A 131,601-nucleotide genomic window follows, 5' to 3' on the forward strand; every position below is an offset into this window, starting at 1 on the left:
TAACAGGAGGGCAATAGCAGGCAGGCCTGGGGTGGGGCGCTCAGCTCCCTCTGACAGCCAAACTGCAGCCCCAGCACTGGGGCCAGAGCAGACTCCACCGGCTGGTGGGTGCAGCCCTGGGGACAGGGCTCCTGCCACCCTCAGCATGGAGCCCAGGGCCCTGAGCCAGCCCTAAGGCGACTCCCAGGGCTGCAGATGAGCAGGCCAGTGAGCACACCTTGGCTTCACCAAGGAACTGGCACCCCTGGGCACGCCATGGCCAGGACCTGGGACCACCTGTGTGCGAGGAGTGGACAGGACCAGTGGACACAGCTCAGGAGGATCTTGGCTGACCCAGGGTGGGGGTAGGGCTGGGGTACAGTCCCACTCACAGGATTGCATATGGGACGGCTTGGTCCTACTAAGACAGCCTGAGGGCTGTCCTGCTTTGCTGAAGGGGAACACAACAGGTAGGGGGAGCATTAGGGGAGCCTAGGGTCACACCAGGAGGCCATCCCTGCCTCCTCTTCACCACAAAGTGGACAGGAGCCACCACAGGCCCATGGTAATCATACCAATCAGTATGCATCACATGGAGTGAGTCCACTTGATTTGGGCGGGGTCCAGTGGGCCACATGACTTCACTAAAGGAATACATCTCACGGGGTAGGGGGCACACCTGGGCCTGTGCCATAAGGTCCCGATTCCACCAGACTGGCCCTTGTTCCCAGGACATGTCCAGGGGCCCAGAAGCCAGATTCAGACCCAGTGAAGACCAGTAGGCTGAGACCTCCAGCAGACGTGGGCAGATGCAGGGACACACCTGGGACATAGGGACACACATACCCAGGCACATGACAGTTCTCTCTTCCTGGATCCAGGGCCATTCCCAGGGGAAGGGGTGAGACCCCATGTCCCCACCTGAAACACAGGGCTGTGCCCACTGTGCCATGGGAGGAGGCTGCCAGGGCCCTTTCCCAGCAGTGACTCCAGTGTCCGGTTGACCTGCTGCTGGCAGGCTGCCTGGCAGCTGCAGTCTGGCTAACGGGAACTGCCAGAGTGCGTCATACCACCCTGCTGGCTCACCTGGGCCCTACTGGCTGAGCATGGTCCCCTTGTGAGTCTGAGATTGTTTGTGCTGTTGTACATATAAGTGCATGTGTGCCTTAGTGTGTGCATGTGAGTGTGTCTGGGTGTGTGCATGTCTGACTTGACTGGGATGTATCCAAGGTGGCCTGTGGTCTGCGTACTGTGTGTATGATCTGCTATGAATGCGTGTCTGTGTGGCCTTTCTGTTGCAGCCTGGTCCCTTTGAGCTTTTCAGCCTCTACTGCCCCCCAGGCTGCCCCCTGCCCCAGTTTCCAGCCCCAGGAATAGGGGTGTATGTGTGTGTTTGTGTGTACCCAGCATGACCAGCACATTGCCAAGAAGGTTCTTCTTGACAGTAGCTGTACTGTCTGGATTGTACCTGCCTACAATGCCTCCAAGATTTTGCTTCTGCCCCATGGTGTCCTCAAGCCTATGCCATGCCAGGCAAGGTCTCAGCCACCTCTCAGTTTCTGCAAAACAAGAACTGTTGGGCCGAGCCCTCCATGCCCATCCCCCATGCATGGCGCCAAGTGGAGCCCAGCAAGGTTCCCCACCTGCCCCTCCAGGCCTCACCAGGCCCCTTCTGCCAGCCTCTGCAAATCCCAGGATCCCTCCACTCTGTCCCCACCTCCCTGCCCTGGTCCAGCTACTCTTGACTCCCCCACCCCACCAGCCACCTCAGTGGTCTTCCCTCAGCCCCCACCGACCTTTGCAGACCCTGCTTGGAGCCCACTCTGCAGAGGCTCCCTCAGCCCTGTCCCCAGGGCTCCAGCTCTCCAGCCTAACCCTCTGCACCTAAACAACACTGTCCTCTCTACTGGGAACACTTTCTGCCCTGTGGCTGACTCAGGTCCCAGCTCCGGCTGTCTGCCAGGAGCCCTTCCCAGCCAAGCCCACCACCCAGCACTGCCCTACAGAGCACCTCAACTTTGTAGGCTTGGCCATGCCTTCACCAGGCTAGGGCCTGAGCCCCAGGTTAGGGCCACCACTGTGCCCAGGCCCCAGCTCTTAAAAGAACCTCGGGAAGGATGAATTCTGGCTGGGGGTCCTGGGCTCCACGTCGGCTTACAGCACCCGGCACTCCCAACTGCACAGCCCACTGCGAGTCTTGCCCAGTCCACCCTGTCCTTTCTGGACGTTCTAGTGCGGTCTTTGTTACTGCAGCCCGCCGCCCTCCTCTCCTGCCCTGAATTCCATTTTGTCCTGATTAGCCCAGATCACAGGCCGTGCTCCCCCGTCCCTCCTCTTCCCAGGTTGGAGGTAACAACTGCGACAAGTGCTAGAACCCTGGGGCAGGCGTGTGGAGGGTCTCCACCTAGCTCTGTGGACCCAGAAAGGCTGACTGGGGGCGCGGGGCGGCGCCAGCCGCAGGGGCCGGGGGCGGCGCCAGCGCGGCGTGGCCAATGGGCTGAATGAGGACTGCGGCACCGCCCCGCGCTCGCCGCGCAGTGGCCGGCGCCGGCTGGGCGGGCCCGGGCGGGTCCAGCGCGGTGGTTGTGAGGTGCGGGCTGTGTCCGCAGTCCGAGGCTGGCTGCCCGCGGCAGCGCAAGGCGGCGAGGACGAGCTCTGCGCCCGCCCGCCCGCGCGCCGGAGCCGGGATCGCGACTGGACGCGCCGGGCCGCTGGCGGCCCGCACCGCCCGGCCGCCGCGATGTGCGACTGCTTCCACGTGGTGCTGCCCACCTGGCCCGGAGCCCCAGGCAGCGGTGCGCCTCCTCCCCGCCTGCAGCCCGCTCCCCTCGGCGGGTGGGCTCCGCGGGCGCGTTGGGGGCGAGCAGTGCCGGCCGGGCTGCCGCGCGGGCGGGCGGGGGGCGCCCCAGGGCGGGCCCGCGGTCTCGCGCGCGCTGGGTCCCAGCCTCTCTTCTGCGTCTCGCCTTTGACCTGTCCCTGTCTCCCGGCGTCCCGCTTCTCCCTCGGGGTCTCCATCTCTGACCCTGCCGGTCACTGCCTCTCTCGGGTCTCCGTCACTGTCTCTCTGCTCCTGTCTGCTTCCCTCTCTGTCACCGTTCCTTTTTCCTAACCCTCGGGAACTCTTGTCTTACTGGGACAGGCGGCTGTGGGGCAATGCTGCCCAGACCGGAGCGTGGCTGAATGTTGGAGTGGACTGAGGATCCTGGGAACCTGCCCCAGGCCTGCCCTCTGACCTGCTTTGGGAAAGAGCAGCCTGGTGGGACCAGGAGTCAGGGCTCTTGGCCTTGGTCCAGAGCTGCCCAGGCTGGCCTGGGCTGGGTCCACCGTGTGGCTACTGTGATTGAGTCATCAGTTAGGTGGTGGCTGAGGCAGGGCTAGGCCTGAGGCTTGGTAAGGGGTCTGAGTGGGGCCAGAGATCAAGCCACAGGGTCCCCCTGTGCTGGGCAAGGGAGTGTGGGTGCTGCCCACAGGGGTGACCCCTTCCTCAAGCCTCTGCTGCAAAGCATCTCTCTGTCCCTGCCCTGGGCCTGGGCCTGGGTGTCTCTGCATCTTGGAGGGCAGGGTGGAGCAGCAGGGGGCTGTCCTCCAGGCTCTGGGTCATAATGCAGCAGCCTGCCACACCCAGGGCACCTGGCCAGCCCTGGCACAGGGGCTGGGGCCGTGCTGCATTGGCACAAGCTGGACCCTGTTCCTTGGGGGGAAACCAGTCAGTGATGCTCATGAGACTGCCAGTGATGCAGAGGGTTGCCCAGCGTGGCTGTCCCTCCACCTGCAGGGGGGCTCCCAAGGGCCCTCCTGTGGCCCATTTGACAAGGACTGAGGCCAGGATGGGAGGGTGGATCTGCAGGGCCACTGGAGGAGGGAGCCTGGGCTCCTACCAGCAGTCCCCCTCACTGTTCCAGGGGACCCCCTATTTGGGCTTACCCTGCCCAACTGGGAGCCTAAGGTGCCCTGACTCCCCCTGGGCAGCGCTGGGAGAAGGCTGGCTCTGCGGTGGCACAGACCCCCAGCCTCTTCCTCCCTCACTGTGGTTCTGGGTGGGCTTCGCTAGAGGAAGACAGGTGGAGCCCCAGGGACGTGGGGTTTCTCTGCCTCCAGCTTCCCTGTGCACCCTGGACACTGCTTCCTCACCCATGAGTGCCTGAGGCTTCCAGGCTATGGGGTCTCATGACCATCTCGCCCACCCTCTGGCTGCACAGGTTCCTATTCTGACTGCCCCTCCCCAGCTGAAGGCCTTAATTTCTGCTTTTGGCTTTGTGATTCCCTGGCCCCTCTGGGTCAGTCCCTCCTGTCCAACCTACAAACCATCTGCTCTTGGAGAGTGAGGTCAGTGGTCCTTGCTGCACCTCTGGTAGGAGACCCCCAGATCAGAGCCCCTGGGGGTTCTATCCAACACAAAGATCCCCAGGCCCTCCGCAACCCTTCACAGTGGCCCCGGGACATGCATAATTGAGCCTGGGCCTTTTCCAGCTTCAAACCCCCTCCCCGCGAGCAGCCCAGAGCTCAGCAGGCCCTGCCCTGCCCTTGTCTTTTTGCCCAGCCCGAACCTGCCTTCCTATATCAGCCATGCCTGGTTCCCGAGCCCCCTGGTGCCAGCCCCTCCCAAAGCCCACCTGACTTCTTGACTGCAGCCCTGGGAAAGGAGCACTTTGTGGTTCAGCTTGTGTGTCCTCTAGTGGCCATGCTGGGAACAGGGAGCCTGTGGTCCCTGCATAGGGATCCGCCCGGTCTAGGGGCACTCCTACTCCTTCTCCCAGCACATTCACCTACCCCACGCAGGGGGTAGAATCTCGCCCTCCTGGGGTGGGTGTCACACCCACGCCTATCTCAGGGGCAGGCCTGTTCCATCCCAGAGGCAGAGTTGAGTCCTGGGTAGTTAAAGTGGCAAGAAGACCCCACCCCCAGCCCTGGCCCCTGCAAATGCCTGGTGTGGCCTGAGCACTTCCGCATCCCTGGCTCCAGGGGGCATTGGGTTCAGTGGCACTATGATTGGTATCAGGGTGGTCTCTCCTCCAGGGTGTGGCTGGGTCCTCCCCAGGATTGGTCTGCAGCTGGCTGTGCCTTCTGCCTGTCATGGGGCTGGGGAGCTGTAGGCTGGAGCTAGCCTCTGCACAGTGGCTCCGAACTATGGCTGTGCGGTCAGGAAGATCCTGGTTCAGCACCGCACTGTCCTCTCCCCAACCAGGGACACTGGGGGGCAGTGTCCCATTTGGCAACTGGGACCCTGCGGCCAGGAGAGGAAGACTGGGTCCTGCACCATAGTGGCACTCCCTGGGTGCACTGAATGCTTTGGGCAGTGATGTGGGTCTGACAGGTGCTGGCTCTGCCCTACCCCACCAGTAACAGGGTTCTCAGGGCCCCTCCTCAGCCCAGAAGTGTCCATGGCCCGGCCAGGCCACTCAGTGAGGAGGAGGTAGCTGAGGTCACCCTGGGATGCCAACCCCCACCCTTTGAATGAGGTAGGTTCTCAGAAACCACACTGGTGGTGGCTGTTGCTCCTGGCAACACTCCAAGTCATTTCCCTGGCCAGGGATCAAGCTGGGCAGCCCAGGGCTGAGGCTGTGCTGTCTCCTGGCTTCTGGTGCCTGCCCCAACTCTCAGACTGTGCCCACCTGGTGCAGCCAGGGGCAAAGGGTGCGCAGAACCCAGGAGTGGCAGGAAGGTGGAGCTGGTGGGGCCCCCAGACTCCCCATGCCCACCCCACCCAGGGATGCAGCAGGAAAGCCCTCCTTACCTTCTCTCTGCCTGGACACACTTGTTTGCCCTGGGCTAGTTGTTACCTCTTCCAGGAAGCCCCTGGATTGCTGGGCTGACCTAGCTATTCCTGACTCTGACCCTCTCTGACTTTCCTCCTATGACTTCCTTTGCAGAAGGCCTGTGTTTGGGGTTCAGCTTGGGCTGGCTTGCCCAGGATGTGGGGAGGTGTAGTTATTAGCAGGAGAGGGCCTGAGCCCTGGCAGACAGGTCCCTGGGGGTCCCTGCCACCTAGTCCAAGAGTAAAAGCTGGGCTCCCCAGTCTCTCCCAAACCCTGCACTGGGGATGATGTAAAGAGCAGAGGTGCCCACCCATCTCCGCCTGTCTACCTGTCCATCTGGCTCTGAGAACCACCCAGAGCCAGTGTGTTCTGGCCCTGGGACCCAGGAGGTTCTACCTGAGCAGAGCAGGGATTCGCCCAATGTCTGTGCAGCAGACACAAGGCAGGCTCTGCTGTGGCCACATGGCCTCGGTGCAAGGGGAGTCAAGGAGGGCTTCCTGGAGGAAGGCCCACCCAAAGGAGACCAGGAGCAGTTCCTAAAGAGAAGGGTGGGGCAGGGAAGGAGGGCTCCTGCAGAGGCCAGGAGAACTGTGCAGTGGAGCAGGACGGGTCTGGGGATAAGATGGACAGGTGGCAGGGGCCACTGCTATGAGGGAAGGAGCCCTAAGTGTTTTTGGTGCTGGAGTTTGAACCCAGGGTGCTTTCCCACTGGCTACATCCTGGCCCTTTGTGTTTTTGAGACAGGGTCTCACCGGGTTGCCCAGCCTGGCCGCCAGCTTGCAGTCTGCCTCAGCCTCCCAAGGAGCTGGGACTCCAGTGTGCACCGCGCGGCCCCGTGTGCGGCAGCTCCGGTGGGGAGGCTGAGGCGGGGGCTGGGGCCGGCACTGGGCCCAGGTGCTGGGTGAGCCTGGAGGGGGCTTGGCGTGGATGGGAGTCTTAGCTCAGCCACCGTCGGGGCCACCCGCTCCCTGACTTCTGTGCCTGGGGGGCTTTGGTCTTGAGGGCTGTCACCTGCCCTGCCTGCCCTGCCTCTACCTCTCCCTTCCCTTTGCTTTTCTTTTTTGGAAGCCATGGGCCAGTGGGAGCAGGACCTGCCTTGCTGGGATGAATATTTAATAGTCAGAGCGTTTCTCAGACGGAAAGCTGGAATTGGGCCCAGGCGCCTGGAGCGGGAAGCCGTCCGCCCACTCCTGGCACCCAGACGCGTCCACCGCCCAGAGCCCGCCCCCGCTGCCAGGCTCCTGTCCTGCATGCTGCCCCCATGCTGCCCTCCCCCCGGTGTGTGCTTGTGAGGGGGTGGCTCTCGGGCCCCTCTCCAGAGAGCTTCTTGCACGAGGCCTTGCTCCCACCGTGGAGGTGGGTGGTGAAGTGGGGTCAGCTGCTCCTGGACACGGAGGGTTCAGGAAGGGATGCGTTGCTGGACACGGGGTTCTGGAAGGATGGTGGGAAAGAAAGGCAGTCAGGACACCCGGGACACAGGGGGTGGACTGATGAGGGGCCTCCGCAGGCTTGGGCTTCCGTCCCCTTAGGCACCAGGAGTTAGCGGTCAGTGCCGGACCCCATCTGCAGGGCAGAGGAGGCCACGTGTGAGCTGAGTCAGGGCCTCTCTATCTGCAGCTCAAGCCCTGGCCCCCGTCACCCTGCATGGAGTCAGACCACGACTTGCCCCCTCCCGTGTCTGCTGGACCTCCTGACCTCTCCTTGCTTTTGAGAGCTGGACCCTCTGTGGCCGGGAAAGAGGGCAGCCTCCGATGGGGCAGCTGGGGACAGGACCCCTGTGGTAGCTCCCTCCCTGACCAGTCTCGCTCCCAAGACGGCGCCCACAGCTCCTCTGACACATTGCCTGGGAATGCCTGCTCCCACCTGGGCGTCCATACCAGCCGGTTCACGCGCTCACTGCTCACCCCCGCCCTGCCTGCCCTGCCAATGCCAGGTTCCCATGGCGACTCTGCACTGGGCTGTGGGTCCTGGTGGCTTTGAGCCAGGTCCGCCTGTGCAAGTGGGCGCCAATGGCACATCTGGGTTCCTGGGTCCCAGGGTCTGTGACGCGGCTCAGCAGTTGCCTGCAACTCCTCCTGTGACCCAGCACCTGCCCGGCCACTGAGCCCAGCTACATGGAACAGGGGTCTGGCAGTGGGGTTCCTGGGTACTGAGGCAGGTGGGCCAGGCCTTCTGGGCTGTCAGGTGAGCTCCTGTTGGAGTGGGCACTGGCCAGGGGCAGGTGGTGGGGGTGGCAGTTGTGACTCCACCCCCAGGGGATGGTGGTCTAAGCCCAGAGTCTGTCTGACCTTCCAGCCTGACTTCAGCCTTTCTGCACACCTGCTCCGTCCTGCCTGCACCCACCACTCATCAGCTTGGGCCAAGACTGGGAGCCGTCTTGTTTCTGAGCAGGGAAGTTGCCCCAGGCAGAACAAATGGCTTGTGCCCGGGCCTGGGGACTGCAGAAGACCTGGGTGGAGTGCAGTGCCTTGCGGCAGACCTGAGTTGGTGAGGGCTGTGCCTGGAAGGGAGGTCATGGCCTCCTGGTCACCCAGCAGCAGGCTGGCTTTGCAGGCCCTCCCCTCAGCTGCCGTGAAGTGGGCATGTCTCAGCTGGGGCCCCAGCAACTATGCTATGGCCCAGGACCCCCCAAGCAAGTTGGGCTAGGAGTCAGGAGGCACAGAGCAGCTGCTGGGGTGGGGTTGCTGGGTGGTTAGCACATGTGGGCTCAAGAGAGAGGGGTGGTGGCCAGCGTCCCTTACCCGCTAGGCCTGGCTGCTGGGCTCCACTCTGACTCAGCCTGCCCCACCTGGCCCTGGGGAGTTGGCTACCTGGCGGGGTATCATGCCTGGTGGGGTGTTGGGCAGCAAGCAAGCCCCAGGTGAGAGGTGGGTGGGGTGCGTGGGGGTGGCCGGCCTCCTGTGGCAGTGTGAGCAGCGTCTTCTTTGGTGACCGTTGGTCTTACCACAGCCTTTCCCGGCGGAGTCGGGGTCTGGCGCTGCCCTTGCCTTCCAGGACTGGGGGCCCCTGGGTCTCTTGTCCCATTTCCCTACCTGTCTTCCTCTGCCTCCTCCCTACCTTGGAGCCTTCTGACCCACCTGAGGCCCTTCTCTTGCTTTCCCCACCTCAGGCTGCTCCTGGCTCCCATGTCCCAGTGGAAGGTTCGGCTCCCTCAGCTGCCCCAGAAAGCCCCCGCTCTGGGCCACCATGTTGGGCAGGGCTGAGGGTGCAGGCTGTTCTGTGCTGACCTCCCAGGGCTGGCTGGACCCCTCCCAGCTCTGGAACCCTGGGTTCGGCTCCTCTGCTGTGTGGACTTGCCCCAGCCTGCCCCTGGGAGCAGGAACCCTTCTCCAGCTGGGCCTTGCCCACTGGGCTGTGGGCACAAGGCACAGGGCGTGGCATCCCTGGGATCCCTGCATATCTGCAGCCAACACAGCTGCTGCGTCCTGCCCAGGCCTGCTGGACACCCAGAGCCAGGAGCTGGGTGCTGAGCCCTGGGGACAACAGGAGAAGAAGGCAGGGAGGGGCAGGCCTGGCAGCTGAGCTCTGGGTGGTGGGTGATTGGGGTCACTGGACCCAGGAGGAATGTTTCTCCACCAACACTCGAATCCAGATGCCGGGAAGGGCGTGCCTGTTAAACATACTGGGGCCCAGCCGTACCCAGCTCATGGGTGCCCTGGAGCTTTGAGGGCTGGGAGCCGTCAAGGAATGAAAGGGCCAGGCTGCCCTCGAGGGGCGGCCACGGCCACAGCCACTTCCCCAGGGGCCCAGCCTGGCCACCTGTGGGCTCCAGCCTGGCCACCTGTGGGCTCCAGCCTGTCCTCGGAAGGCACCTCCCTGTCCCTCCCTGCACACACAGCCAGGCCGGCTCCGAGCGGTCTCCACAGGGAACTGAGGCAGTGTTCATCTACACAGCAGGATGCAGTGTGCACTGGCTGGGCTGGCAGCTGTGACTCAGGCAGGCGTTTCCTCCCCAAGTCAGCTGCCTGGGCTGGGGGGCACTCAGGGTGGGGGCCCCCGGCTCCCCAGGCTGAGCTGGGGAGGCTGGCCCAGTTCCTGGCCTGTGAGGGGACCCACCCACCCCCACTGGTGGGGCTCAGCCTGCTGAGGAGGAGGCCGGGAGGGAGGGACAATGGGGGAGGCTGTGGAGGGGAGGGGCCGGGCGGGGCGTCAGGGAGGCAGCCAGCTCAGGAACCTTTTCTGGGCCAGTTGGGAGAGCGTCTTGGGCCTGGCCTCCTCTGTGAGGCTGCTGCCTGCCCTGGCTGGCCTGTCCCCTTTCAGTTTCAGCCCTGCGGCACCTGCCCCTCACCACTCAGCAGGTCAGTGGGGGCCGGATGGGCAGCCAGCAAGGGGGCTGCAGGGGCAGAGCTGGCCTGGGCGTATCCTGATCCCTGACCCAGAGCCCGCCTCAGGCTAATGTTGGAGGACCGGGCTGCCGGTTCACAGTGGCTCCTGCTGACTTGTAGGGCTAGCCAGGCTGGGAGGGCCATCTGTGAGGGGCTATCTCGACTCCAAGTGGCCTGGAAACCAAGAAGGCCTGGCGGGGACTGCTCCCAGCTCCTGGACCAAACCCCGGGGTGTGCAAAGCGTGTGCAGGGCTCTGGGTCCCACCCTGGCCATGGCCAGCTGGGGTTGGTGGCTCTCACTTGAAGGAAGCCTAGGCTGGGGGGACATTGATGCCAGGGCACTGTCATGGCCATTTGGCAGCAGGACAGATTCCCAGGGCCAGCTGTGTGTCCTGGGGCAGTTTTAGGGTAGTGGTTGCTGACCTCGTCTGGCACGGGGACTTGGGTTGTGGAGGTGGCTCAGCAAGGCCTGGTTTGCTTTCCTGCAGCTGCCAAGGTGCACTCTGGAGCCTAGGGCGGAACCGCCCCTTGGTCGCAGCACCCTGGCATCTGGCCTTTCCACCCAGACTCAGTTGACTTTGGGGATGGATGGGCATGGGAACTGCACGGCTGGCCACTGAGTCCCTTGGAGCTGGTGGGCTTGCCTGAGCCTCTGCTTCTCCAGGTACAGGAGATGGACTGGGCCCACCTGCTGCCCCTCTGGCCCTGGTACTAGTCCTGCTAAAGCTGGGCGAGACTTGCTCCTTGCCTGCAGCTTTGACCGACTCCTTCCCTTTCCCTCTCCAATGCATGCCTTGCACTATCATTTATTATGCAGTGCCAAACTCTGAGTGCTTGGTGAGCACAGTGTTCTGTAGACCAGAACTAAGGAGTGTCCAGAATCAATGGCAGGTCACCCTGTAAGTTTAGGGTGGAGGAAACAGCCTGTGAAGTCTAGAGACAGGAGAGGACCTGGGCCCCAGGCAGGAGCAGAGAGGAGCTTTAGATGGTTGGCAACAGGGAGCTACAGAAGATTGTTTCAGGAGAGGGTGATGTGAACACTGGAGTGGGTGAGGAGCTCTGGCCCTGGGGCTGCCGAGCCTGGTTCCCCCAGCTCGGCTTCTGAGGCTGGCTCTGTCTCCACATTCACAGAATAATCTCCAGAAACATCAGGGGTGGGAGCAGGCCCCTGACTGCCTGGGCGTTGCTCACAAGGTCAGAGGTCTTGTGACAGTCAGCCGAGCTTGGCACTTTCTTCTTGAAGTCCAGGATGTGGTGAGGTGGAGCTGTGTGCTTGAGTCTGTGTGAGTGCCCAACTGAGGGCAGGGGGGCAGCCTCCACTGGCTAAGCCTGCTCACTCCCATTGGCAGAGCCAAACTGGAGGCTGTCCAGGGTGTTGGGCGGGAGCAGACCTCGCCACACGGGCCTCTGCACGCTCTCTCAAGTGGACGGAGAAAAGAGCACCTCTGCTGTCTCCTGGTCCCTGCTGCCCTGGTGACATGCAGAGAGGCCCACCACACTGTCCAACCTGGAGGCCAGAGCTCACCTTGGGTGGTGGCTTGGGTGCAAACTTGGGTTTTGCTTACCTGAAAGCTGCACCTCTGTGGCCCTGCACAGCAGGGCCCTGCGAGCAAGGTGTGGTAGAGTCATTTGGGGTAGGGTGCCCTTCTCTGCAGTCCCTGCTGTGTCCCTCCCTGTTCCCCAGGCCAGTACCTGCCCCCCACAGCCCACATGTTCAGGCCCCGCCCTGGGGTATTCTAGTCACTGGAAGTGGCTTTTCTGGGCTGGGGTTTCCACCAGGGCTTACTGGTGTGAGGGGCTGACCTGGATCCTTTCCCTAGCTGGGGTTGGCACCTGCAGGAAGGTGGGGTCAGCGGTGGTGTACGAGGCCCTTCGGAAGAACTGGGCACTCCCAGGAGGGGAGTGGGGGGAGGTCCTGGATGCCAGCAGCCAGAGCAGCTGGGCCCCCCTCAGGTGTGTCCCCTCCATGGCCTCCTCTGGGAAGTGGGGCTTTGTGACTGTCAGCAACAGTGTCATTGTTCCAGCGAGCGTGCTAACAGCTGGGCTGTTTGTAGCGCTGTCTGTGAGGACGAGGACAGTCTCTGGTGGGCAGGTGGGTGGGATGCCTACTCTGTGCTCTGGGGCCAGGTGGGGCTCCCTCAGGACCTGGCCGAGGCCGTGCAACTGGTGGAGGTGGCCAGACTCCTCCTCTCCCAGGTGGGCAGGCCGACTGAGCAGTCTTCTCCTTCCTGTTTGTGCGTCCCTGGGCCACGCTCACGGCAGCTCCTGGTCACATCGGCCCCTGGCAGCGTCCTGGTGGCGAGGTGGTAGGCTGGTTGCGCCGCCTCCTGGCCTCTGCTCTGCATGCTTATGAGGGCGGCCCTGAGGGAGGCCCGCAGTGGGCCAGGCCCTGGGCCAGCTGGGCGGGGCTGCTTGTGCCTCTTCCTTCCCTCCTCTCCTCCCCGGTTCCCAGTCCAGGGTGTGTCCTGCCTCCCAGTTGTCAACACCTTTCCTCAGGGCCCTGGACGCCCCTGAGCAGATTTAGGGTGTAGCTTCTCAGGGCTGGGTGGCATCCATTGTGGGGCCGGCCCCAGCTCCCCCCGCCCCGCAGCCCACCACCTGCTAGACCCGTGGGTCTGGACTTCCTGCCTGGAGGCTCCCCTGTCCCAAGGAGCCACCTCACAGATCCCTGTCCTGTTAGCTGCCCACCACCCCATACGAGAGGGAGCTTTTCCCTGACTCTGGTTTTGTCTGACCAGAGGGTGGCCAGGAGGCTCAGGAGGGAGAGGGAGCCGCTGGGTACCTGGGTGCCCTGAGAAACTTCTCAGGTCAGCGCCCACCCAGCCCAAGGACCCCAGGCCCACCCCCAGACTAGGGGAGTTGCTATGGGCCAGTGGCCCAGGGAGGCCCTGGGGAGGGGCTTCGGCCCAGAGCAGCCTTGTCTGAAGGTGACCCTGGGCGGGGGGGACATGACACCAGCTTCTGCTCCTACACTGAGCCCTCCCCCCCAGCCCCAGTTTCCTCATGTGTTGAACGCCAGGCCCCAGCTTGGGGTTGGAGGGTTTGGCTCTGGGCACAGCAGAACGGGAACCGGGGTCCAGAGAGAGGCTGCCCTGCTGCTACCCAGCTTCCTGGAAGGGCAGTGCCCAGAGGCCCGGAGCCTTCTTGGGGTCGCCCTCCCTCCTCCTGCCGCACCCTCCCCCTGTAGTCCTGGCGTGACTGGGCGGGTCCTCTGAGGAGGCCTGCAGGAGTGGGGTGAAGGCTGTTGGGAGGCAGTGATGGGGCATCAAGCACTCCCGTGTGGGCCTAAGGAGGCTCGGTGGGAGCCGCAGGGGACCCCGTGGTGGTGGACTGGTGTCTGAGTATGAAGGCATATGAGCTGGCCATGGGGAGGTGGGCCCATCTGGCCCAGGTCAGAGCTGTGCAGGAGACAGCTCCACCTGGTTAGGGAGCAGGGGTCTGTGGGGAGACCCAGGGGAGGGTGCCAGGAGCCGACCCCTTGCCCAAGGTCAGGTTTACCAGTTCCCCCATGGGGCCCTGGAGTCCAGGGTATGGGCATGTTGCTGGGGCAGTAGAAGGAGGTGGGGCCGGAAGTGGGGTGGGCGCCAGCAGCTCCTGCCATGGCCCAGCATCTCTCCTGCCTTGGCCTCTTCCCCATCTCGCCTGGAGAGCCTGACCCGAGGCTGTGCCTGGCCCTCAGTCGCCTTGTGGAAGCACAGAGGAAGGCCCACACAGGACCAGAGCTCTTAGGGCGCACAGGTGCAGCCTGCTGTACTCTGCAGATGGGGGTGTCCATGGCCTGACACCCAGGCAGGACAGGTAGGCTGGACCGTGGGTATCCATGGGGAAGTCTAAGCTCAAAGAGGGGACAGGCTGGCTCAGGGTCACACAGCACATTGGTCAGAGACCAGCAGCCAAACCCAGACTCCTGCCAGAACTGGGCTTCCCCATCTCCTGATGGGGTGGTCTCCAAGGCTAGGGCACCTCTCTGTGGCACAGGAAGCGCGTGGTCCCGGACGCCCGTACCCCAGCATGGGGTACTCTACCAGGTCTGGCCCAGGGTCCTTACGATATTCGAGGACCCCCGAGGCAGGTGGGGTTGAAGCAGCATTTATACCCCTCCTCACCAGCAAGGAACCTCAAGCAGGAGGCAGCCCGGAACACAGGCCTGTGTGCCAGCCAGTATCTGATCAGCATGGTCCCTTCTTCAGTACCCACTACGATTCAGGGGGTTGGGCTAGAAATTCTGTCTGTGGAAAGATTTTATTTATTTGTTTTTTTCTGTCTCAATAAAACTTTATTCACAAAACAAGGCAGTGGGCCAAGTAGGCCTGTGTAGTTCACTGACTTCCTGTCTCCTGACAAAAAAAGCACAGTACCTGATTTTATGAGTCCAGAATGAGTCTCTGGGACTGGTGGGCACACTCACTAGCTGTAAGATGGCAGCTTGGGTTTGGCAGGGAGGTGGCTGGAGATGGGCATTGCTAGTCTCTCTCTCTTTTGAGACAGGGTCTCACTCTTTTGCTGAGGCTGGCCTTGAACTTAAACCCTTCTGCCTCAGCTCCTGGGGGGCAGGGACCCCCGGCATGGCCACTGTGCCCAGTCTCTTGGATTCCCAGGGTCCCATGTGGGAAGCGGTTCCACAGGGGTTGGTACTGTTTGGAATGTCTACTTCTTGTGCAGCACTGACTGTTTTTACAGTTGATCTAAAGCTTCCCATTCGTTGGCATAAAGTTTGTACTTTCCTCATTTTGATTCTATGTGAAATTTTAAAATTTTTTATGAGAAAGAATGCAGATTATGCAGCTATTCCAATAACCAGAACCCTACTGAGGAGCAGATACCTCACCTGCTCCTGTACTGCTTCCCACTGGACGGACATGCCTCAGGTGCTTCTCCTCCCACTCTCTGTGGACATCTGAGTCTTCCTGGTCCTCAGTGCTGCCAGCAGGACTGGCTGTGGCCGTGCTTCCATCTGGTTCCCCAGTTGCTGGGTCACAGGGTAGGTAGGATATGGTGGCTGTTTTCCAAAGGTTGTACCAGTCTACCCCATGCCTGGGACGGGACAGAACCTGCCACATATCCTCTTCACCGCCGTCAGGTGGCCGGGCTTGGCTGGCGGGCCTTGACTTTCAGGGGCACTACCCTAGAGAGGAGGGTGCCAGGCACAGCTTCATGTGGCCACTGGCCAGCGCCGGTCCACCCTGGTGGGCAGCCTTTCCCGCACTGTCTGGCCTGCCTTTCTGCTCGGTTCTTTTGTCTTTTGCTTAGCTTGTGAGGACTCAGTACTTTTCGGAAGGAGGCCCGTGCCTGGGCAGCGTCTTGTGACATCTGTGCCTGTTCGGGGGCAGCTTCTCAGGCCACACTGGTGTCTTTGGATTTGAATGAGCAGCAGCTTTGAAGATAGACATGCTCCTCAGTCATTTCCTCTGGGAACTGTTTTTGAGTCCAGTTTAAGAATTTTTTTCCTCTCACCCAAAGTAATTTCTGTTTATCTTATGGAAGCTTTACGGCCGATCTTTCCACTGTGGACCCGTGACCCACATGACACTCTCTTCCTGTGCTGAAGGTGGCCTTGAGGTTAGGCTTTTTCCGTGCGACTGTCCAGCGAACCCTGCACTGGAAGAAGAGGGTCCCGACATTCGATGTGTGTAGCAGTTTCTGGAATCCCCATTTCACAGGCTTTCATCTGTATTTCCCTGATGAAGATGTCAACCATCTTTTCTTGAGCTAATTGACCATTTGCACATCTTTTGTGAAAGGCTAGTTCAAATCTTTAACTCATTTTCAATCGCGATTTTTTGGAGTACTATATGAACATGTATGTAAAAAGTGATATATGTGCTATCTGAGTGGTAAATACATATTCATAATCTATATTTTAGTATTTCCTTTTAATCACACTATTGACCTACTGGCTAACCCAGGGGCGCTTAACCACTGAGCCACATCCCCAGCCCTTTTCACTTTCTATTTTGAGACAGGGTCTCACTAAGTTGCTAAGGGTCCTGTTAAGCTGCCAAGGCTGGCCTCAAACTTGTGACCCTCCTGCCTCGGCCTCCCACTTGCTGGGATCACTTGCGTGAGCCACCATGCCTGCCTACATCTTCTTGTCTTTCAAATGACTGCCTCGTGGGTGACGTCTGTACTTGAACTCATCACAGTCACTGTGCCGCTTCAAAAGTCAAAAGTCCGGTGAGAACTGACCAAGGACTGCTGCAGCCCTGTCCTTGGTGCTGAGCCGTCACCTGCTTCTCCTCCATGCCTGTGACAGCACGCGTCACCATTTTTGTGCGTAGCGTCGCCTTCTTCCTTCACGGTCATTGACGTTTGTTCTGCTAGGCTGTGAGGCCCCTCCGTCCTGAGTGTGCGGTCCTTTCTAGCAGCCGCAGAATCGCCTTTACCATCCGCACAATCCCTTTCTAGATGGTTGCCTCACCCTGGGACCCCTCAACCCTGCATTGGCGGATCTCCCCAGACCCCAGCCAGGTGATGCTGGCGTGATTCTGGTAGAGTGTGAGCCTCTTCCTACTTACCTGCTGTGCACTCCGTCCCAGCTGTTCTGCCACTGCAAGGCCTGGTCACAGTCCCAGCGAGACGTGGGGCCAGGCCCGCTGCTTTATCCACGGCGTTCACAGCTGTGACCTGTACCCCAATCCAGCCGGCCACTTCCCAGTGAGGTCTAGTTGGAGCGCAGTTACGCTGTGCCCTGTCAGCTTCCGAGTGGCCATGACAGACTGGCCGCAGAGCCAGAGGTGCTGGCCATTGGGGCTTCCACAAGAAAAGTCTGCCCACGTGTGCTTCACACAGTCTTCTGTTAAAGAAATCAGTAAAAAGAAGTGCAGACAGGTGTGTGCAGAGGACACCTCTGTCAACGAGGGGCACAGGACAGCTGTCCTGTGAGATCGGGTCACCCAGGGACAGGTGGCCCTCTGCGTGAGGACGCACATGATGAGGTTTCCTAGCGTGCCCCTTGGCTCAGCAGCTTGGGACCAACTCTGATCTCCTCTGCTGGGCTCCGTGCTGCTTCTCATCTCAACCGCTCCTCTAACGCTGTCCGAAGCTCTCTGAGGTCTGCAGGTTTTCTCTGTCCCTCCCGCTCTTCTATCAACCCACAAGGGGACAGCGGCCTCTCCGGGCACCTCAGACCTGCTGTTGAGCTGCTCTGGGGAAGGTTCAGCTGGGAATGTCCACTGGGTTTGAAACATGCTGTCCCTCCCGAGTCCTCTCCCACCAAGCACAGCCAACCTGGTCCACTTCAGTCCCAAACCTGCTTTCCTCCAGGTGTGACCAGCTCTCAGCAGCTGCCTGTGTTAACAGCAATTCTTGGGGCAGTCCAGAGGAGGGGTCCGCAGGCCGCTTGCTGCGGGTGTGGACAAGCCTTGTGGATCCTCTGTACGTTTGGTGTTTATTGCCGCGTCTGGGCTCCAAGGACAAGGGGCCCAGGCTCACCCAGGTGTGGGGCACTTACTTCCGTAGCCACTCTTTTGGACTGAGTCTGCTGAACCTGAGCCCAGTGTGGGAGCTCCCAAACTCCAGTCCACTGCTGTCCGGCCTGATCCCATGGCCTCCCCGCCCAGAGGCTGGGGCTCTCCCTGCACACCCATAGCATCGGGCCCACCCACCCATGTCCCTACCGACAGCCTCTCTCTCCGCAGTGTCTGGCCGGCAGCTGCAGCCGGAGGAGCCAGGGGCGGTCACTGAAGAGGACCACTCTGTAAGTGGGATCGGGGAGGGAGTGTGTCCCCACAGCCAGCCCCAGGCCTTCCTGGCCTTGCAAGAGCCTGAGTGGCTGATGGGAACTTGATTCTCTCCTCTTGCCAGGTGACCGAAGGACCTGTGGACGAGATCGTCCGGCCACGGCCACAGGGGTCCTCCCCTGTCTACGAATGCACAACAGAGGCTGCTGACTTTGCAATGCAGGTGAGCAGCTGGGCAGCGCCCTCGGCTGAGTCAGGCCCGGGCACAGGGCCCTGGTCCCCAGCCCCCCAAGTCACCCTGTGTGGGCAGTTCGCACGTCGTCTGTGCTGCACCCTGCCCTATCTGCTGCCATCAGGCCATGGCTGCCCTTCAGCTGTCCCCTCTATGTGCCCTGGGCACAGAGACGCCCGCAGCTTGTGTGAGCTGGTGTGTGGTGGGGGGCCTGGTGGGACACAGGTGTGCACGTGTGCAGCCTCTGGGAAGGACATGCTGGCCCTGGGAGGACTGGAGGCCACTGGAGCAGGCGAGTTATTGACAGACTCATCTTCTACCTCTGGAGTTCTCTCCTCCACGCTCACCTCCGGTCGCCACAGGGTTTGCCGGAGGGAGCTGAGGGCTGGCCTGGCAGGAGGCAGGAGGCTGAACGCTGCCTTTTCCCTGGTGGCCCCCGAGGGATGCAGCTCCCTCTGCAGCTTCTGGGTCCCTCTGCACTGGGGTCTGCTGGCTGGAGACGTCTATCCTCCCTGTTCCTGGGGCTGGGGTGGGTGGTGACTCCCAACCCCTGTGGCGACAGGAAGACGCCCCCGGCAGGCGAGGCTCCTCGGGGAGACGGAGATCCTGGTGGAAGCGGGACTCGGCAGACTCACAGGTCTTCTCCAGGATGAGTCACCCGGAGGTGGGTGTGCGGGATCCAAGGTGCCTGAGGCAGCCCCTCCCAGGACTCCAGCCAGAGGGAGGGTGGGGGCAGTGAGGAGCCTGGCAGCACGTCACTGGGTCCTGGGCGGATGGGGAGGCTCCCTGTGATGAGGGCACAGAGCTCAGCTACTTGCCCAGCAGGAGGGGCGGTGCCAGGTCAGCGCACAGCCACAGACGCGTCAGGGCTCTGCGGGGGCCTGAGGGGCATACAGCCTCCAAGGCCGTCTGCTCCTTCCTGGGTGGCCTCATCTCTGCTGGACACAGAGGGAGCCCTCAGGTCCAGTGCTGTCCAATGCTGCGTGGGCTGCCCTGGTTTCCCGTGTTGCCTGGGCTCTCTGGCCCTGCGTGATTTGAGCACTGGGTGTCCTGCATGTGCCCAGTGCTTCACTTGTTTGTGACAAAAGAACGAGGTTGCCGGTGACGGCAGGCGTGGGCCACAGTGCCGCGGAGCCTCTCCTCTGCTGGCGGGCAGTTCTGGTAGGCTGGGTTGAGGGCGCAGGAGGCAGTGCTGCTGGGGCTCTCAGCCGACTTCCCCCCGGTGCTGGGACACCGCAGCCTGGGCCCACCAATCAGTGCTCCCACCTCTGCCGCGTGTTGCCCAGGGCGACAGGCAGATGGTGAGGACCCCACCCTCGGAGACACTGGCCCCTCGCAATGACAGTGCTGCTCACTGTGGCCCTGATGTGCTTTTGCTCCAGGCTGTGCAGGAAGCGGCAGAGGTGACGATGGAGACGGAGGTGGAGGCAGGAGCCAGTGGCTACAGTGTCACAGGTGGTGGGCACCAGGGGATCTTTGTCAAGCAGGTGCTGAAGGACTCCTCAGCTGCCAAGCTCTTCAGTTTGAGAGAAGGTGCCATGCCCATTGCAGCCCTGGGTCCCCAGGATGGGTGGGAGATGGAGGGTGGGTCAGGGCCACACCAGGAGCTCAGGATGGCCCCTTCATGTCTCTGCTCAGCTGCTCCAGACTGGGCCACTCGCCGTTCCTCCTGTTGCCCCAGGGCTGGGGAGCCCCGGCGCCCCCAACATGGCAAGAGTGGGAACTAAGCCAGAGCTATTCCCTCTTCCTCTAGGGGATCAGCTGCTCAGTGCCACCATATTCTTCGATGACATTAAATATGAAGATGCTCTCAAGATACTTCAGTACTCAGAGCCTTACAAGATCCAGTTCAAAATCAGACGGAAACTCCCTGCCACAAAGAGTGAGGAGTCGGCTGTCTGTGCCCCTCCGCGAGGCTCCAAGGGAAGGAAAGAGGTGAGGCCCTGCCCAGTGAGGCTGCCCCGCTGCACTGACGCCCCTGCAATCTGGTCCCTAGGGCCCGGGCTCTGCTGCCAGCTCCCCTGAGTCCCTCCCCCTGTGTTTCAGCACAAAGACGTTGCCGAGGAGTGTACAGAGACCCCTACAAAGATGCCGGAGGCAGATGGAGACCAGGAGAGGCTCATCTCCAAGCCCAGGATGAGCCGTGGCAGGCGGCCCCAGGAGAGGCTCTCCTGGCCCAAATTCCAAGCCATAAAGGGCAAGCGGGGGCCTGGCCCCCGGCGTTCACACAGTTCCTCAGAGGCCTGCGAGCCTGGAGACGTGTCCCCAACCAGAACAGACACGGAGGCCCAGCTGCCAGAGGAGCTCCTGGAACAGAAGGCAGGGCCAGGCCGCCAGAGGAGGAGAAAGTTCCTGAACTTCCGACTCAAGATGGGCTCAGGGCAGGACCCGTCTGCTGCAGGGCATCAGGGCAAAGGGGCCCAGGGCAGGCCACATTCTCCTGGGGTGCTGGGGGAGACAGGCCCCTGGGATAAGGGGCCAGAGGACATGGGGGCTGCTGCAGGGGGCAAGAGCGAGGGGAGAGCAAAGTCACAAGACGCCATGTCTGAACCTCCTGCGCAGCAGCAAATGGAGCCGGAGCTGGGTCTCCCAACACAAATCCTCGGCAACAGAGCCCCTGGAGAAGGGGCAGGGGTGGCAGCCAGGGGCCAAGGGAACACACAGCAGGTGAAAGCCCAGCAGAGGGCAACAGCGCACAGTGACCCCAGGCCTGGGACTGATGCAGGCCCCCAGATGGGCTGGGCAGAGGAACGGGAGGAGGGACAGGGCCTGGAAATGGGGACAGCAAGACTGTCCCTGCTGGACACTGGCCGGCCAGGCAGCACACAGGCATACTCACCAGGAACACAGGTCCAAGTACGAGAAGTAAAGACCTCCAAATCTGGAATTTCCAAAGAAAAAGTACCAGAGACAGAAAGAGACAGCAAAGGCCTAGAGCTGAGAAAAGACGGGGGCAGGACACAGGCCACAGCAGGGAAGTACAGGCCAGCGGGCACAGGGCCCACTGCACACAGGACGGGAAAGGAAGAAGGAACTGAGCAGACCCCAGAAACACTGCAGGAGAGGGCGTGCACACAGGATGGCAAGGACAGGGAAAGGAGGGAGGCAAGGGTGAAGGTGCCCAGGTTCAAAATGAGCTCGCTGGGATGGTCACCCAGCAGGGAGGCTGCAGCCAGCCAGAGCAGAGCAGGGCGAGAAGAGCAAGAGGACAAGAGACACAAAGGCCCCAGAGAGAAGGCAGGACCACACGTGCTGACCAAGGACACAGAGGAAATGCTAACACAGGAAGGAGACTCAGAGAGCCTGCTAATAGGGACACCAGAGAAGGACAAAGCCACCACAGAAAAATATGTGAAAAGGGGAGACAGAGAACCAGAGGGCAGGGACAGCAAGTTCAAAATGCCCAAGTTCAAGATGCCCTCTTTCAGGGTTTCGACCGCCAGCAAGGGCTTGGACGGTTCTGCCGAGGTGACGGCGCCCAAGGTAGAGAACAAGGAGGCCCTAGCCTCCATCCAGGGTGACCTCAAGCACCCTGAGGGCAGTATCCAAATGCCCACTGCTGAAATGGACGCCGGGGCTGTCCAGGTGGGTGTTACGCTCTCAGAGGCCACCCTGCCCGAGGGAGAGCTGCCAGAGGTCCAGGCAACAGGACTCAGCACGAAGGGGCACTTTCCCAAGGTGCAGATGCCCAGCATCCAGATGCCCAAGGTGGAACTCAAGGGCCCCCAGGTGGACATCAAGGGCCCCCAGATGGACGGGAAAGGCCCCAAGGTCGAGGTGAGCATCCCTGACATGGACAAGGAGCTGCCTACCTTCCAGGTGGACATACAGGCTCTAGATACGAAGCTGGAGGGGGACATGGCCCTGGAAGACAAGGACGTGTCCACCAGAGACAGCAAGTTCAAAATGCCCAAGTTCGAGATGCCTTCCTTTGGGGTGTCTGCCCCCGGTAAGGCCTTGGACCCGTCCGTCGAGTTGACGGTGCCCAAGGTGGAGGCTGAGGTGGCCCTCCCTTCCATCCAGGGTGACCTCAAGAGCTCTGACCTCACCATCCAACTGCCCTCTGCTGACCTGGACGCCAGCGATGTCCAGGTGGGTGTAACGCTCCCAGATGCCACCATGCCCAAAGGAGACCTTCCAGATGTCCCTGTGGCAGGAGCCAGACTGGAGGGTCACCTGCCCAAGGTGCAGATGCCCAGCACCAAAATGCCCAGAGTGGACCTCAAGGGCCCCAAGGTGGACGGGAAAGGCCCCAAGGTGGATGGGAAAGGCCCCAAGGTCGAAGTGAGCATCCCTGACATGGACAAGGAGCTGCCCTCCTTGCAGGTGGACATACAGGCTCCAGATACGAAGCTAGAGGGGGATGTGGCCCTGGCAGATAATGACGTGTCCTCCAGAGACAACAAGTTCAAAATGCCCAAGTTCAAGATGCCCTCTTTCGGCCTGTCAGCACCCGGTAAGGCCCTGGACGCATCCCTTGAGGTGAAGGCGCCCAAGATGGAGGCCGACGTGGCCCTGCTCTCTATTCAGGGTGACCTGAAGGTCTCTGACCTCAGCATCCAGCTGCCCTCCACAGACCTGGATGCCAAGACTGGACAGGTGGGTGTGACGCTCCCAGAGGCCACCCTTCCTGAGGGCCACCTGCCAGAGGGCCCTGCAGCACAAACTGGACTGAAGGGCCACCTACCCAAGGTGCAGGTGCCCAGCATCACGATGCCCAAAGTGGACCTCAAGGGCCCCCAGGTGCACATCAAGGGTCCCAAGCTGGGCACGAAAGGCCCCAAGGGCGAGATGAGCACCCGTGATGTCGAGGTGGAGATGCCCTCCATGCAAGTGGACATTCAGGCCCCAGACGCCAAGCTGGAGGGGAACCTGGCCCTGGCAGACAAGGACGTGTCCACCAGAGACAGCAAGTTCAAAATGCCCAAGTTCAAGATGCCATCCTTTGGCCTGACAGCCCCAGGCAAGGGCTTGGACGGGTCAACTGAGGTGACGGTGCCCAAGATGGAGGCCGGGGAGGTTGTGCCCTCCATCCAGGGTGACCTCAAACACCCTGATGTCAGTATCCAAGTGCCCACTGCTGAAATGGACGCCGGGGCTGTTCAGGTGGGTGTTACGCTCTCAGAGGCCACCCTGCCCGAGGGAGAGCTGCCAGAGGTCCAGGCAACAGGACTCAGCACGAAGGGGCACTTTCCCAAGGTACAGATGCCCAGCATCCAGATGCCCAAAGTGGAACTCAAGGGCCCCCAGGTGGACATCAAGGGCCCCCAGATGAACGGGAAAGGCCCCAAGGTCGAGGTGAGCATCCCTGACATGGACAAGGAGCTGCCTACCTTGCAGGTGGACATACAGGCTCCAGATACGAAGCTGGAAGGGGACATGGCCCTGGAAGACAAGGACGGGTCCACCAGAGACAGCAAGTTCAAAATGCCCAAGTTCAAGATACCCTCTTTCAGTCTGTCAGCCCCCGGTAAGGCCCTGGACGCATCCCTTGAGGTGAAGGCACCCACAATGGAGGCTGACGTGGCCCTACCCTCTATTCAGGGTGACCTGAAGGGCTCTGACCTCAGCATCCAGCTGTCCTCCACAGACCTGGATGCTAAGACTGGACAGGTGGGTGTGACGCTCCCAGAGGCCACCCTTCCCGAAGGCCTTGTGCCAGAGGGCCCTGCAGCACAAACTGGACTGAAGGGCCACCTACCCAAGGTGCAGGTGCCCAGCATCACGATGCCCAAGGTGGACCTCAAGGGCCCCCAGGTGCACATCAAGGGTCTCAAGTTGGGCACGAAAGGCCCCAAGGACGAGATGAGTACCCCTGCTGTGGAGGTGGAGATGCCCTCCATGCAAGTGGACATTCAGGCCCCAGACGCGAAGCTGGAGGGGAACCTGGCCCTGGCAGACAAGGACGTGTCCACCAGAGACAGCAAGTTCAAAATGCCCAAGTTCAAGATGCCTTCCCTTGGGGTGTCAGCCCCCGGTAAGGCCCTGGACCCGTCCGTCGAGTTGACCGTGCCCAAGGTGGAGGCTGAGGTGGCCCTCCCTTCCATCCAGGGTGACCTCAAGAGCTCTGACCTCACCATCCAACTGCCCTCTGCTGACCTGGATGCCAGCGCTGTCCAGGTGGGTGTGACGCTCCCAGACGCCACCATGCCCAAAGGAGAGCTTCCAGATGTTCCTGTGGCAGGAGCCAGACTGGAGGGTCACCTGCCCAAGGTGCAGATGCCCAGCATCAAAGTGCCCAGAGTGGACCTCAAGGGCCCCAAGATGGATGGGAAAGGCCCCAAGGTGGACGGGAAAGGCCCCAAGGTCGAGGTGAGCATCCCTGACATGGACAAGGAGCTGCCCTCCTTGCAGGTGGACATACAGGGTCCAGATACGAAGCTGGAGGGGGACGTGGCCCTGGAAGACAAGGACGTGTCCACCAGAGACAGCAAGTTCAAAATGCCTAAGTTCAAGATGCCCTCTTTCGGCCTGTCAGCACCCGGTAAGGCCCTGGACGCATCCCTTGAGGTGAAGGCGCCCAAGATGGAGGCCGACGTGGCCCTGCTCTCTATTCAGGGTGACCTGAAGGGCACTGACCTCAGCATCCAGATGCCCTCCACAAACCTGGATGCCAAGACTGGACAGTTGGGTGTGACACTCCCAGAGGCCACCCTTCCCGAGGGCCACCTGCCAGAGGGCCCTGCAGCACAAACTGGACTGAAGGGCCACCTACCCAAGGTGCAGGTGCCCAGCGTGACAAAGCCCAAGGAGGACCTAAAGGGCCCCCAGGTGCACATCAAGGGTCCCAAGCTGGGCACGAAAGGCCCCAAGGGCGAGATGAGCACCCGTGATGTCGAGGTGGAGATGCCCTCCATGCAAGTGGACATTCAGGCCCCAGACGCCAAGCTGGAGGGGAACCTGGCCCTGGCAGACAAGGACGTGTCCACCAGAGACAGCAAGTTCAAAATGCCCAAGTTCAAGATGCCATCCTTTGGCCTGACAGCCCCAGGCAAGGGCTTGGACGGGTCAACTGAGGTGACGGTGCCCAAGATGGAGGCCGGGGAGGTTGTGCCCTCCATCCAGGGTGACCTCAAGCACCCTGATGTCAGTATCCAAGGGCCCTCTGCTCAAATGGATGCCGGGGCTGTCCAGGTGGGTGTTACGCTCTCAGAGGCCACCCTGCCCGAGGGAGAGCTGTCAGAGGTCCAGGCAACCGGACTCAGCACGAAGGGGCACTTTCCCAAGGTGCACATGCCCAGCATCCAGATGCCCAAAGTGGAACTCAAGGGCCCCCAGGTGGACATCAAGGGCCCCCAGATGAACGAGAAAGGCCCCAAGGTCAAGGTGAGCATCCCTGACATGAACAAGGAGCTGCCTACCTTGCAGGTGGACATACAGGCTCTAGATACGAAGCTGGAAGGGGACATGGCCCTGGAAGACAAGGACGTGTCCACCAGAGACAGCAAGTTCAAAATGCCCAAGTTCAAGATGCCATCCTTTGGCCTGAAAGCCCCAGGCAAGGGCTTGGACAGGTCAATTGAGGTGACAGCACCCAAGATGGAGGCCGGAGAGGCTGTGCCCTCCATTGAGGGTGACCTCAAGCACCCTGATGTCAGTATCCAAGTGCCCACTGCTGAAATGGACGCTGGGGCTGTCCAAGTGGGTGTTACGCTCTCAGAGGCCACCCTACCCGAGGGAGAGCTGCCAGAGGACCTGACAACGGGACCCAGCATGAAAGGCCACAGAAAGTTGCACGTACCCAGCATCAAGATGCCCAAAGTAGAACTCAAGGGCCCCCAGGTGGACATCAAGGAAGGCAAGGTAGACATGAAAGGCCTCAAGTGTGAGGTGAGCACCCCCTCCCTGGACATGGAAATGCCCTCGGTGCAGGTGGATATGCTGGCCCGAGACGCCAAGCTGGAGGGAGAACGTGACCTGGCAGAAAAGGACGTGGTCACTAAAGACAGCAAGTTCAAAATGCCCAAGTTCAAGATGCCCTCCTTTGGTGTGTCAGCCCCAGCCAGGGCCCTGGATGTGTCCGTTGAGGATAAGATGCCCGGGGCTGAAGCTGACCACGTGCTACCCTCCATCCAGGGTGACCTCAAGAGCTCTGACCTCACCATCCAACTGCCCTCCACTGACCTGGACACCAGCGCTGTCCAGGTGGCTGTGAAACTCCCAGACGCCACCATGCCTGAAGGAGACCTTAAAGATGTTCCTGTGGCTGGAGCCAGACTAGGGGGTCACCTGCCAAAGGTGCAGATGCCCAGCATCAAAACACCCATAGTGGACCTCAAGGTCCCCAAGGTGGACGGGAAAGGCCCCAAGGTGGAGGTGAGCATCCCTGACGTGGACAAGGAGCTGCTCTCCTTGCAGGTGGACATACAGGCTCCAGATACGAAGCTGGAAGGGGACATGGCCCTGGAAGAGAAGGACGGGTCCACCAGAGACAGCAAGTTCAAAATGCCCAAGTTCAAGATGCCCTCTTTCGGCCTCTCAGCCCCTGGTAAGGCCCTGGACGCATCCCTTGAGGTGAAGGCGCCCAAGATGGAGGCCGACGTGGCACTGCCCTCTATTCAGGGTGACCTGAAGAGCTCTGACCTCAGCATCCAGCTGCCCTCCACAGACCTGGATGCCAAGACTGGACAGGTGGGTGTGACGCTCCCAGAGGCCACCCTTCTCGAGGGCCATGTGCCAGAGGGCCCTGCAGCACAAACTGGACTGAAGGGCCACCTACCCAAGGTGCAGGTGCCCAGCGTGACAAAGCCCAAGGTGGACCTAAAGGGCCCCCAGGTGCACATCAAGGGGCCCAAGTTGGGCACGAAAGGCCCCAAGGGCGAGATGAGTACCCCTGCTGTGGAGGTGGAGATGCCCTCCGTGCAAGTGGACATTCAGGCCCCAGACGCGAAGCTGGAGGGGAACCTGGCCCTGGCAGACAAGGACGTGTCCACCAGAGACAGCAAGTTCAAAATGCCCAAGTTTAAGATGCCTTCCCTTGGGGTGTCAGCCCCCGGTAAGGCCCTGGACCCGTCCGTCAAGTTGATGGTGCCCAAGGTGGAGGCTGAGGTGGCCCTCCCTTCCATCCAGGGTGACCTCAAGAGCTCTGACCTCACCATCCAACTGCCCTCCACTGATCTGGACGCCAGCACTGTCCAGGCGGGTGTGACACTCCCAGAAGCCTCCATGCCCGAAGGAGAGCTTCCAGATGTCCCTGTGGCAGGAGCCAGATTGGAGGGTCACCTGCCCAAGGTGCAGATGCCCAGCATCAAAATGCCCAGAGTGGACCTCAAGGGCACCAAGGTGGACGGGAAAGGCCCCAAGGTGGACGGGAAAGGCCCCAAGGTCGAGATGAGCATCCCTGACGTGGATGTGGAGATACCTTCTGTGCAGGTGGACGTCCAGGCCCCAGACGCCAAGTTGGAAGGGGACGTGGCCCTGGCAGACAAGGACATGTCCACCAGAGACAGCAAGTTCAAAATGCCCAAGTTCAAGATGCCTTCCTTTGGGGTGTCTGCCCCCGGTAAGGCCCTGGACCCGTCCGTCGAGTTTACGGTGCCCATGGTGGAGGCTGAGGTGGCCCTCCCTTCCATCCAGGGTGACCTCAAGAGCTCTGACCTCACCATCCAACTGTCCTCTGATCTGGACGCCAGCACTGTCCAAGTGGGTGTGACGCTCCCAGATGGCACCATGCCCGAGGGAGAGCGTCCAGATATTCCTGTGGCAGGAGCCAGACTGGAGGGTCACCTGCCCAAGGTGCAGATGCCCAGCATCAAAGTGCCCAGAGTGGACCTCAAGGGCCCCAAGATGGACGGGAAAGGCCCCAAGGTGGACGGGAAAGGGCCCAAGGTCGAGGTGAGCATCCCTGACATGGACAAGGAGCTGCCCTCCTTGCAGGTGGACATACAGGCTCCAGATACAAAACTGGAGGGGGACGTGGCCCTGGCAGACAAGGACGTGTCCACCAGAGACAGCAAGTTCAAAATGCCCAAGTTCAAGATGCCTTCCTTTGGGGTGTCTGCCCCCGGTAAGGCCCTGGACCCGTCCGTCGAGTTTACGGTGCCCATGGTGGAGGCTGAGGTGGCCCTCCCTTCCATCCAGGGTGACCTCAAGAGCTCTGACCTCACCATCCAACTGTCCTCTGATCTGGACGCCAGCACTGTCCAAGTGGGTGTGACGCTCCCAGATGGCACCATGCCTGAGGGAGAGCGTCCAGATATTCCTGTGGCAGGAGCCAGACTGGAGGGTCACCTGCCCAAGGTGCAGATGCCCAGCATCAAAGTGCCCAGAGTGGACCTCAAGGGCCCCAAGATGGACGGGAAAGGCCCCAAGGTGGACGGGAAAGGGCCCAAGGTCGAGGTGAGCATCCCTGACATGGACAAGGAGCTGCCCTCCTTGCAGGTGGACATACAGGCTCCAGATACAAAACTGGAGGGGGACGTGGCCCTGACAGACAAGGACGTGTCCACCAGAGACAGCAAGTTCAAAATGCCCACGTTCAAGATGCCCTCTTTTGGCCTGTCAGCACCCGGTAAGGCCCTGGATGCATCCCTTGAAGTGAAGGCGCCCAAGATGGAGGCCGACGTGGCCCTGCTCTCTATTCAGGGTGACCTGAAGGGCTCTGACCTCAGCATCCAGCTGCCCTCCACAGACCTGGATGCTAAGACTGGACAGGTGGGTGTGACGCTCCCAGAGGCCACCCTTCCTGAGGGCCACCTGCCAGAGGGCCCTGCAGCACAAACTGGACTGAAGGGCCACCTACCCAAGGTGCAGGTGCCCAGCATCACGATGCCCAAGGTGGACCTCAAGGGCCCCCAGGTGCACATCAAGGGTCCCAAGCTGGGCACGAAAGGCCCCAAGGGCGAGATGAGCACCCCTGCTGTGGAGTTGGAGATGCCCTCCGTGCAAGTGGACTTTCAGGCCCCAGACGCCAAGCTGGAGGGGAACCTGGCCCTGGCAGACAAGGACGTGTCCACCAGAGACAGCAAGTTCAAAATGCCCAAGTTCAAGATGCCATCCTTTGGCCTGACAGCCCCAGGCAAGGGCTTGGACGGGTCAATTGAGGTGACAGAGCCCAAGGTGGAGGCCGGGGAGGTTGTGCCCTCCATCCAGGGTGACCTCAAGCACCCTGATGTCAGTATCCAAGGGCCCTCTGCTGAAATGGACGCCGGGGCTGTCCAGGTGGGTGTTACGCTCTCAGAGGCCACCCTGCCCAAGGGAGAGCTGCCAGAGGTCCAGGCAACAGGACTCAGCACGAAGGGGCACTTTCCCAAGGTGCACATGCCCAGCATCCAGATGCCCAAGGTGGAACTCAAGGGCCCCCAGGTGGACATCAAGGGCCCCAAGGTGGACGGGAAAGGCCCCAAGGTCGAGGTGAGCATCCCTGATGTGGACGTGGAGATACCTTCAGTGCAGGTGGATGTCCAGGCACCAGACGCCAAGCTGGAGGGGGACGTATCCCTGGCAGAAAAGGACATGTCCACCAGAAACAGCAAGTTCAAAATGCCCAAGTTCAAGATGCCATCCTTTGGCCTGAAAGCCCCAGGCAAGGGCTTGGACGGGTCAACTGAGGTGACAGCACCCAAGATGGAGGCCGGAGAGGCTGTGCCCTCCATCCAGGGTGACCTCAAGCACCCTGATGTCAGTATCCAAGGGCCCTCTGCTGAAATTGTTGGTGGGGCTGTCCAAGTGGGTGTTACACTCTCAGAGGCCACCCTGCCCGAGGGAGAGCTGCCAGAGGTCCAGGCAACAGGACTCAGCACAAAGGGGCACTTTCCCAAGGTGCAGATGCCCAGCATCCAGATGCCCAAAGTGGAACTCAAGGGCCCTTCGGTGGACATCAAGGGCCCCAAGGTGGACGGGAAAGGCCCCAAAGTCGAGGTGAGCATCCCTGACGTGGACGTGGAGATACCTTCAGTGCAGGTGGACGTCCAGGCCCCAGACGCGAAGCTGGAGGGGAACCTGGCCCTGGCAGACAAGGACGTGTCCACCAGAGACAGCAAGTTCAAAATGCCCAAGTTCAAGATGCCTTCCTTTGGGGTGTCTGCCCCCGGTAAGGCCCTGGACCCGTCCGTCAAGTTGATGGTGCCCAAGGTGGAGGCTGAGGTGGCCCTCCCTTCCATCCAGGGTGACCTCAAGAGCTCTGACCTCACCATCCAACTGCCCTCCGCTGACCTGGACGCCAGCGCTGTCCAGGTGGGTGTCACGCTCCCAGATGCCACCATGCCTAAAGGAGACCTTCCAGATGTTCCTGTGGCAGGAGCCAGACTGGAGGGTCACCTGCCCAAGGTGCAGATGCCCAGCATCAAAATGCCCAGAGTGGACCTCAAGGGCCCCTGGGTTGACGGGAAAGGCCCCATGGTGGATGGGAAAGGCCCCAAGGTCGAGGTGAGCATCCCTGACGTGGACAAGGAGCTGCCCTCCTTGCAGGTGGACATACAGGCTCCAGATACGAAGCTGGAGGGGGACGTGGACCCGGAAGACAAGTACGTGGCCACCAGAGACAGCAAGTTCAAAATGCCCAAGTTCAAGATGCCATCCTTTGGCCTGACAGCCCCAGGCAAGGGCTTGGACGGGTCAATTGAGGTGACGGCGCCCAAGATGGAGGCCGGGGAGTTTGTGCCCTCCATCCAGGGTGACCTCAAGCACCCTGATGTCAGTATCCAAGTGCCCACTGCTGAAATGGATGCCGGGGCTGTCCAGGTGGGTGTTACGCTCTCAGAGGCCACCCTGCCCAAGGGAGAGCTGCCAGAGGTCCAGGCAACAGGACTCGGCAGGAAGGGACACTTTCCCAAGGTACAGATGCCCAGCATCCAGATGCCCAAGGTGGAACTCAAGGGCCCCCAGGTGGACATCAAGGGCCCCGAGGTGGACGGTAAAGGCCCCAAGGTCGAGGTGAGCATCCCTGACATGGACAAGGAGCTGCCTACCTTCCAGGTGGACATACAGGCTCTCGATACGAAGCTGGAGGGGGACGTGGCCCTGGAAGACAAGGACGGGTCCACCAGAGACAGCAAGTTCAAAATGCCCAAGTTCAAGATGCCCTCTTTCGGCCTCTCAGCCCCCGGTAAGGCCCTGGACGCATCCCTTGAGGTGAAGGCGCCCAAGATGGAGGCCGACGTGGCACTGCCCTCTATTCAGGGTGACCTGAAGGGCTCTGACCTCAGCATCCAGCTGCCCTCCACAGTCCTGGATGCCAAGACTGGACAGGTGGGTGTGACGCTCCCAGAGGCCACCCTTCCCGAGGGTCATGTGCCAGAGGGCCCTGCAGCACAAACTGGACTGAAGGGCCACCTACCCAAGGTGCAGGTGCCCAGCATCACGATGCCCAAGGTGGACCTCAAGGGCCCCCAGGTGCACATCAAGGGTCCCAAGCTGGGCACGAAAGGCCCCACGGTCGAGATGAGCACCCCTGACGTGGAGGTGGAGATGCCCTCCGTGCAAGTGGACTTTCAGGCCCCAGACGCCAAGCTGGAGGGGAACCTGGCCCTGGCAGACAAGGACGTGTCCACCAGAGACAGCAAGTTCAAAATGCCCAAGTTCAAGATGCCATCCTTTGGCCTGACAGCCCCAGGCAAGGGCTTGGACGGGTCAACTGAGGTGACGGTGCCCAAGGTGGAGGCCGGGGAGGTTGTGCCCTCCATCCAGGGTGACCTCAAACACCCTGATGTCAGTATCCAAGTGCCCACTGCTGAAATGGATGCCGGGGCTGTCCAGGTGGGTGTTACGCTCTCAGAGGCCACCCTGCCCGAGGGAGAGCTGCCAGAGGTCCAGGCAACAGGACTCGGCAGGAAGGGGCACTTTCCCAAGGTACAGATGCCCAGCATCCAGATGCCCAAAGTGGAACTCAAGGGCCCCCAGGTGGACATCAAGGGCCCCGAGGTGGACGGTAAAGGCCCCAAGGTCGAGGTGAGCATCCCTGACATGGACAAGGAGCTGCCTACCTTCCAGGTGGACATACAGGCTCTAGATACGAAGCTGGAAGGGGACGTGGCCCTGGAAGACAAGGACGTGTTCACCAGAGACAGCAAGTTCAAAATGCCCAAGTTCAAGATGCCCTCTTTCGGCCTCTCAGCCCCTGGTAAGGCCCTGGACGCATCCCTTGAGGTGAAGGCGCCCAAGATGGAGGCCGACGTGGCACTGCCCTCTATTCAGGGTGACCTGAAGGGCTCTGACCTCAGCATCCAGCTGCCCTCCACAGACCTGGATGCCAAGACTGGACAGGTGGGTTTGACACTCCCGGAGGCCACCCTTCCTGAGGGCCATGTGCCAGAGTGCCCTGCAGCACAAACTGGACTGAAGGGCCACCTACCCAAGGTGCAGGTGCCCAGCATCACGATGCCCAAGGTGGACCTCAAGGGCCCCCAGGTGCACATCAAGGGTCCCAAGCTGGGCACGAAAGGCCCCACGGTTGAGATAAGCACCCCTGACGTGGAGGTGGAGATGCCCTCCATGCAAGTGGACATTCAGGCCCCAGACGCCAAGCTGGAGGGGAACCTGGCCCTGGCAGACAAGGACGTGTCCACCAGAGACAGCAAGTTCAAAATGCCCAAGTTCAAGATGCCTTCCTTTGGGGTGTCTGTCCCCGGTAAGGCCCTGGACCCGTCCGTCGAGTTGACCGTGCCCAAGGTGGAGGCTGAGGTGGCCCTCCCTTCCATCCAGGGTGACCTCAAGAGCTCTGACCTCACCATCCAACTGCCTTCCACTGACCTGGACGCCAGCGATATCCAGGTAGGTGTTACACTCCCAGACGCCACCATGCCCGAAGGAGAGCTTCCAGATGTCTCTGTGGCAGGAGCCAGACTGGAGGGTCACCTGCCCAAGGTGCAGATGCCCAGCATCAAAATGCCCAGAGTGGACCTCAAGGGCCCCGAGGTGGACGGGAAAGGCCCCAAGGTGGACGGGAAAGGCCCCAAGGTCGAGGTGAGCATCCCTGACGTGGACAAGGAGCTGCCCTCCTTGCAGGTGGACATACAGGCTCCAGATACAAAACTGGAGGGGGATGTGGACTTGGCAGACAAAGACGTGTCCACCAGAGACAGCAAGTTCAAAATGCCCAAGTTCAAGATGCCCTCTTTCGGCCTCTCAGCCCCCGGTAAGGCTCTGGACGCATCCCTTGAGGTGAAGGCGCCCAAGATGGAGGCCGACGTGGCACTGCCCTCTATTCAGGGTGACCTGAAGGGCTCTGACCTCAGCATCCAGCTGCCCTCCACAGACCTGGATGCCAAGACTGGACAGGTGGGTGTGACGCTCCCAGAGGCCACCCTTCCCGATGGCCACCTGGCAGAGGGCCCTGCAGCACAAACTGGACTGAAGGGCCACCTACCCAAGGTGCAGGTGCCCAGCATCACGATGCCCAAGGTGGACCTCAAGGGCCCCCAGGTGCACATCAAGGGTCCCAAGCTGGGCACGAAAGGCCCCACGGTCGAGATGAGCACCCCTGACGTGGAGGTGGAGATGCCCTCCGTGCAAGTGGACTTTCAGGCCCCAGACGCCAAGCTGGAGGGGAACCTGGCCCTGGCAGACAAGGACGTGTCCACCAGAGACAGCAAGTTCAAAATGCCCAAGTTCAAGATGCCATCCTTTGGCCTGACAGCCCCAGGCAAGGGCTTGGACGGGTCAACTGAGGTGACGGTGCCCAAGATGGAGGCCGGGGAGGTTGTGCCCTCCATCCAGGGTGACCTCAAACACCCTGATGTCAGTATCCAAGTGCCCACTGCTGAAATGGATGCCGGGGCTGTCCAGGTGGGTGTTACGCTCTCAGAGGCCACCCTGCCCGAGGGAGAGCTGCCAGAGGTCCAGGCAACAGGACTTGGCAGGAAGGGACACTTTCCCAAGGTACAGATGCCCAGCATCCAGATGCCCAAAGTGGAACTCACGGGCCCCCAGGTGGACATCAAGGGCTCCCAGATGGAAGGGAAAGGCCCCAAGGTTGAGGTGAGCATCCCTGACGTGGACGTAGGGATACCCTCTGTGCAGGTGGACGTCCAGGCCCCAGACGCCAAGTTGGAGGGAGATGTGGCCCTGGCAGACAAGTATGTGTCCTCCAGAGACAGCAAGTTCAAAATGCCCAAGTTCAAGATGCCCTCTTTCGGCCTGTCTGCCCCTGGTAAGGCCCTGGACGTATCCCTTGAGGTGAAGGTGCCCAAGATGGAGGCCCACGTGGCCCTGCCCTCCATCCAGGGTGACCTCAGGCGCCCTGACGTCAGCATCCAGTTGCCTGTCACTGAAATGGACTCCGGGGCTGTCCAGCTGGACGTGGTGCTCCCAGAGGCCACGATTCCCGAGGGTGAGCTTCTGCAGGCCCCTGCACCGAGCCTTGGACTGAAGGGCCACGTGCCCAAGGTGCAGGTGTCCAGTGCCAAGATGCCCACAGTCGACATCAAGGGCCCCAAGGTGGACGTGAAAGGCCCCAAGCAGGATGTGAGCACCCCTGTCATGGACATTGAGCTGTCCCCTGTTCCAGTGGACATTCAGACAGCAAGTGCCACACTGGATGGTGATCTGTCCCTGGCAGACAAGGACGTGGTCACCGAAGACCGCAAGTTCACAACTCTTGATGTAGATACGCCTTTTCCAAAAAAAGAATTGGAATTGAAATTCCGGAGACCCCATTTTAAATTTTCTAAATTTTCCCTCCCCCATAACAAGGTTGGCGAGGATAGTGCTGGCCTGGATGAGGGCTCCGGGGTGTCTCTCCTCAGTGTGTCCCCCAGGCCTTCTTCAGCGTCTCCTTGTGGAGAGTCACGGGAGCCTAGCATGTCTTGGGCAACGTCGTCTGTGGATGTTCCCAGTCTTGCCACGTCTGATCTTCCTCCTGCTACATTTGACACTGTTTTCCCAGGCAGTACAGATTCCACACTTAACCACACCCTTGGGCCTTTGTTTTCTCCTGGTGCTCATGCTGAGTGCCCTCAGCCCTCCTCCTGTTCTTTACAGCATAATATTCCCTGTTCTGGCTCTGAGACCTCTGCCGTCCTCCAGGTGGGAACGGTCATTCCTGTGTTCCCCACCGAACACCGGCTAGGCCCTGAGGATACCCTGCCGCCTGTACTTCATGCCCGTGTAACTTTTCCTAAGTTCCACAAACCCAAATTTGGATTTTCCAGTGCCACTGCAGTTGATGCGGAGGCAGATGCACCTGCTGCAGACGGTGGCACAGGCCTGTCTCTTCTCTGTCCTGTTGAGGGGGTGGATTCCTCAGGTGAGCGAGCCATGGTGGCCAGTCTCCCTGCCTCTCAGCCCCTGTCCCTAGGTGTCCCTGCGTCCCCAGTGACGGAGGAGCAGCTGGGTCCACCTCTCCTCGGAGCCCCAGCCGAAGATGCTGACCCCAGTGGGAAGGGCAGTCCCTTTAAGGTGCCTCGACTCAAGCTCCCGACTTTTAGCTGGTCTCCAAAAAAGGAGGCCATGGCGACTGGGGACTCTGGGGACCGCCCAGAGGACTCCTCACTCAGCCCTGTTCTGGACCCGGACCAAACGCATACCCAGTGTGGGGTCCCGATTTCCCAGACGGAAGCACAAACAGCTCTGCCTCCAGAGAAGGAAGGAGAGAAAGCGAGGCGCAGGAGGCCCACCATCACCATGCCCAGGCTTTCACTTCCCAAACTGCGGGCTTCCAAGGGCTGGGAGAGCGTGCCGCCGGGAGGTGTGGACGCCGCCTCTTCCAGTACCACAGGCGGATGCGACTCCGAAGCCACAGAGAAGGCCCGCCATGCTGATGGTGGCAGGGACACCGGTGTGAAGTTCGGCGCCCTGGACGGAGACGGGGGGCCCACCCAGGTGCCACAGTCCCCTGGTCCCAGTGTGGGTCTTGCCAAACCCAATCTCAGCGCCTCCACAGTCAAGGTGGAGGCGAGTCTGTCTGAGGCTGACCTGGACCTTCCCAGACAGGACCGGGCTGTCAGAGGCGGCAGTGGAGAATGCGGGCTGGGGGACACCTTGGTGAGCCAGTCCCATGGGGAGAGAACCGCTCCCACACCACCCCAGGACGTGCCCCCCGCGGAAAGCGCAGAGGAGGGCACCGCAGCCGGAGCAAGCCTGGCAGGTGGGCAGGAGCGCTTGCTCCGAGCGGCCAGCTTCCACACGCCTGGCGGCAGGCGCCCTTCCTCCAGGGAGCAAGGGGCGTCCTGGGAGCAGGATGCAGCCAAGTCGTGCATGCAGGCTGCCCCAGCGCCAGCAGAGGCGTTTTCCGAACCTGGGTCAGAGGAGGAGACACGCGTGGCCCCGCGGTCCTCAGAAGCAGAGGCAGAAGCGACCGCTCCCGAGAGCGAATCCCACGCAGACGTCCCGAGCCGTCATCTGGGGCGCCCGGGCTTGAGGCTGCACCTCCCTGCTGCCCCAATGTGTGCGGCGGGCCCCGGGGGCAGGACCCACCCAACTGAAGACTTCCTCCCCCTTCAGATGCCTAGAGAGAGGCCTGAACGCCAGCCTCCACCAGGAAAAGGGTGCGGGGAGCCTCCTCCCAGGCTGGGAGGAGGCGACCTTGTCAGGGCAGCGGCCAGCACAGAGACGCGGTCCCTCCAGCCTGAGGGTCCTGTGAAGCTGAAGGCTTCCCGCACTGACCTGCCGTCCCAGGTTTCTGTGGTGAGCGTGGACCAGCTCTGGGAAGATTCCGTGCTAACCGTCACGTTCCCCAAACTAAAGGTGCCCAGGTTCTCCTTCCCTGAGTCCAGCTCTGAGGCGGACGTGTTCTTTCCCATTGTGAGGGACGTCCCCTGCGTGGAGGCGGGTGCAGAGGCAGCCCGTCTCCGGGAGAGTCCCGGGCTCTGGGGAGCCAGCCTCCTGAGGGCCGCTGGCACTTCGGGGCCTGGGGAGCAGCCTGAGGGCCCCGACTTCTCCCTAGAGGCACCCCCAGTTTCTAAGGTCAGGGTGCACATCCAGGAGTCTCGGGGTGAGAGTCAAGGGATCACCATTTGCAGCGGGGTGACAGGAGAGTGCGCTGGTCTCGGGGCACCCGAGACCTTTTCCTCCCAGATTGTGCGGGAATCTGAGATCCCTGCATCCACAGTTGAGATGCCTTCGTATGGATTTTCCTTGCTGAAGGCGAAAATCCCAGAGCCCCCTGCACAGGCTAGCACGTACGCCCTGTCTCAAGACTTGGGGGCATGGGAGCACCCTGGAGGGGCCCCAGGAGGAGACGCTGTCCCTGGAGATCCCCGGCCTGACCCTGGAGAGCCATTTGAGGTCATCTCTACCAGTGCCAACCTGCCGGGGCCACAAGCATTCACGAGTGAGGTCTGCTCTGGCCTGCAGCTTGCCGACGGCGGCTCTGATGAGGAGCCCGCAGAAATCCTCGAGTTTCCCTTTGACAGCAGCCTGGAGGCAACCACCCAGCTGGCAGGTGAGGACAGGGCTCCAAAGGAGAAGCCGGAAGGTAAAAAACCTTCTGGGCTGTTGTGGTCGTGGCTTCCAAACATCGGGTTCTCTTCCATGGACGAGTCCAGCGCGGAGGCCGGAGATGATGCCGGGAGGTCTGCTCCCATCCAGACCCAGCCTGGGGCACAGTCAGACCCAGAGCCACCGAAAAAGCAGGAGAGGGTGGGCTGGTTCCGGTTTCCCAGACTGGGCTTCTCCTCCTCCCCTGCCAAGAAGAGCAAGGGCGCAGAGGCCGAGGCAGGCCTGGCAGAGCAGAAGCTGCAGGAAGAAGCCGCCACCTTTTTTGATGCCAGAGAAAGTTTCTCCCCTGAAGAGGAGGAAGATGAAGTGGCAGCTGGGGCTGCAGGTGCCAGGCTGGGGTCCAGAGGGCTGGTGGCGGCCTCGGCGAGAACAGCACTGACCCTGCTGGAGCACGGAAGTGCTGGGGAAGGGCCTGTGCCCGGGGCCGAGTGAGGGCAGCGAGGTGCGGCACCAGCAGAGGGACGGAGCGGGCGGCAGGGGCTGTGCCTGGCGGCACCGGGCACCCACCCTAACCACGGACATGGGAACCAAGCAGAAACGAGCAAGAACGTCCACCCTCCTGAAATGGAGCCAAGAACGTGCCCAGCTCCCTCCAAGCCCGGAGCACCCAGGTGCCCAGACTCCCCGCACACGGGAATTCGCCAGCACGTGTGGCCGCGGGATGGCTGCTGGGGAGGTCTGCTGTGCGCCACTGCTTCCGAGGCCGGCCCCTTGCAGAGGGCGTCAAGGTGGCCGGCGAGACCTGGCCTGCTGCTGTTTCTTGCTCAAGGCGCTCCCTCCTCCAGGCCGAGCGCGGTTCTGGGAGACGGTTTCTGCTCACACACAAGCTGGCTCCTTGGCGGCAGCCTCCCCGTGGCAGGCGTCAGGGTGCTTTGGTGATGATGTACACACGCTGGGCAGAGAGGACGTGGCCAGCCAAAGTGGTCCCTGTGGGCGGGGTGGGCAGCAGAGGTCGGGACACCTGAGAGTCGTCCTGAGACATCCATGCTGTTGCCTCGCTGTCTCCAGCCGTGGTGTGGCCCTGCACCCCTCGATGCACCACTGCAGATGGAACTGGCCCAGCTGCCCCTGGATTGGCAATAAAGCAATGTACCTGTGGTCAAGGCTGCTGGGTCCTGTGTCCCACACTCGCCAGCACCGCAGCTGCCCTGTGCATGCTTGGTCCTGCTCTCGAAGTCCACTCTAGAAAGCAGGGTCAAGGGTGCACAGTGGGTGTGTCCCTGTTCCTTTGTCCAGACCCTCTGAGCAGAGGCCATGAGGCAGATGAGGAGGGAGATGGACCCTGAGGTCATGTGGGGCGGGGACACCAACACACACCCGTCCCACGGGCTGGAAGACAACGTGCAGAGCAGGACAGTAGAGAGTGGTCCTGGCTGGAGGCCCAGCTGACCCTGGCCAGGTGGGCCTGTCCTCACAAGCTGCAGGGGCCTCGGGGCAGCCCACATGGGGGTGGGGGTTGAGCAAAGTGGAAGTTTTCCTGCAACCTCCCTGCGGCCCGACACCCGCCTGACTCTGACCTATGGATTTGCAGTGTTGTGAGGGGGCGGCTAGAGCTGCACCCAGGTCCTCCTAGCCCAGGCGGGCTCCTGCAGACAAGTGCTCCATGCGCTGGAGGGAGGACAGGGCTCTCCTGGCCGGCCCAGGAGCCGTTCTGGAGGACGGTGGTCAGGGCGCCCCTGCTCCCAAGGATGCCCACCCCCTGAACTGCCCCCAAGGGCCCAAGGTGGAGGCCAAGGTGTTCGAGAGCACGGTTGGTTCTCCTCCGTGCCACCGTGGACTGCCACGCCTGTCCCTGTGGCTGGCAAGCAGGACTGCCCATGTCAGCTGACCGAGAAGCTTCTAGAAAGGGAAGCAGGCCTCTGTCCCGCAGTCTAGTGGGGCTGTTGCGTTCTCCACCCAGGACGCTCCGCTTCCCTCTGCCCCGACTTGAACCAGACGGCTTGGCACACTCCTGGGAGCTCGAGGGGGTCTGCCTCGCTCCACAGCTTTCCACTCCTCTGAACTGGAGCCAGGCTGACAGTGGGACACGGGGAGGCCAGGAAGGAAGCTGTCAGAGGCCCCACAGGATTCCCAGGACCGCGGGGCTCTGTGGTGCCGTCTGGGCTACAAAAGCACACCGTCACCACTTAGCACCTCCAGACCACACGCATCTGCAGTCCCCACCTCTGAGTGAGGAGTCCACGTGCGGCTCAGAGGGACCCTGCCACAGCTGCCACCAAGGTGTCACCAGGGGCTGGGTCTGTCTTCAGACTCGTGTTCATTCCTTGAGCACAGGGTGAGTGAGGGCCTGGGTTTCTGGCCACATGGACCTCCCCGTGGTACAACCCTCTACATCAAAGTTAGCAGGGGACAGACTCCCAGCAAGGCCACGGCGCACTGTCATGTGACCAAGGAGGTGACCTCCATCGCCTCTGTGTGTTCTATTCATGACAGGCAAGGCACAGGTCTTGACCATGAGCAAGGAGGTGAGATTAACAGGGGCAGAGTAGGAGACAGAGGAGGCCGGTTTAGTCTGTCCACATTCCAGGAAGGCCACGTCGTGGCGCCCCAGGCCCCAGGTCTCCCAAGCCTTGTCACTCTCCTCTGGAGGGTGGGAGTCGGCTTTGGAGCAGACCTTTAAGGCTATCACAGATGTGGCCCCGGACCCCATGGTGTGGAAGCAGGCTTTTCAAGCTGAGGGCCACCAGAGCAGCCCAGAACTGGAGTTCTCCCTGGGCATGGCCTCCAGGCCTGGGCAGCAGTAGCCAGAGACCACAGCCACACATGCAGCCCTGAAGGGCAGAGGCGGGCTAAGTGGATGCTGCTATACAGCCCTTCAGCCAGCAGGGGAGATCCGGGTGGTGGGCGGGGCGGGACCTTGCGGGGAGCAGCCATGGCAGCCTCAGCTGCGCTCTGCCAAGTGCAGCCCACACGAGGGCCAGGGTCCAGGAACTGCCAGGGCTGGTGGATTCCCAGGTCTCCCAGAGCCACACAGTCTCTGGGTCCTCACAAAGCAGGCAGGGCAGGCTGGATTCAGGGCCCACAGAGGCGGTGCTGAGGCCTAAGGCATCCTTCAGGCAAGTGCAAGCACAGGACGAGACAGAAGAACCTGCAACGGCCTGTGCAAACTGGGCTGGTCGCCCTGGGAGCACAGAGGACCAGAGAAGGGCAGGGAGAGCCGACCAAGGCTGTGGGACAGTAGGGGCGGCAACTACTCAGCGTCTGCTGATCCACGCTCCACCTTGGCGTGGGAGGCCTCTGGGCCCTGAGTCTTGGTCAAAAGCATTCAGGAGAGTAAGTGCTGAGACAGGCTTCTGACTCAGTACACAGAAAAGTCAGAACTCAGTCTCCAAAGTGGACTAACACCTGCTTCTACATCAAGGATAGAGTGAGCTCCAACGAGGTCCCTTCAATTCCCCACCCCAGCTTTGTGTCCTCTTCCTCCTGGAAGCTCAAATCTAGATTCTCTGCAACCCATACCCTAGCTCTGAGATCTGGGTCCTGTATCATGTACCAGCTAACCCAAATCCTGGGCCCACCCACAGACCCCAGGCCCGGGCCACAAAACCCTCGGTTTACTCCACAAACTAGACCCACCCACATAGCCACAAGACCTGCCCACACGGCCTGGGGGGTCTCTGGTCCTGCCAGCCCCCGCCCACAAGCCTCAGGCCCCGCCCTTGGACTCCAGCCCCGCCCACACGGCCCCGCCTCCACTCTCACGCCGCCCCCGCCCTTTACACCCCTGGCTCCTTCCGCAGCCTGCATCTTCCGGTCACGCGCTGCACGTGCCCCTTTTGTGGTTGCCACCGGCCAGCCCCAGCGTCTCACTTTATAGACGGCCGAGTCAGTATTTGGGCTTCGGATTAGGAGACCCGGAGGGTGGGTGCGTCCTGAGTTGGTCCTCAGCGCCGAGGACCCCTTCCCAATCCGCCCCTAGGCTTCTATGGCTCTGCCTGGGCGAGAACTGCCCACCCTCCCAACCCCGCGGACAAGTAGCAGGGCTTCGCTGGAGTGACCTCCTAGACGCGGGCCTTTTGCAGGGTCCCAGGGGCGGGAGAGGGGAGACTGGCTTGTAGGTGGCACTTGCGGGCTGGCATTACTCCCTCGGGTCAGCAGTTTGCACCCACCCGAAGGTTGCGCACTCCCGACCCTGGAGGATCTGGGCAGGAGGGAGCTGCAGAGCCTGGACAGAGGGGCTGCTGTGAAATGCAGCCATGATGAAGAGCGTTTCAGCGTGAAGCCGGAGGCCCTGGGACCCCAGCCGGTGCACACACGAATGGAGAAGACAGGAGTGCGACCTTTGAACCGGGCCAGGCCTGGGAGCCACAGCATCTCTTATTGGGGGTGGCACTTGGGCACCTCTCAGCAATGACCCACAAACTCTACACCTGGGCCTGGCACAGCAATCATGCGTGGGTGGCCAGTGAGGCACATCTGGGCTGAGCCTCTGCGTAGTTGCGATCTTCCCACATAAGAGTTCCCCCTCCCATCCCCTGAAAAGCCTGTGCAACCTGAGGGTCTGCAGAGCTGCAGCACAAATCCTCAGAACCTGAGTTCATCTGCGCGGCAGTTCTCTGGGCCCAGCTAACGTTCTTTTGCGTTTATAATTTCTGAACTTGAACAGCCTGGTGGACAGCAGTGTCCAGTGAGGGCCGTAGACCCGGAACCAAGGGTGCTGGGCCTCAGTCCTGCCAAGCACAGTCCTGGCCTGGGGCTTGTCCGTCCAGACCCACGGCATAGCGGGAACTCCAGTCCCGCTGGAAGAGTTGCCGCAGCTGTTCCTGTGCAGGTGGCACCCCTGGCTGGGCATGGAGGGCCCTCTGGCTGACCACCAAGCCCACACCTGAGGTGCTGCTGAAGTAATCCTCTGACCAGTTGGAGGTGCCTGTGGAGGGGCCGGAAGGAAGGCAGGGGCTCTGGGCTCGGCCCTGTGACGGGCCTGGGCCCTGGCTTCAGTCCAGCCGAAGCACTGGCTGCTCTGCCCTCACTCCACCATGTCACCCGGGGGTGTCCTGGCCCCGCAGCTCCGGCTCTCTCCACCTGCCCCTGTGACAGCTACCTGGTTCCAGAACTCCACCGAGACCCTGGCCGCCTCCAGCAGCCCCCTGCCCTGCGCCCCGATGCCCCGGCTGCTCACCTATGTAGGCTGCCTTCTCTGTGACCATGAATTTGTTGTGGTTCACCCGGCTGAATGGGATGTTGGAGTGGTTCCCCACAGGCACGATGAAGACTTTCTTTGGGAACCGAGAGGGAGCGTGGAGGGCTGGGAAGGGAGGGGAGGGGGGGGTCTGCCCTACCCCCACCCTGGGGGCACAGCCTCACCACTTCCACTGAGATGCCAGCAGAGGGGTTGCTGAGGGCCTGCAGGGACCGCAGGTAAGGGAACATGGTGGGGTCCGTGCTGAGCCCACAGCTGACCAGCAGACGCACACACACGCGTCTGCCAAAGGCAGCGTCCCGTAGCGCGTTGTCCAGCACTGGCCAGTACCTGGGGGAGGAAGGGTCAGGGTCCTGCCTACAGGCCCTGGGATGAGCAGGGGTCCTGGCAGAAGGGAAAATATGCCAAGCCCAGGAGCTGCTCATGGGGTAGGCCTCTGCTCTCCAGGGCCACGCCCCCAGCCGGTCACCTAGCAGGGTGGCTGAAGCGGGTGGTGGGGAAGTACTCCATCACTGAGGCGTAGATGAACTTCCGGGCGCCCTTCATCACTGCCAGCACCGCATCCAGGTCCCGGGTTCGGCCCCTGGGGCAGAGAGCTGGCGGGGAAGCCTGTGGTGCAGAGGTGCCTCTGAAGCACTGCCACAGGCTCCCTCGGGCCTGCGACCCCACGTACCCACCAGGAGCCCTGTGTGGGGGAGGGCAAGAGGCACTGCCCAGGAAAGAGCGTCCCGGTGGGGCCCCGGGCCTGGCCTGAGCCTGGCCAGCACCCAGCCTCTGGGGCCTGGGCTGGAGGAAGCTGCTCCGCTGCCTGGAGTGGGACCCCCATGTCAGGGTCTCCTCTCATTCTGACGCAGTCTCTGCGGTGGACCAGTCACTGGGGTAGCCAGGGCCTCAGGGAGCCAGGGGCATCCCCTTTGCCCGGCAGAGTAAGGGAGGGTCTGGTGCCCTGGCAACCCTAGCCCCATAGCCTCTGAGCCCGCCCACAACTCAGTCTGTTTGGAGACCCCAAGGGCCACACCACCTCCCTGGCTGACGGTCTCCCACAGATGACAGTGCCAGCCTGCCCCGTCCATGGCACGGGTCCCTGAGGACCTAGAAGCAGTGCTGAGGGCCAGCCCATGGGGCAGGGGCTCTTGCTGATCTGACCAGATGAGGGAGAGAGGGCTTGGTGGCTTGCACCCGCCTTACCGAGAAGTAGGCAGTGGTGGGCACACCGCCAAAGCGGCCCCGGAGGGGCTGGAAGCGGTTGATGCGGGATGAGAAGTTCTGAGGCCAGGTTTTGGGGAGGACAGCCTGGGGTGCCCCCAGCACCCAGTAGGTCTGGAAGGTTTTCTCCAGGTCGTGGGCCAGGCCACTGCAGTTGTAGATAATGGCTCCAAGCTCCTTTACCTGCAGGAGCCAGGGTCAGTGGCCACAGGAGCAAGGCCACCAGGGGCAGCCTGGGCCTGCCCAATGGCAGCAGCTCTGCCGCGTCACTTGCAGGACCCGAGTGGTGTGCCCAGGAGGGAGGGCACTGCTCCCAGACCCTGTTTTCCTGAACACTACGTTCCAGGGGTGAAAGTGGCATTTGCTGGACACACAAAATGCACAAAAACACAAGGAAATAAAATTGCTCTTAATCTCACTGTCTCGCTGTGGAGGATTAACAACTGTTACCATGTTACGTTCATTTTCACACACACACACACACACACACACGGATCTACTTAGTGAAATGAAAGCACCCTCCCTGGAGAACTTGGTCAGCCCAGGGAGGAAGTGTCCCCTTCATCCTTGACACCTGGTGTGTGGTGCTGCGGGTGGAACCAGCACCCGCGTGGCCACCGAGCTTTGGCTCCAGGTTTAATGCCCCGCTTCCTCTGAAGCCTCCTGCTTCATCATCTGCACCTTTCCAGATGCCGAGGGCTAAGCTGCTTCCTGCGTCCCTAGGTGTCACTCTGTGGCAGAGTGCCGGTGCACGGAATTCCCTAACCGTGCAGTGTCTGATGGCTTCCTCCGCGTAGGCGCGATGCCTTGGCCATGCGACCCAGGATTCCACCGGCCGACTTCTCGTGACACTGACTGTCCCCTGCTGGAGGGGCGTGGGAGTGGGAAGTAGGAGCTCTGGGTGGGCCTCCCGGCTTGGGCCCTGGGACTCACCTGTGTCAGGGACCTCCAGTCCATGTTGGCACTGCCCAGGTAGATGTGCTGCCCATCCACAACCCAGAATTTGGAGTGCAGGACACCCCCAGTGAAGTGCCTCATGGGCACCTGCCGCACCTGGGCACCTGCCATAGGACACGTGGCTCTCTCTCTGTGCTGGCTTCAGGCTGCGTTCACCCTCAGAGCAATCTTGCCCCCTCAGTGTGGATGCTCTCCCCATCTTGCAAGTGAGGAAATGGTGGCACAGCAGGCCCAGGGTCCCTCTGGGTAGCCCAGCTCCAGAGCATTAGCAATGACTGAGCCCATTGCTGCCCGCCTGGAGCAGCTGGCCTCAGTCGCCACCCATAGGGCAGAGTGGCAGGGCCCCCAGGCTGCTGTGGGGAACAGGACACTGGCTCCTGGGAGCCTGCTGAGTCCCGCTGACCCTGACCCAAGGGAGCTCAGAGCCCTGGGCTTCTCCCTCCAGGGCCCTGGGGAAGCACCGGGGCCTCCCCGCCTGCCTGGCAGCTCTTTGCCCCTGTCCCACGGTGCCAGCAAGACAGGGCCGCAGGACCAGGATGGAGAAAGCACCTACCCTGGACTGCCAGGACCTGCAGGTCAGTGGAGTTCTTGGCCAGCGCTGGGCTGTTGGTGGCCACCATCAGGGAGACGTTCCTGTCCAGCAGCTGCAGCAGCTTCTGCAGAATGGCCTCTCCCTGTGAAGTCAGGCTGGCCATGAGAGGTGGCCCCCAGGCCAGCCCTCTGTCCCTCCCCTCCCCCAGGACTCGGGACTGCCTGCGGCCAGGGCTGGCCAAGTGTCTGGCTGACCTTGGTTGGGAGCAGACCTGTGCTTAGGCACAGCCTGCATGCTCTGACCCCAGAGGCCTCTCGCGCTCTACCCTGCCAGCGAGCTCCCCAGAGGGGCTCCTTCCCAGTCCCCACCACAGAGGCTGGCCTGACTTTCTGTGTGCCCACCGCTGGGGCAGGTTGGGGGCAGCCTTCAGTCTCAGGGTCGGGGTGGGGGCCAGGGATGCACCGGCTGGGAAGAGGAGTCATTGACCCCGATGTCAGGTCCTGTGAGGGACCAGTAGTAAGAGGCCACATGGATGCTCTCCTGGGCAGTGTCCAGCAGCTGCAGCCAGGCCTGGGCCAGTGACTGAGCGGATGGGCTGCCAGCAGCATATGGCAGGTCCTGAGGGATGCTTTCCACAAGGAAGAACCTGGAAAGAGAGCCGAGAAGGGGACCCGGGTGTGACTGTAGGAGCCACCAGCCTGCTTGGACCATCTGCTCCCTCCCTGCTGCCCAGCTGGAGAGACTGCCACCAGTGTGGCCCTGGGCCCAAGCCCCTAGGTCGAAGGTGCAAGAAGGGGGCAGCTAAGCTGAATCGGGCAGAGGAGGCCTAAGCCCCATAGGCCGGGGCAGCAGTGACCCCCTGAAGTGCGTCATCGAGGAGCCTGAGGGGACAGGGCTGCCTGGCCCGGAGCCGGGAAGTCTGGGAGGCCCAGCGCCCCCGCAAGCCCACAGGGAGCAGTTGTCCCCGCAGCAAGGTGAGTGGGGACGTTCTCGGGCTTGGGCCCCAAGAGCAGGGTGGGGAGGCTGAGGGGCCTCGGTGCAGCGGGGCAGCACTGAGCCCTGCGGGTGAAGGACTGGAAGATGCCGAGTCTCACTCACAGGGGTTGGTGTTCGCCAGCCTGCCAGAGCCCCCAGGTGGCAGCCCTGTACTGCCAGGAGTACCCTGTGCACAGTCCCCAGCCCACTGGATCCCATGGTCCAGATCCTTCTCATGACCTGTGTCCCCACAGGTGCTGGTGGAGGGTGGTGCTCGGCCCAGAGGCAGACCCCGTGGTGGAAAGCAGACACTGCCCAGTGAGATCTGTCCCTCCCGGCCACCACAGGCCCCTTCAGGCTTGCTCACTGGCAGGAGTCCCTCTGCTGCCCAGTCTGTCCTTCCAGGGCCTCCCAGGACTCAGGGGTCACTTCTTTGGGGTGCATCTGGTACCAGGCGTGAGGAAGGGGCACTTGCCACAGGAGGTAGGTGAGAGTCAGGAAGCCCAGCCCCAGCATGGCCAGCACGCCCAGCACCTGCAGGAGACACAGCCCTGCAGGGTCCTGGTGGGCCGCGACAGCCCCTCCAGCACTGGAACGAGGGGCCAGGCTCCCCAGAGGACCAGCTGCAGCTGGGGGAGGTCTCAGTGGGGGCGGGGAGCACGGAGAGAAGCCCGGCCCCTCTAACTGGGGTCGGAGGTCTGCAGCCCAGCGTGTGGCAGAGATGCAGGCAAGGGCTGCAGTAGCCTCCCGGGCTTGCCTCCTCCCTGGCCTGCTCCCCACGCACCCCAGGGCTGCTTTCGTCTCCTGTACTTGGGCCCAGGGTCTCAGACTTTATTTAAACATTGACTTTTAAAGTAATTGTAATCAGGAATTGGGCTAAAACTCCCAGGCCGTGGAGTCCCTGGTGAACCCTCCCTGTGACCCTGGGTCCTACCGTGCTCCTTCTGCCACGTGGGCTGTGGGGTGGCGTGGAGCAGCACCACTCGGGATCCCCTGCCGCTGTCCGTGGTGGTGCCAGCAGCTGCAGGAGGCAGCCTTGAGTCACAGGCAGCTCTGGCACCACAATGTCAGCCCTTTGTGGGGTCCCCACAGACACCCACTCCGACTCCCAGGAGCCAGTCACATCCGGGTGGGGGCCAGCGCCTGGGCTCCCCCCACTCCCCCCACAGACAGCCAGGCTGCAGGGGGCAGCCTCCGCGTGAGCCCCAGAGCTGACTGCGCCCACGCCTTGAGGCCCTGTGTCAAGCCTGTGCTCCCCTCTCGGTCCCCTTGCCGGGCTCTGGGCGTCTGAGTCTCGGTTCCTCGTTTCTGCCAGCGGCAGCTGAGTCTGAAAGCACTCTTTCTGCTTTTGCGGCTCAGTTCCTCCTGACTGGCCACAAACAGTCGCTCCCCTTCCAGGGCTGCCGGGTCTTGGACCCTGGCTCTGCGGCCGGCAGCTGGCAGGAAGCAAGGCCTGGGATGTGAGGGTGCTGGCAGCCAGAGGCCTCCAACGGACAACCTGTGTCCAGGGCAGGGCCACCCCTTGCAGCAGGGCTGGGATGGTCTCACCTGTGCCCGCAGAGTAGTGCCTCCATGAGGAGCTGGGAACCCGGCCAGCACCACCGCCCTGAGGGCACCACGCAGCGAGTGCCTGGGAGTCGTGGGTGCAGGGAAGGGCCTGTGCACAGGGATGGGTCGCCCTGGCTCTCCAACCCCCGACCAAGACACCACAAAGGCAGGAGCAGGCCTGGCTCCCTGGCCATCATGTGGGGACTGAAGCTCAGGGCCCGGGGCAGCCTGGGCTGCTTGTGTGGAGCCTGCTGCTGGGACAAAGGGACCCCTGGGGTTTCTCTCTGCTGACCTTCCCAGGCTGGGGCTCAGAGAGCTTGACCTGGGAGGGTGCCCAGGGCCGGAGGCTCTGTGGGCCCCAGAGCCAGACCGTTGCAGGGCGGTGGACCTGAAACTACAGCTTGAAGCACAGTGGACGGCAGCAGCACAGGCAGATACCAAGGCCCAGTGTCCTTCTGGCTGGACGTCCCTAGGCAGCGGGTATGGGGTACGAGCTGGGCTCAAGCTCTTGAGGTGACCCCACACAGGGGCAGCTCAGGGGCTCTGTGAACCCAGCTTCAGGCTTCCCCTCCTTGGGGGACTTTCAAGAGAGGTGGCCAGGGTGAGGTTCTGGGCTGGGGCACTGGGGAACCTCAAAGGGGTTGCTCCCCACTCCCTCCTGCTCCTCCTGGGAAAAGCATCTTTGCCCTCCAAGGTGCCCAGGCAGAGAGGCAGGTCAGAGCATGCAGCCATCTGGACCTGGGTCCTGTCAGAGGCACCGCAGGACACCGCAGGCCCTCTGGCCTCTTCCTACCATGGGACTGTCCTGGGGCTGGGGAGACGGGCCTCACAGGTGGCTCTAGGCAGCTGAAGATCCATCCTCCTGCAGGGGCCCTGGGGGAGGGTCTGGCTATCTGGTCAGGCATCTTAGGGCTGGGGGCAGGGGATGGGCTCTGAGCCTCCCCAGCCCCATGGTGGGCAGCCAAGGGACCCTGGAGGCATCAGAGGCCACAGCCGGAGGTGTGGAGTTGTGCCCTGCAGGGTGTGGGGCCCAACTGCCAGCCCCAGGCTGGGGCAGAGGGTCTGGCTGCCAACTCAGTGGGGCCCGGATACCCCAGCTGTCTGGCAGCACAGACTGGGTAAGGAACTGGCAGCTGCAGGGCCAGCCAGAGACTGTGTGAGTCCCTGGACCTGGGGTTGCTGGGAGGATGGAGCCATGGGAGGTGGACAGCGGTTCCTCCCAGGGCCTTTGGTCTGGCTGCCCCACCCAGCTCTGACCTCCCAGGCACCTACCTCTGGGGAACCTGCCTTGGCGTCCATCCTGGCTCCAGCGGCAGACTGCAGGCCCCTAGGCTCAGGGTGGGCCCACCTGCCTCCTCTCAGCCTACTGCTTCCCCTCCTGGCTACTTCCTCTTTGTTCTGATTACCCCACCCCCACCTAAGAACAGACAGCTGGAGCTGAGTGGGCCACCAGGAGGTGGGGCTGAGAACTTTCACCTCCTCCACCCTTCTAGGGGACACCCACAGAGTCAGAGTTCAGCTTGACCACAGGCCTCAGAGACCTGAGCAACAGTGTCTTAAGTGATTCCAACTGTACTAACCACATCTAAGAGCAGGTGGTGTAGAGGCTGGGTTGGCTCCATAGCCACTGGGAGTTGGGTCCTGTGAGCTCTGTCCCTGGTGCCTAGAATCTCTAGCCTCATGGTCCCACAACAGCTGCTGGAGCTCAGCCCTTGCCTCCATATTCCTAGCAGAGGATAAGGGACATCGCAGAGGAGGCTTCCTGGAGCTCCCACAGGCACTTCCTTTGTCTATGATCTAGAGATTGAGTAGATTTGGTCACAGTCCTGCACTCAGCTACACAGGAAGCTGGGAAGTGGAGGCAGCCTGGGCCTCCGTGCCGGATAGAGGAGGTGGGCTGCCTGCAAAGGTAGGCCTGGCTAGAGGGTTGGGGCGGGGGCTCTGCCTTACCCGTCACTGCTCTGGCCAGGGTCTCCTGAGTGCAGTCCCCCTGGCCCTTCAGACTGGGCCTTGAGGTCCGGTTCTCCCACTCCTCAGCAGGCAGTGGCTTCTGTCCAGGGTGCTGACCGAGTGTCCACAGGGAGGGCATCAAGCTTACTCAGGTAGATCGGGCCTGGTAGGCCAGGGTGGATGGGGAAGAGGACCCTCGTCCCTTCACTTCCCGCTGGACAGGGCCCGACCTGGCCTGGGATCAGCCCTGTCCAAGCAGTGTCGAGGGCAGCCTCTGCTTTCCGGCGGGTTCCTGGGTGTCTGGGGGCTGCTGTGTGCCAGGCGCCCTCCTGCAGACTCTGGGCTCTGGGTGGCAGGGAGCCAGCTTCCCAGGACTTGGGCTTTGGGACTGTAGACAGGTCTTCTCTTCCTGCCTGGACAGCACAGGAAGGCCCTTCCTGGGAAGGCCGGTGCACAACGCAGAGCCTCGGGCTGTCGTGCGTCCATCTCAGAGGATGCGCTCACTTCCCGGCTGCACTCGACGTGGAGATTCCTCCGTAGTTACTTTTCTTGTGCAGATGTGTGGCTGCTGGTCCTGGGAAGGAACGTCACGGAGGTGAGAGGAGGTCACCTGGCGTGTGCTCCGGGCCTGTCCTTAGGTGGTTGAGTGGAGTCCGCCTGGGTCCTGAGTGTGCTCTTGGTCCAGCCGCGGGAACCGGGCTCTGGGCAGGCGTGGGTCACTGTGGTAGACACAGCGTCCACTGCTCCCAGGACACCTGAGCCCAGGCCCACAGTACCCTGCCCGAGGCTCTCGGCTCAGCGTTCTCATCGTGAGCTTGATCAGTCAGCACGTCCCTGCTGGACACTGGTATTGAGGCTCCCAGGCACGGGACCGCTTGGAGTCCCTCGGAAGGTGCCTGTTGGAGACACGTGCCTGTCTTTTACCCCTTGACTTCTTCCTCTGATGCCAGACAGTTGTTTTACGCTTTGGATACAAATGACTTAAGGACCTATGGATAGTTAGTCTTTCGCTTTCTCTTCCTTCAAGGTGCATCTGGATGAGTGGACTCTGAGTTTAAGGAAGTCTAACTCATGTTTGAGCAGCTTAGTTTATTTTGGAATTTCCTTTCGGCTAATGCTGTTGATGTCCTATTAAGAGACGGTTCTGGGGGCCTGGTTGTCGTGCCTGGCCCTGGGCCGCCTCCTCCGGCCTCCGTGGGGGAGCCCCGCTCTGCTGTGGCACGGTGCTTTCCTGCCAGAGTCTCCGCAACGTGCTCAGGAGATGGCGCAGTGCCTACCGTTGCCTTCCCCTCCCCAGTGGCTGAGCTGCTGGGATGGTGGGTCAGAGTTGTCCGGCAGCTGGGTGGGCCTGTGCCGTTGCCCGGGTGTTTTTCTGCCCTGCCCCTGACGCTCCACGTCCCACACATCAGGGCGGTTCTTTCCATCACCCTCATTTCTCTGCGAGTCTGTCTTTCTCTCACCGGGGCTTCGTTTGGGGCAGGTCTGTCATCGCGCCTTCGGTGGCGGAGGCTCAGAGGCTCCCTTCCTGTGCAGTGCCCGCTGGGAACAGCCGGCACACACTTTTCATCTGGGGTGTTTTCCTGCCTCCAGATGCTGCCTGCTCTTGCACGCCTGGTCATTTTTGGTTGGACGTTAGGTTGGGTCACCTGGTGTGGACCTGGATTTTGTTCTGTTCCTTTAATGAATGTTGGACTTTGTTCTGGCAAAGATCCTGTCACCTTGAGACTTGCCTCAAGCATTGCTGGGGCCCAGGACGGGACAGGGGCAGCCGGTCCCGCCTCTGTCCCGAGTCCTCTCCTCGGCCCGTCATCCCACCTTCTGTGGTTCCTTCCCTGTCCGAGCCCTGCCCTCTCCTCTCTGCCAGGACTCAGCCGCCCCCTCCAGCTGTCTTGTCTGTGAGCCTGGCCGCCTGGGCCTCCTGGCCAGCTCATCGACCTTGCCACCTGTTCGGAGGCCGCTCCCTGTGTGACTGCAGCCATGATAGGTCATAAGTGGCGTCTGCAGCTGAGCTGGCTCGTCCCCCTGTGAGGGGACAGTCCTGTGCTGCCGCCGTCCTGTGTCTGCACGCTGCTGTCCTGGATATTTCCCATGGTCCCAGGTGGGCAGGTTAGAAGTTAATCCCCGTAAGGTATGTGGGACCCCACCCCACATCACAACTGCTTTGGAAGTCGCGGCAAACTTTCACGTCTCCCAGGCCAGAGAGAAAGCTCAGGGCGGTGCAGAGTGCGCTTGGAACCAGGACCGGGGATGAAGCGGTACTCATGAACATTTATCACTGAAAGTACTTAGAAAGAAGCAGATTATTTTCAAATTATGTAGTAGGAAGGAAAAAAAAAGAGTAGGAGCAGAAATATATGAAATAGGAAAGAAAGGATACAGCTGAATGCTGAGAAAGACAGACAAGTCTGATCAAGAAAAAGAGCAGGAACACAGAACCTAACACCGATGGGAAGGGCGCTGTGAAAACGACCCTGCAGGAGCTGAAACATATTAGGCACTGCCACAATTGTATGCCGACACGTGATAGCTCGCATGACAGTCTGTGTCCAGAAGGACCCATGTGCTTCTGAGAAGAAAGCGCATTTCTCATTGATGGACGGAACTCTATATACGTTCAAGTCTAAATCGTCGGTCATATTATTTAGTCCCATAGATCCTCTGTTTAGGTTTTGTTTGGAGGATCTATCCAGTGGTGAGAGTGGTTCGTTAAAGTCACCCAGCATTATTGTGTTGTGATCTGTTTGATTCTTGAAGTTGAGCAGGGCTTATTTGATGTATGTAAATGCTCCCTTGTTTGGGGCATAAATGTTTACAATTGTTATGTCTTGCTGATGTATAAATTCCCTTAAGTAATATGAAATGGCCCTTTTTGTACCTTCTAACTAACTTTGAAGTCCACATTGATATGAGGATGGAAACCCCTGCTTGTTTATGCAATCCTTGTGAGTGATACATTTTTCGCATCCTTTCACCTTCAGTCTGTGGATTTCTTTGCCTGTGAGGTGATTCTCTTGGAGACAGCATATTGTTGGGTCTTGGTCTTAAATTCAGTCTGCCAGTCAGTGTCTTTTGATTGATGAGTTGATTATTATTGAGATAGGATTTATATTCCCAATCATTTGGGTTTATTCCTAGTTTTATTTTGAATTAATTTCTCCTTTGATTGATTATTCCTTAGTGTAGTTTTTCCCTTTGCTGGTATTCACTTTTTTTTTTTTCCCATTTCATCCTCATAAAATATTTTGTTGAATGTTCTGTAGTGCAGGCTTTTCAGTTGCAGATTTGTTTAATTTTTGTTTATCATGGAAGGTTTTAATTTCATCTTCAAATCTGAAGCTTAATTTTGCTGGATATAGGATTCTTGGTTGGCATCCATTTTCTTTCAGAGCTTGGTGTATGTTATTCCAGGACATCCTAGCTTTGAGGGTCTGGGTTGAGAAATCAGCTGAGATCTGAATTGGTTTTCCCCTATATGTAATCTGACATTTTTCATTTGCAGCCTTTAAAATTCTATCCTTATTCTCTGTCTTAGTCATTCTCATTATAATGTGCCTTGGTGTGGGTCTGCTGTAATTTTGTACATTTGGGGTCCTGTAAGCCTTTTGTAGTTGATTTTCCATTTCATTCTTAGGTTTGGGAAGTTTTCTACTATTATGTCATTGAAAAGATTGTGTGTTCCTCTGGTTTGTATCTTCACGCCTTCATCTATCCCAATAAACCTTAAGTTTGGTCTTCAGGTTATCCCATATTTCTTGGAAGTTCTGTTCATGTCTCTTAATGTCTTTTCTCCATAGTCAACTTTGTTTTCAAGATTATATATTATGTCTTCATTGCCTGAAAATCTGTCCTCCAAGTGATCTAGTCTGTTGGTGATGCTTTCCATTGATTTAAAAAAAATTTTTTTAGATGTTGATAGATCTTTCTTTCATTCATTTATTTACATGGTGCCGAGACTTGAACCCAGTGCCTCACACGTGCCAGGCAAGCACTCCATCACTGCGCCACAGCCCCAGCCCTCCACTGATTTTCAATTTGGTTTATTGATTCCTTCATTTTTTGAGGATTTCTCCTTGATTCTTTTTCTCCATCTCTTTTTTGACATGAACTTTTACTTCCCGTATTTTCTCTCTGGTTTCACTCCTTACATCATCCTTTACCCTGCAGATCAGTTTGACGTGTACATTCTAAACTCCTTCTCTGGCATTTCTTCCCCCATAGTGTTGTTAGATTCTGTTATTGAAGTATCTTGGGTTGTTTGGGGTGATTTTTTCCTTTGTTTTTTCATGTTATTCATGTGCCCACCCATCTAGCAGGATGGATCTGAGGCAGCAGAGTTTCTACCCTGTGGACTTGCAGTGCTTGGAAGGTTTCCTGTGCCTCACAGCTTAGGGGATACAAATAGCAACAACCACCAATGCCAACAACATATAGCACTAAACCAGACAGTTCCTACTATGACTTCTACAGTGCTGACTGTCACAGGAAACACATGATATGATCAGTTATTACCCACAGTCGAAGCAGTTAAGTTTGTGAAAGGGTCTACGATTTCGAATGGTTGGCCGGGAGAGAACAGAAGTGAGGTAGCATGTGATGATTATGAGGGAGGAGGTGAGAAGGTAGAGTGAAAACTTAAAGGAACAGTGAAAGATAATAATAGAGATTGGCTGTTATCAGAAGAAAAAAGAATCAAGGGAAACAGATAAGTGAGAGAAGTATATGTATATATATGTATATAAGTTAAAAATTATAAAAAGAAAAATAATTCAAAATTGAAATATACTAATCAAATATTCTTGTCCTCAAAATATTGACCCATGAAAAATAATTGACTTAAAAGTGCTAGAAATGGGAAAAAATATGAAAATGTATAAATGTCCATGAAATTAAGGTCACAATTAAACAGAAAAGAAAAAGCAGGAAAAAAAAGATCTCAATGGGAAGTCAGAGAATTGTGTCCCTTGGAGTTCGAAAGACATCAGCTCCCTTCTCAGCGGTGTCGGGTGGGCGTGGGCTCAGGGGTCCACCTGAGGTGGGGTTAAGTTCAGCTGGGCTCCAGGCTCTTTGCTGGTTGCCAGTTGGTCTGGAGGCTTTAAATCTGCTCACCTCCAGGGTTGGGCCATTATTTCTTCGAACACATTTTTCTGAAAAATTTCTCAAAGTTTTTGCATGAAAAAAATGTGGGCCTATTTCTTTCTGGACATTAGTTGCTTTCTTGGATGGTAGATTTTTAATGGCTTCTTCTATTTCCTTGCTTGATGTTGATCTGTTTAAATCGTGTATGTCCTCCTGGTTCAGTTTGGGAGGAGCGTATGTCTCTAGAAATTTGTCAATGTCTTCGGTACTTTCTATTTTGTTGGAATACAGATTTTCAAAGTAGCTTCTCATTATGTTCTGTATCTCAGTGGTGTCTCTTGTGATATTTCCTTTTTCATCACGAATTTTAGTAATTTGAGTCTTCTCTCTCCTTCTCTTTGTTAGTGTGGCTAAGGGTTTGTCTATTTTATTTACTTTCTCAAAGAACCAACTTTTTGTTATGTCAATTTTTCGAATAGTTTCTTTTGTTTCAATTTCATTGATTTCAGCTCTGATTTTAATTATTTCCTGTCTTCTACTACTTTTGCTGTTATTCTGTTCTTCTTTTTCTAGGGCTTTGAGCTGTAATGTTAGGTCATTTAGTTGTTGACTTTTCATTCTTTTCTGGAATGCACTCCATGCAATGAATTTTCCTCTTAGTACTGCTTTCATAGTGTCCCAGAGATTTTGATATGTAGTATCATCATTCTCATTGACCTCTAAGAATTTTTTAATCTCCTTCCTGATGTTTTTTTTGTTATCCATGTTTATTCAATAGCATATTATGTAGTCTCCAGGTGTTGGAGTAATTTCTGTTTTTTATTTTATCATTGATTTCTACTCTCAGTCCATTATGATCTGACAGAACACAAGGCAGTATCTCTAGTTTTTGGCATTTCCTAAGGGCTGCTTTGTTGCATAACATATGGTCTATTTTTGAGAAGGTTCCATGTGCTGCTGAGAAGAAAGTGAATCCGCTCGTTGATGGATGGAATATTCTACATATGTCTATTAAGTCTAGGTTATTGATTGTGTTATTGAGTTCTATGGTTTCTTTGTTTGGTTTTTGTTTTGAAGATCTATCTAGTGGTGACAGGCGTTATGTTAAAGTCACCCAGAATTATTGTGTTGTGGTCTATTTGATTCCTGGAATTGAGAAGGATTTGTTTGATGTACAGGGATGCACCATTGTTTGGGGCATAAATCTTTACCATTGTTATGTCTTCCTGATTTATGGATCCCTTAAGCAGTATGAAATGTCCTTCCTTATCCCTGCTGACGAACTTTGGCTTGAAGTCCACTTTATCTAAGGATGGAAACCCCCACTTTTCTACTGGGTCCATGTGCGTGGTAGGTTTTTTTCCCATCCTTTCACCTTTAGTCTGTGGATGTCTTTTTCTATGAGATGAGTATCTTGCAGGCAGCATATTGTTGGATCTTTCTTTTTAATCCAATCTGCCAGTCTATGTCTTTTGATTGATGAGTTTAGGCCATTAACGTTCAGGGTTATTATTAAGATATGATTCTGTTCATGATTTCTTAACATCTTCTCTGTTTGGGCAACTTTATTTTCAAGATTAAATATTTTGTCTTCATTGTCTGAGGTTCTATCTTCCAAGTGGTCTAGTCTTTTGGTGATGCTTTCCATTGAGTTTTTTATTTGGTTTATTGTTTCCTTCATTTCAAGGATTTCCGTTTTTTTTTTTTTTTTTTTTTTTTTTTTTTTTTTTTTTTAGAATGTCTATCTCTTTGTTGAAATGATCTTTTGCTTCCTGCACTTGCTCTTGCAGTTTATTGGTAATATCATTCATTGCCTGCATTTGCTCTCTTATCTCATCCTTTGCTTCACGAATCATCCTAATCATGTATAATCTGAAGCCCTTTTCTGACATTTCTTCTACCATACTGTCATTGGATTCTATTACTATAGAATCTAGATTTGTTTGGATCATTTTCTTCCCTTGTTTTTTCATATTGTTCATGTATCTTCCCCTCTAGCAGTGCAGATCTGGGGTATTGCAGATTTCCCCCTATAGGCTTATAGTGGCCCTATAGGATTCCAAAACCCTTTCTTTAAGGGGAAATCAATATTAGCAGTGCCCAATTCAGACACTATACAATCCTAGACCAAATAGCCCCTGACAATGATCTTCAAGCCTCCAGCAGGTGTCTCAGGATGGGATTTGCCCCACCTAAAGATCAGAGCTATGGCTTCCAGGGTTATCCAAGATGGCTGCTCTGGCTTCGAAATGTGTTGGCAAATGGGGAGCTGCAGCTCAGGGTGTGGCCGTGGTCAGCAGGAGGTCCTGGAGGTGGGATGCGGTTGGTCAGGCAGGGGTCCTAGAGGTCGGGTGTGTTTGGTGTGGTTGTGGGATCCTGGAGGCCGGATACAATCAGTTGGTCTGGGTTCCCGGTGATAGGGCGCAGTCAGTTGGTCTGGGGATCCTGGCGGCAGGGAGCAGTCAGTTGATGTGAGGGCCCCAGAGGCAGGGAGTGATTGGGCTGAGGGATCCTGGAGACGGGACTCAGTCAGTCCAGCCAGGGGTCCTACAGGGCCCGGCTGTTGTCTCAAAATGGCGGCAGCCACGTGTAATCAAACCTGCAGGTACTGTAACAGTGAACTTCCAGGCAGCAGCAGGCAGCTGGTTCTTCACTGGCGGTCTGCGGTCAATCTGCTGGCAGCTGTCGGACGATTGGGAGGTGAACCTCGAGCGTTGGGTGATGGATGGGGCAAGGCAGGTGATGGACAGGCAAGAGGCAGGCAAATGGAGGATGACAAATGCCTGACAGTGAGCAATCTGCTCTCAAAAAAGGCGTTGATATGTTGGCAGATTGCAGGTGATCACAGCAGACAAATAGGGTAAAGAGCATGGGATCAATAAGCAGCAAAAACTGACTCACCAAGAAACAGGTATCCTCTGCTTGAAACTGGAGTTACGGAGCGACAAGGAACGCAGCCTCCCTCTAGTCCGCCATCTTTGATCCCCCGATTAGTTGCTTTCAAACAAGAAAATCGGTGGCAGGTACAGTCATGCACATCCCCGTTGGGGGGCTTTTATTTGTTTCTGCAATGAACCCAGACCCACACAGGCTCGGGGCCATGATCTTCCATCTGTCCCTACTGGGGTCTTGCCCTAAACCCACACCCAGCTCCCCAAGAGCATCTCCAACCTGACAGGAGCGCACACCACTCTCAGGCCGCTGCCTGCCACCCACCTCTAGGCCAGGTGGTCCAGAAGGCTGAGCGTTGTGCCCCTGTGCCCGTAGCACTGGCCTAGTTCAGGTTCCAGTCTCCCCTCCCGATTCCTTTCCTGTACCCCCAAGCCCAAGGCCCAGCTGCACTCCAGGGAGGACCTACCTTGCTCCTGAGGGAGCTCCTTTCATGGAGCCACAGCACCTGGCCTCCACCTGCAGCCCCTGGTTACTGGGTGGCCTGCTCAGAGACTTCCAGGGGCCTGGTACTCGGCAGGCCTCCAGAAAGGCTTGCTGACTGAAGGGCCTGCGTGGTCCACTTTGACACAGACCTTGGATACCTCCCAACGTGGCCTAGCTTCCTCCTCCATGAGGGTGCCAGGCTGGGGGGCCTGTTCCTGAGTCACTATGGGCAGCTGCCATTGGAGACCTTCACGAGAGTTGGGAGACACACCTGGCCGCCAGGCAGGTGCCAGTGGAGGGGGCGGGCCACGTGGGGCCCACAGCACACGCTCTGTACCAACGAGCCTGACCACTGCCTTGGCCACCCACCAGGCTCCTTAGCTGCATCTGCACTGAAACTCAACTGGCAGCCTCAGGGGCCTCCCTGGGGTGGAGGTGGTGGGGACAGTGACACCCTCAGGCTTGAAGACCTAGAGCTGCAGGCACTCAGTGAGGTGGTGATAGGGAACAAACTGGGGTGGCAGGGCCCTGGCACCTGCTGCCCTCTTCTGCACAGTTCAGCCAGCGATTGAATGCCAGAATGAAGGGTCTTCCTGCTCAGGAGGAAACGTGCCTGGCTTCCTTGCCTTGGCCGCCACCTGGTGGCAACGCCTCTGAATTGCAGCCTCCCTGGTCTTGGGGGCAAAAGGAATGTTTGAGCCCACCAGGAAACTCGTTGGGCCCCAGGCAGCACCCACCCCAACACCACGGATGGAGGCGCAGACCAAGGCAGCAGACGCTGGTGTGCTGCCACGTGATACAAGAATGATTTATTAGAACAAACTCCATGACAAATCATATAAAATAACCATTTTCTGAAAGACATCCACAAGACCACCTGAGAACAATGTACAGAGATACCTCCGAGAAGCCAGGCGGGTAGGTACTAATCCCGGGTCGAAGGCTGGAGGGAAGGAACAAAGGAACGCGATGTGGGGGGCGGGGACACCAATTTGTGCATAAAAAGAATCGGTACAGTGGCGGGTGGATGAGTCTCGGACAAGGGTGAGCCTCACGGCTTGTTTCCGGGAACAGGTTGTGGGCAGCTGGGAGGGGCATGCAGGGTGGGCGGCACCTGGGCTAGCCGGACTAGCACCTCCTCCAAATGGACAGCAGGCTCTCAGGGTGGGGGCCAGGCGCGTCCCCTGGCCTCCCTACACACACACACATACACACGCGTAAACATCAGGTGGTGGGGCGCAGAGGTGCCAGGGCCCTGCACTGGACTCCACGCCAGCTATCTGTAAACAGCAGGCCTGTCACCCTTGGGGCCGGCAGCCACCTCTCCACGGCAAGGGCCTGCCTGGCCGACCCCGCAGATCCCAGGAGCAGTGTGGGGCACACCACCCTGGGCTGGTCGAGGGGAGGCCCCACGCTACCGCAGCCAGCAGCTCTTTGGCTCAGTGGCTCCAGGAACGGCCACCGCTGCAGCTGAGGAGCACACTCTGGTCACCCGGCCTGCTCCCAGCTGAAAGGGTCCTGAGAAAGCACAATGTTCCTGGTGGTCCCCATCCCCACTGCGGGTCAGGCCACGGGAGCCTGTGTGGATGACCTACTTAAAGCCACAGCACAGGGGAGGCGGGGGAGGCCAGAGGGGCAGGTCACAAGTCAGGAGCTCCTGGGAGCCTGCTTTCCAGCTGCTCTGGTCTCGCGCTCACTTCCACCCAGGAGTTGCATGCCCGTGCGCCCATGCCCGGGCCCTCTGGAACCCAGGTCCCTGGCTGGATGGCCCCTGCGGCTCCCTGGGGTGCAGTGGCAGGCAGGCCTGGGCTGGCTCTAACAGTCTCCACGGCCCTGCCCCGTGCCAGGGCCGGCTCCTGCCAGCCCACCCACGCACAGGAGGGTTCCCTGGGGCAGCCCAGGCTCGGTGGGTTTGGCAGTTGTGTTGGCACCAGGTTTCTGCCCCAACATCTCCAGGGCTGCTCACCTGCCCAGGCTGCTGGACGGGGACAGGTGGCACCACCAGGGCCTGTGCCCTCCTTCCGGGAGGAGCAGGAACATGCCTACGCCCCCAGCTCCACATTTGGCACCAACTGGTCCACAGCCCAGCCTCTCTTCCTCTGCCAGCCCTGGGCCGGCACACAGGTGGCAACAGGTCAGTACAGGGCCTCCTGGCGAGGCCAGGCAGGGCCTTTCCAGGCTGAGGGTGGCATCGTGGTCAGCCTGGGGGGACCCCCTGTAATGGCACACACTGCTTTTTTCTTTAAAGCTAATAACAAAACAACAGCGACGGGGTGCGTGTCCTGGACGGCTTGCTCCCGGCAGTGGCCTGGGGGGTGGGGGCTGGATGAGGCTGGGGGCTGGCTGGGCAGAGGAGGGGCGGCCCCCGGGGTTATGGCACATGTGGGGTTTTCGCAGAGCCGCCTGAGGTTGGGCGGGGGAGAGGTGGGCGGGCAGGGACAGGACACATGTGCCTGGGAGGCTGGCCTGGCCCCCCCAGGCCTGTGGCCTAGATCAGGAACCTCTCTGCATCGGGGAGGAAGGCGGGCTCCGGGAGGCCGGGGGGCCCGCAGTTGGCCCGCTGTGGGAAGCTCCTCAGGGGCAGGGCTGGCAGCAAGGTCTCTACTGAGGTGGGCGTAGACGGGCCCTGGGCCGCTGGCCGGCTCTTCCCGAGCCCGAGCTGACCCGAGCTGGTGCGAGCGCTGCTCCCCGTCAGCAGGTCCAGGTTTCCACTGGGGTCCACGATGGCATTGATCACTGCAGGGCGGGGCTCAAGCAGGTCAGCTAGAGGGCCCAGTGGCAGGTGGCCCAGCGGCTACCCTCCCTGCCTGCCCAGGTCCAGGCCACACGCACCTTCCAGCTGCTTCTGCACTCGCCGCAGTTCCTTCAGAATGGCGCTGATTTCCTGGGGGAGGAGAGGGGGGTGGAGCAGGACCCCGGGCCAGGCCCACCCCCGCCAGGCCCAGGGTGGGTGGGCCTTGCCCACCCCCGCCCCCGGCCTCACCTTGTTGGAGGTCTTCAAGATGGGCACCTCGTTCTCGGCGTTGATCCTGGCCTCCAGGTCCTCCCATGCCCGGCCCGTGTTCTGGAACAGGATCCTCGGGGGGCGGAACAGGAGCAGAATGAGGATGCAGGGGGCTGGGGCGTGACACCCTCCCAGCCCTCCTGCTCTGGCCATGCTCATGTCTCCCCTTCCTGGGCCCAAGAGGGAAACCGAGGCCCAGAGCATTAGCAGGACAGGGCTGCTGGCGCGGTGGGACCCACCCTTGTGATGACACAGAGGGACGGGGCAGGAGGAGCAGGCGGGTTCCCGAGCCCAGGGTCGGGGTCCACGGGAGCGGGCGCAGCTTGCGCAGGGTCAGGCCACGCACCTGGCAGCCCCAGCCCCACAGCGTTTGGCCCCTGCCTAAGGGCCACGACTCACTTCATCTTCTCAGCGAGATGCTCTGTGTTCTCACGGATGGCGTGTGACAGTTGGGACACAGGGTTCAGCATCAGGTTATCGAAGATCACCTGAAGAACCCAGGTGTCCACATGGTCCTGCAGTCCCAGTGGCCCTCCGCCCTCCTGCCACCAGGTAACCGGCTAAGACCGGAGCGCACGGCTGGGCACGGCCGAGGGCCCGTACCTCCTCCCGGTTCCGAGGCCTCGTCCTGTTGGCCAGGGCATCCTCTCTGTTGGTGTTCATGTTCTGGTCGAAGTCTCGGGAGCTGAGGGAGCCAGGTGGTACCTTCTGGAAGTTGAGGCTGGCCTCTGGGATGCGCTGCACCAGCTGCAGGGGGGCAGGGCAGGGTAGCACCGGCTCACCTGGTGGAGGGCGACCCCAGGGTGGACGGAGCGGCCCCTCTGCTGCTCCAGACACAAGTGTGGGCCTCTGCCTGCTCAGTGCCCCCAACGCCTCCCCTTGGATGGGGCAGCTGCGTTCACAGGTGTGCTGGCCTCCCCAGGCCACGGCCTCCTGGGGCAGAGCTGTAGGGAGTCAGCCCAGAGCGTCTTGCTGCAGCCCGCTGAGCCCAGGGCATGCGGGACTGGGGCGGGATCGCGGCTGCCCCTGTCCTGTCCTGGCAACAGGCACTGACCCTGCACGTGCGCCCAGGAAGCCAGGGCTCACCTCCTCGTGGGCGGAAATGGTTGAGGCAGGGGTGCTGGGCACATTCCCAAGGGAAGGGCTGCGGGTGGGCCCTGGTGAGCCCAGCGAGTCACCATCTCCAGCCACGTCGTGGATCTCTTGGGCCAGAATAGCCACATCCTTCACCAGGGTCTGGCTTAGCCTGCAGCCGGCAGGAAAGGCAGCAGGTCTATGGGGGTCCTCCCGAAGCCCCTGGCATGAGGGAAGAGGGGCAGCCGAAGCCAACAGGCCTGGAGGTGGCCCCCACCCACAGGTGCGCTTCCTGCAGGCCCAGCGGGACTCTGCCATGTGGAAGCAGCACTGAATGAGGGGCCCCCACTCTGGCCCCAAGCCATGTCCAGCACTGGAATGGGCCAGAGCCCCACGAGGAGGGTCCACTCACCACTGCCACTGGTGGGCAGTCCGACAAGAGGAGGGCAGTACCCCTGGCCCTGGGCAGGACGCCCCTCCCCCTCCTACCACCCACCAGGACTGGGTGTGGTGGCTGCTGGGTGTGGGTGTGACCCAGCCACAGACTGTGGGCACAGGCACCCACCCCTGTGGGCAGGAAAGCTGGGGTGGGGAAGGGGTGGATCATCATGGCCACTAGGACCTGGGGTTCCTAACTCCCTGGGTCAGAGCCAGGCGAGGGTGGGAAGTAGACCCAGAGAGGCCAGGGACCTTCCCACGGGCAGCGGCCACAGGAGCTGGGCACTCCCCTGCGCCCTGAAAGGGTAACAGGCATGTCCCAGCAAGGCACCCAGGCACTAGAGGAGGACAGAGGCCAGCTGGGGATAGAGCTGCTCCCTGCCCCTGCCGCCCACAGGCCTTGCCTGGGTCCACCCCTGCCCGGGCCCATGGAGACCAAGTCTCTGTTCCCATTGTCACAGGGTCTCTACCACCTGCCTCTCCCTGACCAGCAGCTCCTCTGCCCTCTGTCCCCCAGCTGGGCTGTCTGATCAGCCTCCCATGCTGGCCCCCAGGTCTAGGGCCCCTCAGTGGTCCAGCCCCCTACATTACAGGAAACTCGGAAGGACGTCCCTCTGACGTGAGGTGACGTGCCCTGCTTTGGGCCCGTGCTGCCACCCGTGGGTGCCTCTCTGCCCAGGGCACGCTGGCGCTCAGGGGCTCCTTGGCGTTCTTTCTCAGTCCTGTGGCCTCCCCCCGCCTGTGCCTCCTATGCATGCTGTGCTCCACCTAGGGCCCACACCTACCTTCTGGGTGGGTGGACAGCCCCCATGCTCGGCTCAGGTGGCATCGCCCGGCCACACCTCGGCACCCAAGGGACAGCTCTGCCCCAGCTCTCCTTTCTCCACCAGACCCCCACAGGACCACACACCACGGCCTCAGCTGCCACTCCCCCATCTTCATGTGGGCCACCTGCCTCTGACCTGAGGGCCATCTGCCTCTGACCGCCTTCTGGGTACCTCAGGGGCTCTCCAGCCGAGCATCCTCAACAAAATATGTGGCGTCCAGCTGTGTCCAGGACTCCGCCTGCCCCTGCCTGGACCTTTCGGGCCCTGCCTTTGTGGCACTGACCACTGCTCAGGGGAGATCACTCTCACGCCACTCATCTCCCTAACCGCTTCTACCCCATCTGGCCCAGATATGGACAGCGGCCGATGACCACGTGAGGAAGTCATTTCCAACAAAGCACTGGGGCGCCCTCCTTGCTCCTGGGGTCCCTGATCCTCACGGGCAGATCCCCACTCACCTGCCACCCACCCACCCAAGTCTTCTCCAAGCCTACCTGGGGCTGGAGTAGAGCCCCCGCCCAGCCCCTGCCCCAGGATGCTCTTGGCCGCTTACCTGGCAATCTCCGCGATCTCCGCCGTCTGCACAATGAAGCCATAAGGATCAGGCTCCTCCTCGTCATCAGTGTCCCGGAGGCCAGGGGCCCGGGAGCGGGAACGGCCAGAGCTGGCAGCCCGGGGGGTCTGCGTGGCTGTTGAGGCATGGGAGCGTGTGTGTTTGGGGGAGCCGTGGTGGGAGCCGTACTCCTCCTCGGAGGTGGACGTGTGATCCGAGCCCTGCTGCCGGCGTCGCGTGTCTGGGGCGAGTGGATTGGTTCAGAAGCAAGAACAGAACACAGCGAGCTCAGCACCCATGCATCCCCCTGGGCCCTGGAGTCCCCGGACTGCAAGGTGGGCTGTTTGCAGCTGGCGCCCATACCCAGAAGCTCATGAGCATGAGTACCAGCAGTCACTGAGCTGTGGGGACCACAGGCCGCCACCCGCCCAGAGAGCAAATGGGCCAAGTGGCCAGGTACTCCCAGGTCCACCACAGTGACCTGGGTGTGGCCTGTGCCTGAGGAGATGGGAATCAGCGAGGAATGGTGCTGAGCAACACGAAGATGGGGTGGCCCCCCCAGAGGGTCAGCCACAGTCAGCCAGAGGGTCAGTCCAGGCACAGACCCTGGCAAGGTCCTGGACTCCTTACCAGCCCTGCTCTGAGGCCCTAAAGCAGCTTCCAACAGCAACAGCTCCGTGGCTGAGGGCTGGGGGCCGGCATGCCTGAGTGGCATAGGGGAGTGACAGTGGGTTCCACCAAGCAAACGCCCTGCCCATCTCCTGCCCAGTGGGCCCAGCAGGCAGGGAGTGGGGAGGTGGAGGCAGGAGGGCCAGCCCAGGGCAGGGCAGGTGCAGCCAGGGCAAGGGGCAGAGCCGCAGCTCCTGAGCCTCCAAGCAATCCACTGGGGGTGAGCGCAGCAGCCCTGGCGGGTCAGGAGAGGGCAGGTTGCGTGCTTGAGGACATCGCCAGGGTGGGTGGGCACAGCTCTGTGGCCACAGTTGCCCACCCCTCCTCGCTGCACACACGGGCCTCAGGGTGCAGCGCTGGCCTCCCCGCTGAGGGGTCTGTGGGTCCGGAAGGGTGTCAGGGAGGCTCCCTCTGCACGGGCACAGGCGTACACAGTGGCCTCACCTGGTCACGCCACAGAGCGTGAGGGGCACGGAGCGGCAGGCGCGCCCTCCCGAGGTCCCCAGGCCCTAAAGCTGGTGGTTCAGGGGTCATCAGAGCTGGAGTATAAGCAGAGTGGCAGGGCCAGGCCCTGGGCCCAGTGGGGAGACAGGATGCGCCCCCCCCCCACCCTAGGGAGGGTCCTGACCATCTGCCCGCACAGGGACGGCCAGCACTCCTGACTCTGCAACACAGCCATCCAGCTCTGGGAGCAAGGGCTTCTCTGGGCTGCCACTCAGCTGATGTGGGGAGGCCCCTCCGGGCTGCTGGTGGCCATCCCTGGTCCCAGGCCACCTCCCACCTGCCAGACCATCACCCCACACTCACTGGAAGAGTATCTAGCGCTGCCTGGGCGGGCCCTGCTGAAGGGCTGGCGGGAGCCTGCGGCAGGGGCGGCAGTGGCGGCCTTCCTGGTGGCAGCTCGGGCTTCAGCCACGGTGGGCTTGCGGCTGGCCGAGTACAGCTCCACACTGCGGCCAGAGAAGCCAGTGCGGGTGGGGGCTGCCTCAGAGTCACTGGGCCCTGTGAAGGAGCCTGCCCGCTTTCGGGGCATGGCCAGGATGTCCAAGCGTGACAGCTTCTTGGCCTGCTCAGGAGCTGGCCGGCCTGCTGGCTCAGGGTTGGCCAGAGGCCCCCGTTCGCCATCCACAGTCTCAGTGTCTGAGGCGTCCCCCAGTCGGGCCCGTCTCAGGCGGGAGGCCCGAGTGGGCCTGGGGGTGGACAGGCTGTTGGAGCGGGTCAGCGCCTGCTGCACCTTCTGGGCACTGGTGGACCCTCGGCTCTGCTCATCCCGGGCAGCGGGAGATGGTGGGGGGGCCACTGGTTTCCGGCGAGGCCCTGGCCGCCCTGCCCCAGTGGCCTCAGGAGTCTCACGGTTGGAGATGACTGAGTCTGAGCTGGGCGGGTGGGTGAGGCCAGGGCCCCAATCATCTTCGGGCCAGTCCAGGGACCCTCGGGGCCCAGGGCCACGCCGTGCAGCCGGGCGCTGCGCGGGCTCCCCAGGGCCCAGCTCTGCTGCTGGCAGGTGCTGCTGCTTCTCCATCAGCTGCTCCCGGGTGCCGCCCTGGGCGGCACCCCCGGGGTCTGGCACGGTTGGTGGGGAAGGAAGTTTCTCTTGTCGCCCCCGGGGCTGCAGGGTGGTTGGGCTGGGTCCATTCTTGCCACTGAGCAGGCTGACGGTACTGGCCGTGTCCACATCTGAGTCCCCAGACAGGGAGTCCTCTGGTTGCCTGGGGGTGCTGCCCCCCTCGCCCTCTTCATCTGCAGACTTGGAGAGCAGTCGTGCCTCCAGGGCTGCCAGGGCTGTCTCGGTCTCCTTCAGAATCAGACGGGTGTCCTGAGAGTGGCTGTCCATGCGCGAGGCCCGGGCTGCAGCCAGGTCCTGCAGGAGGGGGTGACTGGAGATGTGTGGGAGCTTGCCGGGCGCAGGGGAGCTGCTGGCTGGCTCCCTGGTGAAGCTCTCTTGCCGCACGAAGGCCACAGCCTCCTTGGGTGGGGGTGGGCAGGGGCTGCTGGGCTCTGGGGACCGCCCAGATCGCAGCTGGATGACCATCCTCCCGCTGGTGCTGACGTACAGGCCGTCACTTGCTGCCTGCCCAGGGCCCTCTGCTTCCCCAGGAGCCACACTGGGTTTCTTGGCGAAAGCGGACTCCCTGTGCTGATCTCCGATGAAGAAAGACGTAGGGGCCAGCTCCCCAGGGGTCCTGGGTGAGCGCCTCCCCCTGGCCCAGGCTGGTGGCCCCTGGGGGCTCCTGTGCCTCTCCTCCAGCAGCTCCGGGCCCAGCTCCGGGCCCCGGCCCCCATCTGACCCACTGGCATCACTGAGGCTGTCGGGGTCCAGGTCCTCCTGGCCTACACGGCAGCTGGCCTGCTCACTGCCCAGGTCTGGTGGCCCGGGCCCACTTCTTCTGGCAGCCTCAGGGCCTGCAGGACTGGCAGCTCTGTCGCCAGGTAGCCGAGGGAGCAGTCGCCGTGTGCGCACAGGCAGGGGCCCTTCCGCCTCTCCAGCTCTGGGCCCGGGGCCATCTTCTGCAAAGCACCAGGACAGCCAGTCAGGGAAACCGCAGGTCTGCAGCCTCACAAGCCTGTGGCCTGACCTTCTCCAGGTCCAGGGTGGGCAAGCTAGGAACGTGGTCAGTGGCCTAAGGCCGGCCTGGCCTGGCCTCCACCCCCATGGCCTCCCTGGGGTCACATACCTGCCAGACCTGGGTCTGAGTAGCTGTCGGCCAGGCTGGCCCAGCGGGACACCCACTTCTGACCCCCAGGGGAACCTGGAACCAGGAGGCCCTGCTGAGAGAAGGGCAGAAGTATATGTCCACAGCATGGGCAGCACACAGCTGCAGGCAGGGGCCAGGTGGGTGTCCATACGTGCTACCTGTATTTGCCATACACACACCCCCATGTGCAAACAGCAAGGTGACCCCCACCAGCCCCATGGCCTCACCTGGGCCTGTGTGAATCCAGTGTGAACACCTACTGGCCAAGCTCTGCCATAGGACCCCAGTCAGGGGCTCGGGGCTCAGCTCTGGCCAGCAGCTGTGGCTGTGCCCTGACCCTTGGCTCTACCAGCCCAGTCTAGGACAGCACATGACTGGTACCCAACTCAGCTTGGCCTCAGCACCTGGACCTGAGCCCTCCATGCCACAGCTGGTTCAACCTGCCGCAGGACCCTACTTTTGGGGGAAGGCCAGCCGCAAGATCAGAGGTCTGTTGAACTGGGGCCCCAGGCCCTCTTTCGGGGCCACCTGGGCCTGTACCTGGTGCTCCACCTGGGGTGCCAAGCCTGGTGGCCTGGAGGCAAACTCCTGCAGCAAGGCCATGCGCTGGGCCACGCCCCCATCACTGGCCTCGTCTCTGTCCCCTTTGATGACTGGGCGAAAGGTGGCTGCCGACACCCTGGAGAGTTCAGGAGACTCAAATACCCCAAACACCTGCAAGGAGGAGACAGCACAGAGGTCAGAGGTGCCTGGCCCCCACTCCTGCTGGGGTGGACACAGCAGGACACAGCTGGACATGTCAAGAGAGAGACAGGTACAGCTCTGACTGGGTAAGAGGCTGAGCAGGGTAGGCCTGTGTACAGGGCCTCCTTGGGACCCCCACCCAGCTGGACCAGGTCCAGGAGCTAGAGGGGCTGGGCAGACCCCGGCACCTGGTCGATCATCTTTCGGGCCTCCTCCACCTCCCTGTCCTGCGCCTCTGTCTCGATGGTGTAGGTGCCTGCGTCACTGAGGCTGTCCTCCTCCTCCTGTCTGCGTGCCTTGGTGAGCTGGGGGTCTGCGGGCGGTGGCGGGGGTGTTGGGGGACCCACGGGGCTGGTCCCACGGGGTGTCAGGGGGGCAGGCAGCGCTGGGGGTGCCTTCTCAGGGACGGGCCTGGAGGCCGGAGAGCTCTCCCGGAGACACTGGGCCATGAAGTCCTGCGCCAGGCGGGAGCGGCGCCCCACGCTGCCAAAGGGGCGGGCAGGGGCCCTGGGGGCGGGCGAGGTGCTGCCCAGCCGCTCCTCTGTCTTCTCCCGCTTGAGTGAGCTGGCCCTCTGCGGCCCTGAGCCGCCGCCTGCTGCTCGGGTTGGAGCCCCTGGGCGCTCCCGCTCCCGCTCCCTGTCGTTGGCGCCCGGGCCACGGCGCTTGTCCGGCTTGGGCTCGCCTGCGGGGGCGTGTGTGAAGGACTGAGAGCGCTTCTTGCGGGGCGTGTCCTCGTCGAAGAACTCGATGACAAATGCCTGCTGGTTGTGCAGCAGCTCCTGGGGGTCCCGCTTGATCTGCCTCTGCAGCCGCACCTGCTCCCCGGGGACCTCGGGGGTGGCCCCGGCCCCTGCGGCCGCCTTGCCCAAGGGGTCCTCTGAGTCGCTCTGTGTGCCGTCCTCATGCTTGTGGCCTGAGGGGACCCCAACCCATCCGGAGACAGCGCTCAGCACGGGCCCCCTGCCAACATGCGGTCTCCCGTGGGGAAGGGCGTGGCCCCCCACACGGCCGAGACAGCGGCCAGGACACAGGACACTGCCCTCACAGGTGGGCCATGGAACCACCCAAGCTGCTAGGCCTGCGCTGGCGTGGTGCACATGCAGCCAGCGCGGCCCGTCCCCCCCGGGACACTCACCCTTCAGGGTGCGGGTGTGGACGGGCAGGTCGCTCTTGGTGCTGTGGCCATCGTCCCCGGGGCCGGCCCGGCGCAGCAGGCTGGGGTCGTTCTGCACCAGCCAGTCGGCCACCTTGGTCTCAGCCGAGACGGTGTCCACAGGTGTGGCCTCCTTGCCGGGGGGCCTGCGCTGCCGCAGGGAGAACTTGGTGATGTGGTCCTTGATCTTCAGCTTGCCTGGGCTGCCGGCGTCGAACTCGATGGTGAAGGAGGCGTGGCTCTGCACCACGGGCGCTGGCCCCCCGCCCACCTCCTCCTGCTTGGTGGGCACCTCGTGCACTGGGGGCTCCGGGGGCCGCGTGGGCTGCGGGGCCTCCTTCGTGGGGATCTCGAAGTAGCTGGGCTCCCGCCGGAGCGCGCAGCCCTGAGGCCCCACCGGGGTGCGGACGCCGTCCAGCTCTCCATCCCGCTGAGCCGCCTCCCTGGGACGCTCTGGGGGGAAGTGTCCTCAGGCCAGGCCTCGGGCAGCCACCCTCTGCCACCAGGCTCCTCTCCCGGGCAAGGGCAGCGCAGGCCCGGCACCCCCCCGCCCTCGAGCCCCGGGCGCGAGGCCCACCTGGGAAGGCTTCCTCCTGGCGCCGGTCCTCAGGCGCTGGTGTGCTGTCGTCCTCGCCCCACCAGGAGGGCTGCCCGTACAGGGGTGTGCGGTAGGCCACCGCCTCTGTGGGGAGGGTGTGGAGCGCTCGGGCCCAGGGCCAGGCTCTGAGGACCCGGCCCACTGCTGACCGCTTAGAGCCAGGTTCCGCACCCGCGGTGAGTGCTGACTGCCTGCAGCGTCTGGGCCTCCCTGGGCCTCCCTGGGGGTGGCCGTGCGGGGCGGCTCTCCCTAGGGGTACAGTCCTCGGCAGCCCACCCCTGGGGCAGGCAGTCCGGTCAGCCCTGGCTGGTCCCCTATCCCAGGGCCCATGGCACTGGCCTCCAGTTCTGATGAGTGCTCTCTAGATGGTTCAGGCAGTGGGGGCCGGGCTTCGTCTCTGGGGTCTACATGGCACATGTGGCGCCCTGGGCATTATTTGCGGTCTGACCATGGGCCTCCAAGGTTAGAAGTCACAGTTCACGTGAGCTCTGGCTTCCTCACTCCCGTTCTGACGGGAATAGTGAGCAGTGCACCCACATCAGCACGCTGGCCCCAGAGATCCGTCCCACCTCCCAAGACCACTCCACCTGTCGGCACAGTGGCTGTGAGGCACAGAGGGTCTGGAGGCCAGGCCAGCAGTCAAGAGCCACATGCTCCCGTGGAAGGCACTTCCCAGCCGCAGCCCGTCTGGGGCCTTCCCTGACTCGGCGCAGCAGTGGGTGTCTGTTGCAGGGCAGCCCCATCCTTGCTGTTGGCCCCGGGACCCTCTTCTACCCCTCAGTGTGCCAGGTCTGCTCTGCTGGGGCTGAGCAGCTGTCCTGCCTGCTGCTGCACCTGCTAACCTTGGGGACAGCTCCCGACCAATGTCACCAGCTGTGTGCATTCACAGGCTGGATACCGACAGGTGCTCCAGGAAGCTCAGATGTCTTTCTGGAAACCTTCCCAGTTCCAAAAGACAGGCTTGGGCTGGGCTCCAGAAAGCAGGTGTGCCACCGTGTGCTCTGTCCCCACAGACACTGGCAGCTCACAGCTCCTTCCTGCCGCCATGCAGGTGAGGCTCGGGGGCAGGAATTCGGAGTCCCTGGACACGCCCCTGTCCACCTCAAACTGTCCCCCATGCGTAGCCAGGAGCTCTCATGCCTCCCAGGGCTATGCGCCCCCTGTGCCCACCCAGACCTGGGCAGCAGCTGTCATCCCACCCAACACAACCAGGTTTCGGGGGCATCCACCCAGCCTCCAGTTCTGGTTCAGAGTCGGGTCCACAAATCTGATGCTCAGCCTCCCCACCCACACCCTCCTGCCTCTGACCTGCTCAAGACCACAAGGGCGGCCAGCTGGTGGTCACCAACTGTGGGCCTGAGGGATGTGGGTGTGTACAGGGTGAGGGGGGCGGTGTTCAAGCTGGGTGCAGGGTCACACAGGGAGGGAAGGAGGTACATTTCGGGGGAGATGGGGTAGAGTGGGGAGGGACCATGGGAGAGGGTCATGGTGGGAGGACAGTCACCAGATGGAGGGCACACAGGGGGGATGGGATCCGGTGAGGGAAGGGTACATGGGGCATGATGTTGGCCCTGTGTGACACCCCCCACAGACGTACTCATCAGCAGCCTGAGGCCTACCTGCTCCGGGTCTCCGGTCCCCCTTCTCAGGCCTGGGATGCAAGGACTCGCAGTAGGGCGTGTGCTCAGGCAGTACCTCTCCTTTCTTTGGTGCTGGGCCTTTGACGCTCACCTGTAGCTGGCTGGTGTACTTCTCGTGCTATAGGCAGGCCAGCAGGGGTGAGGGGTGGGCACCAGCCCTGGGATACACCCACCTAGGGCAGACCCAGCCTCTCCCTCACACTTGGACAGAGCATGACCTGCACTGGTCAGCAGCTCAGGATCCAAGTCCTCAGACCACAGAGCTTCCAGGGGCAGCTGGGGCTTGCTGTGATGGGGAGGCAGCAGGCAGGGACACCAGTAGGAGGGCCTGGACACCGCCACCTCCAGCCCCCACTGGACACAGGGTGCAGGGTTGGGAAGCAGAGAGGCCTACATACTGAGATGGCTCACAGGCCCTGCTGCTCTGGCTGTGTGACCCCATGCTGCCCAGTCATTTGAAAAGTAGGCTGAGGATGGCCCACCCCCCATAGGGCTCCTGGTTCTCACGCACCTGTGCCCAGGCAGACAAGCAAGGGGAGAGGAGACACCCTGCCTGCTGTGGCTGCCCAGTTCCCAGGGGCTCTACAGGTGCGGCCCCAGCACACTTGAGGGCACCGTCCTCGCAGGTGCTCCTGGGCCTCCACACGCCTCCCCCTGCTCTCCTGCTCCTGGCCTCAACAGCACCCTCCTCATACCCAAGATGCGGGTGGGCCCTCCACAGGGGTCCCGCTCCTCATCCTCCAGTGGTGTACTCTGTTCCCAGTGAGACCTCAGCAGCCCTTCCTGGGCTTGTGGCCACCTCACCTGAACTGTCTGTCCTCTGAGCCACAGAGCCAGACCTCACAGGGGCCCACAGCCTCAGTCTGTGCGGTGGTCCTGAGCTCCAGGGGGCCAACGGCTCATCCCTGCCCTCTGTTCCCTCCCAGGTGCCCCCCCAGCTGTCACCACTTGAGCCTGGAGGGTGATGACTACTTCCCCACCTGCCAGACTGGGCCACCTGGCAGGGCGGGACAGGGCGGGCTGACTCATGGTACTAATAGCCAGGAACTGGCCCTGGGGAGTGTAGACCAGGGAGACAAGGCAGAGGAGCAGAGACGGGGTGACGGGGCTAAGCCCTCATGGCCACGGATTCCAGGGCTGGCCTGGCACTGACCTTGAGTGCCTCCTCGGGAACACGGTGCTGCACACGCTCCAGCACGTACATGTTAGAATGTGGACTTGCATTAAGGAGAACACGGAGCAGACAGAGCTGGGTGGACCTGCACCCAGAGCAGGGGGTCAGTATGGGAATCCACGCCCAGGGCCTGTGAGCCAACTCAAGCCCAGTCAGGGGTCCCTGAGAGGGAGCCCAGCCATGCCACCACATGCTCAGAGCACAGGACAGCCAGGCTGAATGACTCAGGGTCAAGCCAGGACCCTTATCCCCAGCCCTGTGTGACCTGGGGCTGATCAGGTAGGCTGGCAGTAGGCCTTGAGGGGGGTTCCCTGGGCTCCCCACCAGGAGGTGGAGCCCAGCCGTGGGCACAGTGTTCTTGAGTCCCGAGGGTCCCAGCTACGAATGCTGAGGCCCCTACTCTGCCTCCAGCACAAAAGAGAACTGTGGTCCTGGGTCCTGAAGGAGAAGCCCACAGGAGGGGAGCTTCTCAGGGAAAGGATATCGTAGCCAAAGCGGATGACATCATTGAGCTTCAGTGTGATGTACTTCTGGTCTGGGATGCGCACGTCATTCACAAATGTCTGTGGAGGAACAGCGGGCAGTGCTCTGAGCTGTGGGGTCGGCCAGGGACGGCTGCCAAGGCTATGCAGACCCTCCCTGCTGACCTTAAGGTGCCACAGCTCTGTGGACATTACAGCTCCCTTCAGGGGTTGGCCTTCCAGGGCCCAGGAGTGCAGACCAGGTCAGCAGCCCCAGGGGCCCTGTCAAGCCCACGCAGGTAACAGAGGGCCACCTGCCCTATACAGGTGGGCTGCCCCATCTAATGGGTGGGCTGAGGCAGGAGGAGGCTCGAGGCAGACCCCCGCGGGGCCTGAGGCCCCCTTGCTGGCAGCATCTTGAGGAGCTGGGAGGGTGGCACCCCGTGCTTGTAGGAGGTTCACAGTGTAGTTAGGGCCCCCTGAGGGCACAGTGGGACCCCCCACTCACAACTGCATGGATGGGAAAAGGATGGAGCCTGATGGCTTGTTTTCTTATTGAAATACATCCCATGTCCATCACAATACAGACTTAGAGGTCCAGACAGGCACCTCCAGGACAGACGCCCATGCCCCTGCTCTTCCATTCCACATACCTGGCTCCTCTCAGCCAACCCTCCTGCAGTCGGGGCCTCCCTCCTGATCACCTCCCTGCTCCTGCCAGTGTCAACTCACAAAAGGGAAGGGCACATAGCTCCCATACCCAGAGAGGGCACTCAGGCATGGGTCCTTTCATGGGCGGGTGCCTTTCCCAGCCCTGTCTCCCCTACCACCTGAGGTGTCCACTCACTTGGAGAAAGCAGCCCCACCCATGAAGGTCAAGTCCTAGCCAGTGAGCCCTTCCAGCCTCTGTAGCTAAGAAAAAGAGGCTTCCTCCCCAGAGGAGCAGAAGGCCCTGGAGTAGACCAGGGGCTGGAGGTGGTGCCAGAGCAGGCACCAAGGGGAGGGGCCAAGGGGTGGGCCAAGCTAGGAAATGAGGGGAGAGGCCAGAGCTTAGGGGCGGGGCCAAGGACAGGAGCTGAGGGGAGGGGCCAGAACTGAGGGGAGGGGCCAAGGACATGAGCTGAAGGGAGGGGTCAGAGCTGAGGGGAGGGGCCAGGACTGAGGAGGGGGCTAAGGCAGAGTGGAGGAGTTAGAGCTGAAGGGCATGGTCAGAGAGTAGAAGGGTGGGGCTAGGGCTAAGGGGAAGGTCACTGCAGAAGGGCAGGTCCTGGCAGAGTCTAGCACACTTACCCCGTTGAGGCTGCCCAGGTCCTTCACCCAGTGCTCATCACGGTCCTGGTCGTAGTTGATGACGGCATGCTGTTTGTCCACGCTTCGTGACTGGGGAGGCACACAGATGGCTCTCAGAGGCCTCATCTCAAGAAGAGAGGTGCCGCTACAGGCCCACCAGGGTGGAGCACTCCAGCTGCCTGTGCCCTTTGCAATATCAACACTAGCCCCTGAGCCCCACAGTCCCTGGTACAGTACACCCCTTAAAGCCCCTGAGCCCCCAATTCTGGCAGAGTGCACCCCTTAATGCTGCCAGGACAGGCCACAGGCTACTAGGGCTAGATGCCGAGGCCACTTCTCCCATCCTCTGCTCCCCCTGGCCTGCCTTCCAGTACTGCCCTCCCCAGTACCCCTTCCCATTCAGCCATGGGAGCCCATGGGAACCCTATGGTCATCTGGGACAGGCTGTTCCCTCCCAAGGGCAGGCAGGGACGTCCAGCAGAACCCAGAGCGAAGCTGGTCAGGAGGCCTGTCTCAGGGAGGGATCTCCTTCTCCTCCTGGCCTTGCACCACAGGGGCACACAGCCTCTCAGTGTGACAGATACGTATGTATGTGAGTCTCAGGGTCACTCCTATGCTGAGGGTCACACAGTTCCATCCTCCAAACCCTGGCAGGCCAGGGCCTGGCACCTGCCGATACCTGCCCACAAACCCCTCAACATACACACAATACTTCCATCTGAGTCTCAGTTTCCCTGGCTACCAGTCTACCCAGGACCTCTTTGAGGACAGTCACCCCAGCTTTCTCATGCTGTCAGCCTTGGCTGGAAGGCCACTGGCCGACCCCCCCCCCCCCCCCATTCCCCTCCAGGACAGAAGCAGAGACAAGTCACCTTCTACCTACTTAGGTTCGGCCAGCATGGGCCATGTCACCCAGTCCACAAGGCTATGGATCTCAGGTCTGGGCACCTAGCACCAACCCCACCCCCACACCACAACTCATGTTGCGCTGCTGGGGGCTGTGGAGGTCTTGGTGGTGCCTGTGTCTCTGCTGTGTCTCTGCTGACCCTATCTCCCACGTGAGAAGCCACAGGCCTGGGGCCCTGGCAGAGAGGCCAGCAGGACCAGCCAACCCTGGGAAACTATCAAGGACAGTGTGTGCTCCAGGTTGCACCCCCGCAAGACACTGAGGTCATCCTCCTGAGTACCCTGATGAGATTAAGGGCCTGCAAGAGTGCTCTCCTCCTCCATCATAGGATGGCCCCAGTTCACAAAGCCTGGACCTGCATTCCAGTGGGACTTCCCCCCAAGCTGGTCACCCCCGGTGTGGCAAACAGGTCAGGTAGCCTGCCGCACTGGAGAACCCCCCTCCCTGATCCTCTCCACCTGCCCTGCTCCATCAGTAGATAACTGAGGACCAGAAGCCCCCAGGACACAAATTCCTTTCTAGAAGCCCCCAGGACGTGGCCTTCTTTCTTGTCAGAGTCCAGGACACACAGCAGGGGTCAGGTGGGGGTGGACACAGGCAATGCCACATGGATTGGCCAAGGCTTCATGTCTAGCCCCTGCACAGGTGCCAGGGCAGATCCCAGACAGCGCTGCAGCTGGACAGACTCAAGGTGGCCAGCGGGCTGAGCCCTGGCCTCCATACTCCCATAAACACTGCCATCATGCTGTCCGCGGAGTGTGCACGCAGAAGCTCCAAGGTGTCTAGTTTGCCCACAAGGACGGTGCTGCAGTGGAGACCCGGGGAGCCAGAGAAGTACAGGAAACGGGCAGGGGCCATGCCTCATCCTGCACAGACCCTCTGTCCTCTCAGGATGTGGGCAGGGTGCGGGGACTATTGAACCAGAAGAACTGGGTCCTTGGGGTAGCCATCTCTGAGCGACCTCCATTGGCACAGTGCACATCATTCTTGGGAAATATGGGTTAGTGGCTCAGCTAGCCACCACTTTCCCTGGGAGGCCTCAGGACCAGTCCTGGTCCAACTCACCTGTACCCAGAGCAGCAGGCCTCTGGCAGGGTGGGTCAGACCTTGAGACCCACAGCTCCACGCCCAGGCCCCACCTCTTCCCATCCCAAACTCTTTACCAAAGTTGGCACCCAGCAGCAGCCTCTGCCCTAGAAGGGACAGGCCAGAGGGTCATTCCAGACACCGCATCCTCCATTGGACCCCAGCCTGTTCCCCATGGCCTTGGGTGCAGAACTCCTGGTACTTTCTCCTTCTGCTGGCCTTGGTCATCAGCAAAGGGCAGGGGAGGTGCTTGCGGGACACTGGCACTCCTTCCTGTGGGCCTTGGTGTCCCGAGGAAGAGGGTTGGAGGAGCTTCTCCCCATTTGGGGCCACAGGGTAGAGGGAACTGGCAGCCCTCAAGGAGGATCGTGGGTGCCTGGGGCTCAGACCATTTAACTGCCCCCAGGGCTACCCTGAATAGCAGGCACCATGATTCCTACCTGAGTCCACTCTGGCAAGTGGGAGGTCTGGGGCTCTGAGATGGGGCTAGGGGCTCACCTCTGCCTGAACCCCATCGTATGCACAGGCCAGCTCCCTGTCTCCCCCTGCTAGACATTCGGAAGGAACCCACTGCCTCAGAGAAAGCAAACCCTGAGCCTGGGCCAGGCTCTGGAAGGGACAGGGAGGAGGAGCGTGGCAGCGGGGCTTCGGAGGCCGCTGCTCCACCGGAAGGAGCCTAGGGTAGCTCCGGCTCTGCTGGCCCGAGGCAGCTAGGATGGGCAGCTTGGACTCCATATTGGCTGAGGATAGAGCCCTGGAAGGGCTTCCCCTGACCTTTCCACCCTGGGACCCCCTGGGCCTGCTGTCCACCACCCAGACTCCCTGGACACCCTCCAGGCCCCTCCTGGGAGCGCCGGCCCAACATACCCCCTGCCACTCCCAGGCATACACATCACTGGTGTTCACCCTTGGCCCTCAAGCTGCGGCTACACCACAGCCACTCCCCGTCATCCCAAACCCCTGGCCCTTGTCAGCATTCTGATCTTGTCACTCTGCTGCTGAAACTTCCTGGGACTGCCCCTGGCCTTGGAGGAACAGTGGCCTTGCCTGAGAGCCACAGGCTCTGGAGACCTCTCCATGCCCTCTCCCTGCCAGTCCACCATCTGGTTCTGGCCACACCACTCTGGGGACTCTGAAAGCATCATCATTTAGACCCTCACCTGGTCCTGGGTCGTGGCCCATGCAACGGTCTCTGCAGGCCCCCCACCTGCCCTGTGCCCACCACCTGCTCTCTCCCAGAAAGATGCTCCCCCACCCCAGGTTCCCAGTCTTTGGACTTAACACAGGGGTCCCACCACCTCCAATCACACCTGGGCCTGGGCTGCCCACCTACTCCCAGGGCTGACCCTCCAAGCTGGCCAGGGCCTCGACGCAGACGAACTTCTGCCATGCCCCTCTCAGGTCACAGGAGCACCAGGGATGCAGTGCCCCTTCCAGAAACCCCTCCTAACCCTGACACCTCAGGCCAGAAGCAGACGCCCTCTTGCCAAGCCCCACGCTCAGGGGCTAGAGGCCAGCCCCCCGGGAAGCAGCTCCTGGCCCAGGCTCAGGGCCTGAAACACGACCAGGGCCCGCAGGAAGGAACGCCTCTGCGCAGTGGGGGACTGCAGAGCGTGAAGCAGCCGAGCCTCAGAGCTGGGAGAGGAGGTCCCACAGTTCATACTCACTTTTAAGTGGAATGAAGATGTGTCTCCAAAGTGCCTATCTGATGTTCTTGGTAGGGGAGAGCCTGAACTGGCTGTGCTGACCCTGGCGGTGGCCACAGCCCGAGGTTCTGGGCACACCCTCCTGCCAGCCCATCTCCAGCGTTGTGCCAGCAAGCCACAGCAGGCTGGCTGGATTTGTGTGCAGGGGCTTCCGGGGATCCTCTGGCTGTGCTGTCCAGGAAGCAATGGTCCCAGTCCCGGATGTCACACGTGCCCATGGACAGCCTGGGTGGAGGCCCAGAGGACAGAGGATGCCTGCCCACATGCTGGCAGCACGCGTGTGACGTGTGCCTGAGGTCGGTGGGCACACACCATGTGTGTGCAGGCTCACCTGTGCGTGCATGCCTTTGCATCCCGTGGCCTGTACCCAGCTCTTCTCAGGCCTACAGAGGAGCAGACTGTGCAGAGCAAACAGGCCCTGGAAAGCTTGGTCTACAGGTGGCACGTGCCACAGCCGGTGGCTCTGTCCCCAGAATGCAGACCCCCAGCTCCTTTGCCCTGCTTGGCCCAGGCCAAGTCCCTCCTGCCTAGCTGTGGCACAGCTGCGGTCGTCTGGCCCCACTGTACCCCACGAGGCTCTCCTTCCCGAAGAGGCCCTTCCTGCCTGGCCCCTCAGCTACTCCTGCTGGCCCTCCCTGCTCATGCTGTGTGCCCGGTGAGCCCTGGAGCTCCAGTCCTGTGCACAGTGCCAGCCCTTTGCATCTCTCCCCACATGGGGAGAGGAGAATCTCACTGATGGCTAACGTTGTTTGTGCCCAGCTGATGCCTGGAGTGGACTGTTCTAAGCCCAGAGTGGGAGCTAGGTGAGGGGACGAAGGTACAGAGGACTGCAAAGGGACCCGGAGAGGAGGCCAGGGTCACTCCAGGAGCCAAGAGGAAGGAGCTGGCTGGTGGGCTGGGGTGGGGACTGGTAGTCCTCATGGGGAGGTGAAACCGCCTGGGGAACCGGGGCAGGCATTGTGGCTGGGAGCCCTGCCATGAATGGCCGGCTGGAGGTGTGGGCTGAGGGGGGAGGCAGTGCAGGGACGGAGGGCACCTCTGACGCCCGTGCAGCCGTGGAGGGGGGGCCCAGAAACCAGGGTCAAGTGGGCACAGGACAGAGTGACCACTGGGCCACAGGCAGGAGCAGAGGGGCTGAGGGGCCTGGAGCGGAGGGCCCAGAAAGCCACTGGGAGGTGACGACACCGATCCTGAGGGCCCGGAGGGGTGGCCATCAAGGGAAGGCAGCTGGGGTGGCTGGAGACCAGCTGGCATGGGGCAAGGGGTTCGGGGTGAGTATGTAGGCTGGCCCCACAGAGGTGGCTCCACAGGGGAGTGAGGAGGGAAGGAGGCTGGCCCCACACAGGCCGGGCACGGGGAGGGGCGCAGCCTGCACTTGCTCTGTCCTGCGCCAACCGCTCCAGCCTCCGTTCCCCATGCAGGATGTCACATGGCAGCACTGCCTGGGACATGGAGGGCAGGCCAGGAGCCACCTGGCAAGGAGACCTGAGAAGCCACCATTGTCCTGCCTTGCTCAGGGCTGTCACCACCAGGTGAGAAACAGGAATTGGTCCTCAGCCCCGCTCTGGCACCCCAGCACCTGAGAACAGCAGCGAGCAGAGCCAGGGCAGGGGTGGTGGGAGCAGCTAGGCTGGGTGGCCTGCGCCCCAGGCTTACACTGGTTCTGCTCACAGGCCCAATGCTGCTTGCTCCAGAGCCTCCTGGCCCCTGGGGGAAGGCGGCATCACCCTCACCACGCCTGCAAGAGGGCAATGCAGCTCCATGGTCCCCGCTGGGGAGCAGCCGGCCAGGTCCAGCTGCGGCTGCACTACAAGGCTAGGGACACAGCCAAGACCCCCACCCACCTTACCGTCTTGGTGCTTTTAAATGAGTAAAAATCATCAACATGTAGCTTCAAGGCACATGAAAATGACAGGATGCAAGTGTCCTTCACACTGGCCTTGCCCATCCCTGCCCATCTCTGCCTGTCCTGTGGTCTGCAGCTGTCTTCAAGCTACAGCAGCCCTGTAGGGGCAGTGGGTAGTACTGGCTTGCTGCTCCTGCACAGCCCTGACACAGTCTGACCACCTAACAGAGGCACCAAGAGGGTGGAGGACAGAGAATGTTCTGGATCAAAGGAACAATGTGAGGGCTGCTAGGTGCAGATCCAGGTACATCAGAGGACATGTGGGGAGAGGCGAGGGTGCCTGGCTTGGCCCATCCTGCCCTCAGACAAGACACTTTAAGCTGGGCCTTTGCAGGCTATGGAAACACTGCTCACAGTGCCGGGGGCTGGGAGGCCAAAATCAAGGTGCCTGAGTCTTCTGGGCAAAAGGGTGAGCAAGCTCCTGCAGGCTCCACTAGGGCCCTAACCCCATTCCTAAGGACCCTCAGGCCTCATCACCCCAAAGGCCCCACCTCTCAAAGCCATCCCACTGGGATTACGTTTCCACATGTGAACTCAGAGGGACACAAACACTCAGACGCAGCACAGACACAAATGGAGCGTCACCAGGACAGGGCTTGCCCCGGACGGAGGTCAACAAACATTTGCCGCCCAGGTGAATGTGCATGTGCTGGCACCCCTGCCACAACCCAAGCCCTCCCCACCTGTCAGAGCCTTGTGCACCCAGGGAGTGTGCAGGGGGAGCAGGGTTGCACACAGAGGGGAGGCGAGGTCCAAGAGAGGCCAAGGCCAACCTGCAACACCCCTGGGGGGCTGCAAACGCCCCTGTACCCAAGCGGCTCCTCGTCTGGACAGACAGGGTTGCCCAATAGGATGTTCTCCGTCTTCTGAGAGTCCCATGAGGGGCCAGGGCCCACGTGCCACGCGCGCTGAAGGGTGGGGTGGGGGCGGGCTGCAGGGAGCCCAGCTCACTTACACCAGCAGGAAAGGAGATCCCAGGCCAGGATGGCAACACTGCGCTGCTTTCCCAAATAGCCCAATGAGAAGCCCCAAGAAGCCAGCCCAGACTCTGAAACCCAGGGCAGCCAGAGAGAACTTTCTGACTGCCGAGCCCTGCTCCCACCTGGGGCACCATCAGGAGGTCCCTGGCTTCTACCTGGACACATCTAGGAACAAGGCCACCAGGACCATCCTGGGACAGCCCTGATGGCTGGGCAATGAGGACACAGAATGCCCTCTTTCCAGCACCTTCTGCGGTGGGTCCTCAGCCCTCTGTCTGCATCAGGACATCACAGGCCCTGATGCTCTGAGGATCCAACAGCAACCCAGGCATTTTCCCGTCAGAAATAGGCCTGACATCAGAAGCCTGTGCCCACAGCACACTCACGCTCAGACATGCCCACAAGAGGCCCCAGCGCCCAGCTGTGGGTCCTAGGGCCCAGGCAGAGATGCCCCCAGACCCCACTCACCTGCAACATGAGCTCGCACTCATCGCGCCCCACGAAGATGAGCTCGCGTGGGAGCCGGTGGCGGGTGCCGCTGCTGCTCACCAGGAACCACGACGTGACGCTCATCTTGGTGCTGACGAGGCCTATCTGGCCCTAGAGGGAGGTGGTCATCAGAGTGAGGCTCCCTGGCCTGGGCCTTGGCCCCGTGGACACACCCGAGGCCCAGCAAAGATCTGCCCGTCTAGACTCAAACGTGGTTGATTGCAGAAATGCCGTGCTTCAGCCACAGCAGACCACCCAACCCTCCCCTGCAACGCCTCCCTGTCGACCCCCAGGTCCCTCCCATTCCTCACCCACCTACACATATTCCCCGCATCTCTATGTGCCAGGGGACAAGGTCCATGGGATGATGGCTACACTGCCTGTGTGTGGACCTACATGTCCACCTGACCCACCAGGAGCAGCTCACAGTGGCCCCTGAACCAGAGGGCCACGTCCCCCAGTGAGGTGCTCTGGAAGCCCTGACACAACAAGGCCCTGGAGCCCAAGGCTGGCTCCATGGTGGCTCAGTGCAGAAGGTAAGTGTCATGGCCTTGTTTAAACGTCATGGAGAACTAGTAAGCTTTGAGAGCAGAGCACGAGCTCTGTGCCAGGGCACAGGTTCCATGCCCAGGAGGTCAGCACTGAGGCTGAGTCCCTGCACATCACAAGCCACTCCACATAGACTTAGGAGGAGATGTGTCAAAGGTGACCAGAAGACCAGTCAAGAGGTGAGAGCAACAACCCAGGACAGAGGTGACAGTGGCCGGGGCCCAGTGAGAGCAGGGGGTGGTGAGGGCAGGGCCACCACACACAGTGGTGACGCTCATCTTGGTGCTGACGAGGCCTATCTGGCCCTAGAGGGAGGTGGTCATCAGAGTGAGGCTCCCTGGCCTGGGCCTTGGCCCCGTGGACACACCCGAGGCCCAGCAAAGATCTGCCCGTCTAGACTCAAACGTGGTTGAGTCAAATGTCTAGACTCAAACGTGCCGGGCTTCAGCCACAGCAGACCACCCAACCCTCCCCTGCAACATGAGAGTGGGGCAGAGGAGCTGGGAAGGACTCCAGGGTCCTGGAAAGAGCTGGACAGGTGGGGCCACTGCTGGGAAGTCACACAGGATCCCCCCCAGGTCTCCCAGGAAGTGCACACAGTCTACACATATAAGAAGGTCACACAGTCACCCTCTGCCCTTGGGGGTCAGGCCTTATACTGCAAAGCCCGATGCCCACACCCAGAGGCTAAGCTGAGCTCTTTACCTAGGTCTCAGCTCCCTTCCAGGTGGGCAGTGGGCAAGACCAACACTGGGCTCCACCCACATGAATGCCCAAATGGCCATGCATCCCACGGTGTACTGCACCTTGCCAAGCAGGTAGGAAGATGTAGAAACATCTGCACCAGGAGAAAGCAGTTCCAGGTCGCTAGAATGTCCCCTCATCTTGGGGCCCCTGCCCTTTCTTAGGGCCCAGCCTCAAGAGAGTCAGGCACTGGAGACCTAGGGGTGAAACTTCAAAGTCTCCACAGCCCTAGATGGCAGACACAGGGCCTCCATAACCCTACCTCCCAGAAAGTCCTAACCCTGCTGGAGGAGATGACAGGGTTTTCCAGAGACCTCACCCCATCAATGAGTCTCCCAGCCCCCATGCAGCCTCAGATCTCATGCTCTGCTGTCACCTGCTGCCAGTTCCCTGTGGCCAGCAGACTCCCCAGAGGAGGCCACAGCCTCTGCATACAGCAAAGGGAGGTCAAGCCCCCAGAGCCTGGTCAGGCAGCTCTGCAGGAGCCACGCCACACACTGTCACCACCAGCCCATCCTGAAAAGGCCTGGGAGTCACCAGAGCTCCCCAGCAGCCTGCTGCGGGTTTGGGGCTGGGCTGGCCTGGCCATCGTTGCTAGGAGGGAGAATAATAAACACCCCAAACTTGTCCCCTCTGCTATCCCAGCCAGAAGGGCCACAGCCCGGAGGGGAGGAGGAGAGGAGGTGGTGATGCGGAGGGGTGGGGGCAGCGGCGAGGTAGGCAGGCTGCTGGAAGGAGCAGACAGGCTGGAGACAGGCCGAGAGGAGGCAGGGACAGCGGGGAGACGGCGGCGGCGGCGAAGGGAAATGAGGAGAGAGGAGGAGGAGGAAGACAGAGGGAGGGACCGCGGGAGGAGGGGGGACCGGGCCAGGAGGGAGGAGGCCGGGAGGCGGCCGGGCGGGAGCGCCAGGCCCGGAGGGGGAGGGAGGGGCGCCTTCTCCTGAATCAGCGCTGGCCGGGGGCAGCCATGGCCCTGCCGGTGCCAGGGCGGGGACCCGGGTCCAGGCCTGTCCCCTCTACAGGCCGCGTAGACGCGCACGGGGCAGGCCGCGTAGACAGGCGCTAGGCAGCCGCCTCCTGCCTGGCGCAGACCTGGGCCGCCTCCGCGGCGGCGGGGACCGGCCTGGCCAGGTGCGCCGGCGGCCCCCGCCCCGCGCCTTTGTCGGGGCCGCGCGGGTCCCCGCTCCCCTCCGTGCCCTCCCCGCGCGCAGGTGCCGGCGGCCCGAGGCCCTGCCGCGGCGAGCGCGGGCTGGCGCGTCCTACCTGCGGCTCCGGCTCGGCCCCCGGCTCGGCCGCCTGGTCCCGGCTCGGCCCGGCTCGGCCCGGCCCTCCCGCCCGGCCGGCCGAGCGCTGGGCGGGGCCGCCGCCTAAGACATGCCCGGCGCGGCCCGCACGCTCGCGGCAGCCCCGGCCGAGCCCACGGGCAGAGCGGCGGCCGGCGACCTCGCGCGGCGGGTCCCTGACGTCTGCGGGCGGCACGCCCCGCCCCCGCCCGCGGCCCCGCCCCCGGGCCCGCCCCGCCCCGCCCCCGCCGGAAACCAGGTTAGGGCGGGGCGGCCGGCAGGTGAGCGAGCCCTCGCGGGCGCCGCCCCAGGCCCGCGGCCCCGGGCCCCGCCGTCCCCTCCGCCCCCGCCCCGCCCCCTGCCCAGCCGCCCCGCTCCCGCCCACCTGCCCACCTTCCTCTGGGCGCATCCCGGACCCACTCCCCTCGGGTCCCCGCCCCACCGCGGGTCTCAGGCGGGGTCCGGTCCCTGCGTCCGGTGCGGAACCCGGCTGGCACGGCAGCTCGGCCTCCTGGCCCTGGGCCTGCGGGTTAACGCTTAACTACGCTTCCAGAGTCCAGCCGCATCCCTAGCCCCCAACCTTTGGCCCAAACGAGGGGTGGAGGGTGAAGGAGGTAGGGTGAACCCCAGCCCGATCTGGGCCTTTCCTCCCGTGCACACCGCGCCCGGCCGATGGGGCGTGAGTCCAGTCGCCTTACCTCCGACCGCACCTCTCCAGGCCGGGCGGGGGTGGGGCGGTAGGCGTCGGCGGCCCTACCTGGACGCGCTCTGCGGGCCAGACCCCGGGGGCGGGGGCGGGGCTCGGGCCGGGAGCTCGGGAGGCACTCGGGGTTCCTAGGGTAAGTTCTCACGGGCGGCGCGCTGCGTGCCAGGTACGACTAGAGAGGCGTCCAGTGTCCCCAGAGCCGAGACGGAGAAGGGATTAATGCTGGGGGCGGGCGTCTCTGGAGACGCTGTGAACGAATTTTCAAGAGGACATTCCTGCATTCCAGGTGGGGAAACTGCGTGAGCAAAGGTGTGGAGGAGGGAAGCCAAAGTGGGACCCTATCCTAAGGGTGCTGGAGCGGCTGGACCTGCCCTGCCTGCGACAGCGCCAGTCCTGCCTCGCACCCGGACCTACTGGCCACTCTGCGGCGCCTCTCCACAGCCTGTGGTAACACTCGCTGGGCCCGATCTGGGGACGGGAGCATGGGGTGGGGTCGGATGTACCCCAGGACAGAAAGAAGCCCGCACTAGTCATGCGCTGGGGGAGACTGGGGAAACCACGGGGATGTGCCAGGTGGTGGACAGCCAGAGGACGCCAAGGAAGAACCTGTGTGGAGGAGGTGGGATTGTGGGGGAAGGGGAGGGACCTGTGGCCCAGTGATCAGGGATTTGGACTTCATCCCGAGAACAATGTGGCGCCAAAGGTTTGATGCCAGCTGAGACCTGTTCAGATGAAGGCTTTAGAGAGCACTCAGGTGTCTTCGTGGGTGGGTGGTAGAACTTGGAAGGGGTAGGCCTGGCGTCCAGCCATAGGTCCTGGGCTGCAGAGTGGTCAGAGGGTGCCTGAAGGAGGGCAGATCTAGTGGGAACCAGGAGGAAGAGGGTCACCTCCTTCCCAGTGAGTGTAGAGGGTCACAGGCCCTCTCTCCGGGAAACCCCACCTGCTTCCGTCTGCCCTCTTCAGCCCTCTCAGGGCTCTCAGGAAGCCCCGTCCAAGGGGACTTAATCTCCCTCCTGGTTTTGCCTGCCTCTGTCCACATCTTGTTAGGTGACCCTTTATAAAAGTCACTTTTTCTATTTTTGCCTTTCTTCTGCCAGGACCCGGCCTTCCTCCAAGGGGAGGGACTGCTCCGGGTTCTTCCTGGGCCTCCCGAGCAGCTGCGTGGAGGTACTAGGCCGGCGTACCTGGACCAGGAGGGCAGATGTGGAGTCAGCAGTGGAGCCGTGGACACACCCGTAGGCCTGAGCACACCCAGGTGAGTGGGCCAGTGACATTCTGGTGCTCCAGAGCCAGGGAGCTGTGTCGGTCCTGCCTGAGCACCAGGATGCCAGAAGCCCTCAGGGACAGATGGTGACCTCCTTAGTGTACACTGAAACCCATTGGGAGGCCAGAAGAGGGACTCCAGGAGGAGGCAAGGCTCCAGTGCCCTCAAGTTGATCCAGACATTAAATGCAACCCCAGTAAAATCAGCTTCAGATAGTTTTATAAATACACAAAAATTCTAAACTCCATGAAGAAATAAAGATGCAAAAATGACTCGTCTTGAAGGACTGGAGTAGAGTTTCTCCAAAGAAGAGACCCAAGCAGCCCATAGGCACACAAAAAGAAGCTGACACCACTAATCATTAAGAAATCAAAACTACAAGGAGGTACTGCCTTGCTATTGCCCAAGCAAACCAAATGTTGTGTTGGGGACCGAGGAACTGGCACGTGCCCGTGTGCACTGTTGTGAGAACATAAGATGGTTCAGTCGCTACAGAGCGCAGGAGGGCAGTTCCGAACCTGAAAACTAAAAGTCACCACCAATGCGACCTGGGTGGAGCGGAACGTGGGACCTGAGCAGACAGATCTGTACACCCATGTTCACCGCAGCACTGCTCGCAACAGCCCCACAGGGCAGAGCCTGCGGCCACGGCAGCACAGAGTGTGTGTGTGTGTGAACTAGCACTAAATCTCCCGAAGACACTTGGACACAGGGGCCGCCTGGATGGCCCTTGACACTATGCTGAGGCAAACAGCCAGTCTCAGGGCCCAGTGCTGTACCCGTCCACTCACAGAGGTCCCTGGTGTGGTCAGATCCACAGGGACCTGATGGCATGGTGGGTGCCTGGGGTGGGGCGAGGGGAATGATGAATCAGTGTCTACTGGGGAGTTGCAGTTTGGGGAGATGGAAAAGTTCTGGAGCTGGAGGGAGGCATGGCCCCGTGGCAGTGTGGGTCCTTAATGCCACTGGACTGGTGACTGGGAATGGTCCCCGGGGAAAGGGTGCGTTTTGGATATTCTGCTATGATAAAATGGGACGAAGAGCCCATAAAACTCGGAAAAGGAAAAGAAGAAGGACCTAGCACTGCCAGCAGGTGGCCTGTCCTGGGGCCACCAGGACATTCTGTTAGCAGCCTGCTGGACACAGGCCTGAGGTCTGCATGGCCACTTAGAGTGGTTAGTTGTGCATGTAAAGTCCAGGAGGAACAGGGATTGATTCTGGAATCAGGGTGTTGAGACAAGAGGGTGGTCGCCTGGAGAAAACCTGCCCTTGGACCCCATCCCACACCTGATTGGGAAATGCACTCCCTACATGAGAAGTCTAAATGCAAAAAACAAAACCGCAAAAGCATTCGAAGGAAACGCAGTTTATTTCATAATCCCGAGATGAGGAAGGTTCTTCTAAGCAGGACACAAAAGCAAAAGCCTTAAAACACATTCCTGCAAAGCTTAACAAATTACAAACGGCAACAATTACACTGACACTGGTTTTAGAATCAAAGGAACTGCAACATGCAGGGGATCGGAAGGAGCACGCCCACAAGGGCCGCGTGCCACCTGGGCACAGGCAGTAGGTGCCGGTGAGGAAGGGGCCACGCTGGGAGGGGCCGTGGCTGCTGCTGCGGGTGCTTCGCTTCACCCACAATCAGAAGTGCAAGCAGGTTCCAGGGGAGAGGGCAGCTCAGCTGCTGGCAGCGTGTGGGTGAGTTGGGGTACAGGTAGAGGGGCCTTGGTCCCTCCTGTCTCCCCAGGCACTGCTGCAATTGTTTTGCTGAGGAAGCTTATTAACAGGAATTGTGCTGTATTTGTTTCCATTGTGGGATGAGGTGTTGCTATGTTGCCCAGGCTATGTTGCTTTAATCTTCAGGGCAGAGAATCAGGAGACAGGGAGTCCCAAAGAATGGCCCAGAATCGTGGGAATGTCCAGCAGGTCATGTGGGTTTGGGTCAAGGACACTGTGACCTCAGGGCCAGACAGGGCCCAGCTAGTACCTGGGGCTGGAGGCCTTATGTAGGTGTCCCTTGGGAGTTGCAGTGGGGGTCAGTGACCTCCCTTGCCCTACACAGCTGGCCCTGCCTGGCCTCAAGTGTCCTGCAGCCTACAAGGGAGCAGGGCCAGGCCACCCTCAGTCACATACTGACCCCACATTCTGCCCTCTGGGACTCTGTCCAGGGGTCTCTGATCAAACACACCCTCCAGGGGCGTAGATCATGGGACCCCTGTGGCCCTGCTCTGGCTTCCTGTGATTGGTCACTAGTCTCACAAGCAGTATGAGCTTCCAGTCACCAACAGGCCCCTGAAAACTGCTGCATTTGCTACTTACGGGAGAAGGCTGAGGTGCTGGTGCTGGAGGCCCCAACACTGGCTTGTCTACTTGTCTGTCCAGGTCTTGTACTCCTTTGCCAGTGACCAGAAACCCAGGTCAGCTGCACCTAGCAGCTGGGCTTCCTAAGCTGGGTCAAATAGCACCTCCACAAACTGGTTCCTTAGCAGGTGACTTCCTCTACTTTAAGTGTCCACCACATGGCCATTCAGGCCTCTGCAGGCCTGTCCAACCCATGAGCTAGCAGGAATCACCAGTAGCCTCAGTCACTGGGTGCAGCAGTGTCCCAGTGGGGCCGGTGTGTCTGCATGCTGCCAGCCCAGGCAGCTTGGGCAGGAGCAGGATTCAGGAGAGAGGGGGCAGGGCAGGCCCTTCCTTCAGGCCTTTGCTCCCCACAGAGGTATGGAGGGGCCCCCTGGTGCTCTCCAGGCTGGGTGCTCCCCTTCTGAGACCCAGCCCTCCGCCCTCGGACTCAGCTTTAACGCCCAGATAACTGTACACAGCAGGAGTACACTGTACACACAGTGTTTATGGTCCCAGGCCATAAACACTGCTGAGGGGCATTCTGTCCAACCTGTCTACCCGGCAGAGAGCCCTCGGCACAGCCTGGGGGTAGGTGACACTCTTGTGCCCCAGGGAGGCAACTTTCCCTCCACTCCTGTGTGGGGGCGGCGGGAAGCTTGGGGAGAGTGTGACTGCAAGGCTCAGGGGCAGGTCCCCCTGCCCGCCTGTGCCACTCCCACGCAGCACTACCCGAGTGCAGTGGCCCTGCCAGCCCACGTTGCCCACCCCACTCGGCCTCCACAGCCCTGGTTCCACTCCTGGCTGCGCGTGCCTGCCTCCTGCGTTGGCGCCCACTGCCCCCTGGCATTCGTGCCCCCCAGCCCCGACGCCCCTGTGGCCGCTCCCCATTGCTTTCTGCCTTTGTGGCTCCACCTCTGGCCCTGGGCTTGTGAGGCCAGTCTGGGTGTGACAGTGACGAGCTGTAGGGAGAAGTAGCAGGGACCCCCGTGTTCCTGTCTGAGCATCTGAGGGGCCACAGAGCCCGCCTCCCTCGTGGCCGAGGCTCACTCCCAACCTTCGCCCCTCCACATGCATGACCCCATAGTTCCCTTGGCGGACAAGGCCCAGAGAAGGTCTGAGAGCCACTTCCCTCCTGTGGGAATCCTTTCTCCAGGATTCATCAGACCAAAAGAGTGTTTTGGTCACCTGTTGTAGAACCCTGCTTCCAACGGCCACCTGTCAGGCCCTGATGGTCACCTGCCCCGCAGCCTTCCAACACAGCTGGTTCTTTCAGCCACCCAGGGACAGCTCTCCATCTCAGTGGGGGCACCAGGTCCAGGGCTGGGCATAGGAACATGCCCGGCTTTTAGTCAAGGAGATGTGAGAAGCATGCTGTTTGGAGGGAGGGGGTGTTTCTGGGAATGCTATTCTTCTATTAAAGAAATAACGTGGGCCAAGTTTGTGATCTGCCTGGCATGTGTGAAGCCCAGGGTTTGGTCCCCAGCACTGCAAAATAAATTAATTAATAAATAAAGAGATGGGGTAAGGTGAAACACCCTCTGCCCTGCATTTGCTGCATTTTCTGGGAGAGTTTGTGATGGTTGGAGCTGCAGCAGATATTTTGTGACCAAGAGGAGAATACCTAGAGCAGAGTAGAGAGGCAATTCCTAGTTGAGCTGCCCCAACGTGGATGGACTCTTCAATCTCAAACAAAAGAAGCATAAAACTCTCTTGTTGAAGCTTCTGTTGTTGGAGGTTCTCTTAATTGCACCTGAAACATCCATTTAGCATAGTATGCTTAGGTCAGCTTTCTCCAAGCTCTGTTCCTTGGAATACTGATAATACATATTTCTATGAAAGACACATCCATTTTAGTGATATATATACGCACACTTTTTAGTGGAAATGTGTTTGCCCTGCCTTCCACTCCATCTCCCGATCTTCATAACTTCTGACTTGGAACCAGAAACTCCCAGGGATGGTGAGGTTGGGAGGAAGATCCTTTATCTCTCCTCCAGGCGGCCACGAGTTCTTCCATTTTGCATTCCTATATGGAAATCCCTGAGGCAGGCCACTTCATAGAGAAAGGATTCCCACTGAGGAGGGAAGTGGTTCTCAGACCTTTTCTGGGCCTTGTCCACCAAGGAAACTATGGGGTCATGCATGTGGAGGGGCGAAGGTTGGGAGTGAGCCTCGGCCATGAGGGAGTGGGCTTTGTGACCCTGAGGCAGGCCGCTTAGACTCACGGTTCTGGAGGCCGAGGTCCGGGGCTGCGCCTGGTGGTGGCCCTCTGGCTGGCATAGCCCCTAGGTGGTGCAGGGTGTCACCTGAGGAGACAGGGCACTGTGGGAGGGACGCGTGCCTGCATGCTGGTCTCTCTGGAGCCACCAGCACCCGTCCTGGGCTCCCCGGGACCCTCACAGTCCTAATCGCTTCAAGACCTGCCTCTGACACCGGAGTCAGGTTAGGTTTCCTCCCCAGACCTGGCCATGGGGGCTCGATTGCAGCACAGCAACCTTGGGGCACTGACCCAGGCCAGAAGCCCTGGAGTGCGCGCCCTGGCCGCCCATGCCCTGGCTGCCCATGCCCAGGCCCAGCGCAGGCCTGGGAAGGAAGGTCAGGGGCCGGCTCCCAGGCAGGCGCTTGGATGCTTAGAAAGTCTCAACGAATCTGAAGATGGAAATCATAGACCATGCCTTCTGGTCACAGTGAAGTCCAGCCTAAACAGCAGACAGGCAGGGAACCCTGAGGAGGCACAAACACCTGCCATCATCACCAGCGCCACAGCTCGGCCCGGAGTTCCTCTGTGCTCCGCCCCAGGCTGCGAGGAGCTGGCGGTCCCCGGGCCTCGCTCCTGGGAGAGACCCTGGTGGGCAGCGCACGCCTTCCCCGGGCTGCAGCTGCCTTTGCCTTCCCGTTTCATCTGCCCACTCTTCCTGCGCTGCATGGGTGCACCACCGCGGGTATCTTCCTCAGCGCTTGGGAGGCCGGCCGGCTGGCCAAGACTGCAGATTTGCAATCTGCTGAACGCCCGCTGTCCCGGCTGCAGAGGGCCCTCTTGCTGCGTCCTCACATGGTGGAAGGGACAGGCCCCTCTCCCAAGGGACTAACCTACTCCCAGGGCTCCTGTTCCATGACCCAGTCACCTCCCCAAAGTCCAGCTCCTAACCATGGCCGTGGGGTTAGGATTGCAACCTGGGAACTGGGCGGGGCAGACATGCAGCCCATGGTGGCTTCTGTCCTGCTCCAGTCCTGCCTTGGAGTCAGCCTCCGGGGAACCCTACAGCCTGGAGTGCCCTCCACGGGTCCTTGGTCCAGGTGGCGTGGGTGGGGGACATCCCAGGCTCTGTTGGCCAGTGAGAGTCCTGGGCGGGAACAGGCCCGGGCAGAGGGAGAGGAGGCAGCTCAGGGAGTGGGAGCATCCTGGGGTGGGGAGGAGGGCCGAGCCTCTGCACAGCATGGCCTCCTCAGTGGAGGTCAGACCATGGCAGCCTCCCACCACCCGCCAGCAGGGCTCTCCTGCGCTGCGTCCTGGGAGGTAGGTGTACAGGGCCAGGGCTTCCTTCCTGGTCCCCAACTGTCCTGTGGCTCCTGTCACCATCTGCCCCCAAACAGACTGGCCCACAGCCCAGCTGCTCACCTCTGGCCACCTGCCTGTCTCGCCTGACCACTGCCTTCTCGCCTCAGCTGCTGATGTGCCTGCAGCCAGGCCCACCAGGCTACCCCCACCAGGCTGTCCTCCACCAGGCTGTCCTCCACTGGGGCTACCTCCACCAGGGCGGCCTCATACATGCTCTTCTTCCTCACCTGTCTCCTCCTAGGAGGCCGTGCCCTTGGACAGGCACTGGCCATTCTCCCAAGCCTCCGAGGGAAGCCTGCAGGACCGCCTTCCACACGTCTGAGGGAGTGAGACACACTGAAGCAGGTGGCCAAGACCTCCGTCCTTGGGACAGCTAAAGTGAGTCATGAGGCCCAGGCGGACCTCCATGCACCTGCGCAGAGGGACAGTGGCCCTAGTGCAGATGCTACTTCTGTTGTTCTGTGGGAGCAGGAAGGAAAGTAAGAAGGGGCCCAGAAGCTGAGAAGGCAAGGACCCCCTCAGGGAGCCCAGGAGGCAGAGCAGAGAGGGACAGGGTGGCCCGTGGCAGGACTTGCGTTTGCTGCACTGGCTTTTCAGGATGGGGAGCCTGCAGTGAGGTGGCCAGCGGAGGGGTAAGGTGCTGGGGAGGGGGAGGGGGAGGGTCAGGGCCACCAGCAGAGAAAGGCAGCACTCTGCCAGAGCAAGGTGGAGGGAAGCTGCGGTGGCTGAGCACCACCATGCCTGCCCCTGAGGTCCTGGCCTGGCCTCACACCACCTTCGCCTTCAGGTGAGCACAGGTGGCCCCCTGCTGAGCTGGGCGTGAGTGGAGGCAGCAGGTGTGCCTGGAGGGCTGCTGAGCTACTGCACAGGTTTCTGGGCCTCTTCTCCCAGACCGAGGACTCGGGCTCACTCCTGCACACATCAGCTGAAGCGCCTGGACTTTCTAAGGGTCTTCACGCTTCCTCTCCTGGGACCTGACCCTCCAAGCAGGCAGAGACCAGTCACCAATCCCCCACCCTGGCAGGGACTAGCTGGTGTGTCCCTGGACCGGCCCAGGCTAAACAGGGCACAGGGTGGAGGGGCACTGCCCACCGTGGGGGTCAGTCCTACCCCGCCAACTCCACTCCCCATGCAGGCTGGGGCCACCCGCTTGTGGATGCAACGGAAGTTCAGACACTGGAAGAGAAGGGTCAGAGCCACCTCCTGTGCAGGGACACGAGAGACCTGTAAAGCCACAGCCTTAGCAAAGTGGGCGGGTAAGTTGTCAAGAAGAGAATACTCAGCCATCAATGGTTCTTTCTATTTCAATAATGAGCTCTGGCAATGGAGATGGAAAACCTATCTTTATAAGAGTGAAAAACAGAAGATGCTTAAGAAAATCACTAAGGAGGCACAGAACCGAAGTGAGAAGAAAAATGGAATGAATGATCTGGACAAAGGAAATGCAGTACCAGCTAGAACTCCAAACCGTCCTCACGGTGGCCAAAAAGATCCAGATCTTTCGTGGAAGAATAATGGCTAAGAACAGCCAAAGAAAGAGAGAGAAAGAAGAGTGAGAGATGTCGGCCTCCAGACATTGCCTGGAAGTATCTCTGAAGTTCCTTAACCCTACACACAAGGTGTGGATCTAGGACTGAAAAGCTTAATGGGCCAGACGGAAGTCCTCTAAACAGACATATTTGACAGAAGAGGGAGGTAAACTCAGAAGGAAAGAAGGGGTGAATGATTCAGTAAGCGGCATCGGCACAACAAGATCACGTCACTAAGAAAAATCAACATAGCAGGCAAATATTAAACTCAGATCTATCAGATATTGAAATGTGGAAATAAAAAAAGTGGGGAAAAAGCAAGATCAGCACAAACGCACAGGACGAGGGGAGAACTGCCACTGCCAGGGGCCCTGGAACTGCAGAGGGGACGCTCACGCCACTGCACAGCAACGCCAGAGCTGGGCCTGGAGAAAGATGCCAGGCTCAGCACACGCGGGAGAAGCTGGGAAGCTGCGTATCCAGAAGCGACGAGGACCAGGAACGCACGCACGGGGCCTGAAGGCCTCTGGGAAACAGACGAAAGACCAGGACAAAGGGCATGAATGAGGGACGGGCAGGAGGGCGGGATGAGTGGCTGACAACACTGGGGGAGGGTCACGCCCACCGGCCCCAGGTGGAGTGCCCATCAAAGCAGCCCCCAACCCAGGGCCTACCCCAGGGCCTACCCCAGGGCCTACTCCAGGTCCCTACCCCAGGCCTACTCCAGGGCCTACCCCAGGCCTACTCCAGGGCCTACCCCAGGCCTACCCCAGGGCCTGGGCCTACCCCAGGCCTACCCCAGGGCCCTTCCCCAGGCCTACCCCAGGCCTACCCCAGGGCCTGGGCCTACCCCAGGGCCTACTCCAGGGCCTACCCCAGGGCCCTATCCCAGGCCTACCCCAGGGCCCTTCCCCAGGCCTACCCCAGGCCTACTCCAGGGCCTACCCCAGGCCTACCCCAGGGCCTGGGCCTACCCCAGGGCCTACCCCAGGGCCCTATCCCAGGCCTACCCCAGGGCCCTTCCCCAGGCCTACCCCAGGCCTACTCCAGGGCCTACCCCAGGGCCTACCCCAGGTCCCTATCCTAGGCCTACCCCAGGGCCTACCCCAGGCCTACTCCAGGGCCTACCCCAGGGCCTACCCCAGGCCTACTCCAGGGCCTACCCCAGGCCTACTCCAGGGCCTACCCCAGGGCCTACCCCAGGCCTACCCCAGGCCTACTCCAGGGCCTACCCCAGGCCTACTCCAGGGCCTACCCCAGGTCCCTATCCCAGGCCTACCCCAGGTCCCTATCCCAGGCCTACCCCAGGGCCCTTCCCCAGGCCTACCCCAGGCCTACTCCAGGGCCTACCCCAGGCCTACCCCAGGGCCTGGGCCTACCCCAGGGCCTACCCCAGGGCCCTATCCCAGGCCTACCCCAGGGCCCTTCCCCAGGCCTACCCCAGGCCTACTCCAGGGCCTACCCCAGGGCCTACCCCAGGTCCCTATCCTAGGCCTACCCCAGGGCCTACCCCAGGCCTACTCCAGGGCCTACCCCAGGGCCTACCCCAGGCCTACTCCAGGGCCTACCCCAGGCCTACTCCAGGGCCTACCCCAGGGCCTACCCCAGGCCTACCCCAGGCCTACTCCAGGGCCTACCCCAGGTCCCTATCCCAGGCCTACCCCAGGTCCCTATCCCAGGCCTACCCCAGGGCCTACCCCAGGCCTACTCCAGGGCCTACCCCAGGGCCTACCCCAGGCCTACCCCAGGCCTACTCCAGGGCCTACCCCAGGCCTACTCCAGGGCCTACCCCAGGTCCCTATCCCAGGCCTACCCCAGGTCCCTATCCCAGGCCTACCCCAGGGCCTACCCCAGGCCTACTCCAGGGCCTACCCCAGGGCCTACCCCAGGCCTACCCCAGGTCCCTATCCCAGGCCTACCCCAGGGCCTACCCCAGGTCCCTGTCCCAGGCCTACCCTAGGGCCCTTCCCCAGGCCTACCCCAGGCCTACTCCAGGGCCTACCCCAGGTCCCTATCCCAGGCCTACCCCAGGGCCTACCCCAGGCCTACTCCAGGGCCTACCCCAGGGCCTACCCCAGGCCTACTCCAGGGCCTACCCCAGGGCCTACCCCAGGCCTACCCCAGGCCTACTCCAGGGCCTACCCCAGGCCTACTCCAGGGCCTACCCCAGGTCCCTATCCCAGGCCTACCCCAGGTCCCTATCCCAGGCCTACCCCAGGCCTACTCCAGGGCCTACCCCAGGGCCTACCCCAGGCCTACTCCAGGGCCTACCCCAGGGCCTACCCCAGGGCCTACCCCAGGTCCCTATCCCAGGCCTACCCCAGGTCCCTATCCCAGGCCTACCCCAGGGCCTACCCCAGGCCTACTCCAGGGCCTACCCCAGGGCCTACCCCAGGCCTACTCCAGGGCCTACCCCAGGACCTACCCCAGGCCTACTCCAGGGCCTACCCCAGGACCTACCCCAGGGCCTACCCCAGGCCTACCCCAGGTCCCTATCCCAGGCCTACCCCAGGGCCTACCCCAGGCCTACTCCAGGGCCTACCCCAGGGCCTACCCCAGGGCCTGGGCCTACCCCAGGGCCTACCCTAGGGCCCTTCCCCAGGGCCCTACCCCAGGGCCTACCCCAGGGCCTACCCCAGGGCCTTCCCCAGGGCCTGGGCCTACCCCAGGCCTACCCCAGGTCCCTATCCCAGGCCTACCCCAGGGCCTACCCTGGGCCCTACCCCAGGCCCTACCCTAGGCCCTACCCCAGGTCCCTACCCCAGGGCCTACCCCAGAGCCTACCCCAGGTCCCTATCCTAGGCTTACCCCAGGCCCTACCCTAGGGCCTACCCCGGGCCCTACCCCAGGGCCTACCCCAGGGCCTGGGCCTACCCCAGGGCCTTCCCCAGGGCCTGGGCCTACCCCAGGCCTACTCCAGGTCCCTATCCCAGGCCTACCCCAGGGCCTACCCTGGGCCCTACCCCAGGCCCTACCCCAGGCCCTACCCCAGGTCCCTACCCCAGGGCCTACCCCAGAGCCTACCCCAGGCCCTACCCCAGGGCCTACCCCAGGGCCCTACCTCAGGTCTACCCCAGGTCCCTACCCCAGGGCCCTACCCCAGGGCCTACCCCAGGGCCCTACCCCAGGTCTACCCCAGGTCCCTACCCCAGGGCCCTACCCCAGAGCCTACCCTGGGCCTACCCCAGGCCCTACCCCGGGCCCTACCCCAGGGCCTACCCCGGGCCCTACCCCAGGGCCTACCCCGGGCCCTACCCCAGGCCCTACCCCGGGCCCTACCCCAGGGCCTACCCCGAGCCCTACCCCAGGCCCTACCCTGGGCCCTATCCCAGGTCCCTACCCCAGGGCCCTACCCCAGGGCCTACCCCGGGCCCTACCCGGGCCACCAGGAGGAAGGCAGGCTGACACCCTGCTGCTCCCGGAGTGCCAGGGCTGGACAACTCCCTGCTGATGGCAGAGCGAGGATCACAAGCCCACCTTGGAAAGCAGCCCGTCAGCTGCAACACAAGTGAAAGGCAGACAGGCTTTGCCCCAGCTGCCCCGAACGAGAATTCCTGCCACAGAAAAGAAAACGCCATGTCACAGGACACACACGGCCGTCGGGCAGCAGGGCTCACAGAGGCAAAGTGGAGGGACAGCAACACACGTGGCGGGAAGCAGTGTGCGCAGAGATGTGTGTCACTGGTTCTTTCTCTGGTGCCTGGACGATCACAGGCAGCACCTCGGGCCTGGCTGCCTTACCATCCGAGGCCAAGACCACAGGCTGACCAAAGCTCTGGCCCTTAGCGAAGGTTTGCTCTAGTCAAGGAAATAGGAATAAGTAGGCATGATTAAAATTTTAGGTAGTGGTGAGTCATAAGTCAACTAATTCAGGAAAGAAAAATAAATTCAGAAAGCAACAGCATCTAAAATAAATACTTAGGAGTAAGTCTCCAAGGAGGCATTCTACAGGATGAAAGAGTGGCATCCAAACCACAGACACTGCTGAGAGAAGCCGAAGAAGAGCTAGATGAAGGGAGAGGAATTCCACGCTCATGGATAGAAAGATTTCCGTCCCATGTTCATGGAATGGAAAGATAGCCCATCCTCACAGAGAGGAGGAGGATAAGTCACGCCACACCTGTGGACAGGAAGTCTAACGTGGTTCAGCTGTCCACACTATCCAAAGAGATCTTCAAGTGCAGCCCAGGCTCCATCAAAATTTCAATGGCATTTTTTTTTTTTCACAGAAATAGAAACGCCAATCCTCAAATTCATGGAGAATTGCAAAGATTCCAAATAGTACAGATTTTTTTTAAAAGAAAAACAAATTTGGAGGACTCACATTTCTCAACTTAAAAACTTACCTCAAAGCTACAGTGATTTAAACAGTGTGGCACTGGCACAAAGACAGACATAGGAACTAATGGACAGAGTAGCAAATCAAGAAATAACCCCCAATGTATGGTGAGTGATTTGGGGAGGCTACTGGGAATTGAACCTAAAAGCAAGATACCACTGAGCCACATCCTCAATACTTATTTTTTATTTTGAAACAGGGTCTTGCTAAGTTGCTGAGAGTCTCACAAAGTTACTGAGGCTGCCTCTGACTTTGCGATCCTCCCGCCTCAGCCTTCTGAGTCACTGGGATTGCTGGCGTGTGCAGCTGTGCCTGGTCAGTTAAATGATTTTTGATAAAGGCGCCAAGACCATTCGTGGGTTAGGAGTTTTTGCAACAAGTAGTGCTAAGAAAACTGGATATCCATTTACAGAAGAATGAAGACAGACCCTTACCAGATGCCAGATACAAAGTTACTCAAAATGAATTGAAGACCTAAACCTAAGAGCTAAAACTATGAAACTTTTAGAAGAAAATACAGGGTAAAATCTTCATTAACCATGAAGTAATGGTTTCTTAAAAATGACTTAAGCACAACACCAAAAAACAGGTAACAGAAGAAAAAAATAGATAAATTGGATTTCATTATAATAAGAATACCTTGCTTATCAGAGGGCATTATTGAAATGGAAGGACGACAGACAAAATAGGGATCAGACTACAAACATCTGTTCGACGATGGACTGATATTTAGCAAACACAAATAATCTGTATGATTCAGCTGGGCGCGGTGGTGCGCCCTGAAACCCCAGCTACTTGTGAGGCTGAGGCAGGAGGACAGCAAGTTTGAGGCCAGCCTGGGCAACACGCAAGACCTGGTCTCAGAATAAGAAATAAGAAAAGAGCGGGCCGTGGCTGGGCGGCGGAGCACTTGCCAGGCATGCACAGAGCCCCGTGTCCAATCAGCACTCCGCCACACCCCTAGGACTCAGCACCAGCACCCCACAGTGGAGCTGTGTGGCAGCCAGAGTGGCGTCCCTCTGACGCAGAGGCACAGGGGCCGCCTGCGGGAGCACAGAGGCAGGGAAAGGCCACTGCAGACCCACTGGACGGCCACTCCTTTCGGTCCCTTAAAGGAAGCCGCAGACATGGTGAGGCTGTGCAGACACGGGGACGCAGAGCCAGGCGGCCATGGTGGGAGAGGCAGCCGTTCCACCGCGGCCGCAGACTCAGCAAGGAGGCCAGGACAGACTGATGTGAGCGTGGCTGCCACACGAAGGCGGCCCGGCACACAGGTGGAAGGACAGACCACGGTGGCCTGCACCCACAAGGGGGACGTGGGCAGTGTGGGAGGGTCCGGAAGGCCTGGCAGGGAAAGGGGCCGCTCAGAAGCCGAGTCCACCGAAGGAGGCACCCCAGTGGGCATCCACGGGCCTACGCAGAGGGGCCCAGGGGCTGGGCAGAGGGACGCCAGGACCTTCACCCTAATACCAGCCCAGGGTGGGGCGATGGAAAGGTTCTGGAGACGGTAACGGTGAGCATCCTAACATTGTAGACAGGCTGAACACCGCTGATCGCACACTTAAAATGATCATGATTGATTTTATATTATATGTTTTTGCCTGGACAAAAAAGAAAAAGAAGCCAGGCACAGTGGCACACGCCTGTGATCCCAGTGGCTCCGGAGGCTGAGGTGGGAGGATCCTGAGTTCAAAGCCAACCTCACAAAAGTGAGGTGCTAAGCAACTCAGTGAGACCCTGTCTCCAAATAAAATACAAAACAGGGCTGGGGATGTGGCCCAGTGGTCAAGTGCCCCTGAGTTCAATCCCTGGTGCGTGTGCGCGCGCACACACACACACACACACACACACACGCACACTCCCACACAAAAGGAAAAGAAAAAAAGAAAAAGAATTTTGCCTGGGTGTGCGGCACATACCTGTAGGCCCACCTACCAGGGAGGCTGAGTTCAGGACCAGCCTGGGAAATGCAGTCTCTCTTAAAAATAAGAAATTCAGATACATATATGTACATGTGCAAGGAACGACAAGGGAAGTGAATGGCGTTCTAGAAACATCGATTTAACACACAGGCAGGCAATCCGAGGGACCAAATGTGAGAGCTGGAGAAGAGAGGAAATGCAGCCAAAACCTCTCGAACGTGAGCACATTAAGTACCTACTGGAAGGAAGAGGTTGGCAGGCGGATTTAGAAACACGATACAAGGTCTGCGAGAGACACTTTATACACAAAGGCACGATATATTGAAAGCAATGTGGTAGGCAAAGATAAAACACACAAAGCAAATGCAGGTAGAACCTTTATACTAATATTAGGAAATATAAGCATTAAGATAAAAATCGTCACTAGAGACAAAGAAGGACAATGATAAAAAGGGCCATCTGTAAGGAACCGTAGCAGTCAGAGACACACTGATTGGAACAAATAAAAATAGATAGATAAAACGAACACACACGGACCCTTCAAACAGAGCCCCGAAACACATGAAGACAAACAGGAAGAAATTAAGGAAGAAGTAGATGATTCAACCTCTGCGGTGCAGATTTCAGGGCTCCACTTCAATAATAGGCAGAACCCCGAACAGAAGGGCTCCAACATCATAAACCGGCCGCTCGACAGACCTGATGCAACAGTCCACAGCAACACCAGAACGCACATCTGGTCAAGCGCACAGGGGCGCTCTCCAGAACAGGCCACTGAGCGTTCTTAACAACGGGACAGCGCGGAACTCACACAAGGGCACTGTCATCGCTCTCCAAGAGAAGAGCCTGGGGGAGAGGGACAGAGAGGCGAGGGGGTGTGCCAGGGAAGGCTGGGCAGTCCGACCCTGGGCCATCCGAAACCCGAGACCCACGACCTGGTCTACCTTTGAGAGTCTCGGAACCTAGGAAGCTGCCTACATAACTCTCAGGCTAAGGCTGAAGGCCCAAGAACCCCAGGAGGCCACTGCCACAAGTCCCAGTGAGCCTGGAAATCCGGTGTCCAAGGGCAGAAGGAGGGACGGTGTCCCAGCTCCAGGAGAGAGAAGGGAAATCCTTCTTGCTGTGGTTGTTCCGCTGGCTGATCGGGTGGTGTGCCCACACCGAGGGCGCCAGCCTCCTCCGTAAACCCCTAACAGACCCCAGAAACAATGCTTGCCAAGACATCCCTCCACTCAGTGAAGTCAACGCCGGAAATCAGCCACGACGCGGTGTGTGCTGCGGTCATGATGCAATGAGATTAGAATTCAGTAACAGAAGGGAATTTGAGAAATTCACCCACTTGTGGAAATTAAACAACACAATTCTAAGTAACCAATTTTGAAAATTTTATTAGTCAAAGAATAAATAACAATAAAATGTTATGAATTAAAATGAAGACATAACATTCCAAACTTATGGATGTAGCTAAAGCAGGTTTTAGAGGGAGATCTATAGCTCCAATGCCTATGTTAAATATAGACATTTGAGAAAAACTCAGATCAATAGCATGACCTCCCACCTGAAGAAACTGGAAAAAGAACCAACCAAAAAACCCACAGCAAGACAAAGGAGGCACATAATGAAAAGGGGAAATAAATGGAATAGAGAATACGGGAATAATAGAGAAAAACCAACAAAACCAAGGGTTGGTTCTTTGATAAAATGAATAAAATCAATACGCCTTGAGTCATACTGACCTAGAGAGAAAAAAAGAAAGAAAAGAAAAGAAAAGACAGAAGCTGTACACTGATAATCAGGAATGAAAGTAAGGACATTATTACTGACCTTAGAGAAATCAAAAGAGCCAGGCTCAGTGGCTCATGCCTTTAATCCAAGTGGCTCCGGAGGCTGAGGCAGGAGGATCATGAGTTCAAAGCCAGCCTCAGCAAAAGTGAGGTGCTAAGAAATTCAGTGAGACCCTATCTCTAAATAAAATACAAAATAGGGCTGGGGATGTGGCTCAGTGGCTTAGTGTCCCCAGTACCGAAAAAAAAAAAAAAAGAAAGAAAGAAAGAAAAGAAATAAAAAGGATTATGTACTCTAGGTAATTGCAGGCTAACAAATGGAATAGCCTATATAAAATTAACCAATTCACAAAAAGACAGGAACTACTGAAACTATCTTAAGAAGAAACAGAAAATCTGAAAAGGACTCTAACAAGTTAGAAGAATTAATTAGTAATCAAAAAGCTTCCCGTGAAGAAAACCATGGCCCATTTGGCTTCACTTGTGAATTCTACCATGTTTAAAGAATTAACAGCGCTTCTTCACAATGTCTTCTAGAAAATTGAAGAGGAAGGAGCATTTCTTAACTTACTCTTTGAAGACAGTATTACTCTGCTATCCAAACCACACAATCAGGAGAGAAGAAGCTATCTCTTATCAAGGTAAGACATTAAAAAATCCTTAGCAAAACATCAGCAAACCAAATCTAGCATCAAATAAAAAAATGGGTTATATGCCATGACCAAATGATATTTTTCCAGGAATGCAAGTTTTGTTCGATGTAGAAAGATCTATCAATGTAATATGCCAAATCAGTAGAATAAAGAATAAAAATCAGGCTGGAGTTGTGGCTCAGTGGCAGAGCACTTGCCTAGCATGTGTGAGGCACTGGGTTTGATTCCCAGCACCACATAAAAAAAAAATAAATAAAGTTTAAAAAAAGAATAAAAACCACATCATCATCATCCTAATACACTGAAAAAGCTTTTGATTAAATCCAATGTCCATGATTTGCAAAAAGCTACAAAAATTAGGAATGGAAGCGTCCTTCATCTGTGGAAACACTCTGCTACCATCATGCCTAATGATGATCAACTAACATTCCCCCACCCACCCTCCAGACCAGGAACAAGACAAGCATGCCACTTCTACTTGACATTGTACTGGAAGCTCTGGTCCTGGAAATTAAATAAGAAAAACAAACAAAGGACATCCAGATTGAAAAACAAGAGACAAAACCACCTCTAACTGCACAATCTTGAATATAGAAAACCCCAAGATACCACCCACTTACACCTATTAGAACTAAAAATTCATGCAAATCAGCATAGAAAAACAAACAGCTTTCCAATACACCAATGATTTATTTGGTGAAAAAGAAATTGGGAAAATGTTTTCTTTCACAATAATCTCAAAAGAACAACCATAACAAACTAGGAATAAATCTAACCCAGGAAGTGAAAGACATCTACCAATGAAAATCACAAAATGCTGAAGAAAGAACTGAAGAAGACACTAGAAGATGAAATGATATCCTATGTCCATGGATAAGCAGAATTGATAGTGTTAAAATGACCATATCACTACAGGTGAGGCATAGATTCAGAGCAAGCCTCATCCAAATATCAGTGATGTTCTTCACAGAACTTAGAAAAAGCAGTCCCAAAATCCATTTGGAAGAATAAAAGACCCAGAACAACCAAAGTAATTCTAAGTCAAAAAAGCAATGCTGGAGACATCACAATACCTAACTTCAAATTATTCTACAGAGCTATAATAACAAAAAAACTACATGGTACTAACGTAAAAACAGAGACATAGACCAATGGAACAGAAGACACAGAGACAGATCCACACAGACACAGTTATCTGATCCTTCACAAAGGTACTCAAAACATGTTTTGGAGAAAAGACAGCCTCTTTAACAGATGGTGCTGGAAAAACTGGATATCCATATGTAGAAGAATGAAACTAGATCCCTATCTCTCCCCCTGCACACAAGTTAACTCACACAGATCAAAGACCGAGGGAACCAGGAACTTTAGACCAGAAGCTTTGCAACTGCTAGAAGAAAACAGGGTCAACACTCCAACATATAGGCACAGGCAATGACTTTCTCAATAGGACCCCTAAAGCTCAGGGAATAAGACCAAGAATTCATAAATGGGATAGCACCAAATATAAACTTCTGTAAAGCAAAGGAAATAAGGCATTAAGAGAGAACCTACATATTGGGAGAAAATATTTGTCTTCCACTTTTCCAATAGAGGATTAATATTCAGAATATATATATAAAGAACTCAAAAAACTTAACACCCCCCCAAAACCCAAATAACCCAATCAACAAATGAGCAAAAGAACCAAATAGACACTTCTCAAAAGAAGTACAAATGACCAAGAAATACACGAAAAAATGTTCAACATCTTTAGCAATTAGGGAAATGCAAATCAAAACTACACTGAGATTCCATCTCGCTCCCGTTAGAATGGCACCATTAAGAATGCAAATGGGAAGATTCAAGATGGCGGACTAGAGGGAGGCTGCATTCCTTGTCGCTCCGAAACTCCAGTTTCAAGCAGAGGATATCTGTTTCTTGGTGAGGCAGTTTTTGCTGCTTATCGATCCCATGCTGTTTACCCCATTTGTCTGCTGTGATGACCTGCAGTCTGCCAGCATATCGACACCTTTTTTGAGTGCAGATTGCTCACTGTCAGGCACCTATCATCCGCCATTTGCCTGCCTCTCGCCTGTCCATCGCCTGCATTACACCTATCCATCACCCAACACACGAGGTTCAACTCCCAATCATCCGACAACAGTCAGCAAACTGATTGCCGACTGCCAGTGGAGCACCAGCTGCCAGCCGTTGCCTGGAAGGTCACTGTCACAGTACCTGCAGGTTTGGTTACACGTGGCTGCCGCTATTTTGAGACAACAGCCAGGCCCCATAGGACCCCTGGCCGGACTGACTGAGCCCCGTCTCCAGGATCCCTCAGCCCGACCGATCACTCCCTGCCTCTCGGGCCCTCACATCGACTGACTGCTCCCTGCTGCCAGGACCCCCAGACCAACTGACTGTGCCCTATCACCGGGACCCCAGACCGACTGATTACATCCGGCCTCCAGGATCCCACAACCACACCAAATACACCCGACCTCCAGGACCCCTGTCCAACCAACTGCACCCCGCCTCCAGGACCTCCAGCCAACCATGCCCACACCCTGAGCTGCAGTCCCCCATTTACCAACACATTTGGAAGCCAGAGTGGCCATCTCAGATTATCCTGGAAGCTGTATCTCCCATCTTTGGGTGGGGCAAATCCCATCCTGAGATGCCTGCTGGAGGTTTGAAGCTCATTGGCAGGTACCTCTCATGCATCAGGCTACTGAACACTGGGAGGTTCCATTACTATATGACTGTTATACTGTAGATTTTCTTTTTTCTCCTTATTGAAAAAATTTAAGTTTTTATTTCTTTACTTTTCTTGCTCTCTTTTCTTTTTGTTTACCTGTTCCCTCAGAGTCTCTTTCTCCCTTTTTTGCATGCTAACATCCAATTTCTTTTGATTACACTCTCACCCTTTCTATTATCTAGAACTTCCGTATATTCTTTTCTTATCCCATTAACAGCCACATTCTACGTCCCTCTGCTTCCTCTTTGTCCTCCATTAGAAACTGCAGACCTTATTGCAAATCTGTTTGTTTTACTGAAGATAATATTTGAATTCATTCTGTTTATTATGACAATTTTGTTATTTTCCTCATAGGGTCTATTTGGTCTAGGATTGCATAGTGTCTGAATTGGGCACTGCTAATATTGATTTCCCCTTAAAGAAAGGCTTTGGAAACCTATAGGGCCACTATAAGCCTATAGGGGGAAATCTGCAATACCCCAGATCTGCACTGCTAGAGGGGAAGATACAAAAATCAACTCACAATGGATCAAGGACATCGGAATCAGACCAGAGACCCTGCATCTTATAGAAGAAAAAGTAGGTTCAAATCTTCAACTTGTTGGCTTAGGATCAGACTTCCTTAACAGGACTCCTATAGCACAAGAAATAAAAGCAAGAATCAATAACTGGGACAGATTCAAACTAAATAACTTTCTCTCAGCAAAGAAAACTATCAGCAATGTGAAGAGAGAGCCTACAGAGTCGGAGAATATCTTTGCCTCTCATACTTAGAGCACTAATTTCCAGAATATATAAAGAACTCAAAAAACTCTACACCAAGAATACAGATAACCCAATCAACAAATGGGCTAAGGATATGAATAGACGCTTCACAGAAGAAGTTCTACAAGCAATCAACAAACATATGAAAAAGTGTTCACCATCTTTAGTAATAAGAGAAATACAAATCAAAACTACACTAAGATTCCATCTCACCCCAATTAGAATGGCGATTATCAAGAATACAAGCAACAACAGGTGTTGGCGAGGATGTGGGGAGAAAGGTGCACTCATACATTGCTGGTGGGGCTGCAAATTAGTGCAGCCACTCTGGAAAGCAGTGTGGAGATTCCTTAGAAAACTTGGAATGGACCTACCATTTGACCCAGCTATCCCACTCCTCGGCCTATACCCAAAGGACTTAAAATCAGCACACTGCAGACATACAGCCACATCAATGTTCATAGCGGCTCAATTCACAATAGCCAGACTGTGGAACCAACCTAGATGTCCTTCAATTGATGAATAGATAAGAAACTGTGGTGTGTGTGTGTGTATATATATATATATATATATATATATATATATATATATGACTATTACTCATCTATAAAGAATAATAAAGTTATGGCATTTGCAGGTAAATGGATGAAATTGGAGAACCTCATGCTAAGTGAGATAAGCCAATCTCAAAAATCCAAAAGGCGAATGATCTCACTGATAAGCAGATGATGACACATAATGGGGGGTGGGAGGGGTGCAAGAATGGAGGAAGGAGGGACTGTATAGTGGGAAAAGAGGGGTAGGAGGGGTGGGGGGGAAGGAAAAAAAATAACAGAATGATTCAAAGACCATTACCCTATGTGAATGTATGATTACGCAAATGGTATGCTGTTACTCCATGTACAAACAGAAACAACATGTATCCCATTTGTTTACAATAAAAATAAATTTTAAAAAAGAATACAAATGACAATAAATGCTGGAAAGGATGTGGGGAGAAACAACATGTTATGGCTTGGGTATGAGGTGTCCCCCAAAAGCGCCTGTGTTAATGTAAGAATGTTCAGAGTGGCATGATTAGATTGTGAGAGCTGTGATCTAATCAGTCAATGCTAGTTTGAATGAACTGACTAGGTGGTAACTGTAGGCAGGTGGGGTGGGGACACCTGGGGGTGTCCCCTGGAAAGGTGCATCTCCCCTGTAGCCCCTTGCAACCCCACCCCTCTTTTCTGCCACCAGGGATTAAACCCAGGGGCACTTAACCATTGAGTCACATCCCCAGCACCTCCCTTTATTTCATTTTATTTAGAGACAGGGTCTCACTAAGTTGCTTTGGGTCTTGCTAAGTTGCTCAGGCTGGCTTTGGACTCACGATCCTCCTGCCTCAGCCTCCTAAGCTGCTGGGATTACAGGTGTGCCCTGCTTAGCTCTCTCCCCCCGCCTCTCTCTTATCCTTTGCTTCCAGGAGCTGAGCTGCTTCCTCTGCTGGGCCTTCCACCGTTTAGTGCTGCCTCACCTTGGGTCCAGGACAATAGAGTTGGCCTTCTCTAGACTGAAACCTCTGAAATTGTGAGCCTCAGATAAACTTTCCCTCCTCTAAATCGTTTTTGTTGGGTATCTTGGTCACAGAGATGAAAAAGCTAACTAAAATGGAACACTTTTACAAAGTTGGTGGGACTGTATACTAGTGCAACCACGATGGAAATCACTATGGAGGTTCCTCAAGAAGCTAGGATGGAACCACCCTATGACCCAGCTATACCACTCCTTGTTATTTATCCTAATGAATTAAAGTCAGCATTCCATAGCAATACATGCATACCCAAGTTTATAGCAGCACAATTCACAATAGCTAAATTAAGGAACCAGACGAGGCATCCATCAGTGGATGAATGGCTGAAGAAAACGTGGTGTATGTACACAATGGAGTTTTATTCATTCATAAAGAAGAATGAAATTATGTCATTTGCTGGTGAATGGATGAAGCCAGAGAACACCAAGCCAAGTGAAACAAGCCAAACTCAGAAAATCAAGGGTTATATATTTTTCTTATATGTGGATGCTAGAAAGAAAAAAGAGAAAGAAAAGGTGGGGATCTCATGAAAACACTTGCAACTCAAAAAGAATAAAAAGACAAATGCCCTAATAAAAACACGGGCAGATGATGTGAATGGACATCTCTCCAAAGAAGAACAAATGGATAAAAAGCACATTAAAAAGTATGCAACATCAATGGTCACTAGGGAGATGCAAATTAAAGCCACAATAAGACACTAGTCACACCAGCAGGCTGGCTACAATCAAAACTCACCCCAGGACAGGCGTCGAAGTGGGCCTCAGGCTGCTAGGAGTGAGATGTGGCACAGCCATCTCGAGACAGCCTGGCACACCGCGGGTAGCGCAGGCTCACCACGTGACCCAGAAACCACACTCCCAGCGGTGACCAAGAGAACTGGCGCCGGGCGTTCACACCAGCCCTGTTCAGCAGGCGCTCGGAAAGAGCCCGGATGTCCATTCCCCGGGACTGGATGAGCAGAGCGCGGTGCGTCCACACCAGGAGCACTCTTCAGCAGGGCAGGGAATGGTGACTGATGCAGGTCCCAACAGAGCCTGGAAGACTGCCCTGAGTCAGTCTCTTGCGAAAGGCTGGATTTTGCTTGATTCCACTTTATCTGTAAAGCCCGGAGCAGACTGATCCACAGAGACAGAAAGCAGATTAGCGTTTTCCCAGGGCTGGAGGGAGGCGGGGAGTGACTGATAATGAGGGCCATTTTCTTTCAGAGGTGATGGGAATGTTCGGGAATTAGATAGTAGGGATGGTTGCACAAATCCAAATATCCTGAAAGCAACCAGATCACAGGCGTCGAAGCTGTGAGCTTATGTCACCTGAATTCCATCTCCGTTTTGAAAGTCCTGTAAAGGAGTGGAGTTAGAGATATCCTCCAGGGGCTGTTCTACCAGAACCCTGCAGGCCAGCCCTGAGCCTTCCACTGTAAGTGACAGTACACCAAAAAGAAGGGCGGCCACAACAGGCGCATGCTCACAGCCCCCGCGTTGGCCAGCACCCAGGCGATCGCCTTATAAACAGGAACGTCCACTTTGACTCACGGTTTTGGAGGTCCCCTGTGGTCACTTGGTCCCTTGGCTTTGGGGCCTGTGGCAGGGCATCATGGCCAGAGCTCATGGTAGAACAAACCTCCCACTCATGGCAAGCTTGGGAGTGAGAAAGGGAGATCCCACTATCCCTTCAGGGCACGCTTGTGACCTGAGGACCTGTCACCAGGCCCAGCCCTTAGAGATTTCACCACCTCCCAGTCGAGCCATGAGCTGGGGTCCAAGCCTTCGGGGAACATCCCAGACACACAAAAATAATAGGAAAAACAGCCTCAGCAGGTTTATTCCCCCAAACCAAAAGTCAGAAACAGCCCAAACTCCATCAGAGGGAGAGTGGGTACTCTCGCCGGCGGAGCACCACTGAACGCCAAGGCCGAAGCCGCTGCTGCCCAGCAGAAGCGCGGGCCTCACGGACGCGCGGCCAGCCTGCTGAGGGCAGGGGAAGAGTGCAGTGGAGGTCAGCCACGGGCAGGGCTGCACATGTGACCGAGCCAGAGCAGCTGCTGCCCTGAGAGCTGTGCTGATAAGTGGCACCAGGGACACGGCAGGGCTTGCAGGACACATGCAGACGTCACCTAGCTGTGCACTTACATTTCCTCTGGGACGGGTCTCACTGTGCCGCCCAGGATGGCCTTGAACCCCTGGGCTTGAGCGATCCTCCTGCCTCAGGCGCAGGGTGGGGGACACGGGCCTGCACCCCAGTGCTCTGCTTAACTTCGGGTCGGAGCGCAGTACTTCCTGCAAGTTGGTCCTCAGTGAGAACATGCCAACGCAGAAGCAGCGGGCGTTGGCACATCTCTATTCCAATAGGCGGAAGACTCCAAGTCCAGCTCGGCTGCTATAACCAGGTGCCACAGGCGGGTGATCTGCAGGTCAGACGCTGACTTCTCACGGCTCTGGAGGCGGCAGTCCAGGGCCAGGTGCCCGCAGATTTGGGTTGGGGCTTGTATCTTCTCATGTGTCCTCACGTGGGGGAAGGGGCCTTGCTCCCTCACCTCTGGGACCATGGAGCCCTCAGGGCTGGTCACTGCCCCAAAGGCCCACCTCCTAACACCACCTCCAATGGGTTTAAGTTCCAACACATGGGTTCTGAAGGGACATGTTCATTCACACATGATCCACAAAACACGCTTAAATATCTTCTAAACAAACACAAACACGCATCCTGGGGCTTTACCAACTGCTACGATAAGGCCGGAAAGGCATCTGGAACAGCCAAGATGGGATCACACTTGGGCAGCCACCACAAGAAGCTCACTGGCCTCTGCACAGCCAAGCAATGGCCCCCTGAGGCCCAGGGCCAGGCACGCCCCTCCTGCCCTGAGCACCCCACCTGTTGGCAAGACCACCTCTCTCCCACACAGGCCCCTCCCGGAACCCCCCCCCCCAACCCCCAGGGGCTGCCCCAGCAGGGTGGAGGGAGACTGAACTTTATCACCTGTGATGCCCCTCCAGACCCAACCGGGCGAGCCCAGCGCACAACCCCATCTCCAGGACAGGTTCCCTGCCTGGATCCAAGGAGTCTGTGGCACGATCCCCTTCCCTTTCGAGTTCCCCAGGAAGGATCCAGATAGCACCTGGGGCCAGGAACAGGGATGGCCCCCCCACTCTGGAGACCCCAGAAGGGGCTACCGTGGGGAACAGCAGTGGCTGTTCCAGAGGGGGAGCCTGGGGCAGAGAGGAGCCAGGGGAGGCACTGGTGTACTGGGCAGACAGCTGACCAGGGGAGGACGGGGGCCGCGGACATGCAGAGATTAGACTGACTGTGGCTTGGGAGGCCTCCTTGACTCCTCCAGCTCCCCGACCAGGAACCCTCCTCCTTACTGACCACCCACACCTCCTCCACACGATGTCCCTGCGCCTGGGGCTGCCATCCCCACAACGCAGAAACCCTCGCCCAACCTTCCTGGCCTGGCCCCACGCCCTGCAGACAGCACCCACCTCTCCAGGCCCCAGCCCCGCTCACTGCTCTGGCTGGCTGTCCCGCCATTCCTCCCCGGCCTGTCTCCACCATGCTTCCTTGGAAGCTGTGTGCGCGGTGCCAGGGCCACCTTCCATCCTATGGTCACACCACCAGCCCGTGGTACCCAGCAGTTCCCAGATCCCAGCCCCACCCAGGTCTTTCTCTGCTTCTGAGGTTCCAATGTCCACCAGAAGTTCAGAGCCAAGGTCATGGTCCTGCCTCCCACCTCCCCACCTCGGTCCCCAATCCATGGTTCAGTTGACACCCAGCCCTGACACCTCCTACTGCCCCTTGCCCTCCACAGGAGGTCCAGCACCAAAACTTATAAAGAGCCTCCAGAGTGTCTGCTGGCCCTGTGTCCCGCCCCTAATCCTCCCTGCTCCCGTCCCCACATTCTCCATTTAGTAGACAAGGCCACCTCCCTGAACAAAACCCCGACTGGGTCCGACTGCTGCTTAAACCCTGCAACCCATTTCTCCCAGGAACCCACCTTCGCCCGCCTTAGGCCCCTTCCTCTGGTCTCTGGTTGCTGGTCAGGTCTTGGCACGTGCTGTCACCTCCCCTGGAACCCCTTCCCCCTTACCTGAGGGCCCTCACCTTCCCCGGATCCCCGCTGAGCCTGCAGACCCTCGCAGGACGCTGAGACCCCTCCGGCCCAGCACGGACAGAGCCCAGGCGCTCGCGGTCTCTGCGCTCTACCCTGCCCAGGACGAGGCGGGAACTCAGCAGCCTAGGGACGGCTGAGATTGCACCAGCGCCCGCTGGGCCGAAAGGCAGCCCCAGCTCGGGAGTTCCGCGCTAGAAGCCTCTGGGTGAGAGCCCAGCATGGGCTCCGGACGCGGAGAGGGAATCCTCGGTGAGACGCCATTGCTATGCGTTGCCGCCAGGGGGCGGGCTGGTCCTGGGGATCCCGGGGCGGGCCTCTCCCAGGCCGCGCTTCCCGGGATACTGAGAGCGCCCGGGCGGCGAGAGGGGCTCTTGGGTCAGTACGGTGGTCCCAGGCTGGCGTCGCTCGCCACAGAGCGAGAGTTCGGGGCTGGCCACGAAGTGGCCTGAGGATGACCTGGGAACCCCTACCTCAGCTGTCCCGGAGGGCACGGCTCCCCAGATGGAGCAAACCTGATCGGGGATCCTCATTTACCCTGCAGGACCGAAAGGGGTAAACCTTGGCCCCGTCTTCCTAGGGCAGTGCCGCTCCGGGCTGAGGGGTTCTGCAGCCTGGGCAGAGCCTGGACAGAGCACCCACCCGCATCTCCCCATGCGCCACGGTCCTGCACTACTGCAGTGGTAGGTTGCTACCGCGCAGCTCTGCTCCTTACTCCTGGCCGGTGTGCTTCCATCCAACAACCAGGGGTGTGGTCAGAATGCAGCTGCGAGCCTGTCTTCCGGCGACTCCCGCCTCCCTAGGAGCGAGTCTCCAAATCTCTAGGACAGCCCGCGAAGGCCTGCGCCCTACCGCACCCCGCCCCCTCCAGACACCCTGGCCAGCTGGCCCTGCTCAGGCTTCTGCTCAGGCTTCTGTTCCCGCAGTCTCTGCGGAATCTTTCCCCGCAGTGCTCAAAAATCGCCAGATGAGCCAGATCATTCTGCCATCACACCTGCCAGCCCGAGGTGCCCGATTTGCCTGCTGGGCCAAGGGAGCCTGCCACCTCCCTTCATGAGTCCACACAAAAGGACCTGGAGCCTTGTAGAATCATCCAGAGTCCTCAAATGAGCTTCTGCTGCAGATCCTGGCCCTGACCCAAGTGCACCTGTATCTCTTTCCCACCTGGCCTGCACTTTTGTCCCCACAGCAACCACTGCCCCTAACCCAGGCAGGACAAAACCTCAAAGGCCATCTGTGCAGGACCTTCAGGCCCCTGTGGTCAGGGTTTCCAAACCTCCCCGAGTGAGCTCTCAGGCAGCATCCCTGGCTGGTTTGCCGTGGTTGATCATCTTCCTGTCCACCCATCCCCAGACATCCTCCAGTCCTTCCATCTCTGCATCCACCATATCCCATTCCCTGCCTGATTCATCCTACCACCATCCGTCCATCCATTCCTGATTCACTCTTCCTTCCCTCTACCCATTCCTGATCCATCCAGTCATCTATCTGTACCTGATTTTTGAGGCATCTCAAATTCGAGGAGTGTGAACTAATTATCTGTCCAATCTCCTTCCCACCCTATAATGACTTCTCTGGCAAGACCCACCAAGTTCAAATATTTGAATGGTCCGGTTAGTTTAAAATGCCTGTCTCTCAGGGATCAAGGAAAGGGAGGAGCAGAGGGCAAGGGAGATGGGATTGAAATTAGTTAAATTATGTTTTTATGCACAAATATGCCACAATGAAACTCACAATTCTGTATAATTAATTTGCACCAATAAAAACACATGGACAGGGGTTGAGGGTATGACACAGTGGTGGAGCGCTTGCCTGGCACGTGTGAGGCACTGGGTTCCATCCTCAGCACCTCATATAAATAAATGAATAAAATAAAGGTCCATCAACATCTTTAAAAAATGGATGGGGGATTCAAGGTGGCGGGTCAGAGGAAGGCTGCATCCTCGTGTCTCTGCAGCTCAGGTCTGGGGCGGTGGGAGTACTGCTTCTCAGCAAGTAAAAGCCCACTTTGTGACAATTTTTATTTTAAATGTAGAAATACATGAGGATACCAAAAATGGGCATTAACAACTACAAAAGTAAAATTGATATTCTTTAAAAAATAAAATACCCATCTCTCATCCAGTTTAAACCCCTGTCCCCAGCAATCCCTCATTGCTGGTTGTACATGAGACTCAGGACATACACAGGGCAGGGATGTGCTCTGCTCCTCCACTCTAGTTCCTTGGGCTGAGAACCAGAGACCCCCCCTTCCCTCCACAGCCTTGGTCCTTCCTGGTGGAGCCGAGCAGGAGATAGGGAGGGGGTGCGGCTGCTCCTACTCTGGCCTGCTGTCCTTCCCCACAGTTCAGCGGTTTCCACACAAGTGGAGGCCAGGTTCTTAGAAACAAAGTTGGCCTCTGTTGGATGGCCCCTTCCTGAGACTCCCAGGAGGCAGCTGCATGTCCCTTGGACCCCAGCAGCAGCTCATGGCCCTGAGCTCCTCTTCAAGATGCACGTCCTCCAGCTGGCCTAGTGACTGCCTGCAGTGGGGCACTTAGTCCCTGGTCATCCTTTATCCCCCAGCTGCCAGGCCTGAAGCATCTGGTCACTCTGAGCCCTGGAAGGCTGGCTGCTGTGGACAGCCCCACATGGGCTCCTGGGCCAACTGACTTCTGGCTGGGTTTGGTCCATGGGAGATATTAGTCAGTTTTCCATTATCGTAACAAAATATGTTTGATGATCAACATTTAAAAAGGAACAGTGGGCGGGGTATGGTAGCACATGCCTGTAATCCCTGCAGCTTGGGAAGCTGAGGCAGGAGGCCTGCATGTTTAAGGCCAGCCTCTGCAAGTTGGAGAGACCCTGAGCAACTTAGTTAGACCCCACCCAACATAAAAATAAAAAGGGCCAGGGACAGGACTCAGGGGTAAGGGTCCCCTGGGTTCAATTCCCCAGTGCCTAAATAAATAACTAAACAAATAAATAAAACAAAAAAGGACCAGATCATTTTGGGTCACTATTTTGGAGGTTTCCATCATGGTCACCTGACTCCATCACTCCTGGGCGGGGGGACAGGCCGTACAGCGTGGCACAGCATGGCACAGTGTGGCAGGAGAAACACAATGCTCTTCTGGGACTCTGAGGGAGGAGGAAGGTAGCATCCACTGTGCCCTCCTGGGACCCGCCCAGGGACCCAGAGACTTCCCACCAGGCCCCTCCCACAGGGCCCACCCAGGGACCTAGAGACCTCCCACCAGGCCACACCTACAGGGCCTACCCAGGGACCCAGAGACCTCCCACCAGGCCCCTCCCACAGGGCCCACCCAGGGACCAAGGAGACCTCCCACCAGGCCACACCTACAGGGCCCACCCAGGGACCCAGAGACCTCCCACCAGGCCTCTCCTACAGAGCCCACCCAGGGACCAAGGAGACCTCCCACCAGGCCACACCTACAGGGCCCACCCAGGGACCAAGGAGACCTCCCACCAGGCCTCTCCTACAGGGCCCACCCAGGGACCCAGAGACCTCCCACCAGGCCACACCTACAGGGCCCACCCAGGGACCAAGGAGACCTCCCACCAGGCCACACCTACAGGGCCCACCCAGGGACCCAGAGACCTCCCACCAAGCCCCTCCTACAGGGCCCACCCAGGGACCCAGAGACCTCCCACCAAGCCCCTCCTACAGGGCCCACCCAGGGACCCAGAGACCTCCCACCAGGCCCCTCCTACAGGGCCCACCCAGGGACCCAGAGACCTCCCACCAGGCCCCTCCTACAGGGCCCACCCAGGGACCCAGAGACCTCCCACCAAGCCCCTCCTACAGGGCCCACCCAGGGACCCAGAGACCTCCCACCAGGCCACACCTACAGGGCCCACCCAGGGACCCAGAGACCTCCCACCAGGCCTCTCCTACAGGGCCCACCCAGGGACCCAGAGACCTCCCACCAGGCCACACCTACAGGGCCCACCCAGGGACCAAGGAGACCTCCCACCAGGCCACACCTACAGGGCCCACCCAGGGACCCAGAGACCTCCCACCAGGCCACACCTACAGGGCCCACCCAGGGACCCAGAGACCTCCCACCAAGCCCCTCCTACAGGGCCCACCCAGGGACCCAGAGACCTCCCACCAGGCCTCTCCTACAGGGCCCACCCAGGGACCCAGAGACCTCCCACCAGGCCACACCTACAGGGCCCACCCAGGGACCAAGGAGACCTCCCACCAGGCCACACCTACAGGGCCCACCCAGGGACCCAGAGACTTCCCACCAGGCCACACCTACAGGGCCCACCCAGGGACCCAGAGACCTCCCACCAGGCCCCTCCTACAGGGCCCACCCAGGGACCCAGAGACCTCCCACCAGGCCCCTCCTACAGGGCCCACCCAGGGACCCAGAGACCTCCCACCAAGCCCCTCCTACAGGGCCCACCCAGGGACCCAGAGACCTCCCACCAGGCCACACCTACAGGGCCCACCCAGGGATCAAGGAGACCTCCCACCAGGCCACACCTACAGGGCCCACCCAGGGACCCAGAGACCTCCCACCAGGCCTCTCCTACAGGGCCCACCCAGGGACCCAGAGACCTCCCACCAGGCCACACCTACAGGGCCCACCCAGGGACCAAGGAGACCTCCCACCAGGCCACACCTACAGGGCCCACCCAGGGACCCAGAGACTTCCCACCAGGCCACACCTACAGGGCCCACCCAGGGACCCAGAGACCTCCCACCAGGCCACACCTACAGGGCCCACCCAGGGACCCAGAGACCTCCCACCAGGCCACACCTACAGGGCCCACCCAGGGACCCAGAGACCTCCCACCAGGCCACACCTACAGGGCCCACCCAGGGACCCAGAGACCTCCCACCAAGCCCCTCCTACAGGGCCCACCCAGGGACCCAGAGACCTCCCACCAAGCCCCTCCTACAGGGCCCACCCAGGGACCCAGAGACCTCCCACCAGGCCACACCTACAGGGCCCACCCAGGGACCCAGAGACCTCCCACCAGGCCCCTCCTACAGGGCCCATCCAGGGACCCAGAGACCTCCCACCAGGCCACACCTACAGGGCCCACCCAGGGACCAAGGAGCCCTCCCACCAGGCCACACCTACAGGGCCCACCCAGGGACCCAGAGACCTCCCACCAGGCCCCTCCTACAGGGCCCACCCAGGGACCCAGAGACCTCCCACCAGGCCACACCTACAGGGCCCACCCAGGGACCAAGGAGACCTCCCACCAGGCCTCTCCTACAGGGCCCACCCAGGGACCAAGGAGACCTCCCACCAGGCCTCTCCTACAGGGCCCACCCAGGGACCAAGGAGACCTCCCACCAGGCCCCACCTCGGTTGGCCCCATAGCCTCCCAACACACTACATGTTGGATGCCAGGCCTTCAGTCCTGGGCCTTTGAGGGACTCTCCAGATCCAACTGCAGCAGGAAAGGCCAGCAAGCCACTGGGCGGCGTTGGGGGGTCTTTCCCGAGCTCCTTCCCAGCCTCAGTGCCACCTGGCGGCAGCTGCGCACCTCTGGGCAGCATCCCGGGTGGTGCCTTTTCTTGCCCGCTCCTCGTGGGCTCTGGCCGCACGAGTGCTACCTCCGTCTTTCAGCCCTAAAGCCCATGGTAGTCTTCTGGTCTGAGCGCCTCACTGTCCCTCATTTGCGCCAAGGTAGCCCACGCCTCCTTAATGACATTCTGCATTTGGATGTCTGGGAGGGGCACTTCCTCCAATGGCACCCTGCCTGACCGGCCCCAGGGTGCAAAAGGCAGACCTTCCAAATGGGGTTGAGGCTGGGCTGTTCATGCCTGACCGGTGGAAGCCCGAGGACCTCCCTGGAGGGGCCATGGACACAGCCAGCCCACCGTGTGTGGTGCCATTGCAGGTGTGTGGACATCTCCAGAGGTGGCAGGGCAGGCAGTAGGCAAGGTCTGGGACTCGGTGGCAGCTGGACCTGATGCCGTGGCGACAGGTTGCTGCTTCTCACTGCTCTGTGGTGGCCTTAAATGATCTTGTCTTCTGTCTCCAGGACATGTGGTTGTCCACCTGGCCAGCATTCCCCTGGTTCCCAATCAGCATGGGCAGAGCATGCTGTCCTTTGAAGGGGCACCTGCACACCCTCCGAGCTCATCTTGAGACCATGTAAGCCCTCCTGCCTTCCTCCTAGGGTAGTCCTTGGGCATCCTGGTCACATGAGAGTTCCCAGTGTGTCACACGGTGCCCTTCCTGTGGCAGTGTGTGGCCTGGATCTTGTTCTCCCAGGTGCCAGAGCACTAGATGCCTTGGAAAGACGACTGTGCCAGGGCCCCGTGATACGGAGGGTGGCCATTGTCCCTCTCCCCAGAGTGAAAGGCAAGTGGCTGACAGTGTGCCACCTACCATGGCACTGCCCTGGTGTGCCATGTGGGACCCTGGAGGGAGGGCCCCACACAGTCTGTCTCCAAGCAGCCACGGGCCTCCTGTGCACACAAGGGCCAAGTGCCCCATGGGTCTCGTCCGGCCACAGGACACTGACCCAGGGAGCTAGTGCGGCCCAGAGTGCCGTGGGAGGTGCAGATCCCGGATGGCGCCCTCGCAGGAGAATCAGGAACGTGCAGGGGCCACGCCCTCGTCCAGTTAAGGCCTTGGCTGAGCGCTGAGCCCCTAGGACCAGGGCACGGGCCGCCGAGCCACTCCCGGAGCTGCCGTGGTGCCCTGGGTGGAGCTCGTGGGCAGCGCCGCACACTTGTCACTGCCAGGAGCCAGGCCCATGTGGCCAGGAGGCACAGGTGTGCGCTGAGCAGAAGGCTCCTCTCGGTGCCGTCGCCTGCTGCTGCACCGTCCTTCCTTGGTGTGCCCACGGTCTCACAGGGCACCTGTGTGGCTGGTTAACAGAAGAGCAAACCATGACCCAGGCTGGACATGGGTCTGGAGGTTAGCTGTGCTGGAGTCCCAAGTGGCCGCCGCGCCCAGGGCTGGCCCTCAGCCACCATGGTGGAAGGCGTCACCGGCTGGGTCAATGCCCTCACCTGCTGGGAAGGAGAGCTCAGGGCAGACGTGATTCATGAGGAGCTGCTCACAGGTGGGAAGGAGGTCGTGTGGCTGGGAGGGGCATGCCAGTTTCGCCGCGCCGCCGGCAGATGAGGACGTTGGCGCTCCTGGAGATGCCACTAGATGCGCCGTCTGCAGAGGAGGCTCTCTGGTGGAAAAGCGACACATTCTGTGGGCGTTGGTCACCTCTTCAAGGAGCTGCTCAGCCACACTGGCCCAGGAAATGTTGGCCATCTCTGAGGACGTCCTGGAATGGCCCTACCCAAGGGGCTGGGAGCCCTGCGTCAGGAATCCAGGGACCACCCCATGTCCAGTACTGAAGGTCAAACGGGGCACCCACAAAGAGAACCACCTGGCAAGGAGCCCTGGCCACCTCAGCACAGGGGAGAGGCAGGGACAGGGTCCTGAAGTCCTGGGGCGTGGCCGTGGCTCGCGTGGAGCGCTTGCCTAGCACGTGTAGGTGCCAGGTCTGGTTCTCGGCACCACACGTAAATAAACGTCTATCAGCATCTAAGAAAATATTTAAAAACAGAAAGAAATGGAAGCCCTACCCCAGCACCTCAGAACGTGGCCTCATTTGGAAATGAGATCATTCCAGACGGAATTAGCGAGGAGGGTTGTCCTGGAGGAGGGTGAGCCCCACATCCCCAGTGACTGTGACTGTGACCACCCCTTATCACAGCGGGAGGCTGACAGCGCGGGAGGCTGCCCGAGGTGAAGGCAGAGCTGGCTGCTGCTTCTCGCCCCCCAGGGAGGGCCAAAGGCTTTGAGCAGACCGCAGCAGGGAGAGGACTGGGAGCCTCGGAGCGGCCGCTGCCCACACTTGACCTTGGACTCTGGGCCTCCAGGACAGCGAGTGAGTGCCCAGCCTGGCCTTTCTTACGGCAGCTCTGGCAGACTTACAGGCAGCTGTGAGCACAGACCTGTGCGCCACCTCTCCTGCAGCCTGGCCCGCGTGTCAGCTGGCACTTGGCCCTTGTGCTGAGGCCTATTCCTCCAGCCCCTGCTCTGGCTGTCCTCTAGCCCAGGGCACGTGCCACCTTGGAAACCTGGCCTGCTGCCCTCCAGACCAGGCTGTGGGTCCCCAGACCCCAGGATCGCTGCTGCACGGCCCTGGGCCTGCTCTGAGGCTGGTGGGCGCCCCTTCTGCAGGCCTGTCTCCTGGGGCCACGCTGTTGGTGAGTGCATGGCCAGGCTCGATGGGCTGATGCCAGGTGGGGGCTTGGCAGTTCCTGGGGAGACGCCCATTTGCAGATGGAATACGCAGCGAGAGCCCAGGCCCCGGGGTGCGCTGAGCGGCAGGCCCGTGAGGGGGGCCGCTTGCCTTCCTCCCTCTGCTCACCCCACACCCCTGTGGCTGGGGCTGGGCACCTTGTCTCACCGCCCTCAGCTCTGCTCGCTCCTCTGGACACAGCCCCCCTGCAGCGGCCCCTGCAGCACCCCAGGGTGTTCCCGCTGCAGACACCTGCATGCCTCCGCATCTGTTGGGTGTCTGTCACTCTGACAGGCGCCCCACCCAGAACGCCCTGGGGAAGTGGACGTGTCCACATGTCATGGACGGCAGCTTCAGGCCTGCATCCAAGCTTGGGGAGCAGACGGCTTCCTCGTCTCCGGCCTGCAAGCGTCTGTGTGTCTGGGGCACCAGCCTTCAGGGCTGTGCCTTCCCCGACAGCCGCGGTCCCGGGAGGCCAAGGACTCCGACTGCTCCCCTTGCACGGACGGTGTGGCGACATAGGCCAGGAGTCCTGCGTGGGCTCTGGCTGCCCTGCAGGCCGCTCTTTAGAAGGTGGACCTCTCAGCCGGCGGATCCCCATGCAGGGTGCGGTTGCCGACCTACCGCCCTCCCCTCCACATGCCCAGACGCTGGGTTGGGGGCTCCTGCCACAGAGGACACACAGTGGGGAGGCCTCAGGCGGAGCTGTGAAGTCCCATGTCCGTGGGCTCCAGGGGAAGGTCCTTCCTGCTTCTCCAGCTTCTGTGGAGCCACCAAGCTTGCTGTCCTTGGCTGGCCTATCTCCATCTCCATTGTCACCTGTGTTCCCTGAGCTGGTTTTCTGTGTGACCGTGAGGGTGACTCCAGGGCAGGTGGGTGCCAGAGCCGCGGGGCCAGGAGAGAAGGCCCCTCCCCAGGGGTTGCCGCCCAACCCTGAGGCCTGGACAGGCTCAGAGGCGGAGGAGGGGACCTCGGCTCTCCTGCCCGTTCCTGGGCCTGCAGACTGACTGCCTGTCCCCGCCTTCCTCCCTCCTGGCCTACAGAGGACAGAGCCCATGGTCACGTGGACATGGTGAGGACAGGGCTTGGCCGGTGAAGCCATGACAAAGCAGCAGGTGTCCAGAGTGCCGACAGAGGGACATCCGCCACAGTCAGCTCCACCTCTCCTCCCTGCCCCTCACGCGGACACTGGGAGCCCTGAGCCTACCCGCCATGCCACTCTGGCCAGTGAGAGGGAGGGAAGCCTGCTGGGGAGCCCGGGGGCTTGTTTTCAGATGACACCTCTGATGGGATACGAGGGGCCTACTCCCCTTCCTCCTTCTTTCCCCCTTATTTTATCCTGAGCGTGATTTGGTGATGGAGCTGTGGCAACCTTCTTATGATCAAAAAGGAAAAGCCAGATTTGTAAAGATGTTGGCCTTGATGTCACCGGACTGCTGAACTACCACCAGCCACACCTACCTCACAAATTCTTGATATGGAAGGAAAACAATCCCTATTGGTTCAAACCAATGCATCTGTTGGAGTCTGCTATATGTAGCCAAAATTCTTCTGATACATTTACCATCCGCTTACTCACCCACCCGCCCACCCACCAATCCACCTGCTATGGTTTTAGGGGAAAAGCTCACATGTGAGACAATCCAAGAAGGTTCAGAGGAGAAATGATTGGGTTAGAGTCTTAGCCCAATCAGGGTTTTAATCCCCTGACAGGGATTAACTGAGTGGCAACTGAAGTGGTGGGTGTGGCTGGAGGAGGTGGACATTGGGCGTGGCTTTAGGGAATATATTTTGTACTTGGAGAATGGAGACTCTCTGTCTCTCTGCTTTCTGATCACCATGTGAGCTGCTTCCCTCCATCACACTCTTCCACCATGATGTTCTACCTCACCTTGAGCCCTGAGGAATGGAGCCTGCTGTCTATGGATTGAGATCTCTGAAACTGTGAGCCCTTAAATAAACTTTTCCTTCTCTATAATTGTACTAATCAGGTCCTTTAGTCATAGCAGAGAAAGAGCTGTCTAAAACACCATCCAACCACCTACCCCTATTCATCTTCAAGCACACCCATTTTTTCATCCATCTACCCACCCACCTATCTATCCATCCACCCATCTATCCATTCACCTATCCACCCACCCACCCATCCACCCACCCATTCATCCATCTACCCACCCATCCACCCACCTGTTCCTCCACCCACCCACCCACCTGTTCCTCCACCCACCCACCCACCTATCCTTCCACCCACTTGTCTATCCATCCACCCATCTATACATCCATTCACCCACCCACTCCTCTATTCATCCACTTACCCACCTACCTACCCACCCACACACCCATCCATCTGTCCACCCACCCATTTATCCATCCACCCACTTGCCCAGCCATCCACCCATCCACTTGCCCATCTATCCACCCATCTACCCATCTACCCACACACTCATCCATCCACCCATCCACCCACCCACCCATACTCTCATCCCTTCACCCATCCACCCATCCACCCCCTTGCCCATCCATCCACCCACCCACACACACACTCATCCATCCATCCATCCAGTCATCCACCCATCCACCCACCCACCCACCCACACACTCATCCATCCATCCATCCACCCACCCCCACACACACTGATCCATCCATCCATCCATCCAGTCATCCACCCATCCACCCACCCACCCACACATTCATCCATCCATCCACCCACCCACACACACACTGATCCATCCATCCATCCAGTCATCCACCCATCCACCCACCCACCCACACATTCATCCATCCACCCACCCACCCACCCACACACTCATCCATCCATCCATCCACCCACCCACCCACACACTGATCCATCCATCCATCCATCCAGTCATCCACCCATCCACCCACCCACCCACACATTCATCCATCCATCCACCCACCCACCCACACACTCATCCATCCTCCCATCCACCCACCCACCCACTTGCCCAGCCATCCACCCACCCACCCACCCACACACTCATCCATCCACCCATCCAGTCATCCATCAGGCCTGTACTTAACAGAGATTTTAAGCAAGTGAAGGACATGGCTAAATTTGCTTTTTAGAATGGGAAGAGAAGAGAGAAGCAGTGCAGAGACCAGCTGGACGGCAGTGTGGGAATGGAGATGAAGGAGCTTGCTCCAGAGGTGTCCGCCAGCAGGAAGTTGTGACCTGTCAGAAATAGGATGGGGAAAGACTAGTTTGTAAGGATCCCTAGATTCATACACAAACAAGCTCTCTGGCGAGGACAGAGTGGAGCTCTAAAGTGGTGTGCTTTCTCCTCCAGCCCCAAGTGTCCTGGCCTTTTGAGATGGGATCAGAACCCCTACCCTTCCTCACCTTCACACCACTCCTCCACCACCCTGGAGAGAACCACACTTCATCTGAGCTTTGGCAACGTTCTGGTGGGGGCCAGGGCCCGGGCAGCCAGCAGAGAAGCCAGGACCGCCTTCCTGCAGCGCACCCAGCAGGCCACGCTGCAGACCTGGACCTGGAAAAGGCCACTAGGAGGTACACCCCACTTGGACGGTGCTGAGGGTCAGGCCCAGAGCATCCTGGCCTACCATCCCGAGCTGGGCAGGGGCCTGTGATGTGGCGAGCTCCTCTACAGGGTGGGCGGAGAACCACGCACTGCAAGGCGACGCTGGAGCCGGAGGGCCGTGTGGAGCCCTGACTGGGCACGGGCTCCGGCTCTGGCTCCTGGTGTTTGCCAGGGTGGGGCTGGCCCGCGTCTCCCGCAGGCCCTCTCTGCCTCAGGTCCCACCCTAACAGGAAGGCCAACATCAGTGAAGGTGTTCCACAGGGCTGGGGACTGGCCCTTCCCTCACTCCAATCCTGGAGGGAAAAGATGTTGACCGCTGTCTTTCCTTTAAGTCCCAGAACCAGAGCATCTGGTGAACTTCGTAGCAGCTGCCCAAGGCTACGGGTTCATGGTGAGTGGCATGTACAGTGCCACCAGCTCACCCAGCAGAGAGCAGTGTCTGAAGAGAGGACGCGGGGCTGCCCAGGAGGCGAGCTGAGGTCCCTGCAACACTCCAGAGACACAGAAGGGGAGACTCCCTGGAGGAAGAAGACCCTGTGTCCTGTCCATTGTCTTGCTGCATCTCCTTCCTCCCCTGACAGCCCTGTACCTTCTCCCGAGAGGGGCTGCTGACAAGTCCCCCTTTCTTCTCGTCGAACTGGCTTTTCCAGAAGTTGTCCCCTTGCCTCACCCACTGCCTCTGGACTTGGTTGGCCCCTTGTGGGCGTTTGGTCCTCATGAGAGTCTGGCTGGGCAGCCAGGGCTGCTGCTCACGGCAAGCCAGCTGCCCCGGGGGAAGGCTCTGGACACCCCACTCGCCGCCAGGTTCCCTTCTGCTCAGGGACTCTTCCTTGCTTCCTCGGTCATGCCCAGCTGTCCCCACCCCTCACAGGGGCAGAGGGCCACCACGTGGATGAGCTGGAGGGCCGTGCCAGGCAGGCCCTGTGAGAACCCCCTACCCACCTCGCAGGCCCCGCTCGGGCTCATCCTGCATGGACTGGGTGGATGAAGTAGTCCTGGATCCATATTCAGTCCAGGCCCGGGGCTTCCTGGTGCCAGCGCCTGTGGGCATGAGGTCAAGATGGGAAGCACAGGTTTGCCTTGCCGCAGTGCCAGGGGCAGGGAAACAAGCTGCAGAGAGTAGGCACGTGGGGATGGGCCCAGCCTGGGCAGCCAGTGTGCAGCCTGCAAGGAGAGGACCTTGCTCAAAGGACCGTCCTCCCTAGTCCAAAACAGAGACAGAAAGAAAGAGGCTGGTTTAGAGACTAAGTTGTCGTTTATTTTTATTCGTAGTTGTAGGTGGACACAATACCTTCATTTTGTCTGTTTATTTCTATGGGTGCTGAGGATGGAACCCTGTGCCTCACACGTGCCAGGCGAGTGCTCTCCCCCTGAGCCAGGACCACAGCCAAGGCTAAGCCACTTTACCTACAGGTTTGGGTTGACTGTCTTTTTTTTTTTCCAAGAGTCAAAGGAGCAGGATTTATTCCCGTGTGAATAATGGAAACAGAATTCTGGCAGGCGACGGACCCGCCAGGGCTGCCCTCGACCCCCCCGACCGTCTTCCTGTCGACTGGTGCCTCTGGGACAGGATAAATCTGAGGAATTCTGATCAAATCCACTTACAGAGAAATGAATGGATTTAAATCTTTTGGTAGAATAAGAATAAAGATACCTTCTGAATTTTGAGCATGGGTGTTTCTTGCCAGTCAGGATTATATTTATCGCTGTCAGATGTTTGAGAGCTAAGGACAAAATTGTAAACATACACTGGGTGTGGGCTGCATGTCTGTAATCTCAGCAACTCAGGAGGCTGAGGCAGGAGGATCGCAAGTTCAAGGCCAGCCTTACCAACTTAGAAAAACCCTAAGCAAGTTAGTGAGACCCTATCTCAAAAGAAAAATTTTTTGAGAGGAAATTTCCAAAAATAATAAAGCCTATTTCAACTAAAAGAAAAAAAAAAAAGTAATAAATAAATAGGGCTGGGTTTGTGGCTGAGTGCTTAGCGCCCCAGTTCAATCCCGCACACCAAAAAAAGGGGTGGGGCAAACACAATGGGATACAGGCTCCTGTGTGTACTGAAGAGGCCACATCCGCATTGCTCACCATCAGAGGGCTCACAAAGCGGCGGGCATTGTGACATTGCGAGTTCTATAGAAGTCCTTTCCGTGTTGAGCTAACATTTGACTTCAGCACAAAAAGAGGCACTAAAACGTGTGAGATGGGATTTCTCCTTTTCTCATTCCCCTTTCTTACCAGATTCCACGGCTCGCTCAGAGGTTGGTGCAGCGCGCCCGGCTGGTATGGCGTGCACGCTGCAGCCGCCCTGGGAGCCGAGTCTCGGGCTGGCGGAGGGCCTCGCACCAAACGGCCAGCTTCGTCAAAATGTCCCAGAAGTGTACAGATCAAGGACCAGCTGGGCTCCTGCCAGGGAACCCACCGCCCTCTCCACACAAACCTGCCGGATAAGGATCTTAGACACATCAAACGGCCAACAAAACCTCTGTCCTTTGTGCCATTTGCATTTGGTACCCCCCCCCCCCCCGTGGGTGAGGACCCACGTTTGGGCGGCACTGGGTTGGGAACTCTGTCCCCATCTTCTGGTCTTGACTGAGGGGTCTCTTTGCTACTGCGCTGGGCTTGCCTGGCAGGCAGTGTCTGTCCCTGGCCACTGACACTGTCTCCTAGCCCGTGAGAGGGCCACCTGCTCTTGGCAGGGGATTTGGGGTTTCCCTTTTTAGGTGACTTGCCTGAAAAGCAAAGATTCTATCATAGTGTCTTAAAATACTTCCTTTTGGAACCTTGCTTTTGTTTCCTGGTGATCCTACTTAACTGTTTTAGAGCTTTGACACACATGTATACACTTTTCTCTGTCGCACTGGGGGTCAAACCCAGGGCCTCACATGTGCTAGGCTAGTGCTCTGCCACCGAGCCACCCCCTGCCCTTCGATATGCTTGATAAACTCTAAAAAGAAGCTTTTTCCGTCTAGAATCAACTTTGAGATTTCAAGCTCAAAAGACACATTAGATCTGTATTTATGTAAGCACGTTATTCACACGTGTTCCCTGGCGGGATGAGTCCTAATTCTAACATTAAACTGCTGTGTGCTGCGGAGCCCCGGGTCTCCGAGAGTGGAGATCAGCCCCCAGGGGTTTGGCGCGTGCCTGCTCCACGCCTCCTGCCACCCACAGGCCCCATCCTCCACCTTCTCTCAAATACGATTCTATGATAAAGCAAAACTCATTTTACAAACAAATGAGTCCCTCTTTGAACATCTTTAGCAAACGCTGATCAGAGTGTTTAAAAACTGCTTCTTAGTTCGAATCTACTGCGCACACCCAGCTGTGTCACCCTGGTTAGCCATTGTGAAATGGTACCTGCTGCCTGCAGAGGTGATACTCTGGCTGGGCGTCCTGATGCTGGCCGTCACCTACAGAGCCACTTCACAGTGGCCCCGGGGACCGTGGTGGGAGAGCCACCTCTCCCCACACTGCCACTGTGGTAAAGGGCGTTCTCACACTGACGCCCAGTCCTGTCCCTCCTTCCTGGTGCAGGACCCAATCAGACCAGAACCAGGACAGGTCCACCCTGGCAACTAACCCAGGATGGACCTGGGATATTCAAAGGCAAGGGGGGAAACTGCCCAGATCCAATGGAGACACTTGCATCAGCCCTACCAAAAGGTGAACCACGCCAGGAGGTCGCGAGGACGGGCTTCTTACCAACAGCTGCCTGGCACTGGTCGCAGAGGCCTTCCACCTGGGACCTCTGCACAGAGGTGCGACTCATAGCTCTAACAAGGGCCCCTATGCAGGTAAAGACCCCAACCTCCTGCTCCCTAAGCTCTTGCCCCACACAGTCCTACAGATCTTCAGTTCCCCAAACCCCCGACCCCTTAGGGCTCCAGGACCTGGTATGAAGAGCTGTGAGGAAACTTCCTTTCTCCCCACACCAAAGATGAGCAGGTGCCAAGGACCTGGGGCAGGGCTCCTTCTGGGTCTTTGAAAGGGATGGCTCAGGCAAGCTCCTGAGCCAGGAGATGAGGACAGAGGGCATGCAGGGACTGAATCTCATGGAAAGAGAGGAGACTGGACATCCTGCACCCAAGGAGAAGCCACTGGGTAGGGGTGCTAAGCAGGGGACGAACAGGGCCAACTAATGTCATTACAAGACCACTCAGTAATTGTGCATAGGGCATTTATGACCTGGGCTGGGGTGTTGACAGTGCCCATGGGGATATTCAGGACATCCTGCAGAAAGAGTCCACAGAACCGCTGCTGACCATGGGGAGCGGGTCGAGGGAGAACCTCCATGCCACCCAGGACCCCAGCCTGAGTCTGATGCACTCCTGGCTTCATTTGCAGGAGACCCGCTGGGGAGGCGCGTCGGATTTCCTGCCTTGCTGTGCTCAGTCAGGAGGGGCAGCAGAGGTGGGGGGATTCCTGACTGGATTCAGAGCTGCTTCCCCTTTGCACAGGTGGGCCGACTCTAGAGTCACCCAGAACCTGGGCAAGAAAGGAGCCAAGAAAACAGAGCAGGCAGGGCAAACCCACCTGCCACCCGCCGCCACCCAGCACCAGACCTGCGGGAGGTCTGGAGGGCATAGAAGGACCAACTCTGGTCAGCTGTTGAGATGCAGGTTCCAACGGGTGACGTTGCTCATCCAAGGGACACCACCCCAGAGCCACAGCGGACCCTCTGCTGCTGCTGACCAAGGGATCAAAGGTATGAATGTCAAATAAGGCAAACAGCAAAGCGCGGGAGAAGCCAGTGGGTTCTGTGAAGTCAGCATGGAGCCACCCAGGAGGAGAGTGGGCCTCCTGTGAAGTCGCCCAATGGAAAAGCCCGCGGTCCCTGGGCCGAGGAGAAGGTACTGAACCTCATAATCAGAGAAGTGTCCATCGACAGGACACTCAGATACTGCTTCTTGCCTAACAGGTTTTGAAAAAACTGAGTTCGGTAACACTGGCAAGGTCACCGGGACCAGGTGCCAGGGGAATGGAGAGAGGTGCCCAGGACAGAGGCAGTCCTGCGCCCTCCAGGGAACCAGAAGTGCCCCCTGGGGTCTAGCAGCCCTGCTTCGGAGGGCAGAACACCTGTGTGGGCAACGCACAGCGCACTGCAGGGCGGTTCTCCACGCCTGTGTGCCGTGCGGGGCTCTGGTAGCAGCGCCAGGGTCCGTCACTAGGCGACCTTGAAGCGCAGCATCACCCACCACGCAGCTCACCGGGCAGGGGCACAGCGAGGAGAGGGCTGAGGAAGCTCTGTGGGCAGGGTGCCGACTTTCCAAGCGAGGTGAGCAAGGTGTGACGGCATGTTGGCATGCCGCCTCCTGGGGCTGGTGCCGGGGCGACATTTGCTTTTATTTGCAAAAATAAACGTTGGGGCTTCACAAGAAACCCATCGCAGCACCCACTGAAGGCAGGGGCCGGGTAGGGCGGGAGAGGGGCCAGGGGCCCGGAAGCCAGGCCGGGAATACAAAGGGCTGGAGTGCGGCTCAGGGCAGAGCACGCCCAGCAAGGGTGACTCCAGATGGAATCCCCGTGGTGCAGGCAGGGTCCTAGCCCCGTCCAGGGCTGAGCCCCTCCCGCCCCGCGCAGGGAGCGCCCAGGTCCGCGCTCTGCTGTCCTGCCCTCTCCAGTCCTTCCAGGCCCTGTGCAGGGTCCCTCCCTGGGGTCCTAATGTGCACTTCCTGGTGACCAGGGGCGCTGAACGTTTTTCCAGGAGCTCATCAGCAATCTGTACTTTCCTTTGGGTGGTTCCGCGGGATCTGAGGTCACACACCGCGCCCCACTGGCCTCTGTCTAGCTCGCAGGTGCCCTTGAGTTGGAGCTGGTATTTCCCAGCGGTGCGGGGATGGAGCCCAGGACCTACCTCAGGCAAACGCTGCATCCTGAGCTGCACCAGCCTCATCTGGCCTCAGGTTGTTTTTAACATGGGTGTTTCTGCCCAGAACGCACTGCTGCCTCCCAGGGCCCGCGGCCAAGCTGCCCCAGCGTCGCCGGCACTTACACGTCTTTCACGCATTACTTGTAAGTGAGAACGCTGAGGTGGGAAGCAGGAAGTGGCCTGGATGCACTGGTGGCCCATGGGAAAGGACCAGCAGGTCCTGCCTTGGGAGCTGCCAGGATTAGCAGAGGCCCCTTTCCAGGGAGTATGCAGGAGGTGACAGTGGGCGTCCACGAGGGGAAGCACAGGCCTGCGTCTCGGCAAGAGACTTCTTTTCTTCAGCACAGAGAGGGGTGGTGGGGGTGGGAGGGACAAGACACAGGGAAGCTGAGAACACTCCTGGAACTCGAAGGCAGAGGAGGGCAGTATGAATACTGTGGTCCCACGTGGTGAGCAGCGCGAGTTGCCCTCTCTCCAGCCACTTCCTGGTTGAAGATACACAGAACGACTGCCCTGGCTTGCAGACCAGCCTCGAGTCAGGGACTCCCATGGAGGAGGTGGTTGTGGTTGAGGTGGAGGTGGTGGTAATAATGTCGATAGTGGTGGTGTTGACGGCGGTGATGGTATTAATGATGGTGGTGGTGACAATGGTGGTGGTGGTGGTGACAATGGTGATGGTGGTGGTGATGGTGGTGATGGTGATGGTGACAATGGTGGTGGTGGTGGTGGCGATGGTGGTGCTGGTGGTGGTGGTGGTGATGAAGGTGATGGTGGCGATGGTGGTGGTGGTGGAGTTGAGGGTAGAGATGACAGTGGATGTACTGGCAGTGATGGAATTAGAAATGGAACTGGTGGAGGTGATGGTGGAAGTGATGGTAGTGGTTTCATGATGGTGGGGTGAGGGTGAAGATGATAGAGGTAGTAATGGCAGAGGTGATGGAAGTGATAGAGGTCATGGTGGTGGAGGTACAGTGATGTGGTAGGGGTGGAAGTGATGGTGGTGTTGATGATGGACTTGCTGGGGGAGGTGGAAGTCATGGCGGTCATGGCAGTGAAGGTTGAGGTGGTAGTGGTGGAGGTAGAGTGATGATGGTGATGGAAGTGGTGATGGGTGGTGGAGGTGGTGGTGGTGGAGGTATTGATGGTGGTGATGGTGATGGTGGTGATGGTGGTGGTGGTGATGGTAATGGTGGTGATGGTGGTGATGGTGATGGTGGTGGAGGTATTGATGGTGGTAGTAGAGATGATGGTGTAGAGGTCCTAGAGGTGGAGGTAATGGTGGTGATGGAAGTGACAGCTGAGGTGAGGTGTGGTGCTGGGTGGTGGAAACGGGAGTGAAGGCGGTGATGGTGGTGGAGGCTGAGGTTGGGGTTGTGGAGGTGGAGATGATGGTGGCAGTGGTAGAGGTGATAGAGGCAGAGGTGGAAGTGGAGGTGGGGCGATGTTGGCGGTAGTAAAAAGGAAGTGAAGGTGGACGTGGTGGGGTGGTCACGGGGGTGGTGAAGGTGATGGTGGTGGCAGTGACGGGGTGGAGGTGCACATGCATGCAGTGGAGGGCATGGAGGGGAGGCGATGGAGGCACTGTGATGGTGGTGATGACCAGGATAATGACGAAGCCGAGTCTAGACTCTGGTGAAGAGAAGCGGCGGCTGAGTTGGGGAAGAGAGACTGTGGAAGACCAGGGCAGAGTCCAGAGGGCTTGCTGCCGCTCCACGGTGCGTCGAGGCGGGTGTGGAGCCATGCCTGGCCCCGTTTATTTGTTCTAGGCTCCTGGGGGTGTCCGTGGAATGACCCCGTGCCAGGGCAGGACCCGGGGCCGTTTTATGAATTGGAAAAGGATGAGACCAGATGCACCAGGGCCCCCAGGGCCAAGGGCTGAGGAAGTGGAGCAGGAAGGTCAGCTCCCAGTTCTCCCTGCTCCGCACCTGGCGGGCTTCCCAGGGCTACAGCCATATGCTGGCTCACCCCAAAGCTGCGCCTGTTCAACCACCGCTTCCTCGGACCTGCCTCAGTCCTGGGCCGCCCCACCTGGTGCCACTCAGCCTCCTGACAGGCCCCCTGCCTGGGAGGCCTCTGGGACACCTCTGCACTCCCTCTGGCCTGTTCTTGCTGCCCTGCAGAGCCAGTGTACCAGCGGAGGCCCCAGGTCTTCGACAGCTTTGTGCCCCTGTGCCCTGCACCAAGAGTTGAGGTTCCCGACATTTCTGCAAGTAAGGGAAGTCCTGAATTTGCCACCCACTGGCTCTGCGACCACAGTCACGCAGACCCTTTCATGTGCCTCAACGTACCTCCAGCCAACAGGTCAGGCCGCATGGCCTCCAGGGAGAGGCCAGGAGGCCCACGCCGCCCTGAAATGGGTCCGGCAGCTGTGGAGGAAGCTCCAGTAATGAGCTGAGTGTGAGCTTAGCTTGGCACAGCTGAGCAGGGCAGAGGGGCCCCAGGAAGCCCCCGCCCCCAGGGGACAGGAGGCTGCCCTCCTCCCCTGCCCAGTTGGCATGGCAACTGCCTCCTCCTCCCCAGCTGGGAAGGCCTAGGTTGAGTCATGGCCCACTGGGAAGATGACAGGGCCTCCCTGCAGG

The 131,601-nt window shown here is 59.4% G+C and overlaps 3 protein-coding genes and 1 long non-coding RNA gene across 11 annotated transcripts; 2 read left to right on the top strand and 2 right to left on the bottom strand.

The window, feature by feature from the left end:
• The first annotated feature begins 9,889 nt into the window (after positions 1-9,889).
• Positions 9,890-38,125, top strand: AHNAK2 (AHNAK nucleoprotein 2). Its single transcript, XM_079126703.1, has 9 exons — positions 9,890-10,033; positions 17,698-17,756; positions 17,864-17,962; positions 18,534-18,635; positions 19,354-19,504; positions 19,725-19,906; positions 20,018-28,240; positions 29,255-29,824; positions 30,332-38,125. The coding sequence occupies exons 3-9, from the start codon at positions 17,957-17,959 to the stop codon at positions 37,775-37,777; spliced, it is 16,680 nt and encodes a 5,559-aa protein (XP_078982829.1). The 5' UTR covers positions 9,890-10,033; positions 17,698-17,756; positions 17,864-17,956; the 3' UTR covers positions 37,778-38,125.
• A 2,948-nt stretch (positions 38,126-41,073) lies between these two features.
• Positions 41,074-49,080, bottom strand: PLD4 (phospholipase D family member 4). Of its 2 annotated transcripts, XM_079126250.1 has the most exons (11): positions 48,976-49,080; positions 47,090-47,176; positions 46,523-46,689; positions 45,643-45,826; positions 45,202-45,322; positions 44,625-44,752; positions 43,674-43,874; positions 42,955-43,094; positions 42,650-42,815; positions 42,465-42,561; positions 41,074-42,212 (listed from the first exon to the last, which is right to left on the bottom strand). In XM_079126250.1, the coding sequence occupies exons 1-11, from the start codon at positions 49,000-49,002 to the stop codon at positions 42,010-42,012; spliced, it is 1,521 nt and encodes a 506-aa protein (XP_078982376.1). In that variant the 5' UTR covers positions 49,003-49,080; the 3' UTR covers positions 41,074-42,009. The 2 variants fall into 2 exon arrangements, with proteins under 2 accessions (XP_078982376.1, XP_078982377.1); XM_079126251.1 differs by lacking the exon at positions 47,090-47,176.
• A 10,684-nt stretch (positions 49,081-59,764) lies between these two features.
• On the bottom strand, positions 59,765-84,267 carry CEP170B (centrosomal protein 170B). Of its 5 annotated transcripts, none has more exons than XM_079127651.1 (19): positions 84,056-84,267; positions 81,479-81,610; positions 74,426-74,515; positions 73,157-73,237; positions 72,654-72,710; positions 71,480-71,618; positions 69,840-69,944; positions 69,245-69,715; positions 68,298-69,022; positions 67,906-68,079; positions 67,345-67,438; positions 65,477-67,177; positions 64,001-64,241; positions 62,195-62,354; positions 61,712-61,855; positions 61,508-61,596; positions 61,088-61,181; positions 60,937-60,988; positions 59,765-60,840 (listed from the first exon to the last, which is right to left on the bottom strand). In XM_079127651.1, the coding sequence occupies exons 2-19, from the start codon at positions 81,581-81,583 to the stop codon at positions 60,593-60,595; spliced, it is 4,770 nt and encodes a 1,589-aa protein (XP_078983777.1). In that variant the 5' UTR covers positions 81,584-81,610; positions 84,056-84,267; the 3' UTR covers positions 59,765-60,592. The 5 variants fall into 5 exon arrangements, with proteins under 5 accessions (XP_078983777.1, XP_078983778.1, XP_078983776.1 ...); XM_079127652.1 differs by lacking the exon at positions 84,056-84,267 and adding an exon at positions 82,754-82,777; XM_079127650.1 differs by lacking the exon at positions 84,056-84,267 and having other exon boundaries at positions 67,345-67,435; positions 81,479-81,628.
• Positions 84,268-84,468: 201 nt separating this feature from the next.
• Positions 84,469-90,096, top strand: LOC306654287. 3 transcript variants are annotated; one of them, XR_013761921.1, is made up of 4 exons: positions 84,469-84,689; positions 84,948-85,400; positions 85,898-86,036; positions 89,545-90,096. It is a non-coding gene; the product is annotated as an uncharacterized lncRNA (long non-coding RNA). The 3 variants fall into 3 exon arrangements; XR_013761922.1 differs by having other exon boundaries at positions 85,068-85,400; XR_013761923.1 differs by lacking the exon at positions 84,469-84,689 and adding an exon at positions 84,839-84,947 and having other exon boundaries at positions 85,068-85,400.
• The last annotated feature ends 41,505 nt before the right edge of the window (positions 90,097-131,601 follow it).

Source organism: Sciurus vulgaris (genome assembly GCF_902686455.1).
Source record: "Sciurus vulgaris genome assembly, chromosome: 2".
Taxonomy (NCBI): domain Eukaryota; kingdom Metazoa; phylum Chordata; class Mammalia; order Rodentia; family Sciuridae; genus Sciurus; species Sciurus vulgaris.

Excerpts from the sequence above, each read along its gene's own strand:
- AHNAK2 (XM_079126703.1), top strand. Across the intron at positions 19,505-19,724 it reads GCTCTTCAGTTTGAGAGAAG|GGGATCAGCTGCTCAGTGCC; the intron begins GTGCCATGCCCA and ends CTCTTCCTCTAG. Across the intron at positions 28,241-29,254 it reads CCAGCATCAAAGTGCCCAGA|GTGGAACTCAAGGGCCCCCA; the intron begins GTGGACCTCAAG and ends CAGATGCCCAAG.
- PLD4 (XM_079126250.1), bottom strand. The coding sequence starts at position 49,002 with ATGGACGCCAAGGCAGGTTCCCCAGAG. Across the intron at positions 47,177-48,975 it reads CCAAGGCAGGTTCCCCAGAG|CTGCTGGCACCACCACGGAC; the intron begins GTAGGTGCCTGG and ends TGCCTCCTGCAG. Across the intron at positions 43,875-44,624 it reads ACTGGAGGTCCCTGACACAG|GTAAAGGAGCTTGGAGCCAT; the intron begins GTGAGTCCCAGG and ends TGGCTCCTGCAG.
- CEP170B (XM_079127651.1), bottom strand. The coding sequence starts at position 81,583 with ATGAGCGTCACGTCGTGGTTCCTGGTGAGCAGCAGCGGCACCCGCCAC. Across the intron at positions 69,023-69,244 it reads CCACACCCGCACCCTGAAGG|GCCACAAGCATGAGGACGGC; the intron begins GTGAGTGTCCCG and ends GGGTCCCCTCAG. Across the intron at positions 61,182-61,507 it reads CATCTCGCTGAGAAGATGAA|GATCCTGTTCCAGAACACGG; the intron begins GTGAGTCGTGGC and ends CCGCCCCCCGAG.